Source organism: Erinaceus europaeus, chromosome 12, assembly GCF_950295315.1.
Source record: "Erinaceus europaeus chromosome 12, mEriEur2.1, whole genome shotgun sequence".
NCBI classification, from domain to species: Eukaryota; Metazoa; Chordata; class Mammalia; order Eulipotyphla; family Erinaceidae; genus Erinaceus; species Erinaceus europaeus.
Window position 1 is genome coordinate 50,358,133 of NC_080173.1, and position 121,896 is coordinate 50,480,028.

Consider the following 121,896-nt stretch of genomic DNA (forward strand, 5'->3'; position numbering starts at 1 on the left):
CTGGGCTTTTGAAGCCTGCCCTCAATTTTTATGGGTACCTCACTACAAATTTTTGCCCTTTTTTTGATGACAAACTTTTTTTTTCCAGTGCCAAATTTCCAACACATTAATTAATTGTTGTAGCCAATTAACTGTAGTTGTGCAAATGAGTTTAGCACTAATTACCATGCAGTGCCTGTAATCACATAAAAAACTTGCTGAGAGAGAGAGAAGAGAAAGGGAGAATAGGAAGGGAGTGGTGGTAAGAGAGGAGGGGACATGGAATACTGAAGCAGCCAAGGAAAAGGAGTAAAGAAGGCATTTTGCACTGTCCTTATTAGAAGCCATCTTGGTTCTGAGGTAAGGGAGTAGCTAGCTGTCTGTCACATTCACAAATTGTTGGTTTGGAAATCCCAGTGAAGGTAAAAGCTGCAAGGAGTGGTCGTCCTTTGTCTAAAAACTTACAACCAAAAATATAGAGGTGAAGAATGGAAATCTCTCATTATTTTTTTTTTAATATTTATTTCCTTTTTGTTGCCCTTGTTGTTTTTTATTGTTGTTGTAGTTATTATTGTTGTTATTGATATCATCATTGTAATCTCTCATTATTTTAATGATACAGTGTACTTCCTATAAATCTTGAAAGGCCTCAATGTTTACCCTCCATGGCTGAAGTTACTCGGTAAGGATGATGTTACTGAAAGATGTGTTCTGACAGGTCAAGAGAAATGAATAAAAGTGCTACATCACCTCAGCCTGGTTCCAGAAAACCATTATGAGCTCTCTCAGTCACTGGAATAGGTCAAAGGAGCAATGGCATCATCACCCACAAAGAAGGCTGATTCCAGCAGGAGGTGGTAGAAGGCAACTTTTGGCCAGACCAGAAGAGAAGTTAACCACCTCTCTTGCAAGTTGGCACCTCTACCACCCATTATGTTGAGCCAAATCTAGGTTTCCTCCTGTCCACTTCAACCAGTGCCCAGATGTGAAAGACATTTCTCCAGATCTTTCTGATTTACCTGTCCATGACTTCAGCTGGAGGGGGAAAAGAACAGTAAAGTCAGGACTATAATCTGGACTGGCATTTTTACTTCTCTGCTTGCCCCTTGTACCAGGCCCCAAGTATCTGTATACGAGCGGCCTGTCCTACCCCAGGCACCATCACCATCACCAGTAAAGGAAGGCTATAGCTCCCTTTCCATTCAGAATAAAGAGCTCAGCTGTCAAAGGCCTCATTTTACTCAGACCTCATCAGTAACACACTCACTTCACATTTCAGAGGAGGACCTAGGTCACTCATCATCTGATACTGAAAGGTTGGATCCTTTCCATTCCAGGTCCCAGGTTTATGGGCTCTATCTGTTCCAGTCTTGTTCCTCCCTAGCAAAGAGGAAATAATTTCAACAATTTCAATATAGTCTTCTGCTCTATGATAGTAATGCTTTTCTTTCTTTTTCTTTTCCTTTTTTTTTTTTTGATAGTAATGCTTTTCTAACTTATGAACCAAAGTTAGTTGTGAAAGCCTGTACTAAGGCAGGATGCTCTAAAATGTTGCTTCTGCCACCAATCTTTTTTTTTTTTTTTCTTTTTCTCCAGGGTTATTGCTGGGGCTTGGTGCCTGCACTACAAATCCAGTGCTCCTAGAGGCCATTTTTTCCCATTTTGTTGCCCTTGTTGTTTATCGTGGTATTGTTACTATTGTTGTCGTTGTTGGATAGGACAGAGAGAAATGGAGAGAAGAGGGGAAGACAGAGGGGGGAGAGAAAGATACATGTTTTCTTATCGCTTGCCTAATACATCAATTAAAATTTCACTTTATATCCCTTCAATGCCTGTGAAACGACTCCCCTGCAGGTGGGGAGCGGGGGGCTTGAACTGGAATCCTTACACCGATCCTTGCACTTTGCGCCACATGCACTTAACCTGTTGCGCTACCACCCAGCCCCCACCAATACTTTATTACTATTAATTGCTACTATTATTTTACCAGAGCTCTGTTCATCTCTGGCTTATAGTAGTGCTGACAACTGAACATGGAACCTTTGGTGCTTCAGGCATGATATTATCTGCCTCGCTCCAAATATTTTATATTTATTATTTAATGGATGGAGACAGAAAGAAATTAAGAGTAAAGGGGTAGGTGGGAGGGTGGCACCTGCAGCACTGCTTCATTGATCATGAAACTTTCCTTCTGCAAGTGGGGATAGGGAGCTTGAACCTGGGTGCTTACACACTCTTAACATGTGTGCTCAACGGGATACATCACTATCTATCTCCCACCCCCCAATAGCTTTCTTATGGTTGGCCTAACCGTCTCCTCAGTAACCTAGGTCAAGGTCTGAGAAAGCATGGTAGAGTGAAAGCAGCCCTGCTATCTTGGGTTCAGGCTCTTCCTTACCACTTAATAGCATATAATCCCATTTGATATGAGCCTCAATTTCCCTCATCTAAAACATGAAAATAATAGTGCTGTGCTTGAAGGATTAGAAACTTTGTAATTTTGAAAATTCTGGATATAAAGCACTCAACACACCAAGTGAAATGAGCTATTTCACTCATTGCTAGTGAGTACAAAGTGTTCTTTACAGGTAAATGGCTAGAAAATGGGGTACACTCATATTATGAAATAGAAGGAAATGCTGATCCACACTTGGATGAATCTCTAGAAAACTATGCCTAGTTACTGAATCCAGTATGGCCACTTTTGAAATGACAGATGTTAGTAGTGAGGATAGGGTTAAGGAGGTGGTATAGTGAGCAAGAGGAAACTGGGCGTGATTATGAAAGGGCAACATAAGTAATCCTTATAATAGGAGAAGTACTCAGTCAAGACATCTTCATTGACTATAGTGGTAGAACAAAATTATACAGGTAATAAAGCTGTATAGCACTTAATGTGCACATGATTAAGTAAAACTTGGGCAAATCTGAGTAAGATTAGTAGACTGTATCAATGTCAATATTCTGGATATGACATACACTATGCTTTACAAAATGCTACCATTGGGTGAAAGTGGGTAAAATGTACAAGAGAAAATCTCTGTTATTTTCTTATATGAATCTATATGCAGTTACTTCACTTTAAAAAAAAAAAAGGTACAGGGCAGGTGGTGCAAAGTATAAGGACCGGCATAAGGATCCCAGTTCAAGCCCCCAGCTCCCCACCTACAGTGGAGTCACTTCACAGGCGGTGAAGCAGGTCTGCAGGTGTCTATCTTTCTCACCCCCTCTCTGTCTTCCCCTCCTCTCTCCATTTCTCTCTGTCCTATCTAACAATAATAACTACAACAATAAAACAACAAGGGCAACAAAAAGGAATAAATAAGTATTTTTAAAAAGGTGTACAATTGGGCAGGGTTAGATAGCATAATGGTTATGCAAACAGACTCTCATGCCTGAGGCTCCAAAAAAGTGTACAACTGATTATTATTAATGTTATTAATGTCTCTGCTGGGTATAGGAGAGGGGGCAATTCTTGTATTTCCACTGCAGAATTCCAAAGAACATTAAGAAATATTATTCTCACTAGGTAGATCAATAAAATGAACATAATCATGGGGAGGGGATTTTTTTTCTTTTTCTTTCTTTTTTTTGCTTCCAGGGTTATCTTTGGGGATCAGTGCTGCCTCTACAAATCCACTGCTCCCAGAGGCCATTTCTACCCCCCACCCCCCACTTTATTGGATAGGACAGAGAGAAATTGAGAGAGGAGGGAAAGATAGAGAGGGAGAGAGAAAGACACCTGCAGACCTGCTTCACTACTTGTGAAGTGTCCCTCCTGCAGTTGGGGAGTAGGGGTAGGGGGGACTCAAACCCAGATCTTTGCATGGGTCCTTGCACATAGTACTATGTGCATATAACTGGATGTGCCACTACCTGGCCCCCAAGGGGATATTTGTATCTGTCAACCCAATAACTCCACTTCTAGGAATTTACTATAAAATTCATTATGTTTTATATGTAAAGATGTTCACTATGATAATATTTATAACAGAAAAAATAGATAAATGATTAGATATAGGATAAGTCTCATAAGTTATGGCATATTTAGGTAATGAAATACTTCAAACACAGTAAAAATGAAAGAGAGAAAGAAAGGAAGAAAGAGGGGGTCGGGCGGTGGCGCAGCGGGTTAAGCGCACATGGCGCAAAATGCAAGGACCGGCAAAAGGATCTTCCCAGTTCGAGCCTCTGGCTCCCCACCTGCAGGGGAATCGCTTCACAGGTGATAGAGCAGGTCTGCAGGTGTCTTTCTCTCCCTCTGTCTTTCCCTGCTCTCTCCATTTCTCTCTGTCCTATCCAACAGTGATGACATCAATAACAACAATAATAATAACTACAACAAGGACAACGAAAGGGAAAAAAAAAGAATCAGGCAATGTCTTGTTTTATACACATTATCTCATTAAATATTCTTTAAAAAGATTGTTTGGGGCAAGGTGGTGGTGTATGTACTAAGTTGAGCACACAACTTAGTACATACAATGCACAAGGACCTGGATTTAAGCCCCTAGTCCCCACCTGCAGGGGGAAGCTTTGCAAGTGGTGAAGCACTGATACAGATGTCTCTCTCCCTCTTTACCTCCCACCTCCCTCTCAATTTCTGTATCCAACAAATAAATATTTTTAAAAGGTTGTTTAACTGCATTTCAGAGACAAGAAAACTAGGACTTAAAGAGGTTAAGTGGCATACCATATAGCAAGCTGATAAACTGCAGTGCTGGCATTGCAACCGAACCACCACAAGTACTGTGTGCAGGGTGAGGAGGTGCTATGTGTGGAAACTGCAATGCCGTCCACATCTAGAGGAGCCCAGAGGAGTAAGGCAGTAATCCTGCTCCTGCAGATAGCCTTACATCCATCCCAGTAAGAAAACTCTCTTCGAAATAGATAATAAATAAGAAAAGGAAAAGTAGTCCTATTCTGAAGTTTTACATCCCACATGCTGTCTTTTTAGTCATAACTAGGATGCCGAAGACCTCTTGGTCTCTCAGGTCTGCCTTAAGATATCAAACCAAAATATGAGCAGGAGAAAAATAGTCCAGGAAAACAGAAAGGACAAGAATAACCAAATCAAGGAGACCTGCTTGATGTATGACCTGGAAGTCTCTCTAAATCTTAGAGCTGGGCTCACATACATCCCTAGGTAACTATTGTCAGCTCCATGGCATCTACTTGGCAGTGGAAGTCTAGCCCATGTTCTTCATGCAACAACCTTATATTTGTCTTCAGTTGACATCTCTATAGAAAGGAAGGGGCTAGGCATCCTGTCACTCTGCATTTACTTCTCCTGTTTCAATACTACCTCACTGAATTTACTTAGGATCAAACATCCCAATTAGAGGTGTAGGGCTAGACACACCAGGGAAGAGAATAGCCTTGTGAGGATGCTGGGATCCAAAGGCAAGTTTTGAATTGCCTTTCTCTCAACATTACATCCAAGGGGGCAACTGGGGCATACACAATAGAAAGGGAAAGTGTCTTCCATCGTTTCTTCCTTCCTTCCCTCCACACAGTATTCTACTCTGCTAGGGCTGAAGCATGCCCACTTCACACTTTGGTTTCCCTTACCCTACTTACCCTATGGATAGGAGTGGGTTAAAGGCATGGTATGGGCAAGCTATAAATTTCCTATCAGTGTGGGGAGAGTAGGGCTGTTGGCAGGGAGGGGGTGGGGATGGGGTGGGGGGAGCTGGGAAAAAGCCAGGAGGTTGTCTCTAGGTAACAATAAACACTGCAAGCAAGGAGCAGCTGTTACACTTACTCTCTCTGCATCACAATGCTGAAATAACACTAATAAACCAGTGTGCCCAATGCACAAGCATACACACAGTTAGGGCCAGGCCTCACTGTACCCTCAGGGTTGCCCTTTGCTTTAAGTCAGGGCCTTTGTTGCCAGTGGACTTAGCAGTCTAGACTTGGCTATACTTGTGGGCAGAATGAGGACTGATGAGTCAGTTTGAGAGTCAGGGCATGGCAGAGGCTGGGGATTCTAGGTTCACTTGCTGATGGCATTTACTGGTAGAAAGAGTTCAAATGGGGTTAACTCTTGGTTGGGAATTGAGAGAAGAGGAAGTGAGTGAGAAGGAAAAAGTATAGGGGATAGACAACTATTTGCCATGTCCTTTCATACTGGAGGGGATGAGGTGAGCTCCATGAGTGGAGCTGGCTGAGAGAGAGAGGAGCCAGGGGAAAGTTTGAGAAAGAGGAGTGTGTGGTATTGATTCTTACCAAAAAAAAAAAAAGTGATTTTTTTTTTTTTGCCTCCAGGGTTATTGCTGGGGCTCAGTGCCTGCATCATGAATCCACTGCTCCTGGAGGCCATTTTTTCCCCCTTTTGTTGCCCTTGTTGTTGTAGTCCTGTTGTGGTTATTATTGTTGTTGATGTCATTCGTTGTTGGATAGGACAGAGAGAAATAGAGAGAGGAGGAAAAAACAGAGAGGGGGAGAGAAAGATAGACACCTGCAGACCTGCTTCACCACTTGTGAAGTGACTCCCCTGCAGGTGGGGAGCTCGATGCTGGAACCGGAATCCTTAAGCGGGTCCTTGCGCTTTGCACCACATGCGCATAAGCCGCTGCGCTACCACCAGAAGAAGTGATTCTTACATCCCTCCCAGGGTTGATCTCCCCATATCTGCCTACATTCCACCTGGTGCACATAGGCTCCCCTTCACAGCACAACCTTTATATTAGAGCCAGGTGATTTGTTGGTTCATGTTTAACTGAGCTTTATTCTGAGTGTTCTAGCAGAGGCCCCTGGGCTGCTGATTCTGCCAAGAGCTGGAGTAGTGAACCAGTTCTCTCTCCCTGCATGCAGAATAAATGGTCTTCCCCTTTCTCCAACCAAAAGCCATCTCTAGATTGTCAGAAGCATCCCAGTAGAGGGTTCCTTATTCCTGTTGGAGAACAGATCTTTGGGCAGTGAAAGGAACAGAAGTACAATACAAACAGGTAAATGTAAACTCAGACTTAAAGAAATCCCCTCTTCTTAGTCCAACCTTTTTTTTGAGATTAGAGAAAGGATATTTACTGTGTGTCTAGATAAATGGTATCCAACAGTCCCTTTTCCCTCTGCTGAAATAAGGTGGTCCCTGAGACTGTGGTTAAAGGCATAGAAGAGTCTTCTGGTCTATCTTCTGGACGCTTTCTGTTAGTGTGACCAAGTGATAATCCTTCCAGGTTTTGGTCTTGTAATAGTGCTTTAAAAAAATCACATCTGTGGTCTGGTAGGTGGTGTAGTGGATAAACCATTGGACTCTCAAGCATGAGGTCCTGAGTTCAGTCCCCGGCAGCAGATGTACCAGAGTGATGTCTGGCTCTTTCTCGCTTATCTTTCTCATGAATAAATAAATAAAACTGAAAAAAAAAAAAATCACATCTTCTGTCAGCTGGGTACCCACAGCTCTGAGTAGACAAGTGAGGGCAGGGAAAAGTAGCTGTGTCTCCGTGGAAAGCCTCTTCTGGGAAGAACCTGGAGTGCTGAGCTGCTCCAGCACATGTGCATGTCCAGAACTCTCTGTGCAGCCAGTAACTGCACTAGGGCAAGAAAAGCTGGCCTCTCCATCTTTTCTTCATAGAGAATCCTCTTGCTGGAAATATTCAGCTTCCTTAATTCTCTTCTCTCATATTTCTCATTCTTCTTTCATGCCTGGGGCCTCTCCTTGTCCCAGAATTCAGATGAGTGATCTTTATCCACAAAGTTCAAGAGTTGGGGAAGGGAGGAGTAGAAATGGGGCAAAAGTGAGCTTCTAACAGACCTGGAGCTCTTTCCTGTCTGTGTTCATGAGCCATCTCAACTACTATGAGTCACCAGAACCTTGATGTCCACTAAGCTGCCAGCAGGCTTCTCTCTCCCTCCTCCAGCCAGGCAAATATGCACCCAAAGGGCCCCAGAACCCACTATTTTCCTGTTCTCAGGGTCGCAAACACCTTGGAATCTTCCACAAATACACACTGAGATAAGTGAGCAAAGAGTTGCCAAAGACCCTAGCCTGTGCTGTGTGCTGTAGCAGAGTGACTGGTACCTGTGTAGCTGAGCAGATCACCAGCCAGGAGAGCTGGTACACTTGGGCACACAGCCTTGTTGGCATATGGGAGGGAACATGAGAAGGGGTGGTATAGGGAGGCTGTTTCAGGAGCAGGTATCTCCTCTTGGTTCCCTTTCTGGCCAATATTTCTTCTCCAAGACCTTTTCCCTGGATACTGATGGAGAGCACGGCACTGTCACTTCTGAGAGGCCTGTCTGCTGGCTTTGAGAATCAGAGAGGGGCTCTTCACGTCTGATGTCTCAAGGTAGGAGGTTCAGACATCCAAATCTCTCAACAACCAGTGGTACACACTGAGGGAGGAGGAAAGGGGTCCCATTAGAATAATAGCTAAGCTGTGCATTAATATTGAGTTTTTCAACTATTCTTTTTTTCTCCAGAGGGCAGGGAATTCTCAGTACTGCCACCTCTACTTTCCACTTACTTCAAGTCTATTCATTTTTACCTACCATAAAGACTTGGGTTTTTTTGTTTGTTTGTTTTTGTTTTTTTTAACTTATTTATTTCCTTTTGTTGCCCTTGTTGTTTTATTGTTGTAGTTATTATTGTTGTTGTTGTTGTTGGATAGGACAGAGAGAAATGGAGAGAGGAGGGGAAGACAGAGAGGGGGAGAGAAAGATAGACACCTGCAGACCTGCTTCACCGCCTGTGAAGCAACTCCCCTGCAGGTGGGGGGCCAGGGTTCGAACCGGGATCCTTATGCCGGTCCTTGTGCTTTGCGCCACCTGCGCTTAACCCGCTGCGCTACAGCCCGACTCCCCAAGACTTGGGTTTTCTTCTGAACTCCAGAGAAGGTTCTAGGCTTTGACTCCAGGGCTATATATCTGACATCCTTGGTTAAACTTTGGGAGTCTGAAGCTTGTCTGGTGGGGTTGGGGAAAAGGGGCCCTATTCCTTGAGGATTTTGTTTTATTTATTTGTTTGTTTGTTTATTTACCAGAGCACTGCTCAGTTTTGGTTTATGGTGGTGCTGGGGACTGAACTGGGGAAGTTAGAACCTCAGGCATAACCATTATGCTAGTTCCTGGCCCCTCCTAGAGAATCTAAATTGGGTGTTTTAAAGGCCATTTAGTCCCTTCTACACTAGTCAGTGTGGGTAAGGAATGAGAAAGATGACTTATAGAAATTCTGGCACCTTCTCTCCTTCTTCACTGCATGCTATTCTATGCTACTCTTTGTTTCATGGAAGAATCAACAGCTCTGTAAGTGGGATCCACCTAGTAAATTCCCCAAGGTGGCAAGGAGATCGCTCACCTGATAGAGTATGCTATCTCCTTGCCATGAGTGAGAGATCCAGAGCTCAAATCCAAGTAGCACATAGGAACATCAGGGTCTGGCACCAAGGGAGCTCCATGGATAGTGAGATAGTACTATGGTGTCTCTTCCTCTAAATAGAAAAGTTCTATGGGGGTGGGGTGTCACTCAGCAGTACTGCACATTCATTAGGCCTGAGTTCATTTCCTTGTACCACACAATAAATCCCCTGGACAACATTCAATATGAATGGTATGTCCTACATTAGGCAGCCAGTCCCACAGGTCGGACTACAGGTTTCTGTTTCCAAACTTCCCTCCCTATTCTCCATTTTCAGGTTTTCCTTTGATCTTTTCTGACAAGAGAATCTTTATTTCCAATAACCTGGCATCTCCTTCTCCATTCCCACTCCTGCAGATCTTTGGAGGCAGGGAGAGAATTAGATGAATTCTTCCCATATTTTTTGAGTAGGATGCACATGGTCCTCTTATCTTGTTGCTAATGGAGAGGGCAGAGAATCAGACAGGCAAGGACATCAGCCTTTGATTTGGAGGGCCTAAGGACAAGGGAGGGTGTGAGACTGGGAGCACTGAGAAAGGCACATCCTGCTTTTCTCCAAGAGTTATGGGGGTGTAAAATGGAGTATTAAGATACAAAAGACAATTCTTAGAGTGGGGGAGAAGTGTTACAAGATTGGACAATACAGAAAAGTTTTTACAGTTACTGCTTTTTCCAAGCTCCATGTCTATCCTCAGTCTTATGAAGCATAGAGTTATTTTTAGGAGGAAAAATGCTAACTTTAGTAATCTGATAGGGAAGCCATTTTTCACTTTTTTTTCTTTTTATTTTTTTTAAGGTTTTATTTATTTATTCATGAGAAAGATAGGAGAGAAAGAATCAGATATCACTCTGGTATATGTGCCGCCAGGGACTGAACTCAGGACCTTATGCTTAATACCTTATCCACTATGCCACTTCCCAAACCATGAAAGCCAATATTCTCCTTCATCCTTTTTTTCCTAAACCCTAATGTCTGAACAGTAAAAGAAGTAAAGACTGCTGGGAAAACAGCAGTTATGGAAACAACTTCATGTCTGAGGTTCTGAGCTCCCAATTCAGTACCACCATAAGCCAGAGATGGACAGTGCTGTGGTTAAAAAAAAAGTGAAAACACCTAGAAACTTTTCCATCTTACCAGCACCACACAGAACTATCTCGGTCTTAACTCAGAAATCTAGAACAAGGCTTGGGAGCCTGTGCATCAAGTAAACTCCAGACTTACATGCATGTGTGAGGTCTGGCAATGCACTTACCAGAGTGTAATAAATTATTGTGTAATTATAAGGGCATTTCAGGGTCATCCTTCAGGGCCTTGAGCTTTAATTCTGCTTTTTTTTTTTTTTTGCTTGTTGTAGATGTGTTTTTAAATGTATTTTATGAGAAAGAAAGGACAAAGAGAAAACCAGAGTATGATTTTGTTATATGCCATGCTGAAGCCAGAACTTGGAGCCTCATGCTTACCAATCTTGTACTTTAGCCACTGTCTTTGTTCTATGGAACAATAGCAACCTGGGAGATGGCACAGTGGATAAAGACTGGGAATGTCAACATCAAGTCCTGAGTTCAATACTCAATATCACATGTGTCAGACTGATGTTCTGGTTCTCTCTCCTTATCACTCTCATATTAATAAATAAAACAAGTGGTCCAGGAGGTAGTGCAGTGGATAAAACACTGGACTCTCAAGCATGAGATCCTTGGTTCTATCTCTGGCAGCACATGTACCAGAGTGATGTCTGGTTCTTTCTCTTCTTCTCATTTAATCTTTCTCATTAATAAATAAGTAAAATATTTTTTTAAAAAATAACAAATATAAATAAATAAAACTTTAAAAAAGGTACAGAACAGTAATTATAAGATCACTCCTTACTGTTTATTTTTTAATAATATTAAAAATAATTATATCTAAAAACTTATAATATGGCAAAGAAATTTGGATAAGATCTCAAAAAAAATATTTAGTCATCATGGGGGCATTTATTTCTTGGCTAGGAATCTGAATAGCTGGTATATTTCCTTCCCTATGGATCTTAAAGAATATGGTAAAATCCACATTGGTTTAGTGAATAAAATGCAAATTTGGTGTCAAGAGATAGCTCATCTGGGTAGGTGCCTGCTTTGCTATGCACATGACTCAGATTTGAGCCCCTGGTCCTCATGGCACTGGGAAAAGCTTTGGATGCAGTAGTGTCTCTGTGTCTTTCTTTCTAGTAGGGGGTAGAGGGTGGCAGGGAGTGTGGGAGTGAGTTGGCCCTAAGAAGTGAGGGGCTGACTGTGGCGCAGCAGGTTAAGCGCACGTGACACAAAGCACAAGGACCGGCTTAAGGATCCTGGTTTGAGCCCCTGGCTCCCCACCTGCAGGAGGGTTGCTTCACAAGTGGTAAAGCAGGTCTGCAAGTGTCTATCATTCTCTCCCCCTCTCTGTCTTCCCCTCCTCTCTCCATTTCTCTCTGTCCTATCCAACAACAATAGCAGCAGCAACAACAATAATAACAATGATAAACAACAAGGGCAACAAAAGGGAAAAAATAGCCTCCAGGAGCAGTGGATTTGTAGTGCAGGCACTGAGCCCCAGCAATAACCCTGGAGGCAAAATTTTAAAAAAAGGAAGGAAGGAAGGAAGGAAAGGAGGAAAGGAGGGGAAGGATGGAGGGAGAAAGGAAGGGAAGGGAAGGGAAGGGAAGGGAAGGGAAGGGAAGGGAAGGGAAGGGAAGGAAAAGGAAAGGAAAAGGAAAAGGAAAAGGAAAAGGAAAGGAAAGGAAAGGAAAGGAAAGGAAAGGAAAGGAAAGGAAAGGAAAGGAAAGGAAAGGAAAGGGAGGTAACGGGCGGTAGCGCAGTGGGTTAAGCGCACATGCGTGAAGCGCAAGGACTGGTGTAAGAATCCGGGTTGCATAGTGGGGGTATAGCATAATGGTTATGCAAAGAGACTTTCATGCCTGAGGCTCTCAAGTCCCAGGTTCAATCCCCCACACCGCCATAAACCAGAGCTGAGCAGTTCGGGGGAGTTGGGCAGCAGCGCAGTGGGTTAAGCGCACGTTGTGCAAAGCACAAGGACTGGCTTAAGGATCTCAGTTTGAGCCCCGGCTCCCCACCAGCAAGGAGATTGCTTCACAGGCAGTAAAGTAGGTCTACAGGTGTCTTTCTCTCCCCCTCTCTGTCTTCCCCTCCTCTCTCCATTTCTCTCTGTCCTATCCAACAATAATAACACCAGCAACAGTTAACAAGGGCAACAAAAGGGAAAGGATTAATAAAATAGTAAAAAACAAAAAAAAAAAGTGAAACCGGGAGTCAGGCATAGCTCAGCAGGTTAAGCGCAGGTGGCACAAAGCGCAAGGAACGGGTACTTTTTATCCTGGTTCGAGCCCCAGCTCCCCACCTCTGTAGGGGAGTCTCTTCACAGGCAGTGAAGCAGGTCTACAGGTGTCTTTCTCACCCCCTCTCTGCCTTCCCCTCCTCTCTCCATTTCTCTCTGTCCTATCCAACAACAATGACAGCAATAACAACAACATTAAACAACAGGCAACAAAAGGAAAAATAAGTAAATAAATGTAAATTTTTTTTTAAGTGAAACCCTGTGACAAAACAAAACACAATAGAAGGTGGCAGAGTGGATTAAGCACTGGACTCTCAAGCATGAAGTCCTGAGTATGATCCCCAGAATCACATGTGCTGGAGGCCAGAGTGCTGCTTGGTTCTCTTTCTCCTTTTACTAAATAAATAAATAAATCTTTTTTAAAAAAAAGTTAAAAGAAAGAAAGAAAAAAAATGCATGCACCATCCACAGAGATCCTGATTTAAGTCCCTGGTCCTTGTCTGCAGAATGGAAGCTTTACAAATAGTGAAACAGTACTGTAGGTGTTTGTCTCTCATCTCTCCTTTCTGTCTCTCTCCCCTTCTCTCTCTCTCTCTCAACTCCCATCAAATAAATAATAAAAATGTATACTTTGCCATATGTGAGAATCTAAGTTTATGTCCTAGCTATCACATTAGGAACAGGGGACGGGCAACTTATGGGCAGTGAAGTAGTGCTGTGATGTCTCTTTTTTCTCTCATCGTAGGGCCAAACCAAGAAAAAAATAAAAGGAAAAAAGGAGTCTGCTGGGAGGAAGAGTTAGAGCTACGTGGGCATAGAACCCCAGCAATAACTCTGGTAGCATAAAAACAAAAATAAAAACAACAAAAAAACACAGACAAATGACTTGCATGTGTGAGATCCCAGGTTTTATCTCTGGTACTGTATTTGCCATCTCCCTCTTTCTCTCTCTCCCTCTCTCTCTCCTGAAGTTAAAAAAAGATTAATTAATTAATTTATGAATGAGAGAGAATCAGAGTATCACTCTGACAGACGAGAGACTGGGGAATCAGGACTTCATGAATGCAAGTCCTGTGCTCTGCTATTACAACCTCCCCAGCTGTAACAAATTAGAGAGAGAGAGAGGGAGAGAAATCAAAGGAATATGGTATAATCCCATGGGGTGAGGGGCTCTGTCTGCCTGGAAGGGAGAATGAGATGACCTCTGCAACAGGCTGTACAAAAAAAGCACCTGCCTGATTTCTCTAAGTTGTTTCTAAGACTCAAGTCAGTGACAAGCAATGAATAACCTTTCTACCCTCTCCCCTTGACTTTACCCACCATCCTCTAGCTACCTACCTTCCAGCGATGCCAGCATAGGATTCAAAGGATTTCTGTTCTCTGGGTCTCCATTCCACATCTGTAAAATGAAGGGTTCAGCAAGATGAGATCTAATTTCTCTCCCCTGAAACCATGTTATATGATTCATACCCTAAAAGGCACCAAGTTTCACAGGCATGTTATTTTCCATGCCACTTTATGTCTAAATGTACAGAAATATCTCTATCTGAACCCCCCACCCTTCTCCTCCCTCTCACCACATTCTCTGGTTCTGAGTTTTTGTACTGTCTCCAAGGACCTCAAAGTCCTATCCCTATATTCCTTTCAAAATTTTACAGCACTTATTAGGACAAGTCCAAATGAGTAAAACCCTACAAGCAAGAAAATAGCCTTAGCTAATATCCTGGCTATAATTTCAGATATCAGACCCAAATTAACCAGTTTAGTTACATCCTTTTCGGAGCTGCTGATAGTTGGGGGGAAATCTTGGCACCTCTCCCCAGTGTCTTCCCTCCTCCTCCACCTTACTATTCTCCATGCCAGAACGCAAAGTGGCCAGTGATTGATGGGCCTGGGTTCCCAGTAACCGCACCCAGTGGCCCAATCCTCCTCCCTTACCCAATCCCTCCCCTGTCCCTATTCAGAGATCAGATTGTCTCATGTTGGTCCCTGAGGTCCCATTAATTAAAAATACATCCAATTAAATGGCAGGTGAAAACGTGCTATTGGAGCTCTCCATCCCTCTGCCCCAGCTTGGTCTCCCCCCACCCTCACCCCCCCCTTTAAGGCTCAGCTGTGCTCTGAGCTGAGAAAAAAAGAGTGGGAGAGAGAGAGGAAGAAAAAGAGAGAGAAAAGAGGAAGACATAGGGGTGAGGGTATGGGGGGGTACTTGAACCTCTGCCAGGGTAGCATGTGCCAGCCTAGGAGGGTGGCATTGTGCCCTGATGTCTAATTTCTGGAGGTGTGAGTAGATTCAGTCAGCTGGGTACCCACCTCTATTTCCCTTAAAGGGGCAGAAGGAAGTCAAAGGGCAGATCTAGCTGTGCTGCCAGGAGTCCTGGGCTTGGTGGGAGAAGGACAGAGTGTAAATGGTAGGAGGATCCTTAGAAGGGGGTGATATTTAGGGGTTGAGAGACTCTGAGACTTTCATTCTTAATATATCCCTGCCCTTCCCCAAATTGTAAAGACGATAATGAGGAGCCAGTTGGAACCCAGGTGGCAGGGCATGGTGATGCTCCGAAGCCTGGCTGTGCCTACCCCTGCCTACAGGAAAGCTAAGAATGGAAGAAGGAAGGAGACATAATTTGGGTGGTAGTGGGTGAGTCAGATAGGATAAAATATGCAAGAATGGACATTTGTGTAGGCCCTGCTTCCCCCAGCACCCTATAGGTAAGGGGACCTGGAGAGATCTGTCCAGCTTGCTCTTCTCAAGACAAAAACAGCAGCAGTAGCATGAAGTTGCTTCAACCTGGCTGCCTGGTAGACTATAAGGAGGGCTTTGTAATTTCTATCAGTGATTTTTTTTTTTTCTTTCCAGAGCACTACTCAGCTCTGACTTATGGGGACTGGGAATTGAACCTGAGACCTTGGAGCCTCAGGCATGAGACTTTTTGCATAAACATTATGCTATCTCCCTAGCCCTACCACTAATGATTTATCAGTATTTTACAAAATTCTAAGATTTTAGGGGTTGAGTTTCATACCCATACATGTGTGGTCATAATCACTGCACCCACCAGCAAAGTCCCAGGCCCACCCTGCACCTTAAAGAAAGACGGTCACCCTCATGAACCTCCCAGTTATGAAGCCCCAATGTTTTACCAGGTAGGAAATCTGCTCCTCATCCTGTCCCTCATGAAGCTCTCTGGTCTTAAGTGTTGTCAATCTAAATAGGTATTGAGAGCTTCTAGAAGAGGAACTAGGAAAGAAGGGTTGGCTAAGGGCAGCACTCAGAATCCAGGCAGAAGTGAGGAAGGTTATGACCCACTGTCCTCCTCCTGCCTGGCCTCCTTGGCAGCCTCAGTACCTCCTCACTTCACTTTAACGCTAATTGGAGATTTTAATCTGTGCTGCTGCTCTGCTCGGGTGCTGGGGGGAGCGCCAGCTGTGCAGTAATTCCAGCAGCACTGACTGTTTAATCAAGCTGTCCTCCTGGGGAGGGGCCCTCAGGCATGGGGGGAGGAGGGAGGATGAGCACCTCTGCCATCTCCCTTAGCCTCATGGAAACAGAATCAACTACGGGAGTTGTGCCCCCCCTCCCCCCACAGATTCCTGAGGCACTAGCATCCCTAGCAGAGCCACTGCACAATAGGGGCTCAGTATAAGGCCCCTGGGTCGAAGCAGCCCCCTTATCTACCCCACCTTCTGATGCCAGTTGACTTATACTGTCCTGGGTATCCTTGGGGGTGCTCTCCAGTCACTCAGACTGCAAACATTCACTAGACCATTCTGAGCTCTGCAGATCTGAGCTAGGGGAAGTAATGGGGGTAACAAAGGCTGAACTTTCCCTCTCTTTCAGTATTCTTGGTTCTCTTTCCAACACTTCCCCCACTGACAAACAAAGATACTTAAAAACAATTTCAAGATATTTATTCTCTGAAAACAAGGCACTTTTGCCCCCTGGGTTGGAAAATTGTCTTGGATGCAGGGAACTGTGGGTTTGACAGCTGGAGTCTGCCACACCCTGAGGGAGAGAAGCACCTATGCAAAGTGCTGAGCACTTAGCGCTATGGGGCTCCCCAAGTTGAGTTGAACACAAGATGTCAGGTCACTAGAGCAGCACTCAGAGTCTTGGGCCATTTCTAAAGAACAAGTGTTCTTAATTAACCTTCTGGCTTCTTGGGCCCTAGTTCTCAGTCTCTTGATCTCTCAGAGGTGTTTCTAAATCTAAAATCACCCCCCACCCCCAACAGTCTGCCAAGGGGCATGCATTTTAATTGGTCAGCAGCACCCTCTTGTGGCAGAAATCAAGACTGCAATTGCCCAACTAGCGCAGCAGCTTTGAGGGATCACACACGTGGGCAGTATTGAAATCAGTGTTGATGGTGGGCCCAGTGGAGCACATCATTTACCTAGGATTGAGGCCCGGTTACCACACATGGTAGCACCACGCAATGAGAAAACTTTACAAGTGATATAGTAATGCTACTGTGTCTGTCTCTCCCTATTTCTCACTTTCTACCTGGAAATATAAAATTAAGGGGCCAGGCAGTGGCGCACCAGGTTAAGTGCACATAGTAGGAAGCATAAGTACCCACTCAAGGAACCTGGTTTGAGCCTCCAGCAGAGGGGTCGCTTCACAAGCCATGGTCTATCTTTCTCTCGTCCCTATCTCCCCCTCCCTTCTCAGTTTCTGTCCTATCCAAAAAAATAAAATAAAAAATATATAGTATATAGATGCTGGTGGTCTCTATGCCATCAGAGTACCTCATGCCCTTCCCTTCCTTTTTTCCTTTCCTGTCTTTTCCCTTCACCTCTCCTCCCTTTCCCTCAGCCTCCCTTCCCTTCCTCTCCTTTTCTTTCTTCTTCTTTCCTCCTCCTCCTTCTTCTCCTCCTTCTCCTTCTTTATTTTTATTCTTTTTACCATAGCACTGCTCAGCTCTGGTTTATAATGGTGTAGAGGACTGAACCTGGGACCTTGGAGCCCCAGGCATGAGAATCTCTTTGCATAACCATTATGCTATCTACCCCCACTCCTTCTTTCCTTTTCTTTCCTTTACCAGAACCTGGGACCTGGGATCTGAGACGTAGGAGCCCCAGGTATGAAAATTTTTTGCACAGTCACTATCTCTTTGCCCCCTCATGCATATTTATTGCTCAGCCATTTCTAGGTACATTTCCTGGTTTATTATTATTTCTTTGTTTTATTTATTTATTTATTTATTTTAAATATTTATGCTTATCCTTCCACCCTGCCCATCCTTTGGTCCATGTCCAACTCAAGCTACGTGTCTATCAGGGGAGGGAGGGTCTAGACCAGAGCTAGTGCTTATTTAGGTCTGCCACTTGTGTTGTGTGCATTGCAAAGGTGAGAGAGCACTACTGAAAAAGGAGACCTTAGGTTGAAGGGTCAAAGATGATATCCTCTCTAGTGCCCAGAAGCAGGAGAGGCTCTGCCCCTCATACCAACTCTCTAAAGGTAGCACACAAGAGTTGCCACTTGGGGCCAGGTTGTGGTGCACCTGATTGAGTGCACATGTTACAGTGTGCAAGGACCCAGGTTCAAGACCCCAAGTCCCCACCTGCAGGGGGAAAGCTTTGCAAATAGTGAAGCAGGTCTGCAGGTGTCTCTGTCTCTCTCACTCTTTTTTTTTTTTTGCCTCCAGGATTATTGCTGGGCTCAGTGCCTGCATCATGAATCCACTGCTCCTGGAGGCCATTTTTTTTCCCCCTTTTGTTGCCCTTGTTGTTGTAGCCTTGTTGTGGTTATTATTGTTGTTGATGTTGTTCATTGTTGGATAGGACAGAGAGAAATGGAGCGAGGAGGGGAACACAGAGAGGGGAAGAGAATGATAGACACCTGCAGACTTGCTTCACCACCTGTAAAGCAACTCCCCTGCAGGTGGGGAGCAGGGGGCTCGAACTGGGGTCCTTACGCCGGTCCTTGCACCTTGCTCCACGTGCACTTAACCCACTGTGCTACCACTCGACCCCCTCTCTCTCACTCTTTATATCCTCCTTTGCTCTTAATTTGATATCTCTATCCAATACATAAATAAATATAATAAAAATTTAAAGAGAAAGAGAGAGGGAAAAAGAGAGAGAGAGTTGCCACTTCAGCTTGAGACAGAAATCACCTGTGATAAGTTCTTCCCTACAAAGATTCTCTCCCTAAGGATAGGGGTGGGGTCCCAGGGATGACCAGGAAAAGGCTCCGTGAGTCTAACGTCTTGTCTTCAAGACTATCCACCACATAAAACACTTTTCCCTCAAAAGATTCAGGTACTTTCCAAGGATGCCAGGCCATGGAGCATAATGGAATTTCAGACTTCCAGACCCGAGATCAGGTCTGTCTGTTGTTAGCTATTTCCTCTACCGTGTCAACTACCATTTGTTTACTGGTCCCATAGTAAATGAGGGAAGTGGTTCTGAACTATAAAAAAGGAGAAAGATAGGGGTCAAAAGTGGGTAAAGCTTTGGAATCCCAAGACTGAGGTCCTGGGTTCAACTCCTAGCATCCCATGTGCCAGAAAGATGCTCTGGTGTTCTCTTTCTCTCTTCCCTTCTCCCTCATTAGCAAATAAAGCTAAAAAGGAGCAGAGAAGAGAAAAAGATTTAATGTCAGGAAAGTCTTTCTAAAGATTGTGATTGGAAGTCACTGAAGCAAAAAGCTCAGTCATCAGGTGTTCCTCTTTAACAACAGAAGAAAAAAAAAATCCCCAGAAAGAAATATGACCCTATTTGGGGTTGGTGGGTAAAGAGAAGCACATCTACCTGGCAGCAAGGTTGGGGTGGGCACTGGACCAGGCTGGTGACCTGACTAGCTCTGGGCATTGAGGATGGACAGAAATAGACATGCATGCTTCTACTTCTGATATTTCTCACAGTATTTGTACTGGTGGGGTCTCCTATCAAACCTAGAAACAAAGTGGAGAAGCTGATAAGCAGTGGTGGAGAGAGAGAGAGAGAGAGAGAGAGAGAGAAGGAGAGAACACTAGCTCTGCTTTATCAGAAGACAGAGAAAACAGCTTCTTGGGGTAGATGAAGAGGGCAGGGCGTTTATAGAGCAGTGGGTGAGTGGGGGCAAGTGTTACAGAGAGAAGGGTGAAAGTAACTAACAGCAAAAGCTCACAGTAGAATATCCATGAGCAGAAATAGTCAAAAGGAAAGAACAGGAATGAAATGATTGCCATTGCCAATAAGGGTGTAGACTACTCTAGTCAGAAGGGAGAATTTGTTAATTAGGACAGCATAATAGGGTCAAATAAAAAGCTGAGAAACTCCTTTGGGGATCTCTGGGAATAAGAAACTTGCCTCAACAAGGGCAACAAAAGAGAAAATAAATACTTTTTTAAAAAAGAAATTTGCCTAAGACATACATATGTGTGTGTGTGTCCTTTACAAAAGCAGTGGCCTCTGATTGGTCTTAGATTGTGTGTGTGTGTGTGTGTGTGTGTGTGTCCTTTACAAAAGCAGTGGCCTTTAGTTGCTCTTAGATTCCTACCTGGCTTTAGAATCTTTGAAAGAGTCTGAATTTGCCAGGGTTCCAGATACCAGGTCACTGATGGACATCACCAAATTCCTCAGGGGTCATCCCTCTTACTCTTGCTGCCACCTGTAAAGGAAGACATGTCATATTAGATATGTGACAAGGGACTAGGCATCAAAGATTTTTTAACTTTCACGCAGGGAACATAGCCTTGGTAGGTAACAATGATGCTGACAACCTTTTCAACTCCCTCAAACTAAATTCACACAGGAGTTAAATGGACCTAAAATCAGCTCCCAGAGAGTGAAGGTGTTCTAAGATCTCTGTCTCCAAGGAACTAGACCCCTGTCTGATAAAGGAAAACCCATAGTTATACAGAAAAATGACACCTGGAATTACAAAGGGCAGTGAAAGTTCAAAGTTACTGCAGGTGACTCAGAAGGGGGCATATGGTTTTAGATCAGCTCACATTCAAGGTTTTCCTGCACAAAACAGCTTCTTCAAGAATGACTCATGTGGTCCAGGAGGTGGCGCAGTGGCTAAGGCACTAGAATCTCAAGCATGAGGTCCTGAGTTCAATCCCTGGCAGCACATGTACCAGAGTGATGTCTGGTTCTTTCTCTCTCTCCCCTATCTTTCTCATAAATAAATAAAATCTTAAAAAAAAAAAAAAATGACTCAGAGGGAAAACACACAAACCAAAAAAAAAAAAAAAAGAGGAAGGAAGAAGAGCTTAAATAAAATAATAGGGAGTCGGGCGGTAGCGCAGCAGGTTAAGCGCAGGTGGCACAAAGCACAAGGACCGGCATAAGGATCCCGGTTCGAACCCCGGCTCCCCACCTGCAGGGGAGTCGCTTCACAGGCGGTGAAGCAGGTCTGCAGGTGTCTATCTTTCTCTCCCCTCTCTCTCTGTCTTCCCCTCCTCTCTCCATTTCTCTCTGTCCTATCCAACAACGACAACAACAATAATAACTACAACAATAAAACAACAAGGGCAACAAAAGGGAATAAATAAAATAAATATTTAAAAAATAATAATAATAAAATAAAATAATAAATTCCAAACTACTTTGAGACAGAATTGAGATTTGGGGGGCACCTAGGACTATCTCCTATTCCCTAGGTCAGGATGAATTTGCATGGGGATGAGCTGCACGTTCTCTTTGTTATCAGTAATCAGAGTGTGATGGGGAAAATGAAAAGGATAGGTACTAGAAGCTACTTGTCACCAGAAAAGCTCATTTTGTAGGTTTGCTACCTTTTTGCCTTATACCCCATAACTCTCCAAGCTGCCCAGTGGTTTCTTTCTTAAGTGTCTGTTTCCAACTCAGGGACCCTTTAGCATTCTCTTAAGATTCAGAAACTCCTAGACTCAGAAAACAAGCATTGGACGGGAAAGTAAATATATCTGGGAGTGATCCAAAGAGGGAAAATGACTGTAAGCGCTAGAGGGAAATGATTTACAGAACCAGCCCTCCATGCCAGTTTCTTGTGCCCATTATTTAGGTCATTATGGACTACCATATAACACCTTCTTCCAGTCTCTCCAAAAGAGAAAATGAACATATCAAAACTAAAAATAGAGATAACAAGGATGAGCAAAAACTTCTCTCCCCTGCAATTTCTCTGTAACCTAAAGAATATCTCACTTCACTAAAGAGTTCTTTAATCCCTTCTCTAATTTAGAGTCTCTGGTTAGTTTCCCAACAGGAAACTAAATTACTCCCTAATCTGGAATTTAGCTTTTTCAGTATAGGGTATTGTAATGCAAAGAAGCCTATTTAGAGACTGATTAGGGTGAATTCCTCACAAAGCCTTTAAAGTTCTGTGACTGCTGTCCAGCCCTCCAAAATGATGGAAAGATTCTCTTTGAACTTTGGAATAACTCTAAGGCATCAAGATTTTTAGCTACTGGCTTCCCAATGAAGAAAAACTCTTGACTCTAAATAAAAATCATATTTGTATAATTTGCATGTCATTGAAAGATTAGTCTTTTCAGTAAAAATAAATAAATATTACAAAGCTCCTGAGTTTTTCTATTAATTGGTTTTGAAATCTATCTTTCCCTTCCTCAATCATTCCCTCTCCTTGCCCATCAAATCTCTCAGTCCTACCTTCCTTTCCTGACGAAGCTCAGGGTTCTTGGAAGTTGGTGCTTTTAAGGGTGGAGATTAAATTCATGTAGGGTAAAATTCTGGCTTCTTGAATTCTAATCTTGGCTGGCTGCCACTAACAAATTCACAGTGAGACTGTGGTAAAGGCATGTCCCTAGACCTTAGTTTTCTGCTCTGTAAACTGAAATGGTTGAGTAGGCGATCTCTAGAGCTCCTTTTTAGTTTGTTATCTATGAAGACCAAGTGTCCTTCCATTAGGAAGTAAGACATTACTTTTCTCCATACCCTTTCTCTGGGTCACTGCAAAAGGAAGTTTCCCAGAAGATGCCTGTCCCAGTAAGAGGCCTCTCTTTAACTACCAAACACCTTTTATTAAAAAGAAAAGGTGTTAAGAAAGTGACCAAACTCTAGCCCTGAATAATCTTGATAAGGCAGCTCAGAAACAAAGCAGGTGTACGTAAAATAAGCTTGTGCACCACTCCACACACACACACAGACCCCCACCCCACCCCCAACATATACCTGAGACTATTTAAAAGTCTGAGCACACAATTCGCTTTGCCCCAGGGAAGCCACACATGTAAGTAGTGGCTGCTTATCCAATATAATTGTGTGTGGATGGAAGAAATCAAGAACACGTATAAACAGACCCAGAATATCAACATAAATGTCCAATGCACAAGTATACTTAAGTTTACTCCTCCTTTAGCCCCCTGTAACAAGCTATGGTGGAAGGCAGGCACCACATCCCAATAGCCCCCCTCTCCAAAGTCAGAAAGGAAGAGAGTGAGACAGGAGCTACTTGGCTTCCTATAAATTGTTTCGTCCTTCCTCACAGCTGCAATCAGAAGCTAAGGGCTCCCGCAGGCCTTGTTCTGATCTGCTGCAGGCGATGGAGGGTTTTTGAAACAGAGAGGACTTGGCTGCGGCCCCGATTCAGCTGCCACTGGGGCTGGCTAATGGGCTCATTCGGGAAGACCCCCGCCTGCCACACTAAAGAGTCCCCTGTTGACCCTCTCCCCAGTCCCAACCCAATTAATAAATGGGGGCTCCCACTTTATGGCTCTGGGAGCAAGAACCAGAGATACAAATGACCCCTAGGGAGGAACAGAAAAGGCCTTCCAAGAATCAAACTAGAGAACTGTGCATCCACAGGCATGATATCAGGTCTTCAAATCATTAGAGGAGGAAAACTGACAAACACAAAATAGAAAAAACAAAAAGAAAAAAATTTTTTCTTTCCTAGATCCATAGTGGAATAGCATTCTCGAAGTCTGAAGGCACAGCCTAGCAATAGACTCTCCAACCTGAAGAAGGCAGACTGTAATTGGGTACGTAACACAACTCCGTAATCTTCCAGGGGGAAGAGATTCCTCCTCCTAAAACTGTGCTGAACATAGACATAGTCCACCAATCGGTAAACAAACACCTCCTGCTTCTTAAAAACAAAGCACTACCCTCTTCCCCATCTATCATCACCATTAACAGAATAAACATGTCTTGTAGTCATCATCTTCAGACTTTTTAATTCCTCACCTCAACAATAACATCCTACAAGTTTCCCTGTTTCCTAGACCCTATACAGCTGCAAACATCTTCACTATCATATCCATCTCATCAAGCTCTGTTGCTACTGCTTGACAAGTCAAATACAAAGTTCTCATTCAAGTCACGACTCAAGACCACCTAATATTCCTTTGCCTAACCACTCAGACTATTTAGTCCTCTTCACAAAACACCTTCCTCCATAGGATTTCTTCAATCACACTGTCTTTTCTGTTCATGTCCCCTCCCTATTTTCAAATAATCATTACTCCCTTTTTTTCCTGATTATTTTTTGCTTTAGCTCTCTCTTTACTGGTGTACAATTTTATTTAATAACCTACATTAAAGTACTGACAAATACCACCCAAATACCCCTGCCCAGGTATAAGACTGAACTCTCACTAGATCCAGAAGTTCCCAAGAGATGATACCCCCACTCCCCAGGCCCCAACTTCCTCAGAAGTTGCTCTGTACTCTGGACACGACTGGTAACATTACTGCTACCCAATGCAGCCACTTTTGTGATAGATACCTACTAGGATATCATATCAAATATCTACAAGGAATCTAATCATATTCTGTCGATTTTCAAATTGCCACCTGCTCCTACTAACATTGAACTTGGCATTGGATTGTCCCCAAATTACAAACTGTTTCATGACTTCAAAATGTGTTATAAAACAAACCAATAGTAAAAAAAAAAAAAAAAAAAAAAAAATTCCCAAACCAGTCTGGTCATGAAAGGAATTCATCTCCTTGGTTCATAGTATATAAACACTGTTCTCTTTGAAGACTCCATAATAAGAATGCCCCCAAATTGTCCCTTATTCCTAAGATTTATCTTTTATTCTCAGGTCATGACCTGAGAATTTTCTAGCATGAAAGTCCATCTCAGAGTCAACAGTAACTTTGTTTCCTAGGAGCCTTGCCTCTATCCCACCTCTTACTATCAAAAGTTTGAAAGGTCTCTAAGTCGTTCAAGAGCCTCACCTATTTAGTGAGTACTTCCTTAGAGTAACCTCACTTACAAAAGCTGACTCCACTTCCTTTAGCCCTGTGTGGTTAGACAGGAAAGGGTGATCTTCACTCTCCTTTATCTCTAATTTATTGTTCAAGATGATAAGAGAGATTCTTTTGCTCTTTTCATCTTTAGCCTCAAGGTGCTTAAGAACCAAGACAATAGTGGCCCTCATGCATGAGGTCTCAAGTTCAATCCCTGTCATAGCATGTGCCAGAATGATGCTCTGATTTTCTCTCACCCTCTTGTAAATAAACTTAACAAAATAAAAAAGGAATCAAATAATAAAAGTACCTAGTATTGTACCAGACACATAAATTCTCAACAATGTTAGTTCCCTTTTTCTCTTTTCTTCCAAGTTTCTCAAAACTTCTGGGCTCTTTTTTTCAACTGGTTAAAGAATTAGACAAACTGTGCCCCAGGAGGTTTTCCATGTATGAAATTCTGAGTTCAATCTCTTCCACCACTATGTCACAGTGTTGCTTTGGTCCTCTCATAATTTTTTTAAAAATCAAATTCATGTCCTTTTCATGACCATTAATAACAAAAGAGAGATTTCTGGCATATGCAAGGGTGAGAAATGAACTCAAGACCTCATGCTTGCAAGTTCAACACTTTATTCACTGTGCTACCTCTGGGGCTGCCTTAAGTCCTTTTATAGCTCTCACATTCTGTGACTCTAATTCACGTATTCTGACTTGTTTACTCTATGTAATACCTCTACTTGAATCTAAAATGGAAAAAGGAACTGTACTAAAAACAAATTCTTCTCAACTACTGGGTTATTGAAAAAAAGTTATAGAAAAATGTCCAGCAGAGGGTAGATAGCATAGTGGTTATGCAAACAGACTCTTATGCCTGAGGCTCCAGAGTCCCAGGTTCAATCTCCAGCACCACCATAAACCAGAGCTGAACAGTGCTCTGATAAAAAAAAAAAAAAAAAAAAAAAAAAAAAGGAATAAGAAAAACATCATGGCTTTTTCCAACAACCCAATACACAGACAGCAGTGCTAAGCAAAATTTATTCTAGCTCCTCTAGTGAATGTTTTTATAGCATCCCCCAGTCTATGGGATGAAAGCCCATCCCCAAGCCATAAAGTCATCACTATTGTAATCAAGAGAAACTTTATTCACATTATCACTAGATGGCGTCTCCCTGAATTAAGTTCTGAATCTTTAACTTTCACTAATCCAATCATAAATCTTCCTTCCATCCCATACCTGTCTTTTTTCTGCAAACAATTATGTCCTCTGTAGTCCAGCTCTACACTGCTCTATTTCCCCATATGTTTTGTTTTACATAAGGCCTTTGGTTCCCTAACAAAAATTGAAATATTGATACATGGCCAAGCTAAGATGTTCCTGAAGGGTTAACAGGCCCCTGGGTTTTCTCTCCTCCCCAGCCAGGATAGAGAAATTGAGGGGTGAGGGGAAATGAGAGAGATGAAGATGGAGATAAGAGACAAGCAGAACTGTATCATTGCTAGTGAAGCTTCCAGCCTATAGGTGGGGAGTAGACGATTGAACCTGGGTCTTTGTGCACATTGTAATGTGTGTCCTCAATCAGGTGCAGCACCACCTGTTTAACTCCTGGGTTTATACCACTGAAAATCATCTATCCTTGGTGGGGAGGGTTGTCAGACAAGCTAATCCTCACCAGTGGTGTTTCTCATTCGGCATTAGTTGTACTTCTGTAGACAAAGGAGGGCAATGGATCCCCTACTTGAGACAGTCATCAGATAGGTTACTTAAGGCAAAGATAACACCCTTTAAAACTGAGCCTTTTGCCTAGCTAATCATTACACTATACACTATAATCTTTTAAAGGTCTTTCCATTCTGCCATCCAAAGGAATGTTTTGGCTTAGATAAAACATCCTTCTTTTTAAACTATCAACACTAGCTTCAATTAAAAACCATATCAGAACAGAACATCCAAAGCTCCATCTATTTCCAGGTTCTAGAGAACCTAATGCCTAAGAGCTTTATTTCGTGGTCAAACCCTCTTAATAAAGAAAATGTGCTATAGTTGAGGACTGTATGTTGAAAAAGGTTTATAATTACTCATTCAGAGAGTATTAAACACAAACTTCCTATCATCCTTTCTCTCAACCTTGGGCTACTAATTTTTGAGGAGATGTAAGAGCAATGCAGTGGTCAAAACATTTTGGCACCCTAGTGACTAATCATCAGGACATCAAAGCAGCCCTCATCTGCTTCCCTATGCATGGCAGAGCCCTCTTCCTAATCAGGCTCTACTTGCCATAGACACCAGGTGCAACTAAACTCAGAAATGTCATCAGCAAAAATAAGACTCAAGAGGTGAAGGCTAAACATTCCCCTCCTAGACCAGTAAACAATCTCTTGTATCCCATACTAAATGAAAAGATCCCCCTCATAGCTCTCAGCAGTACAAAATCAGGATTATTTTGCTCTATTACCTCTGGCCCACATAAGCTGAAAATCTGAAATAGATTTCTTCTGTATTCTTACCGCCCTTCAAAAACAGCAGTAACTCTACTCTACAGATTGATTAGACAATACCTCTGGCAGGACTCAGGTATGAGTTGGGCAGTGATAGGGAGAGGAAAAAAAAAAATGAAAAGACAGGATATGGGGAAGCAAGTATATATTGTGATATCACTGTTAATTCCTTCAATTGTCACACCCCCAGTCTGTCAATCTTGGCTTGGAGTAAACTTTCATTTGAGAGTAATTAAATTTCTCAGGCTTAAGGAACTCTTTCATTCCTATAGATGAGAAATGTCACACCTGGGCCAAAAAATAAATCTAAGTGTCCAGGAATGCTCACCTTGTCTTTTCAGAATTACTAGAACAATTAGCAGTTCCTTTCCCCTGGAATGGCTGAGCACCATTCATTTAAGAACTCCCCACTTATATTCACCTGACCATTCAAGATAACTAAAATTGTGGACAGAGAACTCACATATATTAAAGGCAAGTTAAGGGCAAATCCTTGTTTAGCATCAAGAATGTTAACTTTCTGAAGGCATTAACCTCACCAGTTAAGGATGCATGTTTGGGGGCAAAATAAATGGGCCTAAGGAGTCTGTTTGCATAACCATTATGCTGTATCCCCTGCCCTAAGGAAAAAATAGATACAAACTATATGGTTTTTAGTTAGAAAATAGTCTTGGGTGGTCCAGTGGATAAAGCATTGGACTCTGAAGCATGAGGTCTGGAGTTCAATCCCTGGCAGCACATGTACCAGTGATGTCTGGTTCTCTATCTCTCCTCCTATCTTTCTCATCAATAAATAAAAATAAAATCTTTAAAAAAAAACTCTTGGGGCCAGGTGGTGGCGCACCTGGTTGAGTGTACATGTCACAATGCATAAGGACCCAGGTTCGAGTCCCTAGTCCTTACCTGTAGGGGGAAAGCTTTGCGAGTGAAGCAGTACTGCAGGTGTCTATCTCTCTCCCTCTTTCCCTCCCCCTTACCTCTTGATTTCTGTCTCTAATAAATAAATAATAATAAAAAAATTTTAAGTCTTGGGTTTGATATTAAAAAGAAACCCAGTAGCGCAGCGGGTTAAGCGCACATGGCGCAAAGCACAAGAACTGGCTTAAGGATCCCGGTTCGAGCCCCCGGCTCCCCACCTGCAGTGGAGTCACTCACAGGCGGTGAAGCAGGTCTGCCGGTGTCTATCTTTCTCTCCCCGTTTCCCCCCCCCCATTTCTCTCTGTCCTATCCAACATCAACTACAATAAAACAAGGGCAACAAAAGGGAATAATAATAATAAAAAAAAGAAACCACTGCTTCAAGCAGAAATAATTTAGGAGGTTGAAGTTCATGTTCCTAGTCTTGAAATGTCTAGAGACTGTGAACATAGGGGCATGGGAGGTAGTGCAGTGGATAAACTGCTGGGCTGAGTTTTATCCCTGACATGCCAAGTGAGTCATGCTCTGGTTCTCTCTCCTCCTAATTTCTCTCACAAATACTTTTTTAATTAAGAGTGAGGGAAGATAGCATAGCGGCTATGCAAACAAACTCATGTCTCAGACTCCAAGATCCCAGGTTCAATCCCCCACACCATACCACCATAAGCCAGAGCTGAACAGTGCTCTGGTAAAAACAAAAAACAATGCAAAACAAAACCAAACCCAAACATCGCTTTATTCTGGAGGCTAGCCAGGATTCCAGGGACTGTTAGTCTTGAGCTCTCCATTTCCCTTCTGGGTTCAGATGAGACAGCCCTAAGCTTCCGGGATTCAAATCAGGGCACCAACACATATCACTAGTTGTTTCATTTCTAATTTCTCTTGTTCTGATGGATCCCTTACTTCACTCACATCATTTCTGTCTCCAGATGAATTTTGTGTGCTCCCTTTCTACTTACATCATAACTAATAGGACTGCTGCAAAATCTAGGTCTGTGTCCAAAGCCATGAAAGAGATGGGAAAACAACTTTCTCCTTAGGTCTAGATAGGAAAAATGATTTTGGAAGAGAAATTTTACCCTTATAAACAATGTTTGACTCACTTCCTGGATTAGCAATGCACCAGGAAATTGTTAAACACAGCTATGAATGGTAATCTCCATGCTACTCAAAGCAACACATAATAGGTTAGAAGAGTGAGGACCTAGGTTTGAGACTACACTTACTCTTACCAATTTCTCTTGATAACAGTTGAGCTCAAACCCACTTACCTCTCCTTTCAAGAAGAGTTAGGTACATGAAACTCAACTCTTTTGACTACCTACTGCTTTTACTTTTCCTAGTTCCTAGTCTAGTGTTTTTAGCACCTCTTCAAGTCCTGAGAACATTTTGATAGTTTGAGTCTTCATGTAACAATGCCAAGACAAGGAAACCCTAAGATAAAGTAGAAGGAAAAAAAGTCCTTTATGTATTATTAGATCTGTTTAGAGGGTACAAATTAAGAAGTAAAGCAATGGAGCAAAAGTGGTATAGTAACAGGAAATATTTAATTTTCCAATCTCCTTCCATTTTTATAAACGGAACAAAAAACTTATTATATTACAAAATATCTGTACATAGACAAGTTATATACCTGATGCGGGGGGAGAGAGAGAGAGAGAGAGAGAGAGAAATACAGTGTCAGGAACCTAAATCTGGAGAATGAGGCAACTGACACTCCTAATGCAGCATTCTCTCTCAAAACCTGCTGGTAAACATTTCAGTACCTCAACAATACATAGTGTGTGTGTGTGTGTGTGTGTGTGTGTGTGTGTGTGTGTGTGTGGTGTGTACACATATACACACACTCTTGGTTGGGTGTTGTCTAAACTATAAACTAACAGCTACATACAAATTTGTGCTAACTGTCCTGTTTCCAAACATACAAATCTGATGTTATCTAAATCCTTATCGTTCTTTTGGACAACTGAAGAAAAAACTAAGGAAATTGGGCCAAGCAAATTTGTTTGGGTGGGGACTCTAAGAAATAATCAGTCAAACCAGTTTTGTCTCACATTCATGGACAGAATCAGTTTTCTCATCTGCTCAAAATAATGTATTTAATGGACTTAATGTCTCCCATCATACAATAATTAAAACCAAACAAAACCAAAACCACTTTTGAATATAATTAATTGGGTTTGTAATCTAACAGTAAAGCTGAAAATCTGCCAAACCTTTACTTCATCATCACATTTATAGATAAAACAGCTGGAAAAATGAACAAAAATATCTTTTCTTCCTCTATACAGATCCCAGGATATTTAAGTGAGTTCCTTTTCCTGTTTTTAGAAAGTAAAAATTATCAAACTTTTTTTTTTTTCACTTTAAAGGTTAAAACTCTCAAAATGGGGGTGGGGAATGAGGTGGGATCACACATACACACATACATTCTCCCCCTTTTCTTATAGAGATAGGGGAATAGAGACTTAAGGATACTATTTAGATTTTTTGGGGGAGGGGGCATAATTAAAAACAAAAGATATGAAGGGAAAGGGAAAATACTATTGATCACTGCTGATAACCAAAATACAATTAAAATAAGTAATATTTTATTTGTATTTGATGGGAAACCAATGTTTTTAATTAATATTTTTCCAAGTACCCAGACTTAAGTTCTTTAATAAAAAAAGATAGTAGGGTCCAATGCCTTCAAGTTGAATACTCTAAATCACAAAGACCAAGTCTGAGAACTAAAAAGTCAACAGACAAAAGGTTCAGATGAACTTTCATGAAATTTACCAATACCATTATCAGTGAGTCTAGCAAATCTAACTGGACACGGTGGTATAAAAAGCCACCAGTGCCAAAACAGCTAGGAAGTTGTCTAAATAGTGCTTGACCTTGAGGGCAAGGTCAGACAAAAACCCAGAGAATAATAAAGTATTACACACACGAAGTATCTACCTATTTAGTGACATGGGAAAATAATCTTCATGTAAATATCTGAAGAGGCTCAAAGTATTTTTTTTATTAGTGCACCTTTCTCTTACACATAATTTTTATTTTTCAGTATAAGAACTTGGCAATAACATGAAACTTCACTTTTGAGTTCTGGAAACTATTCTCCAAGATGCTGAAGCACATTTGCCTTTTCTCTGCAAATGGGGACTAAACTACATTTCACAAAGGACTAAGTCTGTGCAGATCACTTATCTGAATTTGTTTTTAAAACACCCTGTATGCTGGTACTCATGTAGAAATGGAAGTCAGAATGAGAAACCTCCCAAGTTATCCCACCCAAAAAGCCTTTCCTTTGCCCCATTCCTGTTTCAGATTTCTCTGGAGAAAAATCTCTAAAAGAATTGGCAGGATATACATGCTGAGATGTGTGTATGTCAATACTGTTCTCACAGTCTACTCTTAAAATTATTTTAAAAGGTCTCAGGTATTGATATATTTTCAGAAAAATATTCATCCTAAACTAAGTTACATGTCCATGTATTTTTAGGATGTATTTGCTCCTCTTTGACAATATTACAATGCTCTGTTTCAAAGTTTTTTGACATAAAAATATATGTAAACAATATGCTACCCACTGTTACTAGCCCTCTAGATATGGAGATATCATCTCTAATCCCAGTTCAGCAGCAATGTCCTCATCTGTCTACATTTATAAATAAACTTCACCATCAAAATTAAAAAAAAAAAAAAACAAATATTTAGAATTGAAGAGCTACAGAGAACAATATAGGAGTTTAAATTTCCTTTTCTTTATTAAAAAAATTATCCCAAGTTCTTGGGCATCTCAACAATTAATTTTTTCCAAACAAATGCCTCAAAGAGATAGGGAGAAAGAGAAATTCTATGAAGGGCAAGAAAGGGGTTGGGGAGGGGAGAGAATGGAGTAAATTCTACCAACTTGCCCAAGATGTCACTGCTTCATGTGCAGGGAGAGGCAGTATGTCTTTTGCCAAAGCAGAATATTTGAATGCTTCATGGGGGGAGGGGGCGGCAGCTATGTCCAAGATGCTCAATGAGTATAAAAAGAGAGTCCACTTGAAAGCAAAAATGTGAGATGGTGGAAAAGAAGGAAACATGTATTTAAATCAGTCAGGTTACTCTTCCTTTTATAGCAAAGGCCTAAGAGCAACTCTTATTTTGTGAACACTATTCTCTTTAAAGAAAAAATAAACTCAACTAAGCTTCAAATAAATCATTAAAAAAACACTTTAAAACAACGAAAGAAAGTCTCTTCCATGCCATCTCAAAGCTGAAAGTGTCCTTTTTCCTTTGCTCAAGAAATGCAGGCAATGAACCAATAAAACATCTACTTTTCAATTTAATGACCATCTTTGTATTCTCTACTTATGCATCTATACTAGGTAGAATGAAGTAAATGTTTTTTTTGGCTACAGCCCATCCATGGGAAAGTGACTCCAACATTTATTTTATATGCTGCCTGCTAGTAGCAAGTGAGCAAGAAATACATGGATAGCTTTGAACTAGCCAAATGCAGATGATTTGCAAGGCTGCTCTGGCAAATTATTTCATTAAAGATTCATATGACTAGATGAAAGAATGGATGGGGGAGAATTCTTGAGGACACTTAAGCCTAGGTTAGTTAGTAAGGAACTCCTCTACCTCTCCCCCCTCTTGGTGGAACTCTTGTAGGCCCCCGATAGAGTTTTCCAAAAGCAGAGGACTGAGTTGGGGTACCCCAGTTAAGGCTTGCTCCTGAGCCACTGGCCCCAGTGGTTCCTGGTCCCAGCTCCCCATAGTTTTGCAATTTGTTCTCTGTATGTACCACAGAGTTGCTGCTTCCCTCAGCCTTAAGAAATGGTTGCCCAACCACTGAGTGTAAAGCTAAAGGGACTCTGGCAAAACGAAGGTCTTGGTCCCCTGGGAACTGCACTGACCCTGTGCCCTGGTAACTGCCGGACTCCCCAAGTTGGCTCACAGAGCCTGAGAAGGTCCTGTTCTTCACCAGGGTCTGAACCAAGGATTCTGTCAAAGTTGAACCAGAGTTGCGTTCATCAGTGTCAGCAGCACTGAACCCTGTTTCTGGCCCATCCGTGTTTCCATAAGTCCTGTTGGGATGGGATCGGGTGGAGTATTCCACTGGTCTCAAGGCCTGGTGCTCATGTGGCAGGTGGCCAGGAGGCTCTGCTTCAGGCTGGGATAAAAGTTGCAGCAAGGCGGCTGTCACAGCTGGGTTCAATTCCTGGGGGGCGCTGGAAAGATCGCCTTCAACCAGAGGGGGTGGAGGTGGCGGCGGTGGAGGTCCAGGGGGCTCAGGGGGCCTCTTCTCTGGTGGAAGAATGTGAGGACATGCTGTGGAAGGGTTACTTCTTTTAAACACCATCTTAAAAATCACATGTTGAGTATAAACGCAAACACACACACATACGGACACACCCACATGCGCACACACATACTCCAACATAAACAAGTATCAATACAAGTAACCAAATATAGAGAGAGTAAAATCTTGGGATCAGGAAATTGCAGTTTATAAAAACCAAGTGATTAAAAGTAAAACAGTACCATTCTGGATCCAACAAATGGTGTAAAGAGATCATATGTTTCAAATGATTAACCTGATTTTTGTCTAATATTTCCTCTATTTCTTAAGTAATGGTTCTAATATGTAGGCTGCTGGCAGCCTCTCCACCACCTTAAACATTAGTGAAAGTAAAGTAGAAAGAAGAGAGATACACACTGGTCACATTTCTAGGACATAATCTTGCTGTACAATTGGAGACCTTTCATGAACTAAGCTAACATTTTACAGAACATTTGATGAAGTAATATTAACACCTGAAACAAAACTTAATATACAGGAGAGATGTAAGTTCCTTTCATTACCATCACGCATAAATGTACACATGCTTTTCCAAACTTCAGGTCCCTGTCCCCATAATCATATCCTGAAAAAATAAATACTAGCCACCATGCTGTCATTCAATTTCCCATGTTACAGTAATTACAAAGACTAAAGCAGCCATCTACCAAAATTTCCTTTTCTTTTTGTTTCATAGCTCCTGTGTATTTTTCTAAACTACAAAAAGAATCACTATGAGCTGTCAGTGTTTTTCTTGGAGTCAGAGACAAGATTTGAATATTTAGAAATGTATTCAACTAATACCATACTTATCTTAAGATATTTTTCTTGAACCACTACCCAAGCCTTTTATTTTCCTACTACTGGCTAAATTTGCCTAAGTATAGTAATAGCTGTAATAGTAAAAGTTGTCTAATAATAAACTCCAGATAAGGAAGGAAGGGCGGGAGGGAGGGAGGAAGAGAGGAAAAAGAGAAAAAAGAAGGACAGAGAGGGAGGGAGGGAGGAAGGAGAATATATAAATGTATAATGGCAGTGGCAGTGGCTGGGCAGTGGAGCATCCAGTTAAGCATACATATCACCATGCACAAAGCCCCACATTTGAGCCTACAGGCGGGATTTTCACGTGCGGTGAAGCAGGTCTGCAAGGTATCTTTCTCTCCTATCTTCCAATTCTCTCTTAATTTCTTTCTGTCCTATCTAATAAAATAAAAAAAAAAGGGGGGGGAGGGGACACAGAGACCCAGCATTAACCCTGGTAGCAAAAAAAGAAAGAAAAAAAAAAAAAAGTGAAATGGTAAGAATTTTGAAGACATACAGTCAAAAAATAGTGCCTTTAGAAAGTTGGGAGTCACACTGCTAAAAATGGGGGCTTACTATTTTGGGTATCTTTCAAATGATCAATTTTCTATTCCCTATGTAGGCAATTCTTCATATGAGTTAGAGATGGAAAGTCATTATTCAAGTCAGTCAAAATAGTCTTTGTGGCTTTAAGCAGGTATTTTGGTAACTTATCTACCAGTTATAGTTTGCAAAGACATTAGTAAGCCATATATTCCTTTCACATATAGCTGAAAGCCCTACAAAACAAGTTGCAGAAAGATGAGGCTAAGTGCTATATGTAACATACACACAGGGTGATCAAGAGTCCCAGTTTGCTCAAAACTAAGGTGATTCTCAGGCTGTTGACTTGACAGTTTTAAAACTGAAACAGTATAATACAGACATACTATGTATATATAACGTATATATATTTATTCTCCTATCTATATTACTTGTTTTCTGACTGGCTGGCTGACTAGGAGCTAAGAGGAAATAAATATGAAGGAAAAATCACTCACAACCTAGAAAGCAGTCATACTGAAAAAAGGAAAGCTAATTGTATTACAAAAGAAAACCTATAGATTCACAGCTTTGTGCTGTGAACACTATATATGAACATTACAGTATCAATTATTTTTTAAAGTAATTGTAGACTATACATAAAATAGAACAGCAGTTTTGATTTTTGTAATACTGAGGGAAAACAATTTTTAAAATACCTACAACAAAAATAAGCATAATTACACTTATATTGTTCCAACTATGCTATTTTTCATATTTAAACTTTGCCTTTTATGTAAATAATTTAGTTGTGTTTCAACAGAATTGTTGAGCACAAATTCTTCCCATATGAAGATGGTAAACTATGTCAAAATAGACAAGGAGATAGGTAATAGTGAGTAAACTATTAAAATAAGGTAATAAAAACTTCTAAAGGGATTTAAAAATAGTTCACATTTAAAAATCATACTGTTGAGACTTATGTTAATAATATTGTTAACCCTTAATAGTCCTTAAGGGAAGGAGACATTAATAAAATGTACAGATATCTTAAAAACTTTATTTGACTTGTTAGATTTCAAACAACCTTTTCCCAACAACTATTAAGTAGGTAAACAGTAGTCAAAATGGATTGTCATTCTCTCAGACTTAAATCAGTCTGCCCTCTGGTGGAAACAATAATGAACAGTAAAATGGCCACATAAGTAGCAGCAAGGGACAAAAAGGGAAGACAGAGACAAGACACCAAATAAATCCAGGGGTGACTGTAATAATTGTGACATTTTTACTTTCTTCTGGAAAGCAAATTCAACAATTTCTGGCCATAGACCAGATCTTAACTTTAGATTATTCACCATTTGGCTGAAAAGATGCTGGCTAAGTAATTAGGTAACTTTATTTCAATCATTATGCTATTTAATTGCAACTACTTCTTTCAAGTATTTTGATAGCTAAAAAAATTTTTTTCCTTTTTTTTTCTTGTCTGCCAAGAGCGGCAGGTTTTTTTTTTTTTTTTTTTTTTTAGTATTTATTTCTTTTTGTTGCCCTTGTTGTTTTATTGTTACTGATGATATCGTCATTGGGTAGAACAGAGAGAAATGAAGAGAGATGGGGAAGACAGAGGGGGAGAGAAAGATAGACACACCTGCAGACCTGCTTCACCGCTTGTGAAGCAACTCCCCTGCAGGTAGGGAGCCAGGGCTCAAACCGGGATCCTTAGGCTCAAACCGGGATCCTTATGCTGGTCCTTGCACTTTGAACGTGCGCTTAACCCGCTGCGCTACCACCTGACTCCCGGCTAAAAATTTAAGGTGGAGGGGGAAAGGAAAATACATAAATGAGACAAGGAGCTTGGTTTTAATTCTAGATTAGCCTTTTCTCTGTTATTACTTATCCTGGAGCTTCTTACTAACAGCTGGCAACAGTATGAGAGTAGCTAAATGAATAAAGAAACTCACTAATACAAGATTTCTAATTTTGCCACCATCAATCACTCCAGTACTGGGACCATAGGCATCTTATTTAAATGTCCCAAACAGCAGTTTCCCTATCTGTAAAGTAAGAGGATTAATTTTTGCTATCTTCCAGTTTTAAAAAGCTTTACATGTGGAAAAATAATATTTAATTGATCTTTTACCAGTGGAAATAAGGGATATACATTTTGCACCATCCTGCATGAAATATTAATGAAGGAAGCTAGAGTTGAAGGTTAGTATACTTCATCAACCCTTGAACCTCTTCTCATTCCCCAATTTCTGGGGTCTTCATGGACAGTGAAAATTTCCAAGGTATTGAGAATTAGAATTGATGAGAAAATAGTTATATTCCCTATAATAAATTCATGTTGGAGTTATGTATGATCAATAATATAATTCTTTTTTTTTCCCCCAGGTACTTTTCTTTGTATAATGCTCACTTATTTCCTAAACTGAGGCCCATTCAACGGCCTCTTTTCAGGAACAAATTTAAAGACATTACTTTTATATGCTGTTATTTTTTAGAAAGGAAATGTATGGTGTTAACTAAGAAATATTCCCAGGCAGGGGTAGAAACCATAATGGTTATATAAGAGACTCACGCCTGAGGTTCCAAAGTCCCAGGATCAATCCCTGTACCACCCAGGAGATTAACAATATTTAATTGGGGTTTCCTTGACTGTATCTTCCAGGAAAGATTCTGGCATCCAGGATCTACTATACTAGAACACAATCTGATGGTAGTTAATTTGGAAAGCAAATTTTCAAGTATCAGGATTAACTGGCCACCACACATAAAAAGTGGTTTCAAGATGTACCACTAGCTACAGTTGTGGCTTTCTTGGGGTAGAACAAAGGAAATCTACTTACCTACCTCCTACAAAATGGAAAAACAACCAGTATATGAAATGTGCTTTGAGACTTTAAAAGAAGCCAGGCAAGAATCGTCATTTGGTGCTATGTTCTCCTGTAGACTAGGTTACTGAAAAACTGAAATTGAGGCCACTGATGTGAAAAAGAAAATGTTAGAGATTTTTAAGAGGATCAACAGCACCTGAGCTCAATGAGATTCATGACCGGTCTGTTTTTTACCTGCTGCCTCCTCCTGTGGCATTGTGGGAGTTCTTCGGGGTCCCTGTGGCCCACTGTTCTTGTCACTGTTGTTTTCCTCCAGGTTGCCTGCTGGCTCCTGGGTTTTCATCAGCTGACTCAAGAGAACTGCCAACATATTCTGCATGTCAGCTGGTGTACTTGAAGATTCAGGGGTCGTCTGTTCTGCTGAAGGCTGGACCACTGGGGTAGGGGGTGCCTCCTTCAAAGGTGTCTCCTTCAAAGATGCCTCTGGGGCCATGGGTTCTGAATTCTGCTGCTGGGAAGTGGCTTCCGTTAGGGCACTGATAGACTGGTTCAGAGCCTCCAGCTGCTGCTGCATCTCTGGGTTGGAGTGTATGTTAAGCAGCTGTGCCATCTGAGGTATGCTCAGGTCAGTTTGGCTCTGCAACAGGTTCAGTAACACTGCCAATTCACTTTGATTTAACTGCTGTGTAATGTCACCAAGGCCTGTGGAAAGACAGTGGAGTCACTATATGAGGATAAGCAAGGTAAGGAGCTTTGCCTTTTTCTTTTTTCTTTTATTTTTAATATTTTATTTATTTACTGATGAAAAGGTAGGAGAAGAGAAAGAACCAGACATCACTTTGGCACATGTGCTGCCGAGGGCTGAACTCAGGACCTTATACTTGAGAGTACAACACGTTATCCACTGAGCCACCTCCTGGACCACAGAATTTTGCCTTTTTCAACCAACAGTACCAACTTATAGTATCCAATAAATAAGGTTTCATTTTAAATCTTGTTTTCCATGCCTCAAACTGTAATGAAAGTTTGTTAAAATTTGTTATTATCTATTTATCTATTGGATAGAGACAGTCAAAAATGGAGAGGAAAGGGGGTGAAAGAGAGGTAGAGAAACAGAAAGACAACCTGCAACACTGCTTCACCACTTGCAAGGCTTTTCCCTTGCAGGTGGGGATTGGAGGCTCAAACCCGGGTCCTTGAGCATTGTAAAATGTGTACTCAACCAGGTACACCTCCACCCAGCCCCCAAAGTTGCTGATTTTCAACCCTTAATGTACATCACACTTACTAGGAGACATTATAAAATTCAAATAACTCAGGAGTCAGGCTGTAGTGCAGCGGGTTAAGTGCACATGGCGCAAAGCGCAAGGGCCGGTGTAAGGATCCCAGTTCGAGTCCCCGGGATCGAACCTGCAGGGGGGTCGCTTCACAGGTGATGAAGCAGGTCTATAGGTGTCTTATATTTCTCTTCCCCTCTCTGTTTTCCCTCCTCTCATTTTCTCTCTGTCGTATCCAACAAAAATAATAATAATAACAAGGACAACAAAAGGGAAAAAAGGAGCAGTGGATTTGTAGTGCAGGCATCGAGCCACAGTGATAACCCTCGAGACTAAAATTAAATTAAATTAAATTAAAAATAAAATAAAACAAAAGAATTGAAAGTACTGTAAACTCTGGTGTAATGGTATTATTATACAATTACTACAAAGTCTGGATAAATTTAAGAAACAGCACACAAAATTAACTATACTGACTCTAAGACAATCCTATCAAACCTACCATGAATTGGATTCCAAATTATGTGTGCTATTCATGGGTGAACTTGAAATTAAATTTGATTGAGCTAACTAACTGATTTATGCCATAACCTAATTGAGTATCAAGTTCCTTATTTCAGGAAAGAGCACCATATAATGTAGACTTTCTAGACCACAAAACCTGGTTGTCTCCTCCCCATAATTACAGGATATAGACATATTTAGTAATGTATCTCTGGATTAAAAACTAAAGTGGGTGCAGATAGACAACATAATGGTTATGCAAAGAGACTCTCATGCCTGAGGCTCCAAAATCTCAGGTTCAATCCCTCACACCACCATAAACCAGAACTGAGCAGTACTCTGAAATATTAAAAAAAAAAAAAAAAGGCACTAAAGCTCCCCCACCCCACCCCCAGGTGTCTCTCTCCCCCTCTACTTTTCTCTCAATTTCTGTCTCTATCTAATAATTGACTGATAATTTAATTAGTTAAAAAATATATCTAAAAAGTCATGTCTTGGGAGATGGCTTGCTACTATAATAGGGAACTCACACACTTATGGTCCTGAATTCATTTACCTGAACTGCATATGGTAAAGCGGTGCTCTGATTCTCTCATTAAATAAATAAACAAATCTATTTTCAAAGAAAATAAACAGGGAGTCATGTGGTAGCACAGTGGGTTAAATGCATGTGGCGCAAAGCGCAAGGACCAGCGTAAGGATCCCGCTTCGAGCCCCTGGTTCTCCACCTGCAGGGAAGTCGCTTTACAGGCAGTGAAGCAGGTGTCTGTCTTTTTCTCACCCTCTCTGCCTTCACCTCCTCTCTCCATTTCTCTCTGTCCTATCCAACAACGACATCAACAATGACATCAACAACAATAACTACAACAACAGCAACAAAAGAGAAAATAAATAAAATATATTTAAAAAAAGAAAAGAAAAGAAAAGAAAAGCTGTGTCAGGGAAAGATTTCAAGCTGGCAGAACAAAGAACTTGAATATCTGAGGTTGCCAGTTTGACCTCTAGCACTGCATGTATTTTGGTTTCTATCTCATATGAAAAAAACATTACAAAAAGTAACACACACAAATCCTTGAACTTAACTTTCAAAACCTGCCAAAACGTGTTTACTAAAAGCACAAAGGCTCCATTCTAGTACTAACCTATTGCATCCCCAGCCCCAGCCCCAGGCTCCACCTTGCCAGGAGCAGGCTCAGGAGGTGCTGGACTGCTGTTCTTTATAGGCTCAGCACTTGTCCCTGAGGTAGTTTCTCTTCTAGAGGCTTTGGATGGAGGTGGATCTTCTACCACAATACCACTCTGTCGCTGCCGACGCCGTTTCTTACTCCACAATTCATGGCAATCTTGCCAGTGGGGGAGGCTGAAAAGAGACAAAGCAAACGAAAAATGTTTATGGGGATGCAATTATGAATGAATGTAGGATAAGAGATTAATATAGAAGAAGAAAAGAGAAATGGGAGGGTGCCGAAGGTGGCACACCTGGGTTCTGAGCCTCCGGTCCCCACCTGCAGGGGAAAGCTTCACAAGTGGTGAAACAGGGTTGCAAGTGTCTCTCTCTAACTCTCCCTCTCTATCTCCCCCTTCCCTCTCAATTTCTGGCAGTCTCTATACAATAAATAATGATAATTTAAAAAAAAAAAAGAAGAAGAAAAGAGAAATAGGAAATGGAGAAGACAAAAAAAGAAACTGTAGCCAAAAATTTTAACAAATAGTGGCAGTGTAAAAGGAATTACCACGGAAGTCGGGCTGTAGTACAGCGGGCTAAGCGCAGGTGGCGCAGAGCACAAAGACCGGCATAAAGATCCCGGTTCGAGCCCCGGCTCCCCTCCTGCAGGGGAGTCGCTTCACAGGCGGTGAAGCAGGTCTGCAGGTGTCTGTCTTTCTCTCCTCCTCTCTGTCTTCCCCTATCTCTCTCCATTTCTCTCTGTCCTATCCAACAACAACAACAATAATAACTACAACAATAAAACAACAAGGGCAACAAAAGGGAATAAATAAATAAAATAAATATTTAAAAAAAAAGGTATTACCACATGTAGTAGTTTGAAGAAGTATAAGCCCAAAAGACCATGAGATTTTTCTTTTTCTTTTTTTTAATTTTTTAAAAAATATTTATTCCTGGGAGTTGGGCGGTGGTGCAGTGGGTTAAGCGCACGTGGCGCAAAGCGCAGGGACCGGCGTAAGGATCCCGGTTCGAGCCCCCGGCTCCCCACTTGCAAGGGAGTCACTTCACGGGCGGTGAAGCAGGTCTGCAGGTGTCTATCTTTCTCTCCCCTCTCTCTGTCTTCCCCTCCGCTCTCCATTTCTCTCTGTCCTATCCAACAACAAAGCAACGTCAACAATGGCAATAATAACCGCAACGAGGCTGTAACAACTAGGGCAACAAAAAGGGGGGAAAAATGGCCTCCAGGAGTGGTGGATTCATGGTGCAGGCACCGAGCCCAGCAATAACCCTGGAGGAAAAAAAAAAAAACTTATTCCCTTTTGTTGCCCTTGTTATTCTATTGTTGTAGTGATTATTGTTGGTGTTGTTGGATAGGACAGAGAGAAATGGAGAGAGGAGGGGAAGACAGAGGGGGAGAGAAAGAGAGAAACAGACCTGCTTCACCACTTGTGAAGCGACTCCCCTGTAGGTGGGGAGCCAGGGTCTCGAACAGGGATCCTTATGCCAGTCCTTGTGCTTTGCACCACGTGCGCTTAGCCCACTGCTACTGCCCAACTCCCCCATGAGATTTTTCTACAGTGACAGAAAATACTATCTTATATTATTTTATTGGAAGGGAGTAATGGTTTACAGTACACTTGGTAAAAACATGGATACAAGTGAGAAAATATCTTGCTACTAACATACTTGCTGCGGAAATACCCACATTCCCACATATATATAGCAGTATAAATACCCACATATAGTAAGTAGAATATGCATTATTACCATGCTTTAGGACATGGGTTCAAATTCCCAATTCCCGGCTGTAGGGGGGAAGCTTCACAAGAGGTAGAGAAATGCTGCCGATATTTCTCCTATGTCCTCCCCACCTCTACTTCTATTTAAAAAGGGGGGGTTGTAGTGGTCCAGGAGGTGGTGTAGTGGATAAAGCATTAGACTCTCAAGCATGAGGTCCTGAGTTCAATCCCCGGCAGCACATGTATTAGAATGATGTCTGGTTCTCTCTCTCTCTCCTCCAACCTCTCCCATTAATAAATAAAATCTTTTGAAGGGGGGGTGGGTGAGGAGTGGATTTTTCCTACAATCACCAAGCCAGAGACAACCCTGATGGGGAAAAAATGAATACCCATATTCCAGTCAAATAGGTAAGTTTTCTAAATGTTTTTGCTTGGCTTAGCAAGAATAAAGTGCTGTTCAAGTTTCAGTTGGCACTAAACAAGAGGACAGAAATGATTTGCCCTACAAAAAAAAAATCTAAGCAAGGTATTGATTTAAATCATAAAATATCACACACACACACACACACACACACATATTCATGATTAAATGACCTCTGTGGTGAACTGAGAGGTGGCACAGTGAATAAAGGGTTGGATCTTCAAGTTTAGGGTCCTAAGTTTGATCCATGGCATCAAAGAAGCCAGAACAATACTCAGGTTTCTCTTTCTCCCTCACCTCTCTCATTAATTAATTAATCTACTTATGTGCTATGAAGCCTATGAGAACCAAAAAATTTCATGAATGGATATTTTCATCTGTGGGACTCCTTAGTTTATCTTTAGACTTCCCATATTCAACAGTAAACAACAGTTCAAGTAGGTTAAAATCTTACCATAATAAAAATTATACCCAAAAATCTCTATAATGGGTCCCTCAATTTCAGTACAAAGCTTATATATTTCTGGCACTCTTTTTAAAAAAAAAATATATATATATATATATATATATTTATTTTCCTTTTTTGTTGCCCTTGATGAAGCTCATATATTTCCAGGCATACCTGATGTATTAAACTTCTTCTTCTTTTTTTTTTTTCCCTCCAGGATTATTGCTGGGATCGGTGCCTACACCATGAATCCACCACTCCTGGAGGCCATTTTCCCCCCCCTTTTTGTTGCCCTTGTTGTTGTAGCCTCGTTGTGATTATTTTTATTGCTATCGTTGATGTTGTTCGTTGTTGGATAGGACAGAAAGAAATGGAGAGAGGAGGGGAAGACAGAGAGAGGGAGAGAAAAACAGACACCTGCAGACATGCTTCACCGCCTGTGAAGCGACTCCCCTGCAGGTGGGGAGCTGGGGGCTCGAACCGGGATCCCTACGCTGGTCCCTGTGCTCTGCGCCACATGCGCTTAACCCATTGTGCTACCATCCAACCCCCTTAAACTTCTAATATAGTAAGGATATAGGCATTTCTCTGGAGTAGTAAGATTTGTAGTTATAACCTACTCATGTACTAACATCATACCCATTCGTTTAAATTTCTTCCCAGTTAGAGACCACAGAACCAAAGCTTCTTTCTACAGTGGGGGCCAGGAGGGAACCTGGGCAGCCCACGTGGCAAGGCCTCATATATAGAAGTGAGCTCCTTAGCTGGTCTCTGCACTTTAAGATACAGTCTTGGAACATATTATCTGGTAGTTATGCAAACCACTCAAAATTCCTAAGACTTTGCATGTGTGGTCACTATAAAAGCAAAGGGTACTTAAGCAGATGGAATGATTAAGAGCAAAAACTGGGGGGGTCGGGCAGTAGTACAGGGTTAAGCGCAAATGGCACAAAGTGCAAGGACCGGCATAAGGATCCCAGTGCGAGCCCCCGGCCCCCCACCTGCAGGGGAGTCACTTCACAAGCAGTGAAGCAGGTCTGCAGGTATCTATCTTTCTCTCCCCCTTTGTCTTCCCCTCCTCTCTGGATTTCTCTGTCCTATCCAACAACGAACCACATCAACAACAATAATGACCACAACAAGGCTACAACAACAAGGGCAACAAAAGGGGGAAAAATGGCCTCCAGGATTAGTGGATTCATGGTGCAGGCACTGAGCCCCAGCAATAAACCTGGAAGCAAAAAAAAAAAAAAAAAAAAGAGCAAAACTGGGTTAGGGAGAGAGTATAGGGGTTATGAAAAAAGACGTTCATATATGGGGACCTAAAGTCCCAGGTTCAATCCCCAACACTGCCATAAAACAGAATGGAGCAGTGCTTCAGTTAAAAAAGGGGGGGAGATTGGGGGACAGAGCTTGCTGGGTGGTATAACAGTAACAGTGTGCACGTTAGAGCACATAAAGACCCAAGTTCAAGTCCCCAGCACCCCTAGCAAATGAGAAGCTTCATGAGTAATGAAGCAATGCTCAACTGTTTCTCACTATTTCCCTATCTCCCTCTTTCCTCTCAACCTCTCCCACACACACACACACACACACACACACACACACACACACACACACGCGTCTATCTTAAATAAGATATTCTACCTAGTCTAGTGGTCTGGGAGGTGGCGCAGTGATAAAGCTTTGGACTCTCAAGCATAAGGTCCTGAGTTTGATCCCCAGCAGCACATGTACCAGAGCAATGTCTGGTTCTTTCTCTCTCCTCCTTTCTCATAAATAAATCTTAAAAAAAAAAAAAAAAAAAAAAGATTTTCTATCTAAATCTATTCTGTGGGAGATAGCATAATGGTTATGGAAAAAAAAAAAAAAAAAAAGGAAAGAAGAAGAAAAAGAAAGAAATCATGCCCAAGGCTCTAAAGTCCCAGTTTCAATTCTCTGTACCACCATAAATAAGCCAGAACTGAGTGGTGCTCTGGTTTACAAAAAAAAAAAGATGAATGGGAAGGAAGGATAAAAGAAAAAACAAGTGGATAAAGGGGTGATGGAGAAGCAAAACCTAAGACTTAGGAAGTTCAGAGTTTGATCTCTAACACTGCATATTCCAGAGTGATGCTCTGATTCTCCCCCTTTGTTAACAGATCAGGAAAATAGCATAATAGTTATATAAAAAGACTTTCATGCCTGAAAATGATTTTCCAGGCTCAATCCCTGGCACCACCATAAGTGGTAGCGAAGAAGTACACCAGTAAAAAAATAACAGAAAAATAAAAAGCAATAAAAATCCTCTTATTAAACATGTTATTCAAGAATACTTCTCCATTTGGAACTTGGTCATTTGTAATTCATTCATCCATTCACCCATTTTTGGGTAGTCACTAGGGCTTCCCTGCTCCAGGCCAACTTTTTCAAATACTAAGGTACATAGAGATGGAGATAAGACTCCAGAGCACTGAAGCTTCCCTCAGTGTGGTAAGGGTTGAGCTCGGATCTGGGCCACGCCTATGACAATGCAAGTGTAATACAAAAGTTATTTTGAGATTCTCATTTCTCAGGCCTAAAGAAAAATTTAGGATCATTATAACGCTACCAGTACTTACTCTGGAGGAGCCATTTTGCTGAGATCAACATCTTTAAGGAAGTCACTCTGTAGGGTCTGTTCAGCTGTACAGCGTTTGCTAGGATCTAGTGTCAGCATGTGGTCCAGCAAATCAAGTGCTGCTGAAGGGATGCTGTGGAAAGGAAGAAAGGACAAGCAAAATTAATTTTATTACACATGTAAAAGTTTCACATGAGATGGGAGGAAGGGGACAAGGGGCAAATGTGGGGGAGAGAAGCCAAAGCATCATAGTTGATACATGTCAGCCCAAAGAAAGAACTCAGGGTCTTATGCATCTTAAGCCCAATGCACTATCAGATAGAGATAATTCCTCAATTGCAGATCACACAGTTCTTAAATCTATATAATCTTCTTTCAAAGCTTTCTGAATTTCCAGTTCTACAAAATACTGTGAAAGGCAGTTAGAAGCTGGTTAACACAACAAAGCAGATTTAAGAAACAGTCAGATACAACTTAGAAACAAAAAGGTAACAATTTCACTCTTTTAGTCTTGGAAAGACAAAAAAATCAGATATTTACACGTTCAAAAATATAATGCCTTCCTATTGTATGTTGTCATAATAAATTGAGAAAAATATTAACTCCTTAGGTCAGGAACAAGTCAAACCAGTACACCAGTCGAATAGGAAAATAAAATGTGTATTTTTACAAAACTCACAAAGAAAATTCTTCTCGTAGACGTCTTCTATATTGCTTCTTGGGTTTCATGGTATTAAAGTAGGGAAGTTTTATAACATCAGGCCACACAGCTGGACAAGGGCTACCACAGAGTCGACTGAAATTAAAAGACAAGAAAAAATAAAAAGAAGAAGCACAAAGAAGCTAGTCAGCATCATGAGCTCTGGTGATTCTATAAGCAGAAATTATTACCTGCTGAGGTCTGAGAAATATTGGATTTTTAATTTGAGGACATATAAAAGGTGTTACATGATCTTACTAGTCTAAGATAGTGAAGAGAAAATATTCTCACAATAGAACAAAATGATGTCTTCTGTAAAACACATTTTTAATCATTCATACAGGTTTTTCACTAACAATTTTGTTCAGTCACTATTAATTTCAAAGTTGGTCCTACAGTATCACTAAGGAAAAGTGACAGGAAAAGACTAGAAATTTTCATGGAAAATTTTACTGCATAACAGGTAATGAATTACATCTTTTAAAAAACATAATATTGCATTCTTTCTCATATGTTTACTGAACAAAACAAATTCCATCTCAATTTGAGGTCTTCCCCAAATCCTCTATTCTAGCTTCTATTTAACTATCTATTTACATGGTACATCACTAATCTCTGAACTTTCTAGACAAAGAGACCTCTTTTATTTACCTATGAATACTAAAATGAACAGAAAAGAATTTGTTACAGAATAGGCTGAGGGCTGGGAGACAGCATAATAGTTACCAAAAAAAAAAAAAAAAAAAAAGACTTCCATGTACGAGGCTCTAAGATTCCTGGTCCAGGCCTAGCACCACCATAAACCAGAGCTAAGCTGTGCTCTAGTTTCTCTCTCATTAAAATAAAAGACAAATAACCTATTCTGTTTCTTGAGTAAATCAGAACCTTATCTACCCTGTAAGTGTAAATTATTCTGAAAAGTGTGTTTTTTAAGTAAAATAAAAAACAGATACAAAATCTAAAATAGATGGAACATGGCTCTGTTTAAAAAAAGTTTTTTTTTTTAATTTATTAATGAGAAAGATGGACAGAAAACTAGAGCATCATTCTGGCATACATAGTATCAGAGACTAGACTCAGACACTCATACCTGTGAGTCAACACTATCCACTGGGTTCAAAATACAACTTCTATACTTATACAGCACTTTCACAAACTCATGGTAAACCTGGCCACATGCAGAGAAACTTATATAAAGAGTCAAAAGAAAAAAAAATCAATTGGGAAAAGATGACTGAAAAGGAATTCAGATGATGAGGTTACCTATCATTCCTGAGTATTCACAGAACATGCACTGCTATACCTGATCAATTCTAGTTGAGCCAATTCCAGATTAGCTTGAAAGATGGGCTTCTTTGTGAACAGTTCGCCAAGGATGCACCTAGAAAAAAGTATAATTGAAAGGTCAAGAGAAAAATCCCTGGAACCTAGTTAAAGTACCTCAATAAACTTTTCTATCAGGCTGCATTCAAGATTGGACACTTATCTCAGGGAGGAGTGAAACTGTACCTTTATGCCAAGTTGTATCAATCAACATTTCCTCAATCAAGTGAATGAATATACAAGCAAACACACACACACAGCCCAGACCATGCTACTCAAATGTTTTCCACAAAAGAAAACATTTCTTGCAAAAGTACGTTCAGCAGTAGAGTATAAGGATTATTATTACATGTGAAGCACCAAGTTCAGTCCCTGGCACCATCTATGCTCTAATCATTCACTCTTTAAATAAATAAATAAATATTAAATATTTCTGCAGAGAAAATAGTTTGTTAAGGGCCAGGCGGTGGCTCACCTGGTTAAGCACACACATTATAGTGCTCGAGGACCCGATTCAAGCCCCTGGTCCCCATCTGCATCAGGAAAGCTTCATGAGTAAAGCAGAGTTGCAGGTATCTCTGTCTCACTCCCTATCTCCTCCTTTCCTCTCAATTTCTGTCTTTATCCAATAATAAATAAATAAATATAAAAGAAGTTTGTTATAGCTCAAACTTTACTGCTAACAAAAGATAGTCTACTACGGGTAGAAAAAGGGAGAACAGTCCACTATTTGTTTCTACTGTAAATTAAGGAAATAATAAATTTCACTTATGGAACAAAGACATAGCTAACTGGGTAGGGTACAACACTTCAAAATGTATGTGGCCCATGTCCAAGCCCTAGTTCCACAGAAAGTGCTCTAACGCTGGAGCTGCTCCCCACCAACTCCCATGGAATACAAAGGCAGCCTGGAGTGGAAAAACTATCCATGTCAGGGAGGCCACAGACACTAGGGTATCCAGAAACAAACAAATATCCACACTTTGAAGTGACAAAGTGGCTAAACTGTTGAACCTAAGAGCATGAGGTCCTGATTTCAACCCCTGGTATTACATGTACCAAAACTGATACACTTGTCCACCACCACCCCATTAACAAAAAAATAATTTAACCACACCTCAATTTCACAAACATGTTCAACAGTTTGCCTGTAGAAAAAAAAAAAAAAACTTAGTTTGGGTACGGGAGGTGGCACATGAGTTTGATCACTGGAATCTAAGGCATCAAGTCCTGAGTTCAATCCCCAAAATCTCATGTGCCAGAGTGATGCTCTGGTGTGCTCTCCCTCTCCCTCTACACTACTAACCCCTACCCCATTTTGTGTTAACAAAATATTTTAAAAAATAATTAAAAAGATGGGCTCATGCTTTTGAAATAAAGAACATTAGTTTTTATCATGTATCTATTCTGTTGAATTACACTATACTGTAACCCTCTTGGCATTGTATTTCCAAAGAAAAGTTTATCATCAAACAGGTTCATTTTTCAAGGCCTACAAATATATTATCTTTAAATACCTAAGGTTCCTCTCTGCCACAGCATATGAGAAGCTGGGAACTGCATAAAAGCATGACTAGGGTAGTCCAGTGGTAGCGCAGTGGGTTCAGCGCACATGTAAGCGCAAGGACCGGCGTAAGGATCCCAGTGCGAGCCCCCCGGCTCCCCACCTGCAGGGGAGTTGCTTCACAAGCGGAGAAGAAGGTCTGCAGGTGTCTCTCTTCCTCTCCCCCTCTGTCTTCCCCTCCTCTCTCCATTTCTCTCTGTCCTATCCAACAACGATGATGACAACAGCAATAATAACTACAACAATAAAAAACAACAAGGGCAACGAAAGGGAAAATAAATAAATATTTTAAAAAATTTTTTAAAAAAATAACACTGGAGTTTTAAAAAAAAAGCATGACTAGTACTCTAAGACATGGCACAGGAGTAGAGGTCTGGACTTATATAAGGTTCTGAGATCAATCCCAGTTACTACAAATGCTAAAGGGCTACTCTGGCATTATTCTCTTGTGAAAAGAAGTTTTTTTTTTTTCCCAAGTATGTAACAAAGCCCAGGTGGTGGCACAGTGGCTAGAGTATTAGACCGAGAAGCATGATGTTCCAAGTTTGAGTTCCAGCAACACATATATGAGAGTGAAGTTCTACTTACTAATAAATAAATCTTTTAAAAGTATAATTAGGGGAGTCGGGCTGTAGCGTAGCGGGTTAAGTGCAGGTGGCGCAAAGCTTAAGGACCAGTAAGGATCCCGGTTCGAGCCCCGGCTCCCCACCTGCAGGGGAGTCGCTTCACAAGTGGTGAAGCAGGTCTACAGGTGTCTGTCTATCTGTCTATCTTTCTCTCCCCCTCTGTCTTCCCCCTCCTCTCTCCATTTCTCTCTGTCCTATTCAACAATGACAACAATAATAATAACCACAACAATAAAACAACAAGGGCAACAAAAGGGAATAAATAAATAAAATAAATATTTTAAAAAAAGTATAATTAGACAAGAAAATGGAGAAGAAAAAAGGGGGGTCAGATAGGGAACCTCACAACCTAAATTTAGTCTGTAATATATCATGAGGAATAAAAAAAGGTTGAAGAGGGACTTGGGAGATAATGAAGCGGGTTAAGCGCACATGGCGCAAAGCACAGAGACCGGAAAAAGGATGCCGGTTCAAGCCCTGGCTCCCAATCTGCAAGGGAGTCGCTTCAAAGGCTGTGAAGCAGGTCTGCAGGTGTCTATCTTTCTTTCCCTGTCTTTCCTTACTCTCTCCATTTCTCTTTGTCCTATCCAACAACAACGATGACATTAATAACAACAACAATAATAACTACAATAATAAAACAAGGGCAACAAAAGGGAATAAATTTAAAAAAGCTGAAGAATTGCTCCAGATAAAAGAATGAAAACTAAATGTAAATACATAATACTAGACCAAATCCTTTACCTTAAGTAAAAGTTTCCAGGAAATTTTTAGGCGACTGAAAAAATGAGAATAGAAAAGTGGCTAAAATAATAAAGTATTTCTGGATATAACAACTGTTTTTAATTATACTGAAGAATTTAGGAGGGCAGGGCAGTAATAATACACATATGCATATATATATATATACATACACACCCTTCCCCTCAATTTCTGGCCGACCCTATAAATAAATAAATACAGATGAGAGACAGAGAGAGAAAAAGAGAGAGGGTGGGGGAGGGAGATCATGAATTGTCCAACTTGCTTTCAAAGCAAAAAAACAACTCAGGAAAGTTATGTCTGTGTATGCCACATATATACATATGTAAAAATACATTTCAGTCAATGTATATGCACACATGAATATACAAAGGTATACCATTTTATTACACTTTATTATTTTTTTTTAATTTATTTCCTTTTGTTGCCTTTGTTTTATTGTTGTAGTCATTGTTGTTATTGATGTCCTCATCGTTAGATAGGAGGGGAAGACAGAGGGGGGAGGGAAAGATAAGACACCTGTAAACCTGCTTCATTGCCTATGAAGTGACTCCCCTGCAGGTGGGGAGCCGGGGGCATGAACCAGGAACCTTATAGCCGGTCCTTGGGCTTTGTGCCACCTGCGCTTAACCTGCTGTACTACCAACCGATTCCCTATTGCACTTTATTTTATAGTGCTTTTCAGATAGCATTATCAGTGTTAGGGATTAAACAAGGGGTCTCAAGATGCAAGTCCTGTACTCTCACACACTTCAGATATTTATATTTATAAATTGAAAGTTTGAGGGGCCAGGCAAAAGAGCACCTGGTTAGACACAAACTACAGTGTGCGAGGTCCTGGGTTCAAGCCCCTGGTCCCCACCTGCAGTTTCATGAATGGTGAAGTAGAGCTGCAGATGTCTATTTCCCTCTCTATCTCTCCTCCCCTCTCAATTGCTTTCTGTTTCTAGTCAATAATAAATAAAATTTTTTTAAAAAGTTTGTGGCAACTCTATATCAACCAACAGAATATGCTCACCTCATGTCTATGTTACATTTAATTTATACACTACTTTGATTAAATTTACATTTAATTTTTTTTTTTTTTACCTCCAGGTTTACTGCTGGGACTTGGTGCCTGCACTATGAATCCACTGCTCCTGGAGGTCATTTTTCCCATTCTGTTGCCCTTCTTGTTCGTTATTATTATTTTTGCCACTGCTGTTGTATTTGCTCTTGGATAGAACTGGGATAAACCCAGAAAGGAAGGGATGACATAGAGAGGGAAAGAGAAACACCTGCAGACCTGCTTCACCACTTGTGAAGCAAACCCCCCTGGAAGTGGGGCGCAAAGGAGATGGAACTGGCATCCTAACCCTGGTCCTTGGGCTTTGTGCCATGTGCACTTAACCCACTGCGCTACCACCTGACCCCATATACACTACCTTTACAGCCATAAATCTATCTACATTTACAGTGTAATCAAAGTTTCTATATAAGATGGGAATTTAAAAAATAAAATAATATGTTGTCCCTGGCTCCCCACTTGCAGGTGGGTTGCTGCATGGGCGGTGAAGCAGGTCTGCTGGTATCTTTCTCTCCCCCTCTCGATTTCTCTCTGTCCTATCCAACAACAGCTATAACAATAATAACAACGACAACCAGGGCCACAAAATGGGAGAAATGGCCTCCAGGAGCAGTGCCCCAGCAATAACCATGGAGGGGGGGAGGAAAAAAAAAAAGTATGTTGGTAGTGTGTGACTTTTTTTAGTTATTTCTGGGTTTTCATTGCTCTGAGCTGCTTTTATAGACGGAGACACACAAGAGGGTTCTCTTTACCCTGCCACCCTACATTTCTCCAATGTGGTAGGGACAAGACTCAAACTTGGGTTGCACACATGGTAAAACAGCATGCCATTCAAGTGAGCTATTTTGCTTGTCCATGATTTTCTTCCCTATAATATTACTAACTATATTGTGGTGGCATGGAACTGAACCTATATTATTTAAAAGCAAACATGGTGCAGCAGATAGTGAGCATTTATTATATGTATGAGACCCAGCTTTGTTCCCTAGCACCAAATTTGCTCAAGTAGTGTTGTGGTCTCAGAAAATAAATTGTGGGAGTTGGGCGGTAGTGCAGCAGGTGAAGCGCACATGGTGCAAAGCACAAGGACCGGCATAAGGATCCCAATTCCATCCCCAGGCTCCCCACCTGCTGGGGAGTCGCTTCACAGGCGGTAAAGCAGGTCTGTAGGTGTCTGTCTTTCTCTCCCCATCTTGCCCTCCTCTCTCCATTTTCTCTCTGTCATATCAAACAACAATGACATCAATAAAAACAACAATAATAACTACAACAATAAAACAAGGGCAATAAAAGAGACTAAATATTTAAAGAAAATTTTTCAAAAAAAAAAACAAAAAACGAAATCCTTCAGCATCATTTGTGCCAGAATGATCTGACATATGTGTGCATATTCTCTCTAATATTAATCTTAAAATTAAAAAGTGGCAAAATGTTATAATTAACAAATCAAACATGCATGAATCAGAATTATTCTGAATAAAAGATGCCAGATGCATATGATTCATCCCATTTATATAAAATTCTTAATAAGGTTGAAGAGATAGCACAGGGGTTCACACAATGGATTCTCCTGGCAAGGCACCAGAGGTCCCAGGTTCAATCTTTAGCTCTATCATAAGTCAGAGCTGAGCACTACTCTAGTGAAAATAATTTAGAAATGGAAATAAAGATACAAGGACAGTAAACAAAACAGTGGTTACTTGTGAAGAAAACAAATGGAAACTTTTGAAGGTAGTCATTATCTTGGTAGCAGTAATATTCTTCACTGGTGTATACTTTGTGACAAAAATTAATAAATTAAAAGCTTTAAATATATGCAGCTTACTGCATACCTCAATTAAAAGGTTGGGGAGATAGTGCAGTGCTATGCAAAAAGATGTGAATGTGTGATGGTCCACCAAAGTCCCATGTTTACCTCCCCCATCACTACCCATAAGCCAGAGGTGAGCAATGCTGGAATGGGTGGGTAGACAAAGGATTTGGCAGAAAGCACACTTGTTACCATGTGTAAGGACCTAGTGTAGAGACTCAAAGATCTACATAGAAGAAACATGCACAAAAGAAGTTCACAGGTGGTGGAGCAGTGCTACAGTGCTACAGTGCTTCTTTGTTCTCTGATACTCAATGAGAAAAAAAAAAGCAAGTAAATCTGAGAAAGGCTATACTGGTTTTTGGGTTTTTTCGGTGGTTTCATATATTTTTAATTTATTTATTCCTTTTTGTTGCCCTTGTTGTTTTATTGTTGTAGTTATTAATGCCATTGTTGTTGGATAGGACAGAGAGAAATGGAGAGAGATGGGGAAGACAGAGTGGGGGAGAGAAAGATAGACACCTGCAGACCTGCTTCACCCTGTGAAGCGACTCCCCTGCAGGTGAGGAGCTGGGGGCTCAAACCGGGATCCTGACGTCCACCTGCGCTTAACCAGCTGCACTGCTACCACCCTACTCCCTATACTGAAGTTCTTTATAGTAATTATTTTTAAAAAAATTAATGAAAAAACTGACTATTTGAGGAAGCAAACAATGCTTTTCAAGTTATCAGGACTTTTTTTTTGGTCACCAGAATTATCAACAGGGTTTCATGCTTGCATGGTTCTAACACTCTTGGTGACTGTTTCCCCACCCCCTTAGGCAGAAGGTAAGAGATAGGGAAAGAAACAGAAAAGAGGAGACACAGTAGCTCTAGTGGCCTCTATTACCAGCTTTATAAAAAAATAATTTATGGACAAGCTAGATTTAACCCAAAACCCACAGGACTAAAGGATACTTTAGTGTTCAGTTCCTGCCCACACCATATATATATATATATATATTAGTAATATATATATATTAATATATAAGTAATATATATTAATAATATATATATTAAAAGGGGGTGGGGTGGGGGGTAGCACATCTCATTGAGCGCACATGTTAAAATGCACAAGGACCCAGGTACAATCTCCTGGTCCCCACCTGCACAGGGGGAAAGCTTCGCAAATGGTGAAGCAGTGTTGCAGGTGTCTCTCTCCTTCTATCACCCCTTCCCTCTTGATTTCTACCTGTCTCTATCCAATAAATAAATAAAGACAAAAAAAATTTTTTTTAAAAAAAGGTGGTCTAGGAGGTGGTGTGATGGATCAAGTATTGGACTCTGAAGCAGGAGACCCTGACTTTATTTTTTATTTTTATTTTAAATATGTATTTATTGGGTGGGGGTAGATAGCATAATGGTTATACAAAGAGACTCTCATGCCTGAGGCTCTGAAGTCCCAGGTTCAATCCCCCGTACCACCATAAGCCAGAGCTGACCAGTACTCTGGTAAAATAAATCAATAAATGAATAAATGAATTTCAAAAATTATTTATTTATTCATTCATTCCTTTTTGTTGCCCTTGTTGTTTTGTTATAGTTATTAGTGTTGTTGTTATTGATGTTGTCGTCGTTGTTAGATAAGACAGAGAGAAATAGAGAGAGGAGGGGAAGACAGAGGGGGAGGGGAGAGAAAGATAGACACCTGCAGACCTGCTTCACCGCCTGTGAAACAACTCCCCCATCTGTGAAGCAACTCCCCTGCAGGTGGGGAACTGGGGGCTTGAACCGGGAACCTTATGGCCGATCCTTGAGCTTTGCACCACAAGTGCTTAACCGGCTGTGGTTCCACCCGACTCCCAAGATCTTGAGTTTAATCCCTGGCAACATGTATATCAAAGTAATGTCTGATTCTTTCTCTCCTATTTTTCTTGTCAATAAATAAATCTTAAAAAGATAATTTTAAAAAGTTTGGAAGCCAGGCGGTTAAGTGCAAGTGCACATATTAGCATGTGGAAGCACCCAGGTTCAACCCCAGCTCCCCCACCTGCAGGGGGTGCCTCACAAACAGTGAAGAAGGTTTGCAGGTGTTTATCTTTCTCCCTCTCTATCTCCCCTCCCTTCTCAATTTCTCTCTGTCCTGTCCTACCAATTTTAGAAGAAAGAGAGAAAGAAAAAGAAAAAAGAAGGGAGTCGGGCGGTGTCGCAGCAGTTTAAGCACAGGTGGCGTAAAGCGCAAGGACCAGCATAAGGATCCCAGTTCAAGCCCCCGGATCCCCACATGCAGGGGAGGTGCTTCACAGGCAGTGAAGCAGGTCTGCAGGTGTCTGTCTTTCTCTCCCCCTCTGTCTTGCCCTCCTCTCTCCATTTCTCTCTGTCCTATCCAATAATGATGACATCAACAACAACAATAACTACAACAACAATGAAAAACAACAAGGGCAACAAAAGGGAAAATAAATAAAAAATATAAAATTAAAAAAAAAAATGGCAGCTGAGTGTTGGATTTGTAGTGCCATTACTAAGCCCCAGTGATAACCCTGATGGAAAAATTAACATTAAAATATTACCATTAAAATAAACATTAAAAAGTTTATTAATTGGGGGAGGAAGCAAAAGCATAACTCTGGCATATTGTAATTCAATGAGTCACTGATTTGCAAAGAAAATCTGATTTTTCGGGCAGGGGTAGATAGCATAATGGCTATTCAAGTAGATTCTCATGTCTGAGGCTTCAAAGTCCCAGGTTCAATCCCCTACACCACCATAAGCCAGAGCTGAGCAGTGTTCTGGCAATTAAAAAAAAAAAAAAAAAAAAGAAAGAAAAGGAAAGAAAGGAAGGGAGGGAGACAGGAGGAAGGGAGGAAAAAAAGGAAAAGAAATTCTGAATTTTCTAAAATTTTAATTTCCAATTTTTTTTTAATTCAGTGTCCCATTTTTGGTGGTAAAGAAGACATGTAGCCGGGAAAATAGCACAATAGTTATATATCTTCCACAATGGAAACATCAAAATTCCCAAGTTCAATCCCCAGCATTACCATAAGCGACAGCTTAACAGTGCTCTGGTCTTTCTCAGCATCTTTCTCTTTGTATACCTAGCACTAACATTATTTAAATATTTTAAAGCAATATTTTTAAAAGAAATATGAAAAGAATAGCAAATATCTGGGAAACGGGCAGTAGCGCAGTGGGTTAAGCGCACGTGGCGCAAAGTGCAAGGACCAGCCTAAGGATCCTTGTTCAAGCCCCCAGCTGCCCATCTGCAGGGGAGTCGCCTCACAGGTGGTGAAGCAGGTGTCTATCTTTCTCTCCCCTTCTCTGTCTTCCCCTCCTCTCTCCATCCTATCCAACAACAATGATATCAACAACAACAACTATCCAACAACAACATCATCAATAATAACTACAATAAAACAAGGGCTACAAAAGGGAATAAATATTAAAAAAAAGAATGGCAAATATTCTTTCATGAAAGAATAAATATATGAGAATCATTAAGTATAGAGAGCAAGAACAGTGTGTATAGGGTGCAGGGCAGAAAGGTAGTGGGTTAAGCGTAACGACATCAATAACTACAACAATAATAACTACAACAATAAAACAAGGACAACAAATGGGAATAAATAAATATTAAACAGTTTTTAAAAAAAAGAACATCAAAATCACAAAATAACCAAAACTGAATTAGTGGTTATCAATCATTAACAGCTGAAAAGTTAACAAACACACACACATACACATTATGAAAGGAGAAAGACAACTAAACATCACTCTGGCATAAGCAGTGCTAGAAACTGAATTAAGGATGTTATGTATGTAAGTCCAGAGTAATAGCCACTGTGCCACCTCCTAGGCCTCCACTGGCTACATCTTTTTTCCCCCCTTTTACTGCCCTTATTGTTTTTTTTATTGTTGTAGTTATTACTTATGTCATTGTTGTTGGGTAGGACAGAGAGAAATGGAGAGAGATGGGGAAGACAGAGATGGGGAGAGAAAGATAGACACCTGCAGACCAGAGATGGGGAGAGAAAGATAGACACCCGCAGACCTGCTTCACCACTTGTGAAGCAACTCCCCTGCAGGTGGGGAGCCAGGGGCTTGAACTGGAATACTTATGCTGGTCCTTGTGCTTTGCACCACGTCCACTTAACCCGCTGTGCTACGGCCCAACTCACCACTGGCTAGATCTTAAAGAGAGCTACTAGGTGGAGCCAGAGGCTTGATATCCAGCACTGTATATGGCAAAGTAGTACTCTATATCTCCCTTATAAAATAAGCATATATATTTAATTATCTTTATTTATTTATTGGCTAGAGACTATCAGAAATCTAGAGGGAAGTGTGAGAGAGAGACACCTGCAGCACTGCTTAATACTCACCTATAGGTGGGGATTAGGGGCATGAACTTGGGTTCTTGCGCATTGTGACATGTGCATTCAACCAGGGGCACCATGACCTACCCCAAACATGCGTGCGTGCGTGTGTGTTTTAATGGGGAGTGGGAGGAAGTGCAAGCAAGTGGTAGCATACCTGGTTTAGTCACATGACAGTATATAAGGACCTAGGTTCAAATTCCCAGTCCCCAATAGCAAGAGGAAAACTTCAAAGCGGTAAAACAAGTGTTGCAGGTCTGTCTCTGGCAATCTCTCTCCATCCCTTCTCTATCTCCCTCTTCCCTCCAATTTCTCCAAATAAATAAATAAATAAATAAATAAATAAATAAATGCATTAACATTTTAAATAAATAAATAAATAAATAAATAAATAAATAAATAAATAAATAAATGCATTAACATTTTAAAGAAATGGCTGGGGAGATATCAGTGCCATGCAAAGAGACCCTCATGCCTGAGGCTCTGAGGCCCCAGGTTCAATCCCAAACACAACCATAAGCCAGAGCTGAGCAGTGCTCTGGTGTTTCTTTCTCACTGTATAACTAACTCTCTTGCGAAAATTGCAGAACCAGAGTAAGAATCAGAGTAAGGATCGAGCCTCCAGCTCCCCACCTGCAGGGGAGTCGCTTCACAGGCAGTGAAACAGGTCTGCAGCTGTCTGTCTTTCTCTCCCCCCCTCCATCTTCCCCTTCCCTCTCCATTTCTCTCTGTCCTATCCAACAACAACAGCAATAACAATAATAACTACAACAATGATAAAAGAACCAGGGCAACAAAAGGGGAAAAAAATAGCCTCCAGGAGCAGTGGATTCATGGTGTAGGCACCACCCCAGCAATAAGCATGGAGACAAAAAAAAAAAATTTTTTTTAAAGAAATTTTTATAGGGGAGGGGGAGGTTAACGGGTGGCTAAGTAGGTTAAGTACATACATTACCAAGCACTGGCCCTAGGTTCAATTTACGGCACCACATGGGAGCATGATGGATAAAGCCAAGGAAGCTATACAAATGTTTTAGTATCTTTGTCCTCTGCTCACTCTACTTAACTCTCTTTTTTTTGTAAGGACATAGAATGAAAAAAAAAGAAAGAAAAAAATTGGGCCTCCTAGAGAGACTGCATCATGTGAAAGATCCCCAGCATGGGGGGAGTGGGGGGAGGAGCCCTGGGTAGGTGCTAGGAAAACAGCATAATGGTTATGCACAACAACTTCCATGACTGAGGCTGTGGGCTCTGAGGCTCAATTATAAACTAGTGCAGACCTGAGACTCCCAGGTTCAATCCCCCTGCACCACCATGAGCCAATCCCCCTGCACCACCATGTCCCCACCTGCAAGGGAAAGCTTTATGAGTGGTGAAGCAGGGCTGCAGGTCTCTCTCTGCCTCTCTCCCTATCACTCCCTTCCCTCTTGATTTCTGGTTGTCTCTATCCAATAAATAAAGATAATAAAAAAAATTTATTTTAAAAGTTCTAATAATAATCAATGAATTTCTCTGAAACCTGACCCATAGATTATTTCCATCCTTTCAAAACCTGTAAAACATGTAGAAATAAAATGTTCTGGTGCTGGGAATGGAAATTATACATTGTAATCTTATAACCTCGTAGAAACCTATAAATAACAAATGAAAATATTTGTATAACAAATAAAATAAAATGCTTTAAGTGCAACAAGATGTAAATTACAAACAAAAGAAAAAAAGTTGAGTCTCTCATGCCTGAGTCTCAGGTTCAATCCTCCCCCCATAACCCCATTCCCACACACAATAAGCTAAAGTTGAGCAATGCTCTGTTTAAAAAAAAAAAAAAGAAGAAAAAGAAGAGACAAGATCTTACCCACAGCTCCAAACATCTATGGCAGGTGTATAACGCTCCTCTCCCAGCAAAAGTTCTGGAGGCCGGTACCACAGTGTAATGACTTTGTTTGTATAAGGGCGACTATAATATAAAAAATGATAATATATTTACAGTGACCTCTGATCAAAAAAATAATAAGCTGCACAATTCAGGGGTAGATCACCTATGCCTCACATATATAATGCCCTGGATTTGATTTTGGCACAAAACAAGTATAAGGCAAACACTTTATAAAAATTTATGAGAGGGAGTCGGGCAGTAGTGCAGCATGTTAAGCACACGAGGGGCAAGGCGCAAGGACTGGCGTAAGAATCCCAGTTCCAGTCCCTGGCTCCCCACCTGCAGGGGGGTCACTTCACAAGTGGTGAAGCAGGTATGCAGGTGTCTTTCTCTCCCCCCACCTTCCCCTCCTCTCTCCATTTCTCTCTGTCCTATCCAACAACGGCGACATCAATAACTACAACAATAAAACAAGGGCAACAAAAGGGAATAAATATTTTTTAAAAATTTTAATGAGCCAGGTGGTGGCGCACCTGGTTAAGCAGTTGCATTACAGTGAGCAAAGACCCAGGTTCAAGCCCCTGGTCCCCACCTGCAGGAGAGAAAGCCTCACGAGTGGTGAAGCAGGGCTGCAGGTGTCTCTCTCCCTCTCTATCACTCCTCCCCTCTCAAATTCTTTCTGTCTCTATCCATTAAAAAAAAAAAAAAAGATTTAATGAGTTGCATAATTCAGGGGTAGATCACCCATGCCTCATGTATATAAGACCCTGAATTTGAATTTGGCATAAAATTAGTATAAGTCAAACACTTAATAAAAATTTATGAGAGGGAGTCGGGCAATAGTGCAGCGGGTTAAGCACAGGTGGCACAAAGCGCAAGGACCAGCGGAAGAATACCGGTTCAAGCCCCGGCTCCCACCTGCAGGGGAGTCACTTCACGAGCAGTGAAGGAGATCTGTAGGTGTTTATATTTCTCTCCCCCTGTTTTCCCCTCCTCTCTCCATTTCTCTCTGTCCTATCCTATAACAATGACATAAATAACAACAACAATAATAACTACAACAGTAAAAACAAGGGCAACAAAAGGGAATAAATAAATATATTTTTTAAAAAGTGAAAAAAAAAATTATTAGAGGAGACAGAACCAGAGTATAACAATTGAAAACATGACATTACATAGGAGTACCACAACAGCAGGGAAAGCTCTACAGGTAGTGGAGCTGGTAGTGCCTTCTCTCTCTCAGTAATAATAAATTATATATACATATATTAATGGCTTGGAAGGTGGCAGAGTGAATAAAATGTTTTAACTCTAAAGCATGAGGTCCACAGTTTTATTCCTGGCTACACATGTGTCGGAGTGATGTAGCACCCTGGTGTGTTTGTTCTCTTCACTTACACACACAAATTAGGGAAGAAAAAAAAAAAGGCTGGAGGAGGGAAAGATGGAATTATCTTACCACCTCTAATGGCACTTCTGGTCATATAGTCAAAGGATACAAAAAGACTAATTCAAAAGGATAAAATCTAGGTGATTAACACATTTAGGGGTTTCTGACAGTTACTGCCAACCTGTGGAATACAGGGTATATATAAATAAAAAGAATTATTATTCATATATTCTTTTGATGAATGCCTCACCTTTCTTCAGAGTTGTAGAGTCGAGCAAGTCCAAAATCTGCTAGCTTAATTTGCCCACTGTTAAGACAAGAAATCATCTTAAATAAGAGCAGTAGTATCCACATTACAAAGGTCAAGTGTTAATTCACAAAGTTTAAGATTATAAAAATGAATTAATGTGCAGCATAATGGCTATGCAAAAAGACTTTTGTGCCTGAGGCTATGAGCTCCCAGGTTAAATCCCCAGTACCACAAACCAGAATTTAGCAGTGCTCTGGGCTCTGTATCTTTTCCTCGGTATCATAAGTAAATAGGGTGTGGGTAGATAGCAGCATAGCAGCTATGCAAAATGACTAAGGCTTCAAAGTCCCAGGTTCAATCTCCCACACCAACATAAGCTAGAACTGAGCAGTGCTCTGGATATTAAATAAAAATAAATAAATAAAATGAATTAACCTCTGCTTTTCTTATCCTTATATAGTTTTTCCTTCAGATTAAGTCACTTAAAACTGCTAGATTAAATATTTATTTGGGAGGAAATGAGGACTGTGCTGTTCTATATTTTAAAAGGTGAGATAAAAAAATAAAAATAAAAAAATAAAAAGATGAAATGAGGGGTCGGGCAGTAGCACACATGGCACCAAGTGCAAGGACAGGAGTAAGGATCCCGTTTGAACCCCTGGGTCCCCACCTGCAGGGTGGTCGCTTCACAAGCGGTGAAGCAGGTCTGCAGGTGGTTTTCTCTCCCCCTCTCTTTCTGTCCTATCTAACAACAGCAGCAGCAATAACAACAATAAACAACAAGGGAATCAAAAGCCTTCAGGAGCAGTGGATTCATGGTGCAGGCTCCGAGCCCCAGCAATAACCCTGGAGGCAAAATAAATAAATAATAATGAGATAGGTGTATGAGGGAGCCGGGTGCTGGCTCACTCAGTTGAATGCACATTGTATCATGTGCAAGGACCTAGGTTCAAGCCCGTCCGCACCTGAATGGGGGGAAGGTTCGCAAATAGTGAAGCCATGCTGCATGTGCCTGTTCTCCCCCCTCCCATTTTATGTCCCCTTCATCTCAGTTTCTCTCTGTCTCTACCTAATGAAAATACAAATACATTTTAAACAGCTAGATTTATGAGGTTTTTAATAGCAAGATTCAATTCACAGTACTTGACTGACTCAGGTTTGAACGAAATAGTAACAAAATATACTTTTTACAACATCAGGAAAAAAATGTGTTGAAGAAATTAGGGAAGGGGCAGTGGTGCACCTAGTCAAGCATACATATTCTCAATATGTGCAAGGATATGGGTTCAAGCCTCCCGATACGTATCTACAAGGGAGATGTTTCATGAGCAGTGAAGCAGGTCTGCAGTTGTCTTATCTTTCTCCCTTTCTTTTTCTTTTTATTTTAATTTTATTTATTTATTCCCTTTTGTTGCCCTTGTTGTTTTATTGTTGTAGTTATTATTGTTGTTGTCGTCGTTGTTGGATAGGACAGAGAGAAATGGAGAGAGGAGGGGAAGACAGAGAGGAGGAGAGAAAGATAGACACCTGCAGACCTGCTTCACCGCCTGTGAAGCGACTCCCCTGCAGGTGGGGAGCCGGGGTTCGAACCGGGATCCTTATGCCGGTCCTTGTGCTTTGTGCCACCTGCGCTTAACCCGCTGCGCTACAGCCCGACTCCCTCTTTCTCCCTTTCTATCTCCCCTTCCCCCCTCTATTTCTCTCTGTCCTATCCAAGAAAACAGATAAGGAGGTTAGTGCAGCGAGTTAAGTGCACGTGGTGCAAAGCGCAAGGACCGGTTTAAGGATCCCGGTTTGAGTCCCCCCATCTGCAGGGAAGTCGCTTCGAAGCAGGTCTGCAGGTATCCTTCTTTCTCTCCCCCTCTCTGTCTTCCCCTCCTCTCTACATTTCTCTCTGTCCTATCTTTATAACAACGACATCAATAACTACGACAACAATAAAAAACAAGGGCAACAAAAGGGAAAATAAATAAATAAAAGTCTTTAAAAAAAATAGAAAAGGAGAGAGGGAGGAATGGAAGAAGGGAGGGGGAAAAAGGGAAAAACCAGTCACTAGGAACAGAGGATTTATAGTGTCAACCCCTAACAATAATCTAGCAATTAAAAAAAAAAAGTAATTAGGTATACCATGTATCTACAACTGTCCTATAAATCATCATTTCCTTAATAAAATGATTTGGAGAAAAAGTTATGAGGTGATAATTTTACCAGAGTGGATCAAACATAACGGGATGGGAGTCGGGCGGTAGCGCAGCAGGTTAAGCGCAGGTGGCGCTAAGCACAAGGGCCCGCGGAAAGATCCCGGTTCGAGCCCCCGGCTCCTCACCTGCAGGGGAGTCACTTCACAGGCGGTGAAGCAGGTCTGCAGGTGTCTGTCTTTCTCTCCCCCTCTCTGTCTTCCCCTCCTCTCTCCATTTCTCTCTGACCTATCCAACAACGACATCAATAATAACTACAACAATAAAAAAAACAAGGGCAACAAAAGGAATAAATAAATAAATAAAATTTTTAAAAAAAATTTATTGAAAAAAACATAACGGGATAACTCAAGCAGAAAAAAGGAAATATAATAAAATGGTAATTATCTATATATTAATTATAATAACCTGACCCACATACAAATTTCCAGGAAACAGGAAAGATCTTATGTTAGAAAGAATTTAAAGATGATCAACGGGACAGAAACATTAAACTATGTAACTACTAACAATAAAATTTTAAATTAGGGACAGCTAGAGAATCACTGAGTCCGGTGCCTAGTTTGTGCCATGTGCATGTAGCACCAGCACCACACAGGAAGATGCCACTGGCACCAGATGCTATGGTGTTTCTCCCTCTCTGTGGCTATTTGAATAAAAAAGTAACCCAGAGTGGTGAACCTGTACCTGTACATAGATAATTCACCAGCTCTGCAGAAATGAGAAAGAAGTAAGTCTGGGTGGGATAGATAGCATAATAGTTATGCAAAGAAACTCTCAAGTCTGAAGCTCCAAATTCTTGGATTCTGTCCACTGCACCACAAAAAGCCAAAGTGGAGTGGTGCTCAGTATATATATTCTTTTTTAAAAAAATATTTATTTATTTATTCCCCTTTGTTGCCCTTGTTTTATTGTTGTTCTTGGATAGGACAGACAGAAATGGAGAGAGAAGGGGAAGACAGAAAGGGGGAAAGAAAGACAGACACCTGCAGACCCGCTTCACCACCTGTGAAGTGACGCCCCTGCAGGTGGGGAGCCAGGGGCTCGAATCAGGATCCTTATACCGGTCTTGCGCTTTGCACCACCTGCGCTTAACCCACTGGGCTCAGTATACATATTCTCTGACCAATTCCTTGCTTCTATCTCACAGTAACTTTTAATTTTTAATTATATATTTAAATATTTAATTATTCATCAATATGCGCGAAAGTCTCATTTCTATTTAGTAATTAAAATGAACTGGGGCCTGGGAAATAGCTCACCAGATAAAATGTACTTTATTATGCATTGAGGACCCAGGTTTGAGACCCCAGCCATCACATAGGAGCACCATGCAAAGGGTAAGTGTCATAAACAGAGACAGAGTGCTGATGTTTGTCTCTCTCTCTCTCTCTCTCTCTGCCACTCACACTCATACTTATTTCTTTAATGTTTTAAATTTTATTCTATTTAGTTATTTTTGGATACAGAGAGAAATTGAGAGAGAAGGAGAAGCTAAGAGACATTTAGCATAGCTTCACCAAATATGAAATTTCCCCCTTGGGCAGCTTCCCCCAGAGCTTTGAACAGTGATCCCTGATACACTGTAACTGCGAGTTCTAATGGATGTGCCACCCAGCAACTTCATACTCTTATTTTAGAAAATAAAACCCTTAGGGGGCAGGAGAAAGGGAGTAAACTTTGGGGGCCTGGTACGTAATTAAAAAAAAATCAAAAAGGGCATGGGGGATAGATAGCATAATGGTTATGCATGGGATAGATAGCATAATGATTATGCAAAGAGACATTTGTGCCTGAGGCTCTAAGGTCCCAGGCTCAATCACCCACACTACCATAAGCCAGAGCTGAGCAGTGCTCTGGTGTAAATAAATAAATAATCCAACAAACAAATAAATAAATAATAAAAACTCCTGTGCTGGGTGCACCTGGTTGAGCACACTTGTTACCATGTGCAAGAACCTGGGTTCAAAACCTCAGTTCCCATCTGCAGGGGGAAGCTTTACAAATGAAGCAGTACTGCAGGTATTTCTCTTCCTATATATCTCCCCCTTCTATCTCAGTTTCTCTCTATATCTAATAATAATAATAATGAGGGGACAAAAATCAAACAAGACAAAACATCCAGAGCAGCAGAACTGTGCAGGCAGGAAGTCCCAGGGAAAAAACAGGCAACAAACGGAGGGGGGTTGGGGGAAGAAGATCATGGAACCTAGTCATACTTTCTCTTTCATTAAGTATTTGCTCTTCCATGTTCAGATGAGGACTCTTTACCACTCTCTTCACGAAACTTCACCCAGAGTTTTCTGTGCAAAGTTACAAAAGCTGGATGAATTAGACTACGAGACGCCTGCATGCTGCAAAGTAAACTGAGGAGTAAGGGAATCAGCCATTTTTCTCTAGAACTATCAGCTTAATGAATATGGAAATCAGGCACTACGCCAAACTACAGCCGTCCTTGACCTGAGATATCATCTATGAAAGAACAAGACAAATAGAATAAAATATATTAATATTAATGGCATGATCCAGGAAAGTGCACACTAATGCCCACCATCACATTTTTTTTTTTTTTTTTTTTTGCCTCCATAGGACATAGGTTTGCCTCGCTAGAACAGAGAGAAATTGAGACGGGAGGGAGAAAGGGAGATACCTGAAATCCTGCCTCACCGCTTGTGAAATGTCCCCACTACAGGGGAGAGCCAGGGGCTGAAAACACAGGTTCTTGTGCAGGTCCTTGAGCTTCATATTATGTGCGCTTAACTGGATGCCCCTCTGCCTGTTTATTTCCTTTTTTTTTTTTTTAATAATTTCTCTATTGGGGAATTAATGTTTTACATTCAACAGTATGTTTATTTCTTTCTTTCTTTTGAATTGGATAGACAGAGAGACATTGAGAGGGGAAAGGGAGAGAGACAGAGATACCTGCAGTCGTTACTTCACAACTCGTGATGCTTCCCCACTACAGGTGGGGACCAAGGACTTGAACCTGTGTATTTGCACACTAAATGTGAGTGCTTAACCAGGTGTACCAACACCTGGCCCCTCTGCCTGATAATTTCTTACCAAACCTGAGATTGAACACTCTGATCAATGTACCACTATCATAAGTTGCTATTGATATTTAAGAACACTAGATGATGGCAAATATAACAAATTTGAACTTACCTACAACCCAAATTAACTAGCTGAAACTATTAAGAGTGCTAAGAGAGGAGGGAAATGTTTGATTTCATTTGGTTACCTGTTGTTCAGCAAAATGTTAGAACATTTAATATCCCGATGCAGGAAATTCTTTTTATGACAGTAATCCAATCCTTCCATTAGCTGTTTCATGAAAGACTTGATATGGTCCTCAGAAAAGTGCACCAAACCAGATTCCAGCAGTCCCATTAAGTCATGATCCATATATTCAAATACAAGATAAAAGGCACCTATACAAGATAAAAAAAATTTGAAAACGAGGAAAAAAATATAACTGTAATGACTAGTGGTCAAATGTTAATGAAGTTTTTCAGCAAACAGTAATATTTTCTGGAATAATCACTTAATTTTATAAAGAAAGTGAATTAAGAGTGGCATAAAATTTTGCCCTTTTGGGAGTAGGGTGGTAGTGCAGTGGGTTAAGCACTGGTGGCACAAAGTGTAAGGACCAGCATAAAGAAACTAGTTTGAGCCCAGACTCCCCACCTGCCAGGGAGTCGCTTCACAGGTGGTGAAGCAGGTCTACAGGTGTCTATCTTTCTCTCCCCCTCTCTGTCTTCCCCTTCCCCTCCTCTCTCCATTTCTCAGTCCTATCCAAAAATGATGATATCAATAACAACAACAATAATAACTATAACAATAAAACAAGGGAAACAAAAGGGTATAAACAAATATTTTTAAAATTTTTCAAAAATTTGCCCTTTTGAGAGTGAGGCTCTGGGTTCTTTCTCTCTCTCCCTATCTAATGTTAAAAAATAAAATAAAGGGGGTCGGGCGGTGGCGCAATGGGTTAAGCGCATGTGGCGCAAAGCGCAGGGACCGGCGTAAGGATCCTGGTTCGAGCCCCCGGCTCCCCACCTGCAGGGGAGTCGCTTCACAGGCGGTGAAGCAGGTCTGCAGGTATCTTATCTTTCTCTCCCCTTCTCTGTCTTCCCCTCCTCTCTCCATTTCTCTCTGTCCTATCCAACAACGAATTGTGTCAACAAGGGCAATAATAATAGCCACAACAAAGCTACAACAAGGGCAACAAAAGGGGGAAAAAAAAAAAAAAAAGGCCTCCAGGAGCGGTGGATTCATGATGCAGGCACCGAGCCCAGCAATAACCCTGGAGGAAAGAAAAAATAAATAAATAAATAAAATAAAATAAAATAAAATAAAATAAAATAAAATAAAATAAAATAAAATAAAAGGAGGCCAGGTGGTGACACACCTGGTTGAGCGCACATGAACCCAGGTTCAAACCCTTAGTCCCCACCAGCAGTTGGAAAACTTTTTGAGTTGTGAAGCAGGGCTGCAAGTGTGTCTCTTTTTCTCTCCTTCTGTCTCCCCCTACCCACTTGATTTCTGGCTATGTCTATGCAATAAAGATAATTTAAAAATTAAAAGGAAGCCAGGCAGTAGAACACCTGGATGGACACACACATAACCATGCACAGGTTAGAGTCCCAGCTCTCTAGCTGCAGGGAGGAGGCTTCATAAACAGTGAAGTTAGACTACAGGTGTCTTTTCTCTCCCTATCTTACCCTTCCTTCTCAATCTCTCTTACCTATCAGAAAAAAAAAAAAGCAGGCGAGGGGTTTTAATAGATTCGTAGTGCTGGCACAAAATCCCATCAATAACTCTGATGGCAGTAAATAAAAGGGGGGGTCAGCAGTAGCACAGCAGCTTAACCGCACATGGCGCAAAGCACAAGGACCGGTGTAGGGATTCTGGTTTTAGCCCCCGGTTCCCCACCTGCAGGGGGGTTGCTTCACAAGCGGTGAAACAGGTCTGCAGGTGTCTTATCTTTCTCTTCCCACATTCCCCTCCTCTCTCCATTTCTCTCTGTCCTATCCAACAATGACAATAACAACAACAACAGCCACAACAATGATAGACAACAGGGCAAAAAAAGAGAAAAATGGCCTCCAAGAGCAATGGATTCACAGTGCAGGCACTGAACCCAGCAATAACCCTGAGGCGCAAAAACAAACTGACAAAAAAAAAAATAATTATAATAATTTTTTAAAAGCCAGAAATGGAGAGGGATAGGGAGACAAAGAGACACCTATAGTTCTGCTTCACCACTCACAAAGGTTTCGGATTGCGGAGGACAGGGGATGGGTGGGTGGAAACCTGGGTGCTTGTGCACTATAATGTGTGCACTCAGCCAGGTGTGCCACTGCTCAGCCCCCAAAAAGGATTTTTTTTGTTGTTGTTGTTCTTTCTAATAGATAGATAGATCTATTTCTGATAGATCTATAGATAGATCTATAGATCTATCTATAGATAGATCTATTTCTGATAGATCTGTTTCTGATAGATAACAGAACTACTATTTGGATTAATCTTACGATTCACATAACAGTGCTCTGGGCTGCAATTTTGAAATAGTTACAACATGAAGGTGAGAAATACTCCCAAACAATTTAGATTTTATTATTGGATTGAGACAGAAGAAGATTATGGAGGAGATAGGGAGAGAGACAGAGAGACACCTGCAGCCCTGCTTCACCACTTGTGAAGCTTCCTCCTGCAGATGGGGATCATGGGCTTGAATCTGGGTCCTTATAAACTATAATGTGTGTGCTTAACTAAATGTGCCACCTCCTGGTCCCCCCTTGTTTATCTGTAATACACAATCATGCCCATTTGTTAATATTGACTATGATTACTCTTAGAAAATTTATTTTAGTTAATTGGACTCACATATTATACTAGGGACACCACAGTATATTAATTATAAACCCAAAATTAAATAGGAAAAATACTATTTGGTCAAATGATTCTGCTATATTAAAAAAAGGAAAAAAAAACTAGGGAGGGGCAGGTGGTAGCACAACAGGGTAAGCACACATGGTGCAAAGCACAGGGACCAGATTAATGTTCCAGGTTAGAGGTGCCTCCCCTAACCCCCACTCCCACCTGCAAGGGTGTCGCTTGTCTGCAGGTGTCTTTATCTCCCCATCTTCCCCTCCTTTCTCCATTTCTCTCTGTCCTATCTAACAATGACATCAATAACAACAATAATAACTACTACAATATAAAACAACAAGGGCAACAAAATGGGAAATAAAAAAAAAAGTAAAATGTTGAGTTCGAGGGGGTTGGGCAGTAGCACAGCAGATTAAGCGCATGTGGAGCAAGGCACAAAGACCAGCAGAAGGATCCCGGTTTGAACCCCCAGTTCCCCTCCTACAGGGGAGTCACTTCACAGGCAGTGAAGCAGGTCTGCAGGTGTCTATCTTTCTCTCCCCCTCTGTCTTCCCCTCCTCTCTCCATTTCTCTCTGTCCTATCCAACAACGAAGGACATCAACAACAATAGTAACCACAACAAGGCTACAACAAGATCAACAAAAGGGGAAAAATAAAATGCTTCCAGGAGCAGTGGATTTATGGTGCAGGCACTGAGCCCCAGCAATAACCCTGGAGGCAAAAAAAAATAAAATGTTGAATTCACCTTCTTCACCTCATCTTGGAATGAGCTTGAAGGAATCATGTTAAGTGAGATCAGCCAGAAAGAGAAGGGTAAGTATGGGATGATCTCACTCATAGGCAAGCTGAAAAATAAGAACAGAAGGGAAAACACAAAGCAGAACTTGGACTGGGTTTGGTGTATTGCACCAAAATAAAAAAAATGCAGGGCTGGGGGAGAGGGTTCAGGTCCTACAACATGATGGCAGAGAACCTAGTGGGCGTTGAATTGATGTGGAAAACTTGAACAGTCACACATGTACAGACTACTGTATTTTGCTGTTGACTTTTAACCATTAATCCTACCATAAAGAAATAAAAGGGGGAGGGGTTGGGCGGTAGTGCAGCAGGGTAAGCGCATGTGACCATGAAGCGCAAGGGGCGGAGTAAGGATCCTGCCTCCAGCCCCTGGCTCCTGGCTCCCCACCTGAAGGGAGTCACTTGACAGGCAGTAAAGCAGGTCTACAGGTGTCTTTCTCTCCCCCTCTGTCCTCCCAACCTCTCTCCATTTCTCTCTGTCCTATCCAACAACAATGATATCAACAACAACAACAATAACTACAATAGTAAAATAACAAGGGCAAAAAAAGGGATAAATAAAAAAATAAAAAGATAATCATGTAGTTAAAAAAAAAAAAAGGGAGTCAGGCGATTGCGCAGAGGATTAAGAGCACATGGCGCAAAGCGCAAGGATCGGTGCAGGGATCCCAGTTCCAGCTCCCGGTTCCCCACCTGCAGGGGATCGATTCACAAGCGGGTCTGCAGGTGTCTATCTTTCTCTCCCCCTCTTGGTCTTCTCCTCTCTCCATTTCTCTCTGTCCTATCCAACAATGATGACATCAATAACAACAATAACTACAACAATGAAAAACAACAATGGCAACAAAAGGGGAAAATAAATAATAATAAAAAAAAAAGACACACCACAATGTACTAAAATGAAGAATGCCAAAATGCTAGTACTACAGTGGAAATTACTGTGGAAATAATGTTATGCTGGGATGGACAGTAAGAGAAGCACTTTTTTCCTTACTTTTATTTCTTCAGTTTTTTTCTTCTTTTTTTTAAAAAAAATTATTTTAATCAGATGGAGAGATATTCCTCTGGTTTATGGTGGTGCTGAGGATTGAACATGGAAGCTCAGAGCCTCAGGCAGAATAAAAGTCCTTTTGCATAACCATTATGCTATCTATCTCTTTCAACAATGGGCATGCATCACATTAATCCACTGATTCATTTATTACTTTAAGGTTGTTGTTGTTTTTTTGTTTTTTTTTTTAGAAAGATAGTAAGAGAGAGAAAGAACCAGACATCACTCTGGTACATGTGCTGCCGGGGGTCAAACTTGGGACCTTATGCCACTTCCCGGACCACCTTTAAGGTATTATTCATTTATTTTTCCTTTTGTTGCCCTTTTTGTAGTTATTATTGTTATTTGTAGTTATTATTGTATTGGAGAGAGGAGGGGAAGACAGATAGGGGGAGAGAGAAAGATAGAAACCTGCAGATCTGCTTCACTGCTTGTGAAGTAACTCCCCTGTAGGTAGGGAGTTGGGGTCTCGAACTGTGACAACAGAGACTCTGCAGACTCGGTGTGAAGTGTTATGCACAACTCTAGTTGCTTTGAGCAAAACCCAAGAGAAACAGTTTTTTGACTTAAAGCACAGAGAATCCTCAAAGGCTGTTTGCCCTTCATTCTTTTTTTTTCCCTCCAGGGTTATTGCTGGGGCTTCGTGCCTGCACTACAAATCCACTGGTCCTGGAGGCCACCTTTTCCCTTTTGTTGTCCTTGTTGTTTATCAGTGTAGTTATTATTGTTGTTGTTATTGATATCGTCACTGTTGGATAGGACAGAGAAATGGAGAGAGAAAGGGAACACAGAGAGTGGTAGAGAAAGATAGACACCTGTACACCTGCTTCACTGCTTGTAAAGTGGCCCCCTGCAGGTGGGGAGCCTGAAGCTCAAACAAGGATCCTTATGCCGGCCCTTGCGCTTGGTGCCAGTGCGCTTAACCCGCTGCACTACCACTCAGCCCCCACTTTAAGGTAGTTTATAAAATAATCTATATTGTGAACTGGAAAGTGGCACAAGTAAGCACTGGACTCTCAAGCATGAGGTCCTGAGTTTAATCCCCAGCAGCCTGTGTACCAGAGTGATGTCTGGTTCTTTCTCATTAATGAATACATAAAATCTTTAAAATATAATAATAAAATAAAATAATTTAAACAATATATGGTAAGTTACTAAATAGGAATGAGAAATTTCTCTCTATAAGAGACCAAATAAGATTTTGTGGGTTTTTACACAAACTAGCTACACAATTTTTTTTTTTCTCCCAACAAGTCTTTACATTTGTACAGCCCCACCACTCCCAGTTGATTTCTCTCCCACATTTCATTATCAGACTGAAACAGGGGAAGGGGCTAGGTGATGGCAACCCTGGTTGAGTGCACCTGTTATAATGCACAAGGAGCAGGGTTCAAGTCCCCGGTTCCCACTCACAGGGAGAAAGCTTCATGAGTGATGAAGCAGGTATCACTCTGTCTCTCTTCTCTATCTTCTTCTCCTTCACTCTCCATTTCTGACTAACTCTTATCCAATAAATTTAAAAAAAGACACAGAGGAAGAAAGGCAAAGAGGAAGAGGCAGAAAGGTATACCACAGGAGTCGGGCAGTAGTGCAGTGGGTTAAGCGCACTTGGGGTAAAGCCCAAGGACTGGTGTAAGAATCCTGGTTCGAGCCTGGTTCACAATGGTGAAGCAGGTCTGCAGGTGTCTTTCCCTCCCCCTCTCTGTCTTCCCGCCCTCTCTCCACTTCTCTCTGTCCTGTCCAATAACAACTACAACAATAAAAACAAGGTCAACAAGAGGGAATAAATAAATAAATAAATAATTTTTAAAATTATTAAAAAAAAAAAAAGGTATACCACTTGAAGTTTCCCCTATGTAGGTACTCCACAGCTCAAGAGGGGGCACAGTAAGTCAAGTCTTGGACTCTCACAGCAAGTCCTGAATTCAACCCCAAGCATTACATATGCCAGAATGATAACTCTGCACTCTTCTCTATCATTAATAAAATAAGGGAGCCGGGCGGTAGTGCAGCAGGTTAGGCACACGTGGCACAAAGCACAAGGACCAGTGGAAGGATCCTGGTTCGAGCCCCCAGCTCCCCACCTGCAGGGGAGTCGCTTCACGGGCAGTGAAGCGCATCTGCAGGTGTCCTTCTCTCCCCGTCTTCCCCTCCTCTCTCCATTTCTCTGTCCTATCCAACAACGACGACATCAAGAACAATAATAACTACTACAAAAATAAAAACAAGGGCAACAAAAAGGAAATAAATGACCTAAAGGGGAAATATATATATTATATATATATGGTATATATAGAAGCATATATATACATATGATATATATATATATATATATATGTATATATATGATATGAGATGTATATATCATACTCAGATGATGACAATCCCCAATGAATATAGCCTGTTAGGTGGCACAAGTGTATGGTGTGTTAGATTCTTTAGCATGAGAACCTGAGTTCAATCTCCAAAAGCACGTGACAAAATGATGCTCTGATTCTCTCATAAACAAATAAACAGATGATTAAAAGGGGAAAAAAAAATCCCTAATGCTAATCTTTGATGCTCTGTAACTAAGATTAGTTTAAGTTTTATTTATTGACTTTCTAATTTGATGTACGTCATTAACATCTCAACATTCCAGATTATATTCACAGATGTCATCTCTTCATTGTCTACCTCTAATATTTCAAATTTGCTTTAATAAAAGTTGGGCAGTTGCCATAAAACTATTTCAAATGATAAGCATGGCAATAATTTAACATGCAAACAAGAATAAAATTTACAAATCTAGAGAAACAATCCACTATATGATCTGTAGAGGACTACCTTAGAAAAATCCTGCTTTGTTAATTTTTTTTTTTTGGTTTCTTTATTGGGGTATTAATGGTTTACAGTTAACAACAAAATATAATAGTCTGTACATGTGTAACAATACTCAGTTTTCTACATAACAATTCAATCCCCACTAGGTTCTCCTCTGCCACCATGCTGCAGGACCTGGGTTCGAGGCCCCAGTGAAGCAGTGCTGCAGGTGTCTGTCTCTCTCTATCTCCCCTCCTCCTCTCAATTTCTGGCTGTCTCTATCCAATAAATAAAGATGATAATTTTTTTTTAATATATAAAAAACAAAAATACACAAACAAGCTCAGAATGGAAATTAAGATATAGCCAACTACCATAGAGAAGCATGGTTTGTTTGCTTTTGCCAGTACCTTTGTCCTTTTTGAAATCCAGAGCATCTTGTTTATCTGTGACAATTTCCTTCATGTTAACAACACTTCCGTGGATTAGTTGACGAAGTATTTTAATTTCTCGGATAGCTGTAATCGGGAAGCCCTCTTTTTCATTGTCAAGTCTCACCTTCTTCAAAGCCACAAGCTCCCCTATTAGAATAAATTAAAACATTATCATCATTAGTACTTTTTAAAATTTTTTTTATTTATTCCCTTTTGTTGCTCTATCATTAGTACTTTTGGCTAACAATATGAACCAGCTAAAATAACTTTTTGCTTTTGTTCTAGAAAAAAAAGACATGTCCAATTAATGCATCATACATCACACCTTTTTAACCTTGTTTGGGCTTTCTCCTTTCCTTTTATTTTATTTTCTTTTTTTGCAGCCAGGGTTCCTCTGTGACTTTGTTTCTATGTCTATGTGGTTCCACCACTATTAGGTAGTTTTTTTTTTTTTTTGTGTGTGTGTGTGTATGTGTGTGTTCACCACTTCACCACTCGAAAAGCTTTCCTCCTGCAGGTCAGGACCGTGGGCTTGAACCTGGGTCCTTGTGCATTGTAATATGTGTACTCAACCAGGTGGTGTGCCACCACCGGCCCCAAAGTTTTTTTTACTATGTCCTTTTGTTGATTGTTTTTGAGAACTGAATTTTTTAAATTCAGTATTCCATTAGGTCTGAAAATTTTGGAATATTAAAATATACCAGGTAGTTCATCAATAGTGTCCTTACTTTGCTATGTGTTTGACCTATGTGTTTGTATCTGACTCCAACAAACTAGAGAAGATTTTGGAGTCATAGTGTCTCTACTTCTTAATAAAAATAAATAAATTATTAAATAATAGTAATAACTCAACCAAGAACAGCAAATTCCGAGTGGGAAAGGGGGATGGACTAAGTGGTGGCACAGCTGGTTGCGCATACATGTTACAATGCACAAGCACCTAGGTTCAAGCCCCCAGTCCTCATCTAAAGGGGGAATGCTCTGCAAGTGGTGAAGCAGTGCTGAAGTATCTGTTTCTTTCCCTCTCAATCTACCCCTTAACTCTCAATTTCTAGCTGTCTCTATCAAATAAACATTAAAAAAAAAAAGTGAAGACAGAGGTAATCTGACAATCATGCTAAGTCAACTGCCATGTGCACAGTCCACCTTGGAGCCACAGTACCACACAGGAAGGACCTGTTATTGGAGGAATTCACAATGTTATCCTGGGTCTGTCGACGACCCCTGCCCATAATGAAAATGCAGTCTATAGCAGAGAAATTGCAGAGTCCCCATCTCTGTAAAAAATATATCAGGCTAGAAATAGTTCCACTCAGTAGTGCACATACTTTGCTATGTATCAGGCCCTGGGTAAGCCCCACAGAAGATTAAATGGTACTCTGCTGTCTTGTCTCTCCTTTTTACCTCTATCTCTAAGAGAAGGGGGGGCAGGCGGTGGCACGCTTGGCTAAGTGCTCACATTACAGTGTGCAAGGACCTGGGTTTAAGCCCCAGTCCCGACCTGCAGGGAGAAAGCTTCACAAGTGGTAAAGAAGGGCTGCAGGTTTCTCTCTGTCTCTCTCCCTTTCTACCTCCCCCTCTCCCCTCCATTTCTGTCTCTATCCAATAATAAATAAATATCTTTGAAAAAAATTTTCAAAAGAGAAAAAACAAACAAAAAAAAGACTTGGGCAGAGTAGGCTGTTTAATGATGTCACACATAGCCAGTGCATTGTGTTCAGTTCCCAGCAAAGACTGGGAAAAAACAATGATATGCATAGCTATAATTCATTAACTTCACTTTATCTTTAAGGACTTTTTTTTTAAACAAAGAGCAATCTACAAACTTTTATCCACTCAAATTCCTAAACAGGCTAGTTTTAAAACACAAAGGAGAATAAAAAAGAATTTGTTTTCTAAGAGACAAAGCAATAGAAAGAACACCAAATCTTCCTTTAATGTGGTGGGGCCCACGCTTGAACATAGGCCTCACATACACATGACAAAGCAGCAATCTATCCACGTGGGCTATTTCAACAGCCCAAGAAGTTAAAAAAAAAAAAAAAAAAGTAATGAGTGGTCCAGGAGGTGTCACAATGGATAAAGCACTGAACTCTCAAGCATGAGGACATGAGTTCAATCCCCTAAATTACATGTACCAATGTACCAGAATATCTCTCTCTCCTATCTTTTCTCATAAATAAATGTTTTAAAAAAGGAAATGTTTTTTAAAAGAACTTAAAAAATAAAGACAAAATGTATTTTTTTAAAAAAGTAATGACTATATCCACTAATGCTTTTGAAATTTTTAGTCTACCAAAGAAAAACTCAAAATCTCTTTTGTTAAATCCACTCAAGGCATTAGCATTACTAGATTATCTTCCTGATACAAATTTAAAAAAAAATACATAAAACTCTGCAGCAGTATTTACCAGTGTCTTTGTCCTTGGCTTTATATACTTGGCCATAGGTTCCCTCTCCTATAATTCCAATAATGTCAAACTTGTCCACACAGCGCTTTCCCCAGTCACTTTCTGTTTGTCTTCTTTCTCCATAACGAGGACAACAAATTCTAAAAATAGGCAAAGGAAAAGGAAAAACAAGTTACTTTTAAGAAATACACTAAAGGAAATAATTTTTTTATGATGCTGTCTCTAGCTCCTGAGCCTGATTGTTTTATTAAAAAAGGTATGAATCAGTAGCCAGAGATTAGAGAAGTACTGCTCAAAAAACAAAGAAAGAACATAGAAAAAACTGTGAAAAGAGGCGGGCAGGCGGTGGCGCAACTGGTTAAGCACACACATTGAAGTGCACAAGAACCCAAGTTCAAGGCCCTGGTCCCCATCTGCCGAGAGAAAGCTTCACGAGCAGTGAAGCAGTGCTGCAGGTGTCTCTCTGTCTCCCTCTATCTCCCGCCTTCACAGCTTCTCTCTGTCAATATCCAATAATAAATAAAGAAATAAAGAAATATTAAAATTAAAAAAAAAAACATGGGAAAGAAATATGGGGCCAGGTTGGTGCTCATCTTATATGCATGAGTTAATAGCCTTGATTGTGAACATCACATGAGAGCACAAGGAGATAAAATACTGATGTTGGAGTGGTGCTGTGTTTCCCCATCACCATTGCTCATCTCCCGTTTATTCTAAATATTTAAGAAAAAAAAAGTAGATGAGTGATAACGCAGATGCATGAATCTGGATTCAGTCACTGGTACTTCAATGAAAAAGGCAGGCATAAAATGATATAGAAATTAATAATTTTAAGTCTCAAAGAAAACTCAGTATACTCAGTAAAGCACACACATTACCATGAGCAAATGCCTGAGTGCAAACCCCTACCCCCACTGATAAGGGGAACCTTAATGAGGAGTGGAGCAGTCTCTCTCAACTATCAATATAAAGAAACAAGGAAGGGGGACCCGGCAGTAACACACTGGATGGTGGCGCGCTGGATTAAGCACATATATGAAGGCAAAGGATCCAAACAAGGATACTGGTTTGAGCCCCCTGGTTCCCCACCTGCAGGTCGCTTCACAAGTCATGAAGCAGGTCTGCAAGTGTCTCTCTGTCTCTCTCCCTCTATCTTCCCCTCTCTTCTCAATTTCTCTCTGTCCTATCCAAAACAAACAAGCAAACAAATAATAGCCTCCAAGAGCAGAGGATTTGCAGCGCAGGCAATAACCCAGGAAGCAAAAATAAACAAACAAATGGAGAGGATGAGGCCACCAGGTACAATAGAAATAGTGTAGTCACTCAGCCCCAGTGATAACTCTGGTGCCCCCAACCCCCAAGAAAGAATGTTAAATATAATCATAATTTAAAAACTTGCAATAATGGGACCGGGTGGTGGCAAACGTGGTTGAGTGAATGTTTCAATGTTTAAGGAACCAGGTTCAAACACTTGGTCTCCACCTGCAGGGGGAAAACTTCACATGTGGTGAAGAGTATTGCAGGTGTCTCTCTTTCTTTCTCCCTATCACCCCCTTTCCTCTTGATGTCTGGCCATCTCTATCCAATAAATAAGTAAACATAAGTTGCAGTAGCTAAGATACCAGTTACTTTATTTCACTACCCCAGAGACAGTGTGGCAGACTTAGTGAGCAGGAGGTACTAAGTTCACTCACTGGCACCACAGATGCTAGACTGATGCTCCTCTCAATTTCTATCTTTATCTACTAATAAATAATCTTTTTAAAAAAGTTGTAGTTGTAGACTGGGTGATGGTGTATCAGCGCATTAAACTTGTAAGCACTAGCACTGACTATGCCAGATTGGTGTTATGGTTCTTTCTCCCTGTCTCATTAAAGAATATATTGGAGGCTGGGTGGTGGCGCACCTGGTTGAGAGCACATGTTGCAATGCTAAAGGACACGGGTTTGAGCCCCCAGTCCCCACCTGCAGGGGAAAGCTTTGCTGCAGTGGTGAAGCAGTGCTGCAGGTGCCTCTCTGTCTCCCTCTCTGTCTCCTTCCTCTCGACTTCTGGCTATCTCTATTCAATAAATAAAGAAATTTAAATGGTACAGGATGTGGTGCAGTGATAAAGCTTTGGACTCACAAGCAGGAGGTCCTGAGTTCAATTCCTGGCAGCACATGAGCCAGAGTGATATCTGGCTCTTTCTCTCTCCTCTTAGCTTTCTCATTAATAAGTAAATAAACTTTTTTTTTTTTTGCTGAGCTAAACTCAGTAAATAAAATCTTTTAAAAAGAAAAAATTTAAAAATGTATCACCTTTAAGAAGAAGAAAAAAGAGAATATATTGTGGTCCTGGAGGAGGTGGAGTGGGTATGGCATTAGACTCTCAAACATAAGGTCGTGGGTTCAATTCCCAGCAGCACATGTACCAAAGCGATGTCTAGTCTTTCTTTTTCACCTATCATTTCTCATGAATAAACAAAATTTAAAAAAAAAAAGAATGTATTTAAGGGGACAGTATAGTGGCACACCCAATTAAGCACACAGTACTAAGCACAAGGACCTGAGTTTGAGCCCCCAACTTTGCACCTGCAGTGAGGACACTTCATGAGCAATGAGGCAGAACTGCAGATCTCTATTTTCCACTCACCCTATTTCCTTCTCTCTCATTTTCTCTGTCCTATGCAATAAATTGGATAGATCCAGGAGAAATGGATTTGTAGTGCCAGCGGTAAACCCCAGCAATAACCCTGGAGGCATACATACATATATATATATATTTTTTTTTTTTAATATTTATTTACAGATATAATCAATCACTTTGCCCCTGCTGACTTCAGAATCTACACCTATGGGGGTCGGGCAGTAGCACAGCAGGCTAATTGCACATGGCGCAAAGTGCGAGGACCAGAGGAAGGATCCTGGTTCAAGCCCCCGGCTCCCCACCTGCAGGGGAGTTGCTTCACAGGTAGTGAAGCAGGTCTGCAGGTCTTTATCTTTCTCTCCCCCTCTTCTCTCCATATCTCTCTTTCCTATCCAACAACGAACGAAATCAAAAACAACAATAATAACCATAACAAGGCTACAACAAGGGCAACAAAAGGGGAGGGGAATAGCCTCCAGGAGCAGTGGATTCATGGTGCAGGCACTGAGCCCCAATAATAACCCTGGAGGCAAAAAAAAAAAAAAAGGATCTACACCTATATGGAGTCTCCATAGATAAGCAATAAATTAATTTTTAAAGAGCTTTTTAAAAAATATTTATTCCCTTTTGTTGCTCTTGCTGTTCTATTGTTGTTACTGATGTCGTTGTTGGATAGGACAGAGAGAAATGGAGAGAAGAGGGTAAGACAGAGAGGGGAAGAGAAAGACAGACACCTGCAGACCTGCTTCACCACTTGTGAATCGATTCCCCCTGCAGGTGGGGAGCCATGGGCTCGAACCGGGATCCTTCCGCTGATACTTGTGCTTTGCGCCAAGTGCACTTAGCCTGCTGCGCTACCACCCAACTCCCTAAATTAATTTTTTAATAAAAAGGACAACTGTAATTCTTTATTTTTATTTATTTATGTATTTACTCCCTTTTGTTGCCCTTGTTGTTTTATTGTTGTAGTTATTAATGTTGTTGTTATTGATGTTGTCGTTGGATAGGACAGAGAGAAATGGAGAGAGGAGGGGAAGACAGAGAGGGGGAGAGAAAGATACATACCTGCAGACCTGTTTTACCGCTTGTGAAGCGACTCCCCTGCAGGTGGGGAGAAGGGGATCCTTAAGCCAGTCCTTGGGCTTGGCGCCACGTGCACTTAACCCGGTACGCTACCGCCCAACTCCCTCTTTCTTTTTAAAAATGCAGCAACAAAGATACAGAGAGAAAAAGCAAACACTGCTCAGCTCTGAATTATGGTGGTACATGGAACTGAACCTGGGACTTTGGAGCTTCGGGTACAAAAACGCAGTGGATAGTGTTGGACCCTCAAGCTATGAGAGCCTGAGTTCCCCGGCAGCACATGTACCAGAGTGATGATGTCTGTTTTTTTTTTTTTTTCCTCTCTCTCTCTCCTCCTATCCCTCTCAATAATAAATAAATAATTTTTTTAAAAAAAATAAAGTGTATTTAAAAAAAAAGAGTCAGAATATCACTCTGGTATGTGGCATGCTGGGAAATGAATTTGGACCTTGCACTTAAAAGTCCTGCATTCTGGGGCCAGGCGGTGGCACACCTGGTTAAGCACACACATTACAGTGCACAAGGTTCTGGGTTCAAGCCTCTGGTCCCCAACTGCAGAGAGAAAACTTCATGAGTGGTGAAGCAGGGCTGCAGGTGTCTCTCTGTTTCTCTCCCGCACTATTTCCCCTTCCTCACACAACTTCTCTCTGTCTCTATTCAAAATAAATATTTAAAAAAAAAATTAAAAACAAGTCCTGCATTCTAACACCATCTGGCTGCTAAATAATTATTATTAATAAAAATTATTAATAATAATTATTATTAAAAGAGAAAAGTTAAAAAACAGATTAAAGACTCTACTACATTTATAGCAGAACGATTTAAATGATTTAGGAAAAAGTCCCACATGTATTAATTTTTCTATATACAATGTATATAGAATGTATATATATTGTATATACAATGTATATAGAATGTATATACAATGTATATAGAATTTTTCTATATACAATGTATATGTATATATTCTGTATACAATGTTTGATACATTCGGACTCATTTTTCCTTCTAAGTTTTTCTCATAGCTGGGCTGCACCACTCTGGTCTGAAGTGTTCAGATAGAATGAAAGGACAGCATAGCACCAAACCTTCCCCCCATATGGTGATGGTGGGGGGGGCAGGGTTAATCACTTAACAAAGCAGTTACCCACACTGGTAAGTGATCTGGCCAGCCTGATTTTAATAATCTAAATATATTTTTAATCCAAGGTTCACAAAAAAATTATTTATTTATTTGTTTAGCCTCCAGGATTATTGCTGAGGCTTGGTACCTACACCACGAGTCCACTGCTCCTGGGTGGCCATTTGTTTTCTATTCTGTTGTTGTTATTGTTGTTGTTAGATAAGACAGAGAGAAACAGAGAGAGGAGGGGAAGACAGAAAGGGGGAGAGAAAGGTAGACACCTAGAGGGGGAGAGAAAGACAGACACCTGCAGACCTGCTTCAGTACTTGTGAAGCAGCCCCTCAGCAGGTAAGGAGCCACGGGGGGGCTCAAACCAGGATCCTTAACCAGGCCTTGTGTTTTGCACTATGTGTGCTTAATCCAGTGTACCACATCTGACACCCAAATATTTATTAAAGAGAAATAGAAAGGTAGAGACAGATGAGAGCACAGCTCAGCTCTGGATAATGATAGTGTTGGGGATTTAACCTGGAACGTCAGAGGCTCAGGAACAAAATTTTTTCTTCCATTCTTTGCAAATAGTCAAATAGTACTATTTGTGCTTAACCAGGAGCCCCAGTCCAGTACTCTAAATATTATAAAAATCATAGGATATAAAGGGATCAGTGATAGTAGTACATTCAAATTTGGGAGATTAGTGCTTTTCTAAACAAAAAAGTAAACAGAAGCCACAAAAATAAGTAATCTAGATTCTACTAATGTAGGGTGAGGGTAAGTAAAATAAATTCTACTAATGCAGGTGAATGGGTGTAGCAGAAAAGCATTTATCTATTAAAATAAAATAAAATTAAAAAAACACCCATCCAAAAAGATCTATGTACACATATGTTCTTAGCAGCACAATTTGTAATAGCCAAAACCTGGAAGCAACCCAGGTGTCCCAACAACAGATGAGTGGCTGAGCAAGTTGTGGTGTATATATATATATATATATATATATATATATATATATATATATATATATATATATATATATATATATGATGGAATACTATTGAGCTATAAAAAATGGTGACTTCACCGTTTTCAGCCAGTCTTGGATGGACCTTGAAAAATTCATGTTAAGTGAAGTCAGAAACAGAAGGATGAGTATGGGAGGATCTCACTCTCAGCCAGAAGTTGAAAAACAAGATCAGAAGAGAAAACACAAGTAGAACCTGAACTGGAATTGGTGTACTACACCAAAGTAAAAGACTCTGGGGTGGGTGGGTGCAGAGAATATAGATCCAAGAAGGATGACAGAGGACCTAGTGGGGGTAGTATTGTTATATGGGAAACTGGGGAATGTTGTGCATGTACAAACTATTGTATTTACTGTTGAATGTAAAACATTAGTGCCTCAATAAAGAAATTTAAAAAATAAATAAATAAAAATTTAAAAAAGACATCAAATTCATTCTTCTATACCACTGATATGAACTTTAGAAGAAAGTCTGGGTGAGGGTAGGTAGCATAATGGTTATGCAAGGAGACTCTCATGCCTGAGGCTACAAAGTCCCAGGGTCAATCCCCTGCACTACCATAAACCAGAGGTGAACAGTGCTCTTGTATAAAAATAAAAAAATAAATAAATAAAATAAAGTCTAGAGATTTAGGCCCAATGCTAAGAAAGCAAGCTATAATTAACCACATTCTTTGAAATACTCACTTTGGTCTCTTTTTATATGGTTGCTGAGGTGGTGTGATTGCCTTTGGTTCTGGAGAATCTGGAGGAGAGGGATCCCCACCAGGAAGCTCTGGAGGAAGAGGGAGGTCTGTGAGTAAATGACGAGTCCTTTGTTCCTTCTCTTTCTTTATAGGCTTTGAAGGCAGAGTTTCTTTTGGACTAAATAATAGAGAAGAAAAAGATCACAGTTACTTATAGGTCATGCCAATAAAACTTCTACAAAAATACACACACACTAAAATCTCCATTACCTTTGTACCACATTAACTACACATATAAGGTAAGGGCAGTGGCATACCTGGTTAAGCACATGTTACCATATGCAAGGACACAGGTTCAAGCCCACATTCCCCACTGCAGGGGGATGCTTTACAAGCGACGAAGCATGTCTGCAAGTGTCTATCTTTCTCCCTCTATCTCCCCCTGAACTCTCAATTTCTCTGTCCTATCAAATAAAAGACAGAGAGTTGGTTGGTTGGTTGGTTAGTTAGTTGTGGAGGAGGAGAGGAAAAGAGAAAGAAAGGATAAAGGAAAACAAAGCAAAGCAAGAACCAGCCAGCCACTGGGAGCAGTGGATCTATAGTACCAAGACCTAGCAATAACTTAGGGGTTGGAGAATGACCTAAAACAGAGCTGGCGTAGTATACAGAATACAAAGTGGTCACCTGAATCTTTCTATTGAATTACTGACACAGATATTGTAATCTGTAGTTAAGACTTTCTAACTGTTGAATGTAAAACATTAATTCCCCAATAAAGAAATAAATTAAAAAAAAAAAAAAAAAAAAAGACCTCCGTTTTCAGCCAATCTTGGGTGGACCTTGAAAAAATCATGTTGAGTAAAATAAGTCAGAAACAGAAGGATGAATATGGGATGATCTCACTCTCAGGCCGAAGTTGAAAAACAAGATTAAAAAAGAAAACACAAGTCAAACCAGAAATGGAATTGGAGTATTACACCAAAGTAAAAGACTCTGGGGTGGGTGGGTGGGGAGAATACAGGTCCATGAAAAATGATGAATGAAATAGTGGGAGTTGTATTGTTAAATGGGAATCTGGGGAATGTTATGCATGTACAAACTATTGTATTTACTATTGAATGTAAAGCATTAATTCCCCAATAAAGAAATAAATTATTAAAAAAAAAAAGACTTTCTACCCTGAGAACAAAGCCAAATACCAGAAAACTTATAAGTCAGGATATAACACAAAAAAAATGTTATAACTACCTTCTATGTTGAAGACATTCAGAAGAAAGAAATTTATAATGTTTCAAATACTAACATCAGTTTCAGTTTCTCATGACTTAGAAATAGATTTCTTAGGTGTGGAAAGAAAGCTTAATGGTTACATAGATTTACATGCCTGAGACTATAAAGTCCCAGGTTCAATCCCCCATACCACTTTAAGTCAAAGCTGAACAGTGTTCTGGTGAAAAGAAAAATAATAATTTATTCTTGGTTCTCCTTCACTAGATCAAAAATATCTTAATTCTTTAACCATCATTTTCTGCAAGATAAAGTCTTTCACGTTTATGCCTTTTTGTGTAACGTGGTTTATACTTTTGAGTTCAAGTATAGTTGGTTACTGTGAAAATGTACACTGTTTCTGAAATATCATTTTCAGAATGTTAATTTCCAGAAAGAATGTACGTTTAATAATAAAAAAAAAACTAAGTAAATAAAAAAAATAGATCTCAAATTCAACTTCAATAAGTTTCAATGCATCAAAACCTGAAATAACAGCCCATAATATCTAATAAAAGTGTAGGATACTCAGTGAAATATAACTCTACACATTACTGAGGACATACGGTAGATGCAGAATTAATATTGTGGAGCAGGTAGTAAGTCACTAGAGATTCAATACCAGTAAGTATTGTTCTACTTTTATATTAAGAATAGTTCCTGTGTAGGGGAGATAGCATAATGGTTATGCAAACAAACTCCCATACCTGAGGCTTGCAGGTCCCAGGTTTAATTGCCCACACCACCATAAGCCAGAGCTGAGTAGTATTCTGGTTTAAAAAAAAAAACTTCCTGATGGGGGGCAGTTGGAGGAATGCCTTGTTGAGCACACATTACAGTGCACAAGGATCCAAGATCAAGCTTCCAATCCCCACCTGTAGGGTGAAGCTTTCAAAAAAGGTGGAACAGCACTGCAGGTTTCTCTGTCTCTCCGTCCCCCCCCACCCCCAGCCTCCCAATTTCTCTGTCCTTATTCAAAGTGAATTTTTTTTAGATTTTATTTATTTATTGAGAAAGATAGGAGAAAGAACCAGACATAACTCTGGCACATGTGCTGCCAGGGATCGAACTCTGGACCTCATGCTTGAGAGTCCAAAGCTTTATCACTGCGCCACCTCCCGGACTACAGCACTATTCAAAGTACATTTTTAAAAAATTTTAATTAGAATACTTTCTGATTATCAATATATACTTGTAGACTAGGCTAAGTTGTGAAATTATACCCCTGAAATCATTAAGGTTTTTGTTTTTTATTTAGTTACTTGTTTTTTTTTATAATTTTAAAAAAATATTTATTTATTCCCTTTTGTTGCACTTGTTGAGTTAGTTACTTGTTAATGGGAGAGAGAACAAGAGTATAATTCTGGCACATCATTCTGGAATGCTGGGGATCAAAATCACAACTTCATGGTTGAGAGTCCAATGCTTTAACTAGTAAAATCGCTAATAAAGAAGGAGAAAAATATAAATTCATTTAAGAAAAAAACTGCCCAGCTTAAGGAAAATTCAAATTTTAAAATCTAGTTAAGTGGTCCAGGAAATGGAGCAGTGTCTTGAACATGAGGTCCTGAGTTTTGGCACATGTACCATTATGATGTCTAGTTCTTTCTCTGTCCTTTCTCATTAATAAATTAAAAAAAAAAAAAAATCTAATCACTTAGGATATACGGGAGACAACATAATGGTTATTAAAAAAAAAGTCTGGGTTGAAGAGACTGCATGAAATCCTTGAATTAAATTCTCATTATAAGAATTATGTTGCATGTACATCTGGATGATCACACAACTTACCATGTGCAAGGACCTGAGTTCAAATCACTATTTATTCTTCACCCACAGGATGAATTGTTCACAAGTGGTGAAGCTAGTCTGCAGGCATCTTTCTCTCTCCCTTTCTATATCCTCCTCTCCTCTCAATTTCTCTGTTCTCTTTCTCATTAATAAATAAAATATTGTATAAATTAATTAAATAAATAAAATAGGAACTGGGCTAACGCATACCCAGTTGAGAGCATGCAGAAGTACCTAGGTACCCAGTCTCCACATGCAGGGAAAGCTTCAGCAACACTGAAGCAGTGCTGTGGCTATCTGTCTCGCTCTCCTTCCCTCTCAATTTCTCTCTGACTCATCAATAAATAAATATGTAACTAAATAATTGTTCCAGCTTCAATACTCTACACCACCAGAAGCCAGAGCTGAACAGTGCTCTGGTAAAAAATAAAAAATGTAAAACAACAAGCGCAACTAAAGGGAATAAACATTAAAAAATATATATAAAATAAACAATTAACCATAATAATAGGGGCTGGGTCAGGGCACACCTGGTTGAGCACATTTATTAAAATGTGCAAGGACTTGGGAGTCGGGCGGTAGCACAGCAGGTTGAGCGCATGTGGCGCAAAGCGCAAGGACTGGTGTGAGGATCCCAGTTCAAGCCTCAGATCCCCACCTGTAGGGGAGTCATTTCATAGACAGTGAAACAGGTCTGCAGGTGTCTATCTTTCTCTCCCCCTCTCTGTCTTCCCCTCCTCTCTCCATTTCTCTGTCCTATTCAACGATAACATCAATAATAACTACAACAGTAAAACAACAAGGGCAACAAAAAAGGAAATAAATATAAAATGTGCAAGGACCCAGGTTTGAGTACCCGGATCCCCACCAGCAAGGAGAAAGCTTTGCAAGAAGTGAAGGAGGGCTGCAGGTGTCCCTCAGTCTGTCTCCCTCTCTACCTCCATCTATCCTCTCAATTTCTGGTTGTCTCTACCCAGTAAAGATATTTTTTTTAAAAAAAGAAGAAAAAGGGGCCAGGCAGTGGCACAGTGGATTAAGCACAAATGGCGCAAAGTGCATAGACCAGCATAAGGATCCTGGTTTAAGCCCACAGCTCCCCAACTGTAGGGGTGGCCTTCATAGGTGGTGAAGCAGGTCTGCAGGTGCCTATCGTTCTCTTCCCCTCCTCTCTCAATTTTTCTGTCCTAACCAACAATAAGCACAGCAGTAACAACAATAAACAAGAAGGGCAACAAAAGGAAAAAAATAGCCTCACAGCAGTGTATTCATGGTGCAGGTGTATTCATGAGTCCTAGTGATAATCCTGGAACCAAAAAAAAAAGAAGAAAAATAGGTGGCACACCTGGTTAAGTGCACGTTACAGTGCGTAAGCACCCAGGTCTGAGCCCCCAGTCCCCATCTGCAGGGAAAACTTTTGTGAGTGGTAGAGCAGTGCTGCAGGAGTCTGTCTCTCTCCCTATCACCCCTACTTCTCAATTTCTAGGTGCCTCTAACCAATAAGTAATAATTTTAAAAAAGGAAGAAAAGGGAGTCAGGTGGTAGCACAGAGGTTAAGCTCACGTTGCACAAAGCACGAGGACTGGCGTAAGGATCCCCACCAGGAGGGGATTTGCTTCAAAGGCAGTGAATCAGGTCTGCAGGTGTCGTTCTTTCCCCTTCTGTCTTCCCCTCCTCTCTCCATTTCTCTCTGTCCTATCCAACAATGACATCAATAATAACAACAATAACTATAACAAGGGCAACAAAAGGAAGTAAATAAATAAATATTTAAAAAGAGAAAAAAGGGGAGTTGGGCAGTAGCACAGTGGGTTAAGCGCATGTAGTGCAAAGTGCAAAGACTAGTGTAAGGCTCCCAGTTGAGCTCCCGGCTCCCCACCTGCAGGGGAGTCGCTTCACAGGAGGTGAAGCATGTCTGCAGGTGTCTCTATTTCTCTCCCCCTGTCTTCTCCTCTCTCTATCCTATATAACAACATCAATAACAACAATAATAACTACAACAATAAAGCAACAAGGGCAACAAAAGGGAATAAATATTAAGGAAAAAAAAGAAAAAAGAAAAATAAACAATAACTGTTAGAAACAGAGAAACTATCTGGTAGTTTTCTATTTATCTCTTTTCTTTTTTAATGACTTTTTTCTTTTATCTTTTCTTTTCCCTTTTTGTTTTTTATTTTCCCTTGTTATTTTCATTGTTGTTGTAGTTACTGTTGTCATTGATGTCATTATTGGATAGGAAAGAGAAATGGAGAGAGGCGGGGAAGACAGAGGGGGAGAGAAAGACACCTGCAGACCTGCTTCACCGCATGAAGTGACCCCCCTGCAGGTGGGAAGCCGGGGTCTCAAAGCAGGTCTCAGTCCTTGCGTCAGTCCTTGCGCTTCACGCCACAGCACTTAACCCATGAGCACGAATCTCTTTCATCTTTTTTTTTTTTTTTTTTAAACCAGAGCACTGCTCAGCTGTCTTATGGTGGAATGTGGGATGGAACCTGGGACTTGAGAGCTCCAGGCATGAAAGTTGCTTTGCATAACCATTATGCTATACCCCCACCCCTCTCTTTTATTTATTTATTTTTTTACAAGAGCACTGCTCAGCTCTGGCTTAAGGTGGTTCAGTGGATTGAACCTTTGACTTTGAAGCCTCAGACTTGAGAGTCTCTTTGCATAACAATTACGCTATCTATCCCTGCCCTCTTTTATCTTTTTTTATTATTACTGGATAGACAGAGAAAAATTAAGAAGTGTCAGAGAGACAGAGAGGGAAAAAGAAAGACCTTTAGCCCTGCTTCACTACTCATGAAGAAGTCCCCCTGCAGGTGAGGACCAGAGGCTTGAACCAGGTCACTGTGCACTGCAATGTGTGAGCTTAACCAGATATGCCACTAACTGGCCCTCTCTTTACTTATTTTCCTAAGGACACAATACCATGTTTTTGATTGCAGAGTAGTTTTTCATGAATATAATATCCCATAAATTCCTTATCCAGTCATCTGTTGATGGGCATTTAGATTATTCTTTGGAAAAATAAGAAATGAAAGACCAGATGGTTTCACTCATCTAGATACACATGAACATGGAGGAGAAAAAAAAAAAAAAAAAAAAAAAAAGCAAAGCGCCAAGAACCGGCATAAGGATCCTGGTTTGAACCCCCGGCTCCCCACCTGCAGGGGAGTCGCTTCACAGGTAGTGAAGCAGGTCTGCAGGTGTCTATCTTCCCTTCCTCTCTCCATTTCTCTCTATCCTATCCAACAACAACTATGACATCAACAACAACAATAACTACAAAAACAAAAAACAACAAGGGCAACAAAAGGGAATAAATAAAAAAAATTTAATTAAAAAAAAAGCAATCAAGCAAACTGTTTCTAAGGCTTGTGAGAACTATAGTGGTTATGTATGGGAGGCTGGAGGGTGGTGCAGTATAGAACTAACCACATTCTGTAATCATATAATCCTATAACCTACTATTAGCCACAAACATCCAAAAAAATAAAAATAAAAAGGGAGTCAGGCAGTAGCACAGTAGGTTAAGCGAACGTGGCGCAAAGCACAAGAACCGGCATAGGATCCCGGTTAGAGCCCCCAGCTCCCCACCTGCAGGGGAATCACTTCACAGGCGGTGAAGCAGGTCTGCAGGTGTCTATCTTTCTCTACCCTCTGTCTTCCCCTCCTCTCTCCATTTCTCTTTGTCCTATCTAACAATATGACATCAATAACTACAACAACAAAAGGGAAAATAAATAAATATAAATTTTAAAAAGAAACATGGAGGAAGAGAAGAAATAACATAGCACTCCTCTGCTGGGGATTGAACCCAAGGCTTCACACATGCTCTACTCAGTGCTGACTTATCCCCCTGCTCTGTTAATTAAAAGTTTAAAGAGAAGGCTAGGTAGTTCTTCTTCTAGCGTTTGCCCCTCTTCCGTAGCCAGTCAACGGCGTCAGGTTGAGCCTGATGTAAAATTTCGAGACCTCCTTTGAATCTGGAGAGGTGGCAGTCATTGACTATGTGGGTCATAGTCTGTCTGTAGCCGTAGGGGCAGTTTGAGTCGTCTCTGGCTCCCCAGCGATGGAACGGCAGTAATGTACTGGGTTAAGCACACATGATGTGAAGCCCAAGGACCAGTGCAAGGATCTGGGTTGAGCCCTGGCTTCCCACCTGCAAAGGAGTGCTTCACAGGCTATGAAGCAGGTCTACAGGTATGTCTATCTTTCTCTCCCCTTCTCTGTTGTCTCCTCCTCTCTCAATAACTCTGTCCTATCCAACAACAGCAGCAATAACAATAACAACAAAAAACAAAACAAAACAAAAAAATGAAAGAATGGCCATCTGCAGCAGTGGATACAAAATACAGGCACCTAGGCAGTGGATACACAGTACAGGATCCAAAGTCCCTGGTTCAATCCACTACACCATCATAGCCCAAAACTGAGCAGTGTGTTCAGGCAAAAAGAAATAAATATAAAAAAATAATAATATATATATATATATATGTATGTCTCTGTGTGTATGTGTGTGTGTGTGTGTGTGTGTGTGTATATATATATATATATATATATTTTTTTTTTTTTTTTTAAAGCCTGGGTACATAGCATAATGGTTATGTAGAGGCTTTTATGCCTAAGGCTCTAAATTCTCAGGTTCAATAACCCCCATCACTGTAAGCTAGAGCTGAGCACTGCTCTGGTGGTTAAAAAAAAAAAAAAAAATTAAGGGAGTCGGGTGGTAGCGCAGCAGGTTAAGCGCATGTGGTGCAAAATGCAAGGACCGGCTTTGGTTCAAGCCTCCAGCTCCACACCTGCAGGGGAGCCGCTTCACAAGTGGTGAAGCAGGTCTGCAGGTGTTTATGTTTCTCCCCGTCTTCCCCTCCTCCCTTGATTTCTATCTGTCCTATCTAACAACATCAATAACAACAACTACAACAAAAAGGAATAAATATTTTTTTTTTTAAATTTTAATCTAAAAAAAAAAAAACCTTAAAGATGAGTACAAGAGTTGATCTTTTCAAATGCAGGAGGGTTCACTACACATGGTGACCATGCAGCCCCAATTTATACTCCCAATACCACATCGGAGTGTCATGGCATCATGTGGCATCTGTCTTTCTGTCTCTCCAACGAATGAAATACAGCCATGGAGTAGTGAAATCATACATGTGTAGAAGTGCAATGCTCAGGGGCCGGGTGGTGGCGAAACTGATTGAGCGTACATGTTACCGTGCTCAAGGACTGAGGTTCATGTCCCGGTTTCCCACCTGCAAGGAGAAAGCTTTTCAAGTGGTGGAGCAAAGCTGCAGGTGTCTCTGTCTCTTTCCCTTCTATCACCCATTTCTCTCTCAATTTCTGGCTGTCTCTATGCAATTAACAAATAAAGATAAAAATAAATAAATAAATAAATAAATAAATAAATAAAAGTGCAATGCTCCAACACCTAGAAAATAAAGCTTCATTTGCTGGGTTTTTTTTCCCTCCACACCAGAGCACAGCTTAGCTCTGGCTTATGATGGTCCAGGGTATTGAACCTGGGACTTTGGAGCCTCAACATAAGTGTCTCTTTGCATAACCATTATGCTATTTACCCCGCCCATAAACTTTATTCTTTCACAGTGGAACTTAAAAAGTAAGTAAATAAGCTGGGGAGAAAGTATAATGAATATGCAAATTGCCTTAATACCTGAGGCTCTGAGCATACAGCTTCAATACCCAGCACCACAAAAAAACAAGAGCTGTGCAGTGCTCTGGTTTAAAAAACACAATGCCTCTAACACAAGCTTTACTTTATCCTTTTTACTATACCTAAATCCTGACTAGGTATCCTTCCAGCAGTTTTAACTATTCATTTAAGTTATCAATAGTTACTGATTTACAGTCCTTTATTCAAAGCACTGTAAAGAATAAAAAGATTAAAAAGACATTGTCAGGAGTCAGCAGGTTAAGCAAGGCGTAAGGACTGGTGTGAGGATCCAGGTTAGAGCTTCCGGCTCCCCACCTGCAGGGGTTGCTTCACAAGCAGTGAAGCAGGTCTACAGGTGTCTGTCTTTCTCTTCCCCTCTCTGTCTTGCCCTCCTCTCTCCATTTCTCTCTGTCCTATCCAACAGCAATGACAACAATAATAACTATAGCAATAAAAAAAAAAAAAAGGACAGCAAAGGGAATAAATAAATAAATAACAGAAAAAAATATTGTCAAGATTTAAGCTATTATATTTTTACATAAAAAATACAATGTAGGGTGGGGTAGAAAGCATAATGGTGGGAGTAGGGCAGTAGCACTGGGTTAAGTGCAGGTGGCGCAAAGCACAGGACTGGCGTAAGGATCCTAGTTCGAGCCCCTGGCTCCCCACCTGCAGGGGAAGTAGCTTTACAAGCGGTAAAGGAGGTCTGCAGGTGTCCATCTTTCTCCCCCTCTTTGTCTTACCCTCCTCTCTCCATTTCTCTCTTTTCTATCCAACAATGATGACAACAACAAAACAAGGGCAACAAAAAGGAATAAATAAATATTTTTTAAAAAGAAGAAAGCATAGGGATTCAGGCTGTAGTACAGCGGGCTAAGCGCAGGTGGCGCAAAGCACAAAGACCGGCATAAGGATCCTGGTTCGAACCCCAGCTCCCCACCTGCAGGGGAGTTGCTTCACAGGCGGTGAAGCAGGTCTGAAGGTGTCTATCTTTCTCTCCTCCTCTCTGTCTTCCCCTCCCTCTCTCCATTTCTCTCTGTCCTATCCAACAACAACAATAATAACTACAACAATAAAACAACAAGGGCAACAAAAGGGAAAAAATAAATAAAATATAAAAAAAAAAGAAGAAAGCATAATGCTTATCCATAGAGACTCTCATGCCTGAGGCCCCTAAGTCCAAGGTTCCATACCCCCACCACCACCATAAGCCAGCGCTGAACTAGTGCTCTGATTAAAAAATAATAATTAGGGGGCTGGGTGGCTGCATAGGGTGTTAAGCACACATGGCACAAAGCGCAAGGACCAGCCTAAGGATTTAGGATTTCACAAGTGGTGAAGCAGGTCTGCAAGTGTCTCTCCTGTCTTCCCTTGCTCTCTCATTTTCACTGTCCTATCCAACAACGACAGCTGTAACAACAATAATAAAAAGGATAAACAACATGGGCAACAAAAGGGGAAAAATGGCCTAGAGGAGCAGTGCATTCTATAGTGCAGGCACTGAGCCCTAACAATAATCCTGGAGGCAAATAATAACAATAATAACTAAATAAATAATCTTTTTTTTAATTTATTTAACCTTTTGTTGCCCTTGTATCTTTTATTGTTGTTATAGTTATTATTGTTGTTATTGCTGTCGTTGTTGTTAGATAGGACAGAGAGAAATGGAGAGAGGAGGGGAAGACAGAGAAGGGGAGAGAAAGATAGACACCTGCAGACCTGCTTCACCGCCTGTGAAGCGACTCCCCTGCAGGTGGAGAGCTGGGGGCTCGAACCAGGATCCTTACACCAGTCCTTGTGCTTTGCGCCCCATGCGCTTAACCCGCATTACCGCCCAACTCCCATAAATAATCTTTTTTTAAAAAGGTAGATAAATGGGGGCCAGGTGGTGGTGCACATGGCTAAGTGCACACATTACAGTACAAATGGAGCTGGGTTCAAGCCCTTTGTCCCCAACTGCAGGGGAAAACTTCATAAGTGGTGAAGTAGGGCTGCAGGTGTTTCTCTCCCTCTCTACTCGCAATTTCTCTGTCTCTACCCATAAATAAATATAGTAGATAAATAAATCACATATATATCTTTCAGATTTCTTCTTAAAATTTTTGTTACGTAAGAAAAAATTTGTGTTTTATTTTTGCCTCCAGGGTTATTGATGGGGTTCAGTGCCTGCATCATGAATCCACTGCTTCTGGAGGCCATTTTTTCCCCTCTATTTGTTGCCTTTGTTGTTGTAGCCTTTTTGTGGTTATTGTTGTTGTTGATGATGTTGTTCGTTGTTGGATAGGACAGAGAGAAGTCGACAGAGGAAGGGAAGACGGGGAGAGAAAGAGAGACACCTGCAGACCTGCTTCACCACCTGTGAAGCGACTCCCCTGCAGGTGGGGAGCCAGGGGCTGGCATGGTATTCTTATGGCCAGTTCTCGTGCTTTGTGCCACATGTGCTTAACCTGCTGCACTACCACCCTACTCCCATTTTTTTAACCAGAGCACTGCTCAGCTCTGACTTGTGGTGGTGCAAGGGAACTTAGCCTGGGTCTTTGGACCTCCACCTTGAGAGTCTCTTTGTATAACCATTATGCTGTCTATCTACCCTGCCCTTATAAAGATTTTTTCATTCACTTTAATGATAGACCACAGCACTACCAAGGATTAAATCTTGCACCTATGTGTTAACACTGAGATATCTCTCCAGTCCCAAAGTTATTTTGCATGTCAATGATGGTTCAGTTTATACATGAATAGAGTGGCACACCAATTTTTTTTTTTTTTTACTCAGCTCTGGTTTATGGTGGTTTAGGGATTGAACTTGGGACTTCAGAGTCTCAGGCATGAGAGCCTCTTTGCATAACCATTATGCTATCTACCTCTGCCCCCACAATAAAATTATAGACAAAACTTAATAAAAGATATTTTGCATAACATGATGCTATCTCCCTGGACCTCTTTTATTAGAGTGTAGATGGGTTACGGGTCATTTTGGTGGTGAGGATTAAACCTAGTACCTCAGAGTCTCAGGCATGATAGTCTGTTATATAAATCACTATTATTTTCTATTTTAAAATATTATTTATAAATGGGAGAGAGGAGAGACTAAGGATGAGAGCATAGCTCTAGCACATGTAAGGGTAGAGATTAGATCTGGAACCTCATGCTTGAGAGTCCAGCATTTTACCCAATATGCCATATACCAGCTTTCTGACCAGCTCTTATGTCTTAAAAAGGAGAGGGCAGTGGGGGGGGTGGGGGAAGAATGGACAATCTGTTTATTCAAAAGACTTTCATCTCCGACGCTCCCAGGTCCCAGTGGCACCATAACCAGAGCTGAGCAGTACTCTGGCCTGGCTTTCTTCATTTCTCACAGATAGAAAGATAAAAAGAAATTAATGTTAGGGGCCACATGGTGGCACAACTGGTTAAGTTATAATGTAAGGAGCCAGATTCAAGTCCCTAGTCCCCAGCTGCAGGTTGGAAGCTTTTCAAGAAGTGAAGCAGTGCTATAGGTCTCTCTCCATCTAAGCTAAGCTTTGGTGCTATAATGTCTGTTTTCCTCTCTATATAACTGAATAAAACAAAACAAAATAAACAAAGGGCTGAGATATATAGCAGTTCAGATTACTGATGTCACCAAAAAGTTATAGAGGCTTGGAATCATTGATAGTATGGTATGTAAAATTAATGGGGGCAGGGGGAGATAGCATAATGGTTATACAAAGAAACTGTGCTGCCCAAAGTCCCAGGCTCAATTCCCTCCACCACCACCAGAAACTATAGCTGATCGGTTGCCGTCAGGAAAGATTAGGACATATCTTACTTTTCTGTGTGCAGTTAATTGAGCAGATAAAGTGACTAAGGGATATAAAGAGGTAGGGAAGGAGGGTGTCTAGGTCTAAGCATATAAGCATATATTTGAGCAGGTCTGCAGGTGTCTTTCTCTCCCTCTCTGTCTTCCCCTCTTCTCTCCATTTCCATGTCCTATCCTACAATGACAACATCATTAACAACAACTACAACAATAAAAAAAAAGGGCAACAAAAGAGAATAAATATTTAAAAATAAAAATGTCTATGTCTAATCACAGCAGACTACTGAGCACTTTTACACTGACGTATATAATGCAGATGAACCCTGACCTCTAGACCCTGGTCTGGTCTATATCTAGCCTCTAACTTTGTTAGGGAGTGCACCATTTGAAGTTTATTTATTGCATATATAAAGAGAAATCAAAAGATAAAGACAAAGCAGAAAGGAAACACCTGTAAGCTGGCTCCACCCCTTCTCCTCTCTTATACACAGAGGCATGTGCTCTAACAGGTGAGACACTGCAGATCCTGTTGGAAAAATAAAAAAAGTCATATCCCGGGAGTGGGTGGTGGCGCACCTGGTTAAGCGCACAAGTTATAAAGCACAAGGACCCAGATTCAAGCTCCCAGACCCCGCCTGCAGAGGGAAAACTATGCGAGTGGTAAAGCAGGGCTGCAGGTGTCTCTGTCTCTATTCCTCTCTATCACCCCCCTCCTTCTCAATTTCTGGCTGTCTCTATCAAATAAATAAATAAATAAATAATAAAATTTAAAAAAAAAAAAAGTCATATCCCAAATAATGACAGTAAGTCTCAGTAGAAAAATCAACTATATGGTACATGTCATTGCTAAATCAAGTGTGTTGAGTGGTACTTTCCTAGGGAACTCAATGAAGAAATTAAATAAACATAGGGGGCTGGGCTGTGGCACAGCCATTTAAGTGCACATATTACTAAACAAAAGGACCCAGGTTCAAGCCCCTGTTCCCCACCTGCAGGGAGGAACACTTCACAATTGGTGACCCAGGTCTGCAGCTATCTATCTTTCCTCCCTCTCTCCCCATCAACTTTTAATTTCTCCCTGTTCTATCTAAGGGGGGGGGAGGCAATGTGAACAGTAGATTCGTAGTGTCGACATCAAGCCCCAGCATAAACCTGATGGCAATAAAAAAAGCAGGGGGAGCTGGGTTAACTGCAGTGGGTTAAGTGCAGGTGGCGCAGAGCAAGGACCAGCATAAGGATCCCGGTTTGAGCCCCTGGCTCCACACCTGCAGGGAAGTTGCTTCATAGGCAGTGAAGCAGATCTACAGGTGTCTGTCTTTCTCTTCCCCACCTCTGTCTTCCCCTCCTCTCCATTTTCTCTCTGTCCTATCCAACAATAACGACATCAATAACAACAATAATAACTACAACAATAAAACAAGGGCAACAAAAGGGAATAAATATTTTTTAAAAGACGCTAAACGTATTTCCTTTTTTTCTTTTTTTTTAAATTTTACTTTGTTTATTCCCTTTTGTTGTTCTTATTGTATTTATTGTTATTGATGTCATTGTTGTTGGATAGGACAGAGAGAAATGGAGAGAGGAGGGGAAGACAGAGAGGGGGAGAGAAAGATAGACACCTGCAGACCCGCTTCACCATCTGTGAAGCGACTCCCCTACAGGTGGGGAGCCGGGGGCTCGAACTGGGATCCTTATGCCCGTCCCTGCACTTTGTGCCACATGTGCTTAACCCACTGCGCCACCGCCCGACCCCCCATAACCTAGATTTAAACTGATTATCCCTGGGAAAGGTTTTGGCACTCCCTGTCTTTCCCTTTGGGGGGGGGAGGGGCCATAAATTTAGACTGAAAACCCTGGCAATGATTAAAAAAAAAACACCTAAATTCTACAGACATTTTGATAGGCCAAGGAAGTGGTATAATAGGTAAAGAATTGCATTTCCCAGGAGTCAGGGGGTAGCACATCGGGTTAAGAGCACGTGGCATGAAGTGCAAGGACCGGTAAGAATGCAAGTTCCAGCCCTGGCTCCCCACCTGCAGGGAGTTGCTTCACAATGGTGAAGCAGGTCTGCAGGTGTCTATCTTTCTCTCCCCCTCCTCTCTCCATTTCTCTCTGTCCTATCCAACAATGATGACATCAATAACAACAACACCTACAACAGTAAAAAAAAAAAAGTCAACAAAAGGGAATAAGTAAATATAAAAAAAAAAAAAAAGAATTGGATTTCCCAAATTCAATCCCTAGCATCCCATATGCCAGACTAATGCTCAGATTTTTCTCTCTCCTTAATAAATATACCTTAAAGGGTAGGGGTAGATAGCATAATGGTTATGTAAATAGACTCTCATGCCTAAGGCTCCAAAGTCCCAGGTTCAATCCCCTGCACCACCATAAACCAGAGCTGTACAGTGGTATGGTTAAAAAAAAAAAAGAGAGGGAGTTGGGCGGTAGCAGCGGGGTAAGCGCACATGGTGCAAAACGCAAGAAGCTGCGTGAGGATCCTGGTTTGAGCCCAAGTTAGCTTTTGAGTCTGGTTTGAGTGCAAGTTAGCTACTCTGAAGGCCCTACGATATTATGATAATAGATATAGAATTATATTATGCTATATGCATGAGGTTCCAAGTTAAATTCCCTAGCATCAAATGTGTCATAGAGTAAGACTCTGGTTCTGTCATAATAAAAAATAAATAAATGTGAGATCTTAAATTGTTCATAAGTAGCTCTTCTTCCTAAGCACTATCTCATAAAGATCAACTTTCCACAGAAAAATCAAACAGCAAAGCCACTTTCTACTTCTGAAAGCATTCTAAATAGTGATGCCAGTAGATCAACTTTGACAAAAGTTTTAGAACAGAAATGCATTACTCTTAGATCATGAAGGTTCTATTTTTCCAGTTAACTATGGGACTTACCTGTCCATATCTTCATCTCCAGGTAATAAGGGTGGGAGAGGCAAAGGAGGCAATGTTGACGTTTTCAGATGTGGAATAGCAGCTGTTACTGACACTTGACTCTTCACAGAAACCTGTACAAGGGGCTGAGAATTCACCTGAGATGACAGAGTGGATGTCCTTGAGTGAGTAGAAGCGGGTAAAGTTGAAGTACAAGAAGTAAGGACCTGACTAAATACTGGTTGGGGAGGAGGAGGGAGTGGAGGTTGCTGTGCAACTGCTGGTAATGGAGGCAGAGGTGGCAAAGGGGGTATCTGAGGCGGAGGGGTAGTGGTTGGTAAAGGAGGTGGAGGAGAATTAACTGTGGGGAGAGGTGCAGGGAGCTCCTTTTCTGATGTCTCTGTCTCTTTTTGAGTAACAGTCTCCTCTTTCACTGCTACAGGTTTAAAGTCTCTTGTTCCCTGTACTTTCAAATCCTTAAGAACAAGTTGCTTCTCAGAGTTCTCATCCAACTTTTCTTTCCCTGTTTCTAAAGAACTTTTGACCTCTGTATGATGTGTTACATTCATCAGTTCAGTATCTGGGACAGATTTTTCCAATTTTATATTCCTAGGTACCTTTTTAGACTCCAAGCCTGAGTCCTTAACCTCTACTGAACTATTCTCCTTTCTAGGTAGAAATTTTGGTGAACCCTTGGCTTCCTTTCCGTCCATTTTTGCTGCAGCAGCTGCTGCTGCTCTTTCTTTCTTTTTCCTACTAAGTTCAGCTCCCAAGCTGGAGTTCAACGGAAGTCTGACAGGTGAGATACTGGAATGTCGACTGCGTGACCCCGATCTCTTCTTCTTACTATGTGAAGATGAGTGTCTTGAATATGCAGGACTTCTACTTCTAGACTTCATGGATTTCCTACTGGAAAAAAAAAAAAAAAAAGAGTAAAGCAAGCAAGTAAATACAGCAAAAAAAGTATGAAGAACTACAGTATTAACTTTTAAAAACTCATTTTGGGACTGAAGCAATAGTTCAAGAAGTAAGGTGCAAACTTTGGTACCATGTAAGTGTTGCTATGACACCAGAGTCATCTCTATTACCACCATATCATTTTCTGAATGAAAAAGCTGCACAGGGAAATGAAAACAAACATTGCTATCTATGCTCTGCAAATAGCAAGATAATAAAAAGTAACTAAACCTTTCTCAGGCTAACATTTGAACCATTAACACTAACAACCATACACTACAGGGACTGGTAAAAGATAGCTCACCTGAGAAGGTGCCTGCTCTGCAATGTGCATAACACAGGTCCTAGTTCCCTAGTACACCAGGTGGAGGTACTACTCTACTAGGGGGAAGTTTTGGCTCTGTATTTTCTCTATCTGAAAAAGTTAGCCCAGAGTGGTAAAACCCACAGACAACCAAAAATAAATATTTATACACTGTTTGTTCAACAGAAAGATAACAGATCATGGGCTGGGAAGCAGGAGTTCAAACTCTAGTCCTTGCCACAGTAACATATGGGCCTGATGACCTAAAACCTAAAAAAAATTGTTAAAAGAATTTTTTGGTACATCATGTTTCTATTTTATTATTGGATAGAATCAGAAACTGGGGGGGGGGGGGGGCGACAGAGGGAGAGAGACAGAGAGAAAACTGAAGCTCTACTGTATCACTTCAAGTTTCCCCCCTGCAGGTGGGGAGCGGGGACTCGAGAGGGGGAGAGAAAGACAGACACTTGCAGACCTGCTTCACCGCTTGAGAAGCAACTCCCCTGCAGGTGGGGAGCCGAGGGTTCGAACCAAACTGGGATAAGTCCTTGCACTTTGCGCCATGTGTGCTTAACCCGCTGCGATGCCACCCAACTCCCTATACCTAAATTTTTTAACCTAAAAACTTACATTATAGAACTATTCGTGGTCTGGGAGGTGGCGCAGTGGTAAAGCTTTGGACTCTCAAGCATGAGGTCCTGAGTTCGATCCCCGGCAGCACATGTGCCAGAGTGATGTCTGGTTCTTTCTCTCTCCTCCTATCTTTCTCATAAATAAATAAAATCTTTAAAAAAAAAAAAGAAAGAACTATTCAACTGACAGATCCTGGGAAAACATTTTGTTTATTGTATCCATTTACAATTAAGTTATGCCTACACATACAAACAGTGAAGATATGAGTTGGAAATTAAACTGAAGAAAGATCTGGGAAGTAATGCAGTAATTGGGGTATAGAATTTGGAAATATAAGGTCCTGAGTCCAATTCCTGGCATTCCGTGTACCAGAGAAATCCTCTGGTTCATGTCCCCCACTTCCATATATATAAAGAGAAAGGGGCCAGGCAGTGGTTCATCTGGTTAAGCACACACACACACACACACACAAACTACAGTGAACGAGTACCTGGGTTCAAAACCCTGGACCCCAACTGAAGGGGGAAAGCTTCATGAGTGAAGAAGGGCTGCAGGTGTCTCTTTCTCTCCTTCATATCTATCTCTGCCTCCCCTATCAATTTCTTTGTCTCTATCCAGTAATAAATTAATAAGTAAATAATAAATAAAAATTAAAAAGAGAGAAATAGGTATTTTCCCTTCCTTTTGACCTGACAGGGCAGGAAGAAACTGAGATGGAAAGAAGAAATAGAGAAGAAAAGAGATACCTACAGTACTGCTTCACTATTCATGAATGTTTCCCAGTGCAGGTAAGGGTTGGGAGCTTGAACCTGGATCCTTGCATATGATATGTGCTCTCAACCAGGTGCACTACTACCTGGTCCCCATAAAATAAATCCTAATCAACTTTTAAAGAAAAAAAAAAAAGGAAGCATGTTAACTTTTTTCTTTTAACTAGAGCACTGCTCAGCTCTGGCTTAAGGTGGTGCAGGTAGATTGAACCTGGGACTTTGGCACCTCAGGTATGAGAGTCTCTGCATCACCATTATGCTATCCTGCCACCTAAAAAAATTATAAAATGGAGATACTGACAAAACCATAGGATAAGAGGGGTATAATTTCACACAATTCCCACCACCAAAATTCCCTATCCTATCTGCCCCCCAAAAAAATTTTTTTTTAAATATTTTACTAGGGCTGAGGAGACAAAACAGTGGTTATTCAAACTACTATACTACCTATTACACATATCAGACAAGAGAGAGAAGTGAGAATATCACTCTTGCACATGTACCACCAGGGATCAAACCAAGAACCACGCAAGCCAGATGTTTTATTGGTTGAGCTTTCCCCCCAAATACTGTTCAATTTATTTTGATTATTAAGAATATGGAAATAAATTTTTAGAATTTATGAGAGGGTGGTTATGCAGGCAGACTCTTATGCATGAGGCTCTAAAGACCCAGGTTCAATCCCCTACACCATCATCAACCAGAGCTGAGCAGTGTTCTGGTTAAAAAAAAAAAAAAATCTAAGAAGAAAAAAAAGAATTTTAATTTTTTTTATTATTATTATTTTTTATTTAAGAAAGGAGACATTAACAAAACCATAGGATAAGAGGGGCACAGTTCCACACAATTCCCACCACCCGATCTTCATATCCCATCCCCTCCCCTGATACCTTTCCCATTCTCTATCCCTCTGGGAGTATGGAGGGTCGTTGTGGGTTCAGAAGGTGAAAGGTCTGGCTTCTGTAATTACTTCCCTGCTGAACATGGGCATTGACTGGTTGATCCATACTCCCAGTCTGCCTTTCTCTTTCCCTAGTAGGGTGGGTCTCTGGGGAAGTGGAACTCCAGTACACACTGGTGGGGTCGTCTGTCCAGGGAAGTCTGGTTGGCATCTTCTTTTCTAAAAGGAATATTAATTCTCCTACTCCTACTTCACCCCCACTTGGAATGGTGGGGTTAAGCAGGCATGAAGTCAAGCAAAAACCCTGGCAGAAAAAAGTGAAAAAACAGGGGCTGGGTGGTGGCGTACCTGACTGAGGGCATGTGTTACAGTGCACAAGGACCCGGGTTCAAGCCCTAGGTCCCCACCTGCAGGGGGAAAGCTTTGCAAATAGTGAAGCAAGGCTTCAGGTGTCTTTCTATTCCCATCTCTGTCTTCACCTCCTCTCTCCATTTCACTCTGTCCTATCCAACAACGACGATACCAATAACAATAAAAACTACAACAATAAAAAACAAGGGCAACAAAAGGGGAAAAAAATAGGAGCAGTGGATTCGTAGTGCCGGCACCAAGTCCCAGCAATAACCCTGGAGTCAATAAAAAAAAAAAAAAAAGTGCACAGTTAAGCACACATATATCACCATGCATAAAGACCTGGGTTCATGTCCTGCTCCCAACCTGAAGGGGGATACTTCTCAGGTGGTGAAGCAGGTCTGCAGGTGTCTTTCTCTCCCTTTCTATTGCTCTGTCCTGTCAAATAAAATAGGAAGGAAAAGGGAGTCAGGTGGTAGCAAAACGGGTTAAGTGCAGGTGGCACCAAGTGCAAGGATCCCGGTTCCAGCCCTCGTCTCCCCACCTGCAGGGGAGTCACTTCACAGGCGGTGAAGCAGGTCTGCAGGTGTCTCTCTTTTTCTCCTCCCCATCTTTCCCTCCTCTCTCCATTTCTCTCTGTCCTATCCAACAACGATATCAACACAATAATAATAACTACAACAATAAAACAAGGGCAACAAAAGGGAATAAAGATTTTTTAAAAATAGGAAGGAAAAAAGAAAAGAAAAATGGCAACTGAGAGAGGTGGATTCACAATACTGGCATCAAGCCCCAGTAATAAAACTCAGGTTGCAATAAAAAAATTGAAATTAAAAAATAAAGCGTCCCCACCAATTTGTCCTGGAGCCCTACCTCCCCAGATCCCTGCCCCACTAGGGAAAGAGTCAAACTGAGAGTATGGATTGACCTGTCAAGGCCCATGTTCAGAGGGGAAGTGATTACAGAAGCCAGACATCCCACCTTCTGCATCCCATAATGACCCTGGGTCCATACTCCCACGGGGTTAAAGAATAGGAAAGCTATCGGAGAAGAGATGGGATACGGAGTTCTGGTGGTGGGAATTGTGTGGAACTGTACTCCTCTTATCCTATGGTGTTTCTATTTTATAAATAAAAATTAAAAATTTGAAAAAAAGATAAAGTAGCTTGGGTGGTGGTGCACCTGGTTAAGTGCACATAGTACTAAGTGCAAGGACCCACCAAGGATCCTAGTTCAAGCCCAGTTCCCAAACTGCAGAAGGAGGGGAATGCCCTGTTTCACAAGTGATAAAGCACATCTGCAAGTGTCTATCTTGCTCAGACCCTCTCTATCTTCCCCTCACATCTCAATTTATTCTCTGTCCTATCCAATAAAATGGAAAAAACTGCCACCAGGATCAGTGGCTTTGTAGTGCCAGTACCAAGCCCCAGTAATAACCCTAGAGGCAAAAAGATAATTAAATGAAATAAAGGGTAGCACTCTGGCATATACACTGCTGGAGAGCTAAACTGCTAGAAAGCTGACAAATATTTTAAAAAAAAGTTCAGTTCAGCATATGTACCATTAGAGTTTTTATTTATTTATTCCCTTTTGTTGCCCTTGTTATTGATGTCATCGTTGTTGCATAGGACAGAGAGAAATGGAGAGAGGAAGAGAAGACAGAGAGGGGGAGACAAAGATAGACACCTGCAGACCTGCTTCACCACCTGTGAAGCGACTCCTCTGCAGGTGGGGAGCCTGGGGCTAGAACCAGGATCCTTATGCAAGTCCTTGCACTTTGGGCCACCTGTGCTTAATCCGCTGCACTACCACTCAACTCCCTAAACTGAACTTTTTTTTTTTAGAGAACTTATTTATTTATTTATTCATGAGAAAGAGAAGAGAAGAGAAAGAACTAGACATCACTCTGGTTCATGTGCTGCCGGGGATTGAACTTGGGACCTCATGGTTGAGACTCCAATGCTTTATCCACTGCGTCACCTCCCGGACCACTGAACTTTTTTTTTTAAAAAAAGATTTTTTTATTACCTTTATTTAATTAATTGAGAGAGTAGGGGAGATAGAAAAAGAGACACCTGTAGACCTGCTTCACTGCTTGTGAAGCTTTTCCCCTGGAGGTGGGGGCTGGGGACTCGAACCTGGGTCCTTGAGCACTGTAACTTGTGTGCTCAACTAGGTTCACCACAACCCAGCCCCCAAACTGAACTTTTAATGGTGAACTATACTGATGTCTATAACTTAGTTTGAGATGAATAATAAAAGACAAACTGGTGGATAGCCATGGTGAAATATATAGCAAAATCTAACTACAGATTTCAGGTAGTATATATGTCTTCGCCACAATTCTATCAACTTTTATAATAAGTTTTTTAAAAAGTAAAGTAAAGGGCCATGTGGTGGCACATTCGGTAGAGTGCACAAGCTGTTATATGCAAGGACACAGGTTCAAGCTCCTATCCCGTGTGTGTGTGTGGGGGGGGGGGGTTTTCTACAAGTGATGGAACAATGTTGTAGGTGTCTGTTTCTCCCTCTCTAGCTCTCTATTTCATTGTCTATCAGAACAAGGGAACACCTGGTTAAGCACACACATCATCAAAATAAAGAAATGCCATTCAAAAGTAACTGCTCCCATATAACAATAATGGAAAGAAAAATGGCCACCAGGAGCAGTGGATTGCTTGTGCAGGCACCAAGTCCCAGCGATAACCCAGGAGGCAAAAAAAAAAAAAGAAGAAGAAGAAAGAAGTAATTGCTACCTGTCAAAGGTTTCTAAGTCATTTAGAGGAATTTATTCATTTATTCATGAGAAAGACAGGCAGATAGAAAGAACCAGACATCACTCAGGTACTTATGCTGCCAGGGATTGAACTCAGGACCCCATGGTTGAGAATTCAATGCTTTATCCATTGCATCAACTCCCAGACCACTCTAACTCATTTTGTAAAAAATAAACAGATTTTTTAAAAAATATTTTTTGTTATTTATGAGAAAGATAGGAAGAGAGAAAGGACCAGATATCATTCTGGTACATGTGCTGCTGGGGACTGACTTGAGTTCAATGCTTTATCCACTGAACCACATCCTGGACCACAACAAAAAGTTAAATAAGGAAAAAGAGAAGAAAATAAAGAGGACTGAGTAAAAGTAGCTCAGATGGTTAGAGCACACTGTCAATATGCCTAAGACCCCAAAGGCCCATGTTCAATCCCAAGCACCACTATAAACCAGAGCTGAGCAGTGCTGCTGTAAAAAATAATAAATAAATACAACAACAAAGTATTTAGCAATCTAGCTAACTGGCAGAACATTAAACTTGCATACCTGAGGTCTCCAGCACTGAAACTGGGGAGGGAAACTAAAAAACAGCTAGGAACACCATTATTTGGTGAATTAAACTTTTTTATGAATAATTAGTTAAGCCAATAAAATGTACTCTCATGAATATATAAATGATATAGATAGGGTAGGGGTAGATAGCATAATGGTTATGCAGAGATTCTTATGCCTGAAGCTCTTAAATCCCAGACTCAATCTCCAGCACCACCATAAGTTAGACTGAACAGTGCTCTGGTCAAATAAACAAACAAGTAAGTAAGTAAATAAATAAATTATATAGATGTGCTTTTTCAAATTTGCATAATTTCTCTAATAGTGTTTGACAGCACTTTGCTCATAGAAAGACCCTACTGACTGGCTTCCAGGTAACTAGCACTGTGCAATGTACTTCATTCAAACTAATCCTCATAACAACTCTACAAATAGCTAAGTTATTCTACTCACTTTACCAATGAAGAAACTCAAGCACAGGGAAATTATTGGCCAAAGGTCACAAAGCAAGATTAGGATTTCACTTGAGTTTAACTCCAAAATCATGTTTTGTTTTCATGGATAGAGAAGAGACAACTAGGAACAAAAAAAAATTAAAAGATTTCCGTAGATAATTCACTTAAACAATTCAATTCCAGAGGCCAAGTGGTGGCACACATGGTTGAGCGCACATTATAGTGTGTAAAGACCCGGGTTTGAGCCCCTGGTCCCCACCTGCAGAGGAGAAGCTTTCGGAGTAGTGAAGTAGGACTGCAGGTGTCTGTCTCTCACTCTCATCTCCCCCTTCCCTCTCCATTTCTGGCTGTCTCTATTCAATAAAGACAATAAAAAAAATGTTTTAAAAAACAATTCCAGTGGTCCAGGAGGTGGCGCAGTGGCTAAGGCACTAGACTCTCAAGCATGAGATCCTGAGTTCAATCCCTGGCAGCACATGTACCAGAGTGATGTCTGGTTCTTTCTCTCTCTCCCCTATCTTTCTCATAAATAAATAAATAAAATCTTTAAAAAAAAAAAAAAAACAATTCCAAACTTTTTTTTTTTTGCAAAAAAATAAAAAATATTGAGAGGCCAGGTGGTTGGCACACCTGGTTGAATGCACATGTTACAGTGCACAAGGACCCAGGTTCAAACCCCTAGACCATCTGCAAGGGGAAAGCTTTGAGTGATGAAGCTGTGATGCAGGTGTCTAGCTATCACTTTCTATATATATATATATATATCCCCTACCCTCTCGATTTCTGGCTGTCTCTATCCAAAGATAAAGATAATAAAAGAAGAAAGAAAACTGTTTACAGAAAGATTAAACATTGCCAATGGTCACAGGATCGGTCAATGATGATGTTCTAAGAAAAAGAAAACTACAGAGCACAAGCCTTTCATGTCTGAAGCTGGATTCCAAGGTAACACAAGACAGAATGTTACTCTCGTCACTGTATCTAATACTGTTATATAAAAAAAAAAAAAAAAAAAAACAGCCCAGGGGATAGACAGCATAATGGCTACACAAACAGATTCTTATGCCTGAAGCTCTGAAGTCCCAGGTTCAGATGCCCACACCACAATAAGCCAGAGCTGATCGATCAGTGCTCTGGTTAAAAAAATAAAAAAATATATATATATTTAAAAAGTGGTTATGCAAACGAATTCTCATGCCTGAGGCTCCAAAGTCCCAGGTCCAAGCCCCTGCACCACCATAAGCCAAAGCTGAACAGTGCTCTGGTTAAAAAAAAAAATTAAAAAAAAAGGGTGCCAGGTGGTGGCACACCGTTAAGCGCTCACATCACAGTGCACAAGGACCCTGGTTCAACCCTGATCCCCACCTGCAGGGGGAAAGCTTCACGAGTGGTAAAGCTGGTCTGCAGATGTCTCTGTTTCTCTCTCTCCCCTCTCAGTTTCTCTCTATGCAGTAATAAATAAATACATTAAAAAAGAGAATAAAAAATTTTAGTGGTCCAGGAGGTGGTGCAGTGGTAAATCTTTGGGCTCTCAAGCATGAGGTCCCAAGTTTGATCCCCTGCAGCACATGTGCCAGAGTGATGTCTGGTTCTCTCTCTCCTATCTTTCTCATAAATAAATAAAATCTAAAAAAAAAAAAAAATTACTCTTTAATTAAAAAAAACAGGCCCAGGAGGTGGCGCAGTAAATAAAATGTTGGATTCTTACGAAGTGTGATGCCCAGCAATGCACATTCCAGAGTGATGTTTTGGCTCTCCCTTTCCATAATTAAAAGAAAGTCATTTTTACTAACTACTAATCAGAAACAAAAAATGAGGAAAAAAATAAAACAAAATCAAACTATCCATTGGGACCTCCATTTCTCTCTGTCCTATCTAGCAACAATGACATCAATAATAACTACAACAATAAAAAAACAAGGGCAACAAAAGGGAATAAATAAACTTACAGTGGTCCAGGAAGTGGCACAGCAGATAAGCACTGGACTCTCAAGCATGAGGTCTTGAGTTCAATCCCTCATAATACATGTATCAGAGTGACGTATGGTTCATTCTCTCTCCTCCTAACTTTCTCATTAATAAATGAAATCTTTTTTTTAAAGAAACTTAAAGAAGAAAAAAGAAATTTATGGATTTAGACTCAATGGACACCATAAACGGTAAATGAAGTAGGCAGATAACCTTGAGATAATACAAGTGAAAAATTTTTTAATTTTTTTTAATATTTATTTCCCCTTTTGTTGCCCTTGTTTTTTGTTATTGTTGTTGTAGTTATTATTGTTGTTACTGATGTCATCATTGTTGGATAGGACAGAGAGAAATGGAGAGAGGAGGGAAGACAGAGAGGGGGAGAGAAAGACAGACACCTGCAGACCTGCTTCACCGCCTGTGAAGTGAGGCCCCTGCAGGTGGGGAGCCGGGGCTCGAACCAGGATCCTTATGCTGGTCCTTGGGCTTCGTGGACAAGGGCACTTAACCCACTTCGCTACCACCCGACTCCCAAAATTTTATGATTTCTCAAATCTCCAATAAAGTTTAAGTCTTGAGAACAAACACCATGGAGATTTTTATACTATGAGTGCTTAACCCCGTGCGCTACCGCCCAGGCGCAGATTTTTAAATACCCAAGATGGGACTGGGGAGATAGCTTGTCAAAAACTTTCATGCCTAAGGCTCCAAGACCACAGGTCCAAAACCCAGCACCCCAAAAACTAGAGTTGAGCAGTGCTCAGGTAAAAAGAAAAAGAGGGCATAAGGGAGATAAGCATAATGCTTATGCAAAGAGACTCTCATGCCTGAGGCTCCAAAGTCCCAGGTTCAGTTCCAGCACCACCATAAGCCAGAGCTGAGTAGTGATGTGGTAAAAAAAAAAAAAAAATAGAAGTGGTCGGGAGGTGGCGCAGTGTGATAAAGCATTGGATTCTCAAGCATGAGGTCCTGAGTTCAACCCCCAGCAGCACATGTACCAGAGTGATGTCTGGTTCTTTCTCTCTCTCTCCTTCTATTTTCATGAATAAATAAAATCTTTAAAAAAATAAAAGTAAATAGAAAGAAAGAGAAAAAGGAAAAAGAAGTACTTAAGACAAATGGGTAGCTCTAGGAACAAGGATTAAGTCCGTGTGTTCAGTTAGCAGAAGCAGCCCAAGTTTTGTATCATCCGATATCTATAAATGCAAAGCCCGCCATGGGAAGTACCTACCTTGAGGAGTTAGTTCCTTTGTGAAGAGACCAGATTCACTCACCTACTCGAAAGTGCAAACCGCTGGACAAAGAACTCACCTGGGAAGTGGACTCCGACTCAAGGACCTTTTGCTCAAGAAAGGGCTGCTAGACCGCCGTCGTCCATAGGGACTGGGCGACCTCCCGCTGTAGGAGCCGCTCCTTTCATAGCTGGAGGAACGTCTCCGGCTGTAGGGACTCACAGACCTCTGTCGCCTGCTGTAAGGGCTAGGAGACCGGGTGCTGGACTGGTAGGCGGAAGGCTCCTTGTAGGGCGGACTGACTGACTGTCTCCTGGAGGTGCTCCCAGGGCTCTTCTTGTAGGAATCGTAATTGCTGGAGGTGTGGGACCTTGGGGGACTCACATCATAATCTTGGCCATAAGAAGCTCCCGAGGGGCTATCATCGGGCTTGGGGCTGTCAGAATACTTCCTGTGAGGACTCCTAGATCTGCGTTTTGGACTGTCCACTGTTTTGTAACTTTTGGGTGTTTCCCTTTTCCGATGACTTTTACTCCGGTCTTTGTGCCCAGACTTCAATTCACGCTCTTTCCGGGTCTTCTCCTTATGGAGCTTGGCTGACCTGGATTCCTTGTTGCTGCTGCTTTTGGATATCTGTGCCTTCCCAGAGTCATCATTCTCCTCATTGGAACGCTTTGAACTTCCTGATAGCCGATCCTTCGTGGATCCCGACTTGGTGGTGACTTCCTGCTTTTTTTCTTTTTCGGTCTGTTTAGTTTTCACCAAGTCCCGAGAACGCCTGTGCTGGTGGTGCCGATGTTTGTGCAGGCGGTCACCCCGATCCGTTCCTCGGCGTTCATCAGTCTCCCTCCTGTCTACTTTGAAGGCCATGTCGTCAGAGAAGGTATCTGAATCAGAGCTGATGTCATCATACTCCACCAGAGGTTTGATTATTGTGCCCAAAGATGCTGCCTCGGGGGTCACCAAGCCCAAGTCTTTCGAGTGCTTGGACTTGTGTCGCTTATGCTTCGATACCAGGCGGTGACGCTCCCTGCTGTTTGAGCTGCCACCTCCAGAAGACGACTGCAAAGTTCCAGAAGCGCCTCCACTCCCGTCTTTCTTGCTCCCATGTCTCTCCGAATTGGGCATTACCTTTACACTGGCCTCAAAAGGGGGAAAAAGTTCCCCAATACTCCAAAAAGTAGCCCCCACCCTCCCCCCCGACCCCAACCCCACGCCTACCACAGCGCCCTCACAGGGGTTGGGGAGGGAAGGGTCGGCGGCCCAGGCTCCTCCTCCCTCCGGAACCCTCGCCTCACTCCTACATGAGGCGGGGGGGTGAAGGAGCCTGGAGAGAAGCGTGAGTTCGTCAGCAGTGGAGTTGCGAGACTCCTGGCGGCAGGTGGAGTCTGTCTCCCCACCTCCCCGCACCGAGCCAGTCCTCGAGTCCGGGCGTCGGGGAGGTCGAGGAAGCAGGAAGCCGCCGGTCCGGAGCTGTGGGCCCGACTCCGGCTCCGGGGCCCTGTGAGGACTGCGCGGCCCCTTCCCCTATCCGGCAGCCCGCCTCGAAGCAGCTTCCTGTCGCAGGCTTCCGCAACCTCCACGCTCGCGTCTCTTTCGCCCCCTGCTCCTGAGGGAGCCTCTCCGTTTACCTCACTCTCAGCTCAACACCTCACACATTCCCTCCCTCATCCAGTCACACACTAGGTTAAACCGAAACGGCACTTGGAGAAGAGGGGGAGGGGGGACAATATCCGAGAATCTCGCGAGATTCTGCTGAATCACGCGATGTTTTGATACCCTTTCACCTTTCAATGATACTTCACCAAGTAACGCGATATGCTCCTGGCTTCCTATTTGACCTAAGCTTTAAATGCAGAGCGTTTTTTTTTTTTTCTGTTCAAAACTTTATGGATAACTCATTGAACAAATACTTCGTGAGTTCAGTGCAAAATAATTTTTGCATACTATCCTTTATTTTGACTTAACTACCCAGATGAAAATAATATCAAGGCAGGGGTAGAAAACACACGATTGTGCAAAGAGAGGCTCCAAAGTTCCAAGTGCAATACCCCGCACCACCATAAGCCAGAACTGAACTGTACTTTGGAAAATAACAATAATAGGGGCCGGGTGGTGCCTCACCTGGTTGAATGCACACGTTACAATGCACAAGGACCTGGTATGAGGCCCCACCTGCTGGGGGAAAGCTTTGTTAGTGGTGTAGCAGGGTTGCAGGGTTGCAGGTGTCTGTCTCTCCCTCTTTATCACCTCTCCCCTCTCAATTTCTTGCTGTCTCTATCCAATAAATAAAAATAAAGTTGGGGGCGGAGGGTAGATAGCATAATGGTTATGCAAACAGACTCTCATGCCTGAGGCTCCAAAGTCCCAGGTTTAATCCCCCGCACCAACATAAGCCAGAGCTGAGTAGTGCTCTGGTTAAAAGGAAAAAAAAAAAAGAAATTAAAAAAAAATTAATTAAATAAAAAAAAAGAAAATTGGGGGCCGGGTGGTGGCACAACTGGTTGAGCTCACATGTTACAGTGCTCAAGAACCCAGGTTCAAGCCCCTGGTTCCCACCTGCAAGGGTAAAGCTTCACAAGTGAAGTAGTACTGCAGGTGTCTGTCTGCACCCTCTCTATCACCCCCTTCCCTCTCAATTTCTGCCTGAGTCTAGTAAGGAAATAAAGATAATTTTTAAAAAATTTAAAAGAAAATTTAAAAATATATTTTAAAAAGAAAATATCAATAAAACAGAGGTTCAACATGAGGCTATTTCAACCAAATCCAAAGTATTCTTTTATTTTTTTAACTTTATTATTATTATTACTATTATTATTACTATTATTATTATTATTGCTCAGCTCTGACTTAAGGTGGTGCAGGGGATTGAACCTGGGACTTCAGAGCCTCAGGCATGAGTCTCTTTGCACAACCATTATGCTGTCTACCCCTGACCAGCATTCTCTTTTATTGTACAATACTTTATCCCTAAATATATGTATCTTTATTTATTGGATAGAGACAGCCAGAAATTGAGAGGATGGGGGAGACAGAGAAGGAGAGAGAGAGACAACTGCAGCCCTGCGCCACCACTCACCCGACGCTTTGCCCCTGCAAGTGGGGACTGGGGGCATGAACCCAGGTCGTAGTTCAATGTAACTTAGCATGTGCGCTCAACCAGGTACATCACCACCCGTCCTCTCCAAATCTCGTACTCCTGGGCAAAATACCTTCTCCCTTCCAGACCCCAGGAGAGTTGTGTTACAGCCAATAATGAGATGGAGACCACAATGGGCAGAAAAGAGGAGAATTTTATTTTACCAGTGGGCCAGAGACTGGAATGCTCTACAGAAAGTGCTTAGCCCCAAACCATGGATAAACTGCCTTGTTTGTTTGTTTGTTTGTTTCCCTCCAGCGTTATTGCTGGGGCTCAGTGCCTGCACTAAGAAGCCACTGATCCTGGAGGCTATTTTTTCCCCTTTTGTTACTCTTCTTGTTTATCACTGTTGTTGTTATTACAGTCATTGCTGTTGGATAGGACAGAGAGAAATCCGAGAGAGGAGGGGAAGACAGGGGAAAGAAACCTGCAGACCTGCTTCACTGCTTGTGAAGCGACCCTTTCCACCCCCGCAGGTGGGGAACCTGGAGCTCCTACCTCGATCCTTATGCCGGTGTCATGTGTGCTTAACCCATTGAGCTACAGGCCCCCTAAACTGCCTTTTATTGTTTATTCCAAGCCTTTTTTTTTTTTTTTATCAGAGCACTGCTCGGCTCTAGTTTATGGTGGTACAGGGGATTAAACCAGGGAATTTGGAGCCTCAGACATAAGAGTCTGTTTGCATAATCATTATGCTATCTACTCCTACCCTTCTATTCCAGGTCTATAAGCACAAGCAAGCAAGCCAAGAAGTGCAGAAGAAAATTCAAACAGTTAGTTAGCTACTGTAGTTACAACTACAACTACAGGAGATTTTACAACCCAACACTATCAATAACATTGACATTTTCAATTAGCAGGTACACTGTTCATGGGATTGAATATTCCACTCTACACAGGACAAGTAGTCTGACCTTGTTCTGATGCAAACTTGTATTTGTACATTCCACTTCTCTTTGTTTTCTACATATCTATTTTTCTTAATTTATTTTCTAATATACTTTCAATCTCTTTCTTGTCTATTTTTTGGTTACATCTCCACTACACCTGATGTACACAAAGTTTTCCCAGTGACTGACTCTCTCTTGATTTCCTACGTTTAAAATATTATTTATATTTTTAATTTTTAAAAATATTTATTTATTTATTCCCTTTAGTTGCCCTTGTTGTTTTTCTTTAATTTTTATTATTATTATTAATATTTATTTTATTTTATTTATTTCCTTTTGTTGCCCTTGCTGTTTTATTGTTGTAGATATTATTGTTGTTGTTGTTGGATAGGACAGAGAGAAATGGAGAGAGGAGGGGAAGACAGAGAGGAGGAGAGAAAGGGACACCTGCAGACCTGCTTCACCGCTTGTGAAGTGACTCCCCTGCAGGTGGGGAGCCAGGGGCTCTAACTGGGATCTTTACACCGGTCCTTGAGCTTTGCGCCACCTGCGCTAACCCACTGAACGACCGCACGACTCCCTATTTATATATTTATTAAGGAGGTGGGGGGAGAGAAAGGACCAGACGTCTCTGGTACATGTGCTACCAGAAATCAAACTCAGGACCTCATATTTGAGAGTCCAACACTTTATCCACTGAGCCACTATCCCATACCACACTCTTCTTATTTTCAGTATCAGAGACAGGAAGAGAAACAAGAGACACACCACAGGACTGCTCCACCACTGGTGAAGCTGTTCCTGAGAAGGGGGATCCTAGGTGGTTCCTATAGAGGGTTAGCTTTAATAATTTCAAAAAAAAAAAAAGGTACATGCACCTCATTTCAGAAGTTAAAAGCCATGTCTTCAAAAATGGTAAAATCTGGGCTTTCCTGCTTAACTACTGTCCTACTTTACTGCTTCTTCACACCTATTTCACAGATAGCCCCAGATTCAGTGCTGGAAGACAACTCTCCCAGTAGAGCACAGCATCCATGGCTGGAGTCCCTGCAGTACACCACATGAAAGCATCATGCACAAGCACTAGGGGAGCTCTATACATGGGTGGTGCAGCAGTGCTGAGATGACTTTCTCACTATTTCTCACTGTCTCTCCCTGTCTATAAAGAATAAATAAATGCTGGGGAGACAGCCAAAAGGTTATGCAAAAGACTTTCATGCCTAAGATTTTGATATCCCACGATCAATTCCCAGGACCACCATAAACCAGAGGCAAGCAGTACTTTCTTCTCTCCCTCTCTCTCTCTCACCCTATCTCTATTTTTCTCTTTATCTCTGTCATTAAAATAAATATTTAAGGGATGCAGGCAGTAGTGCAGCGGGTTAAGCGCACGTGGTACAAAGCGCAAGGACCAGGGTAAGGATCCAGGTTCAAGCCCAGGCTCCCCACCTGCAGGGGAGTTGCTTCACAGGCTGTGAAGCAGGTCTGCAGATGTCTGTCTTTTTCTCCTCCTCTCTGTCTTCCCTTCATCTCTACATTAAAAAAATAATAATAAGTATTTAAATAATAATAGAAATAAATGAAAATTTTGCAACTGTGGGAAATAGCTCAAATTCAAAATCCAGGCTCGAACCAGGATCCTTGCACTTAACCCTCTGCGCCACAGCCCAATCCCAGTTCCTGTTTCAATCCCTGTGCTGGAAACATGTTCTGGTTGCTTTTCTTTCTCCTTCTGTTTTCTCTCTGCCTCATGTGAAATTATCTATCCTATGTAATAAGTAAATTTTGGGTGGTGGGTAGCTAGAATAATGGTTATGCAAAAAAAACTCTCATGCTTGAGGCTCAAAGTCCAAGGTTCAATTCCCAGCACCACCACAAGCCAGCGCTGAGCAGTGCTCTAGTGAAAGAATGAAAGAAAGGAAGGAAGGAAGAGGAAGGAAGGAAGGAAGGAAGGAAGGAAAGAAAGAAAGAAAGAAAGAAAGAAAGAAAGAAAGAAAGAAAGAAAGAAAAAAGAAAGAGGGAAGGCGGGGGAGATAGCATAATGGTTATGCAAACAGACTCTCATGCCTGAGGCTCCTAAATCCCAGGTTCAATCCCCAACACCACCATAAACCAGAGCTGAGCAGTGCTCTGGTGTTTCTCTCTGTATCTCTCCCCCTCTCTCTCTGAATTTCTCTCAAAAAGAAAAAAAAAAAAGAAAGAGGGAGGGAGTTGGGTGGCAACACAATATCAATAACAACAATAATAATTACAACAATAAAAAAAAACAAGGGCAACATAAGGGAAAATAAATGAACATAAAATAAATTTAAAAAGAAAAAAATAAATTTAAAAAGAACTTAAAAAAAAAGAAAATTGTCCTCAGTAAAAATTTTAAAATATTTTATTTATTTTATTTTTGAGAGAGAGGCAGAGAGAGAGAGAGAGAGAGAGAGAAACACCAAAGCACTGCCCCCTCTGGCATATGGTGGCATGGGAGATTCTTCTTCTAGCGTTTGCCCTTCTTCCGTAGCCAGTCAACAGCGTCAGGTTGAGCCTGATGTAAAGTTTCGAGACCTCCTTTGAATCTGGAGAGGTGGCAGTCGTTGACTATGTGGGTCATAGTCTGTCTGGAGCCGCAGGGGCAGTTCGGGTCGTCTCTGGCTCCCCAGCGATGGAACATAGCGGCGCACCGGCCATGGCCTGTTCCATAGCGATTGAGGAGGGCCCAATCATAACGTGCTAGGTCAAAGCCGGGTTGACGCTTGCAGGGGTCTGTGATGAGGTGTTTGTTCTTGACCTCAGCTGACTGCCAGCTCTGTTTCCAAGAGACTGGAACAGAGAAGTTCAGTGTAGGCGTAGGGGACCAGATTGGGTGACGAGACGTCAAGCGTTGGACTGGGTGGGCGAAGATATCCGCGTATATTGGCAGGTCCGGTCGAGCATAGACGTGGGAAATGAACTTAGATGATGCCGCATCCCGACGAATATCTGGCGGGGCGATGTTGCTAAGAACTGGCAGCCATGGAACCGGGGTGGAACGGATGGTTCCAGAAATGATCCTCATGGAGGAATATAATTTGGAATCGACCAAGTGGACATGGGGGCTACGGAACCATACTGGGGCACAATTCCATACTGCAGTGGAATAGCATAAGGCCAGAGATGATGATCGTAGTGTGGAAGCGCTCGCGCCCCATGAGGAGCTGGCCAGTCTTGCAATGATGTTATTCCTCGCGCCCACCTTTGCTGCAGTTTTTATGAGATGTTTGTGAAATGACAGGGTGCGATCGAGAGTAAAGACAAGATAGACTGGCTGGGCTTCATGCCGGATTCTCGTATCGCCAAGCTGCACATTAAGCTCACGCGAGGCCGAGGCATGGTGTAGATGGAAAACAGATGATACCGTTTTAGCAGTGCTAGGGATTAGTCGCCATTTTTTACAGTAATCAGATATCAGAGAGATTAAATTTGGGATTTCAGAGCCTCAAGCTTGAGAGTCTCTTTGCATAACCATTATGCTATCTACCCCTGCCCATTTTTTTTTTAAGATTGTGTCTATTGGGGGGGCTGGGCAGTAGCGCAGTGGGTTAAACGCACATGGCACAAGCACTAGGACTGGCACAGGGATACCAGTTCTAGCCCCCAGCTCAACACCTGCAGGGGGTCGTCGCTTCACAAGCAGTGAAGCAGTTCTGCAGGTGTCTATCTTTCTCTCCCCCTCTGTCTTCCCCTCCTCTCTCCATTTCTCTCTGTCCTATCCAGCAGCAACAACAGCTATAACAACAATAACAACCACAGCAAGGGCAACAAAATGGGAAAAATGTTTTCCAGGAGCAGTGGATTCATAGTGCTGGCACCAAGCCCTGGTGATAACCCTGGAGGCAAAAAAAAAAAAAAAATTGTCTATTGGGACCAGGTGGTGGTGCACCTGGTTAAGTGCACACATTAAAGTGCACAAGGACCCAGGTTCAAGCCCCTGCTCTCCACCTGCAGGGGGAAAGCTTCAGGAGTGGTGAAGTAGGGCTGCAGGTGTCTCTCTCTCTCTCTCTCTCTCTATCTATCTTTCCTTCCCTTCTCAATTTATCTCTGTCTCTATCTAATAAATAAATGAGATAAAAATAAATTAATAAACAAAATCTTTTCTAGATTTTGTTTATTAATGAGAAAGATAGGAGAAAGCAAGAACCAGATATCACCCTGGTACATGTGCAGCTGGGGCTTGAACTCAGGACCTCATGCTTGAGAGTTCAGGGTTTTATCCACTGAGCCATCTCCCAGACCACAAGTAAATTTTATTTTATTTATTTTTGATACATTCTTTCCCACTTTTTAAAAAAGATTTTATTCATTTATTAATGAGAAACACAGGAGGAGAGAGAAAGAACCAGGCATCACCCTGGTACATGTGCTGCCGGGGATTGAACTCAGGACCTCATGCTTGAGAATCCAATGCTTTATCCACTGCGCCACCTCCTGGACCACAATCAATACATATATATATATATATATATATATATATATATATATATTTAATAGAGACAAAGAGAACTTGAAAGGGGAGGGGGGATACAGAGGGAATGAAACAGAGACACCTACAGCCCTGCTTCGCCACTCCTGGAACTTGCCCCTGCAGGTGGGGACCAGGGGCTTGAACCTGGGTCTGTAATAAGTAAATTTTTTTTCTTTTTTTTTTTTTTCAAAGACTGCCAATAAGCAAATTTTAAAAATTAAATAAAACAAGCATAATCTGGGATGTGGCACAGTGGATAAAGCGTTACATTCCTGGCAACATATGTGCCAGAGTGATAATCTAGTTCTCTTTATCATTAATAAATGGATACATTTTAAATTTTAATTTATTTTTAAAAGGATCGTTATTTTATTTTGTATTTAAAAGGACCGAGAGAAACTGAAAAGGGAAGGGTAGATATGGAGGTGAGAAAGACAGACACTTGCAGTACTGCTTCATCACTCCTGAAGTTTCCCCATGACCTAGATGGGGAATGACAGCTAGAACCTGGGTACCTGCTCTTACTAACATGTGTACTCAGCCAAGTTCACCATTGCCCAACCTTTATGTTTATTTTAAAAATTAATTTATTTGTGGTCCGGGAGGTGGTGCAATGGATAAAGCATCGAACTCTCAAGCATGAGGTCCTGAGTTCAATCCCCGGCAGCACATGTACCAGAGTGATGTCTGGCTCTTTCTCTCTCCTCCTATGTTTCTCATTAATAAATAAATAAGATATTAAAAAATAATAATTTAGTTTCCACTTTATAAAGTATATAAATTATAAATAAAAATTAATTTAGGGTGGGGTATAGCATAATGGTTATGCAAAGAGACTTTCATGTTTCATGCCTGAGGCTCTCAAGTCCAAGGTTCAATCCCCCACACTGCCATAAACCAGAACTGAGCAGTGCTCTGGTAAAAAAAAAAAAAAAAAAGTGAAAAAAATTAATTTAGTTCAATTTTTAAAGGGTCTGGGTTTTGTTCGAGTAGAAGATAGAGAGAGATACAAAGACTATAGCAGTGCTCACCTGGGGTTTATGGTGATGCTGGGGATTGAACTTGAGACCATAGAGCCTCAAGCATGAAAGTCCTTTGCTTGCCTCCAGGGTTATTGCTGGGGCTCCATGCTGGCACTACCAATCCTCTGCTCCTGGTGGCCAATTCTTCCATTTTTTCGGATAGGACACAGAAATTGAGAAAGGAGGGAGAAAGATAGTGGTCCAGGACGTGGCACAGTGGATAAAGTGTTGGACTCTCAAGTCTGAGGTCCCAAGTTAGTTCCTGGTAGCACATGTACCAGAGTGATATCTGGTTCTTTCTCTCTCTCCTTCTATCCCTCTCATTAATAAATAAAAAATATATATTTCAAAAGAACTAGAGAGAGAGAATTGAACCAAAGTAAAAGACTCTGGAGTGAGTGGAGGGGAGAGTACAGGTTCTGGAAAAGGATGCCAGAGGACCTAATGGGGGTTGTATTGTTATGTGGAAAACTGAGAAATGTTATGCGTGTACAAACTATTGTAATCACGGTTAAATGTAAAACATTAATCCCCCAATAAAGGGAAAAAAAGGGAGAGCAAGAGAGATGCCTGCAGACCTGTTTCACCATTTGTGCCCCAACCTCCCCTGCAGCTGCGGAGCTGGAGCTCCAATCAGGATACTTGTGCATGTCCTTGTGCTTCCAACCCTGTGCATTTAAGCACCACTGGCCAGCCTCTATTTTTTTTTTTTTGTCTCCAGGGTTATTGCTGGGGCTCAGTGAGATCCATTGCTCCTGGAGGCTATTTTTTCCTTTTTTGTGCTCTTGTTGTTGTTATTATTGTTGTTATTGCTATCATTGTTGTTGGATACGACAGAGAGAAATAGAGAGAGGAGTGGAAGACAGAGGGAGGAGAGAAAGACAGACACCTGCAGACCTGCTTCACCACCTGTGAAGTGACCCCCTGCAGGTGGGGGAGCAGGGTGCTAGAACCAGGGTCCTTACTCCGGTCCTTGTACTTTGCACCATATGTGATTAACTTGCTTCGCTACCGCAGGCCTCCCCAGCCCCCAGTTTTTAAAATTAATTTATTGAGGCTAAGAAGACAGCATAATGGCTATGCAAAAGATTTGTATTAAAATTAAATTAATTAAATTTGTATTAAAAAATTAAGAAGGGAAAGATGATTCTGTAGCAGTGCTTCACCACTTTGTGATGCTTTCTTCCCTGCAGGAACTTGAACCCCGTGTCCCTGTGCCTTGTTACATATGTTCTCAACCAGATGCACCACCATCCAATTGCCAAAAGAAGCATTTAAAATTAAACATTTATTTTAAAAACAGTATATACCAGGGTACTGCTGAGCTTTGGCTTATGATAGTGTGGGAGGTTGAACCTGTGGTTTTAGGCATACAACTCTATTTATTTATTTATTTGTTTGTTTTTGCCGCCAGGGTTATTGCTGGGGCTCAGTGCCTGTACCATGAATCTAAGGCTCCTGGAAGCCTTTTTTTCCCCTTCTGTTGCCATTGTTGTGGTTATTATTGTTGTTGTTGATGTGTTCCTTGTTGGATAGGACAGAGAGAAATGGAGAGAGGAGGGGAAGACAGAGAGGTGAGAGAAAGACACCTGCAGACCTGCTTCACAATTTTTTTTTTTCTGCTTCACAATTTGTGAAGTGACTCCCCTGCAGGTGGGGAGCCAGGGGCTTGGGATACTGACGCTGGTCCTTGCGCTTTGCGCCACGTGTGCTTAACTGGGTGCACTACCGTCCGATCCCCCCTTTTTTTTTTTTAGTTTTTAGCTTTATTTATTTCATTTTATAGAACAGAGAGGGCAGCTGCACCTGCTGCACTACTTCACTGCTCATGAAGTTTTCCTCTTGTAGGTAGGGAGCTAGATCTTGAACCCAGGTCCTTGTGCATGGTAATACATGCACTCAACCAGCTCCACCACCACCCTGCCCCAGGGGTCGTTTGAACCTTATCACTCACACCCCTCTTGATTTCTCTCTGTCTCTATCCAACAAAAAATGAATAAAAATAAAATGAAATATTTTGTGGCCCAGGGGGTGGCTTAGTGGATAAAGCACCGGACTTTCAAAGAAGAGGCCCTGAATTCAATCCCCAACAGCACAGGAACTAGAGTAATGGCTCTTTTTCTCTCTCTCTTTCTCCACCTATCTTTTTTATGAATAAATTTAAACATTTTTAAAGATATTTAAGGGGACAAGCTGTAGCTCACTTGGTTGAGTGTATGTGTTACAAGAATGAGGGTGGGAGAGTGGGGCGGGGGAGTGGGATGGGAGAGTGGGGCGGGATAGCTCAGCGGGTTAAGCGCAAGTGGCCCAAAGCCCAAGGACCTGTATAAGGTTCCCGGTTCGAGCCACC

At 41.3% G+C, this 121,896-nt stretch overlaps 2 protein-coding genes across 6 annotated transcripts in view; one reads left to right on the forward strand and one right to left on the reverse strand.

Moving 5' to 3' along the window:
- The window catches only part of LOC132541944 (uncharacterized), a 16,596-nt gene extending 15,389 nt beyond the window's left edge, over window positions 1-1,207 (forward strand). The window contains exon 2 of one of the 2 annotated variants that reach the window (XM_060203577.1): window positions 602-1,207. The gene's annotated coding sequence lies outside the window, so the exon portion shown is untranslated. The remainder of the gene's footprint in view (window positions 1-601) is intronic. The other variant, XM_060203578.1, reaches the window with a different exon arrangement.
- A 5,477-nt stretch (window positions 1,208-6,684) lies between these two features.
- CDK12 (cyclin dependent kinase 12) lies at window positions 6,685-111,720 on the reverse strand. Of its 4 annotated transcripts, XM_060203575.1 has the most exons (17): window positions 110,083-111,720; window positions 99,127-100,014; window positions 83,686-83,862; window positions 77,145-77,284; window positions 74,710-74,880; window positions 66,994-67,183; window positions 61,555-61,611; window positions 59,894-59,995; window positions 47,836-47,913; window positions 46,512-46,628; window positions 45,834-45,965; window positions 40,603-40,820; window positions 37,914-38,381; window positions 33,098-33,512; window positions 20,137-20,247; window positions 13,992-14,052; window positions 6,685-8,319 (listed from the first exon to the last, which is right to left on the reverse strand). In XM_060203575.1, the coding sequence occupies exons 1-15, from the start codon at window positions 111,129-111,131 to the stop codon at window positions 20,232-20,234; spliced, it is 4,218 nt and encodes a 1,405-aa protein (XP_060059558.1). In that variant the 5' UTR covers window positions 111,132-111,720; the 3' UTR covers window positions 6,685-8,319; window positions 13,992-14,052; window positions 20,137-20,231. The 4 variants fall into 4 exon arrangements, with proteins under 4 accessions (XP_060059558.1, XP_060059559.1, XP_007531002.1 ...); XM_060203576.1 differs by lacking the exon at window positions 33,098-33,512; XM_007530940.3 differs by lacking the exons at window positions 6,685-8,319; window positions 13,992-14,052; window positions 20,137-20,247 and having other exon boundaries at window positions 31,190-33,488.
- Window positions 111,721-121,896: the final 10,176 nt, after the last annotated feature.

Excerpts from the sequence above, each read along its gene's own strand:
- CDK12 (XM_007530939.3), bottom strand. The coding sequence starts at position 111,131 with ATGCCCAATTCGGAGAGACATGGGAGCAAGAAAGACGGGAGTGGAGGC. Across the intron at positions 38,382-40,602 it reads TGGGGCTGGGGATGCAATAG|GCCTTGGTGACATTACACAG; the intron begins GTTAGTACTAGA and ends GTCTTTCCACAG. Across the intron at positions 33,513-37,913 it reads GCCACAGGAGGAGGCAGCAG|CATGTCCTCACATTCTTCCA; the intron begins GTAAAAAACAGA and ends ACCCTTCCACAG.